General features: G+C 31.2%; 4 protein-coding genes across 4 annotated transcripts; 1 reads left to right on the forward strand and 3 right to left on the reverse strand.

Moving 5' to 3' along the window:
- The first annotated feature begins 510 nt into the window (after nt 1-510).
- Nucleotides 511-54,093, forward strand: LOC107451702 (cytochrome P450 3A25). The gene is made up of 14 exons (XM_016067878.4): nt 511-785; nt 3,012-3,108; nt 8,367-8,419; nt 11,423-11,519; nt 17,354-17,467; nt 26,032-26,120; nt 37,147-37,292; nt 37,379-37,503; nt 42,084-42,237; nt 43,585-43,748; nt 50,897-50,985; nt 51,243-51,386; nt 52,419-52,581; nt 53,880-54,093. Exons 1-14 carry the CDS (start codon nt 697-699, stop codon nt 53,979-53,981), a joined length of 1,626 nt encoding a protein of 541 aa, XP_015923364.3. The 5' UTR covers nt 511-696; the 3' UTR covers nt 53,982-54,093.
- Nucleotides 54,094-62,298: 8,205 nt separating this feature from the next.
- On the reverse strand, nt 62,299-64,110 carry LOC147807278 (zinc finger MYM-type protein 1-like). Its single transcript, XM_087168862.1, has one exon. It carries the CDS (start codon nt 64,108-64,110, stop codon nt 62,299-62,301), a length of 1,812 nt encoding a protein of 603 aa, XP_087024988.1.
- A 1,180-nt stretch (nt 64,111-65,290) lies between these two features.
- On the reverse strand, nt 65,291-67,321 carry LOC147807279 (uncharacterized). The gene is made up of 2 exons (XM_087168863.1): nt 66,835-67,321; nt 65,291-66,702 (listed from the first exon to the last, which is right to left on the reverse strand). Exons 1-2 carry the CDS (start codon nt 67,319-67,321, stop codon nt 65,291-65,293), a joined length of 1,899 nt encoding a protein of 632 aa, XP_087024989.1.
- A 116-nt stretch (nt 67,322-67,437) lies between these two features.
- LOC139424870 (uncharacterized) lies at nt 67,438-70,467 on the reverse strand. Its single transcript, XM_087168864.1, has 2 exons — nt 70,210-70,467; nt 67,438-69,012 (listed from the first exon to the last, which is right to left on the reverse strand). Exons 1-2 carry the CDS (start codon nt 70,465-70,467, stop codon nt 67,438-67,440), a joined length of 1,833 nt encoding a protein of 610 aa, XP_087024990.1.
- Nucleotides 70,468-101,618: the final 31,151 nt, after the last annotated feature.

Below are 101,618 nucleotides of genomic sequence, written 5' to 3' on the forward strand. Positions count from 1 at the left end.
TCAAGTGTGTGGAACCAATATGGAGCTTCCCAAAAAAATTTAAACTTTTTATTAATATGTTGTGTTTCACGGACCGCAAAACAAAGAAATTGAACCAAATCTGGTTACCAGTTGAAAATCACTGGTATAGATTACACAGATTATAAAAAAATGAAACAATAAATAAAATATTTATTAAGTTATTTTAAAAAGTACTCTAGCACCTGTGAAGATTTATATCATTGTACATGGTAATATTGATTTTTAACGGAATAAATAGTATTGAATTTCTAGAAAGATCTTGACGATTAAAATGCATCCTTTCCAAATCTATATATATGCTACCTATTTCAAGCTTGAAATTTTATGATCAAATTCTGACACGTCTGCCTTAACCATATTTCAAAACACTATTAAACTAAAGTATTACACTATTTTATTGATCATTAAAAGATTATATAGCGTATCACAGTTGCTGCTTTTCTGAACATTTTTGTTTCATATGCTACTTAAATTCAAATAAAATAGTTCCATTTAGCAATATTTCTATCAATAAAAGTCTTAACAAAAAATATAAAGCAAATATTGCAAAACATAAAATCAGGTAACATAACTAATACTTATTCACACTTCCTACAAGTTTTGTTAGCTGTTTGATGATGAAATTAAAAGAGAGGGTTTTTTAAAAACTACCATACTGTTTGATGAGATAATATAATGGCTATCACTGAGCATATATTTTTTTATTTAAATCATATTTCAACAGAAATGCTACTAATTGGAATTCTTACTTCTTTGTTCTGGTGGTATGTATTCATATTTTAAATTGAACAGATGTTTTTTCAAATATTATAGTATCTTTGAAATGCGGTTACCTTTAGAGGAGGTTATTCAATCTTTTGATAGACTACCCTAAAATAATAGATGCGACAAATTTTAACAAATTTATTCTAAAAGTACACAGTGATATGTATAAAGCAAAATTATATTAAAAGGTCAACTTTTTTGATTAAATTCAAAATTTATTGTTTATCAATTGTATTGCATTAAGAAGAGGTTTGGGAAAGAAAAAAAGGAAAGAAAATTATCTCAGACCAAAATAATTTTTTCAAAACACATATTTAAAGGTAACTTGAAAAAAGTAAATTTACTTTTCTGAAGGGAATCGAAAAATTTTGTGTACAGTTTTAAGCTTTTTTGCGGTTTTCAGTCCACAGTTTTTTTGTTAAACAATTTTTTAGCTCTAAGTCTGAAGAAAATATTTAAATTTCTTAAATCTTCAAATTTTCAAAAGTTAATCGGCAGCTTAAGTTCGCAAAAGATATCTTACTCTAAGGAGTGAAACTGTCCCCTAAAAAAAACTCTTTTTCTATATAATTTTTTTTTCCAATATTTATTATCTAGGATTGTAAACCATAATAATTTACTTCTTGCTTAAGCTGACGTAAATCCATTTGTAGAGGGCGTCAAATCACCATAAAAAAAAATCGAACACCGGTTTTTTCAAATGGCAGTTCTGTGTGATCAAAGCTACAAGAGAATTTTGATCCTGAGCAACATCAGCATTTTTATTTTTTTTAATTTAAAGTAAATTACAAGATCCACAGATACATTGCATTTCACAATTTTATTGTCGATTTCGGTGTTCTCTTTGCAACAAGTACGATTTTATTTATAAAATAAGAATGGCAATATTCAAATTGATTAAACATAATAGTAGAAATATACTTAAAGTCACAATGAATTTTAGATTTCAAATTTCAAAATTTCTTATTTTTTGAACAATAGGTATAATTTTGTTCATAAATTCACAAACCTTAGCAAAACTCAAATTGATTAAATAACGCAAAATATTTATTATACATTTTAAATCACATCAAATTTTAAATCTAATGCTTATTGAGAAATCTTTTACGTCAACGAGGTTTCATCTTTCCATTACTTTTTTCGCAAACTTGACACCATTTGCTCTTTGGATACTTTTTTTTTCTTTTTATTAGAAAAATGTAAGAAAATGAAAGCAAAACTCTAAACATGCCGACTTTTGCTGATAAAACGTACCTCTTACCTTCGTTAATACTGAAGCATCACTAAAGCCATAAAGACTTTCTAAATTTATATCTAGGCATTTCACTTTATTGTTAAAGCATATATAAAAGAGAGACTCGTCTTCATTTTTCAAAGAGCTGTAAAACGATAACACATGTATCAACTCCCAATTAGATCTTGCTACTTGAAAAAAAGTGAAGTGATTATGCCTAACCACTAGATTGAAATTAGATTTAATTGGATACCTGTAAGTGACGTAACGCTCTGTGTCGAACCTGATTGGCTTCTGAATCGGCAAATACCAGGATTTACCTACGTCACTTGCAGGCATCCAATTGAAGGTTCGTATACAAGCTTCAATCGTTTCATGATCGATACAAGCAAATTTATCGTAATTTCATTGCAACCTCTATTTTATTGTTTCGACCTTTTTTCGATGAATTAGAGTGATGAAATACTAAATGAAATTTCGTGGCAGATGATTGTGAAAGTTTAAATTGTTTCTTTAATATAAAGAAAAAATTATACCCAATCAAAGGTTTTGATCGTTCTTTGAAGTAATCAGACTAGCAGACATGAAACAAAAAGAACAACAAAAAAAAGACGAAAATAATACAATTAAGTGAAAGTTTAAAAAATACGCTTTTCAACTATATTAAAAATTAAAATGTATATATGCGTGTGCGTGTTTTCTTTTATTTTTTATTTTGTCTCCCTTAAAGAGAATAAAACCGTGCTCATCACTTTATATTGCCACCGAAAATTTCTCAAGAGTGTTGGTTTCTATTCTTTTTTACGTGTAAAAAAACGACTTTCCCTTTCTAGTCTGATTGAAAAATGCATTTTTCAAAATTACTTTTTTTTTAATTTAGAAAATTCTGTCTTTTCCTTTAAGTTTCTAGTAAGTCACCAGCTTCGAATCTGTTCACGCTGATTTGAATCTAAGAGGTTAGCTTTAATAACATTAGTTTTCTCTATTTTAGGTATTCAAATAAAAAACTGTCGTATTGGAAAGACAAAAATATTCCTTATGTGAAGCCACTTCTTTTTTTTGGATCTGTGATAGACTATCTGACAACAGTAAGATATTTTGCAAATTAATCTCATTTTTTAAAGAAATTTTATAGCTAAAATCTATTTAAATCAAGAAAATAGAAATAAAAGTGTCTGTATTTTCATTCAAGAAAATTATATAGAAAAAGGTGTATGTACAATACATGCTCTCCTTTTTTTTAATTGGCTTAAAATTTAAAATTCTGTAGGTCCATGCAACTCTGTTTCCATTATGTATACAATATAAGAAAATACTTTATTACATAACACAAACCGACTGTACTCACAAAGAGAATATGTAGCTGAACCAAGAGTACGAAATACATATAATTGGATAATACTGATATCTAATTAAAATAAACTATTTCTAGTTACATTAAAAATAGTCTGGTGCAGCCATCTTGTTTGCAAAATAATAAACAAAAAGGGAGAAGCTGAAAACAATGAAAATTAATTTAGGAACACTAAAATTAATAGAAATGAAAAACAAAACTCTAAAAGGCAGATGAAGTTTGAATTCAAACACTATTAGGAGAAAAAATTCAGATAAATCTCAAAAATAAAAAATAAATAGATAAAAAAAGCTGTGATCGGCTTATTACGAGCACTGGTTACCCATTGGTCAAGCACTTTTTCTCGCTGGATTGACTCCGTTAAACGCTACAACATTTCAAATCATGGGTAGCAAAAACTGTCTCAATGGATCTTTGTCGTCCTATTGGTTTTCAAACCCTGCCTATGTACGTGTTTTAAGACGTTACAAAATACTTTTCCTTCTTCAACCTTCATATTTATATTGAAATCACCGTCAAGCCAGTAATTATACGTTAATAATAAAAAGAATATAAAAATACTTCAAATTATTAGTAAGTAAATACATTAAAAATTCCTGCTTGTGAAAATTAAAAGAAAAACAGCAGCGGTCGCCATAGCAACGCATGCGCACTGTTTACTATTACTCTTGAACACAGTTGAAAAGTGTGTGGACGCCATCAAATCCAAACCAAGACCCATTTTGACCATGGGTAAAAAATGTATGAGCCCTAGAGATGGTTATATTTAAAAAATCTTGGAGAGTTACTTTTGAACGCTCTAGCTTGGAAATATCACGGGCACGAGATATAGGAGATTAAAGCTTACCTCATGATTTTCACGGGAGCGAGAAGTAAGGGAATAAAAAATTTAATTTATTTTACTGTAAATACTCGGGCACCAAATTTTACAATATCACGTCAATCGTTTTAGACTTTCACGAAGAAGTTTAAGAAGAGTGGAAAAGGGATAAACGAAATAGAAACCTTCTGGAAGAGTAATTTTTCCTATAAGCTTTCAATCGGTAAATTTTTTACAATATACAGGAAGGTTAAGCACGGCGATTAACCTTTTGACGCAAAACTTATATTAAGCCTATTTTTCATACTTTTCCCTACCTTTTTTCAATTATTTCGCCTTAATTCAGGTCAAAATAAGTGAAAAATATTATATTTAGCATTATCACAGTTTATGGTTATGATATACAGCATAAAATAGTCGCCGTCTTTTTCTGCGTTAAAGCTAAGATCTCCCAAATACAATTAACATCCAAAGAATTGTTTGTTTGTTTTTATTTGTACTTATTTGCAGATCTAAGAGAAATAGTTATTTATCATTAAAATTTACTTAATTTTCAAAATTAATTATTAATCCATTTTTATATATGAATGAGAAAAAAAAATTCCAACTACTTTTATTGGATTTTATATTTTATTACAAATATAATTGCGATAATCTAACGGATTATTTTAGTAATTATTAGACTGTTTTTTATAATTGAAAAATACAAAAATACATTTTTGCTTGTAATTAGAACGTCAGAAAACAAATATGTAAGGAGACATAGATGTCCTATCTGCGTCAAAGGGTAAATAACAAAATCCATAAGGAAATAAGCACTAACTGGAACTGTTGCTCCTAACTTGGACTGACGCATGTTACAATACTGACACTGGTCCAAGATTTAACTTTAGACCAAACAAAAATAAATTCTTTTTCTTAAAAAATTGGTATTAAAAAATCATCTATTTTCAAATGTGTGTAATGCAAAGGATTTATTTTTCAAGAAGAATTCGTTTCAAAAATTACTCAGCAGCGAAAAATCAAAAAAGCAATTGTTTGCACTGGTTCAGAGTACGGGACGCAAAATAAAAAACCGACCACTGTGAATAACAAAAAATTCTATTACTTAGGAGCTATTCGTCCTATTTCAATCCAATTTTGTACTTTGAAATCTGAAATTACATTCTTTTAAATTTTATATCTTACAATTGAAAATTTTTTTCAACTAATACTAAATTTTAAAAAATGAAAATATAATAAATATTTACTAAACGTTAATTTTACCTGGAATTATTTTGTATGGAACTATGGAAATTATTTCTTGCATGGAATTATTACGTTATTTATTTATCTTGGGATCGAGGATTGACGATTTTTAATATAAAAATTGTGAAAAAAAAATTTTCAGTTCCATTAAAAATTACTCGAAATATGACGAAATAAGTAAGAAGTAAAATTAACATTTAAGAGGTTCAAATTGACCACTCTCCTGGCCAAACTATGGGGACCATATTTCCTAAATTTCGGCTACTCCCTATATTTTGGGGTCAGAAATCTGAATCCGTATAAAAAAATATGTTTATTCAGAGAGAATACGTTTTTATGTCCAAATTCGAAACTTAAAACATCGTCTGTACTAATTAATAAGCATATTTGATGTCACCCCTTTAATAATTATGATTGAGTGAGTCCCAGAATGTGAAGATCCTATCATTAGATCAAAAGTTATTTAGTGTGGTCCGTTTTTTATTTTTAACACTGTACAATACTCTTCCTTTCCTTAAACTATAGTTGCTATTTTGTTGTGTGTTCGTGTAATTGCTTGTTTGTTTCAGAATTCTTGGATAATGTTACATTCATATTCAATCTGTATTTGTTTTTCGATTTTTACTAAAATTTTCAGAAATACTCGAGTTTTTTAAAATACTGCACAAAAAAATACATGTAAATTTTTATTTTTTTGCAATCAGTTTGTTATAAATTCAGTAAAATTTTCAAAGAGCGTACTAAAAATATGCATTAATCCTTTAAGAGCTGTTGCAATTTGAAAGCACTTATATTTTTTTTACTATTTATATAAATAGCTCAAAACGTAAAAAAAATGATAGGAAAGTTATTTTGCCATGAATATTAATCTAAGAAATTTAAGATAATTCATGTGCGCTAAAATACAGTATTGAATTTAACATCTAATTCTATGTTTTAAACTAATATTTTTAATATTAAAATAGCAGCTTTTGAAGTTATTAGACAGAAATATATAAATTAAGACTGAGCACATGTACAATATTCCATAACCAATCTTTATTCAGTTCTTATTTACACACACTAAAGTTCAAAAAAAGTTGTCAGTTTTAGGTAACAAAATTGTTACTCATTATGAGGCTATTTATAATGAGGCACAACTAAGAACTTACTAGATTAATATCTAACACGCACAATCATACAGGTCGGGTCTTAAAGGATTAAGGGGATTTATGTCTTAGAAATAATTTTGGGTTTTGTACCATATCTTTCAAGCACATTTTTTCATTATTTTTTTAAGTTGGCATCCTTAATCGCTAAAAGTTGGGTACTTACAACTCGAGAAAACTATCACTGACACACAGACACGTGACCTACAATCCCAGCGCCAGCTCATAATTTATAAACAAGATGGCGTGTTGAAATAGAGCAAAATTTCCTTACATAAGTTAGAACATTAACTAAAGATAAGTTAAATAAATACTACACCGTATCGCACATCGAATTTGTTAAAATATAATATCTAACCAGTCTTTGTGTTAAGCTAGAAATATATTGTGAAAGAATTAAAATCTTTGTGAATGAATGTAGAATGTGTCCTTTAAATGAATTGAATCTCGACGGGATTAGCTTATTCGAAATACATTGGAAAGAAATGTTGCTAACGTAAGCAAACCAATGCAACCCTTAACCAATGCAACCAATGCAACCCTAACGTAAGCAACCAAAACGTAAGCAAGCAAGAAATGTTGCACGTTTCAACAACCAATCAGGATCGAGATATCCATACTACGTCACTTGCAGTTATCTCATTTTTCCGCAAAGAAATTTATGAATTCTAAATTTTTAATATTTCACTATTGTAAAGTGTGTGTACACCGTACATCTAGTGTAAAAGGATACAAAATTTTCCATAATAACCACCCTTACTATATGTATTTTTAGTATCCTTGTCAAAATTGAATTCAAAATAATATATAGATAAGGGATCAAAAACTAATATTTAAGTGAAGAATGAAACCAAAAATATTATTGAAATCTAATAAATCAACACTGAAAACATCCTAACCTGATTGATTACCGGATAAAACAGATAATAAATATAAAAATTCATAGTTAAGGTTTATTCAAATTTTGCCAAACAAACAAACTGCTTTAGGTGCTTTTCATTCTGCTTTCTTCGCAAACAATTCGTTAACTGCAAAAGAAAAATTAGTGTCAAGTAACCACTATTTTTAGTGTTAAAGTAAACGAAACATTTTTGCAGTACATGTAGTCAAATTTTTTGATATTTTTTCACTGTTATAGTTTCATTATAAATATATTCATTTTTTGTTCGTCTGTTTACTGACAACTCATATTTTCATTCGCATTAGAATCCAATTTATGGCTGTATAGCAAAAACATTTCTTTAAAAAAAAGCATGTTTTTAATAATATATTTACCTTAATACTTTCAAACAATTCTTATTTTGTTAATTTTATGTAATTTTTTGCATGATAACTACACTTCTGTATGTAAAAATGTATTTAGCTAATCTTAAAACAAAAAATGATGGCATCTCACCAATATTATTACTTTTTACGGTGTACTTTTTACAGTGTACAAAACTTTTACAATGTTACTGCTCCAGCATTGTTTTCTTTTTTACATAAATATTGATTTGTAACACTTAGTGCACACATATTTTTTAACATAATTTAACAGTTCTAAAAATGCACATTAAGGATGTTAATTACAGAACATCTTGTAAGAACGCTTCTAAGGCTATTTTGTGGAATGTGAAGTTAAACGAAACTACTATTGATGTTATTGTCTATTCTAAATTATATTTTCTTGACAGTGTCATAAGCGACTGATTATGTTCAAATTGAATCCTAACTATTCGCTTAATCAGTGTATGGAATTTAATGAACATTTCAAAGCGTTTTGACATTTTTTTACAGCCGATGCATGTTCTTGAACTAAAGAGATATTTTTCCTTAGGACCCGTTTACGGGTAAGTAAATTTAAATTTAATTCCTTATAACTATCTATAATTCTCTTCCTTACAAAGAATACAATCCTTCCCAGACCTATGCTGTCTCAATTAAATGATTTTCCATATGTTTATTATCCACAGTGCTTCCCCAATTTTTTGTAATTTTCAAGTCTTTTTCGATATCATTCAACCATTTCGTTAAAGCAGCGATGGCTCAGAGAATATAAAGTGTACCGGGTTCGAATATCAGCGATGGCTTGTCGATAAATATTCCCCATCAGGATCGCACTGGCCATATTGCTGACAACTTCAGTGGTAGACGCTTCATGGGTTAGCGTTCTCTTGACGTCAGATTAACCATGAAAGGTTTCCGTGGTTTTCCTCTCCATGTAATGCAAATACAGGTTTGCTCCATCAAAAAATACCTCCATGAAGGCGAATGCCTCATAATACTTGATCCAGAAGTTCCCTTGTCGTCCGGATTGGGTTCAAGATTCGTCCATAGATTGCGCCACTAAAAAAACAAGAAACGCACCCTCTGCCTTAAAAATTCGCTTGATTTCAAGCAGGCCTGCTGATATTGGCAAGTGGCAAAAGTAACAACTACAACTCCGTTTTGCACATTTAGACAGAATTGATAGTTGAAAACATTTCCCAAAAGTAATTGATACGCATATAAATATTGAGGATCTTGATACTCATTAAAATATTTAAGATTTCGATACTCATATAAATCGTAAAGATTTTGCACTCACACTAGTGTAGGTGTGATGAGCCTTCGGAAACTTTAAATGACATTCTCTCAAAACATTGTATTTCATAAATTGTAAAAATAAATCTATTTAATTGGCAGGAAAAACAGCGAGCTGCCGTGCCAGAATAAAATCCTTTATTTCACAGAAAGATACTCGTATTGAAAAATTAACGCATGTTTTTTTGAACAGATAAGTACTGTTTATTTTACCAAAAAACTCTATTATTTTTACAAAAAAAAACTGTTATTTTAATTTTAAAAAAACTTTATAAAATAACAGTATCAACACTGCTGTCGGTGCGAGCTGAAATTGGTATTTGTAAGTGCAGTCACCGCCGAGGTTCGAACCTAGGCCACCTCACTGGAAAGTGAGCTCTCTTTCTCTGAACTACGGCAGCTCCAATGGTTGGTGATGAAGAAAAATCTCAGAGTCTTTATCTCTTAAAAATCTTACTAATTGAAATCATATTTAAATGTAAAAACTCTTTTATGATTAGGATAAAAAACAGAAAAAAACTGTCCTGAGAAAACAACAGTCAAATATGCAGAAAAAGTCTGGAAAAAAAACAGGATTTTTTTGCAGCGTGTTTGCAACGATTAAAACCTGAAAGAATCTAAATGCATCTTCGAACAGTCTCGTCCTGCAGTGAACTGATCATAAGAACATGGTTCATAGTAGAAAATCGAAATCAAACATCACTGGTTGCGGTCAGTAAGCGGGAGGGTGACCACTTTATTCAGGTTGCGTAGGAACCACGGTTGCGCGGTATCTGTCCTCATTGAACTATTCCACTGTAAAGTGCTCTACTTCACACGCAGGTCGTCGGGCTACCAAAGTGGAGGATCCATCCCCTTTGCAGAGGATCAAAATTGTAATGGCATATGTGTTCGGATCATACTCAGGGATGTTTCTCGATTGCCCATTGGGCAGCTCTAATGTGACGTAAATAACGTATCTACTTGCTTTTTAGCGCAATTTTTTTTTTGTGCAAAAGATGCGTTTTTCTGCACAATTTACTGTCATTTTTTACAGTGTACTCACCGACTTTATAACTATTCTTCAATTTTTTGCCAATCCACTTGTAAGTTAAAGAGGTCGTAAATAACTAATATAGTTTCCATTGCAAGAATATTTTATTTTTGGGTTGTATTCATTGTTTATGATGGATCAAATGATTATCCCAAAATTTGCAAAAAACACTAAATTATTCCAAAATAATAATCGAAACTAAATTTCGATATTCGCATAAGGTGTAAAAGCCATTAACGGTATGTTTTTTAAATTTTACAAGAACATAAGCAAAATTTCTAATAAAAGCTCCGGAAAACTCATATTTTACAAAAATATTTTTAATATAGTATTTGTATATTTTTAATATAATATTTATTTTATATTTTGAGCTTTGGTGGCTCAGAACATAGAGCTCTCACCTACCAATGAGGTGAGCCGGATTCGAGTCCCAGAGACGGCTGTTCGGCACGAATTCCCCTCACGGCTTACACCGACCAGAGTGCTAACTAGAAATATCCTAAATGGTAGATGGATCATGGATTAGAGAAGTTAGGTAACCGTTGGAGATTTCCTCCAGATGAAACGCAAATGCGGGTTAGTTACATCAAAAAGTCCTCCAAGAAGTTGCATTTCTCCAAAAACTTGATCCAGGAGTTCTCTTCTCTTTTGGATTGGGTTCATAATTACAAGGCTACGGAGTTGAATATAAGTAGTTGTAAATCTAAAATTGAGTCGGCTGTTCAAAAACAATTATAAAACCGTCTCATAAGAGCCCATGTGGCTGAGGGGATTGGGCGTTCGTCTCCTGATGAGGTGACACAGATTCGAATTCCAGCGGTAGCGGATTGATACGAATTCTGCTCCCGGCTTGCACCAACCAGTGGTGAACGGATCATGAGTTCGATACTTTTGTAGACGGGCTAATCGGGGAAGACTTTCGTGGTTCGAATTACGCTCAAGATCCATCAAAAACTGTTCCACGAAGGCTAGTTTGCTTCGAAGCTGGATCCAGGAGTCCCGCTGTCTTCTGGGCTCTGTACTAAATTTCAAGGCTATGGAATTGAAGATTGGTAGTCGTAAACTCAGAATTGGTTCGACTGTTCTACGATGGTGATAAAATAAAATATAGTTTTTAACTATTTGTTCAATAATAATGTTTGTATACTCTTAATTCTTTCATTGAAAACTCTATTAAGTTATCATAGGTTCCCTGTTCTCTGAAATAAACTTATTTCATAATTTAAATTTTTTTCAGTTTTTTTGAAGGTCATCGTCCCGTTCTAGTAGTAGGTGATCCAAAACTTATTAGAGACATTTTTATCAAGGATTTTCCGATTTTTCGGAATCGAAGAGTAAGTTTCTTCTAAGTATGTTCACGTTGTCTAGTAATTCATACTAATGAAAAGAAATGTTATTTGTGTCAAATTAAATCCACTTGTGAAGGTGGAAGAAATTTACTTTGCAAAAAAATGGTGTACTGACTGAATACCTTTCCGAATCAGGATTACGAAAATTTTAAAAATTGTACGACGGAAAACTTTATTTCAGTTAAACTCAGGATCTAGCATCCATGCACTGCAAGAAAAAAAATTCAACTTGAAAATGATTGCAACTGCTTAACACCAAAGTGAAATACCACCCATAACTCCTGAATCTAATGTTTCACTACATCAATGTTCACTTCACTATTTGTTGTAAGGCAGCCGCAACCATTTTTGTTGTTCATTAACATTAAAACTTAGAATTGCATTAAAATACACATATGAGTCAGTAAAGTTATTTTTACAATGTTAAGTAAGAATCATTAATTTGGAATGTGTATATATTATACACTAATTCGTAAAATAAAATTAGCTTACAAATGAAACATCCGCGTAGCTCAGAGAATATCTTAAACTGAATTCGAACTAGGTTTAACAGAACGGAAGCGGATAGAAATGACAAAATATAAAATCACTTAATATAATTCTCAGAGTTTTTAAAATTAAAATATAATTATCCTTATAACACAACGGAAATTATAATTCGTGGCCAATTTTTGTTTCAGTTGATGAATAGCAGAGTTGAAATTTACAACCAACTCTCATCAGCTTATTCCAGATTGCAAACTAACTACTCCTGATTATTCTACTTGGCGCTTTTTGATATCGCCTCAAATCCCGCCAAGTCCCAACACTGGTGTTCTCTGAAGTGAAAATCATTCTAATTTGATGTAAAAGCGTGAAAGTTCTTTGTAAGATTATTCCATTTTTATTGCTTAGACTTAAATTACACCCATTAAATCATATATGAAAGCTCGATTTTGTGTTAACACGGAGGTGTTCCTTGACCCAATTTTTTTGATTTTTCAACGTCATATTCGAAGAGATATTGCACCACAGTTTTGACAGTGAAGCGCAACTACTGTGGTCCATACTTTTTTTCGAAGTTTGTGGTCTAGTGTACTACTTTAATAAAAGAAAATAGAAAGTAAAGATTCATACTGGTATGGGAAAAAGCAGTAACTTATAGCGATACCTGGTAAATACTTTTAAGATTAGTATAGTAAGGAAACAAGGTTCAAATGCAACTATTGGGTGTATAAATTAGTTCGGTCCGTTTTCAAAAGATGGCTCTGGCTGTTATGAATTTTTCATAGTGACAACTGGTTTCGATGGTTTCAGAGAGGCTAGACATCCAATAATATTCAGTTTATATCACTTTGAAATTCATACAAAAACCATGTTTTTTATTTTGTTGAATATGTCAAATTTTGTGGTAACTAAGCACCATTTGCGGGAGGTTTTTATGTTTTTGCTTTAATTTCAAGATAAGTGCAGCTGAAGCGCATTGAATGCTTGTAGAAGTTTATGGTGACAATGCTCCAGCTGATAAATCATGTAGGGAATGGTTTCAACGTTTCAAGAATGGTGAATGTTGAAAGAAGAATTGTGAATGGTGTTGTTTGCTGTGAGCTGCTACTACTGGCAATTCCATTACTAGCGTTCGGTATAAGCTACAATTCATTCGTTTGAGCCATGCATTACGAGAAAAACGGCCGGAATACGAGCAAAGACGTGAAAAAGTTATTCTTCTGCAGGATAACGGTCAGCCTCATGTCGCAAAAAAACGTAAAAAATTATTTGGAAACGCTCAAGTGAGATAATTTACCGCACCCGCCGCATTCACCGGACACTGCTCCTTTAGATTACTGTTTGTTCCGGCGGATGCAACATGATTTGGAAGCTCACCGGTTCACTTCTTTCGCAGAAATCGAAATTGACCCCTAACTTGGATCGCTTCAAAAGACGAGACATTTTTTCGAGATGGAATTCGAAAATTGCCTGAGAGGTAGGAAAAAGTAGTAGCCAGTTATGGATAATTAATCTGTTTACTCATTTTGCTCAAAAATAAATGCATTTTTGACCACACAAAAACAGACGAAACGAATTTGTACTCCCAATATTTTTATGATTAGTTCAAATCCTCGTGGATCGATCAATGGGCGCAATGAGGTCACCCCTCAAGCTGAGCGTTAATCAGAATTATGCATTTAGAATAACGTATTTTTAAAACTAGCCTTTATGAATGGCTGCTAATTTATCACTTTGGCCATCCCTTGCGAATGCACACTCTTGAAAAATTTATGATGTTATTTCAGTAGAGAAGAACATATTTTCTCTATTATTCTCACTGTTCAATACGCAAAAAAAAGAAAGAAAACAGACTACACTGAGTAATTTTTGATCTAATGATCGGATCTTCATGTTCTAGAACCCAATCTTAATAGCTCAAAGGGGTGATCTCAAATGTGATAATTACGTAATATATATAGCATGTTAATTTACGAAATTAAATGCAAAAACGTACTTTCTCTGAATAAACATACTTTTTTTTAATGTCTCCTAAAAATATAGGTGGGAGCTGTAATCTGGGAAATACGGTCCCCATAGATTAGTCAGGAAAGCGATGCTAAGTTTGAACCCTATATTGCTAAATTTTCTTTTTGTGCAGTGGCCGGGATAGCCTGGTCGGTAGGGCGCTGGACCCATGTCTGAGAGTTCGTGGGTTCGAACCCCGCCGGCTGTGTAGTTGGTGACTGATTCACGTTAAAATTCTGTCGAGTCACAAAGTCCTACATGTTCTCATAACAAATCAATACCTCTGGGGATACTGGAATGAAGATCGATCATTCCCTGAGTCAGGTCAAAATTACGATCTGAGGATGAATGAATGGGGGTATGAATGGGTCCGCCCTATAAACGGGTGTGACGTATGGTGTGGCAGAAGTCGAATTCTTGGCCATAGATGGCGCCACTGAAAAACAAAATTCACACACTCTGCCTTAAATTTGCTCGGTTTCACCAAGCAGGCTTGCCCGTGTGGCAAGTGGCATTAGAACCAAACAACCAACGTTTTGTGCCATGTCTCACGAACCCTTTAAGCCAATCGAAAAACTTTTTCCAAAAATCATGAAATTTGTTTTTCCTAAAATAATTCCATACACAAAAGAATTTAGCAAATATTTTTTATTTTTTATTACTTTATTTATTTATAGTCAGATATGTAAAATTATAAATGTATACAATTTTTACATCATTTTAAACAATGCAATTTTACGTGGCAAAACACAAAGTTTTAGCGCAATCAGTCGAATAATTTTTAAGAAATCAAATTTAAAGAGAGTAGTATATTTAAAATTCCATTCAAAAATATTATAAAGAGAAAGTTTTAAGAATAATATTCAGGTAATCCAGAGAAAGTACGTCTTGGTGCCTGGTTTCGTAATTAAAAATATCCTCTGTACTAATTAATTAGCATATTTTATATCATAGAAGAAATAAAAGAAGCATTAAACACTTAACAAAATTGAAAATATTTGATAATTTCCTAACATTTCTTAAATATCCACTGCCAAGAAATACTTGTTGAAGGTTATAAAAACAAATTCGTTAAAAATGGCTTAAAATAATAGATTGGCTGCAATAACGAATAAATATTTCTTAAATATTCATCTTAGTTCTTCGTGCTTAAATAAGCTATTTTTTTATTTCAAACCATTTTGAACGTGAGCGGAAATTAAGTTCTCCCGAAAAGTTCATCTTCTAAAAGTAGTGATTACATTTCGAAAGTAGTTTGTAGTCAATATATTTTTAAAAAAGTAGTTGTAGTTAGCTACAATTGTAAGTAAAGTAGTTGCAGTCAACAACAGAAATAAAGTAGTTCTTCGGTCACTGAGTGTTCGATAGAGAACGGATAAATTGGGATTCTAACGGATAAATTAGGAAGCTTTTATCATACAGAAGAATCAAGTTAATGCTTACTTGTGTTAAGTTTTATTTAAATTAACCGGTTTTGCAAGTTTTTAATGTAATTTTCGAACATCTCCAATAAGGATATAGCAATGATTAAGTAATGTATTGATCAGAAAATACTTTATATAATTAATTATTATATAAAATTATTCTCTAATCATTTACTTTCCAAGCTAATTAATGTTTGAAAACTGAAATAATGCTTGATTTAAAATGATGTGTAGTTGCTTAAATCGTAGCTCATGCACACTCATAAATCTTACCGTTCAATTAAAGAGCAACGTATCAATTTCAACTAGTAAACAGATCATTTTTCAAGTATTATAAACTGTTCTAAACCCAAAAATTTTATAAGTAGCCGAGAAAAATTTCTGAACTAACTTTGCACCCAACATCAAATTTCTCATCTCATGAATGTGGTTCATAGTAAGAGCGTAACAACAGAACTCTGGAGCCGGGATAGCCTGGTTAGCAGGGCGTTGGTCCAATGTCCAAGAAGTCGTGAGTTCGATTTCCTCCGGCCGATGACCCCAGTGTACAAAATATTGACTGGTGTGCGCTAAATATGTCTGGATCACAAAATCCTCCAAGTTGCTATAAAAATTCACAACCTCTGGGGGTACTGGATCGGAGATTGATCGTGCTCTGGATCAGGTCAAAATTAAGATCTCCCTGTAAAACCGGTTGTGGTCTATGTGTGTGGTAGAAGTTGAATCTTGTCCATAGATGGCTCCATTGGAAAACTAGAAGAAGCTCATCCCTCTTGTTTTAATGGCATACGAAAACAACAACAGAACTCTGTTCAGAAGAATTTAAATATTTTAGTGGGCTAATCTTTAATTGAACTGACTTTCTGCCAGCTGAAAACCTCAATCAATACCTGATTCAGTCGGAAAGAAATGAAATTGTTTCAGTACATTCATTGATATTTAATATCTTTAAGATAAGATATATTTTCCCTCATATCTAGAAAGGAAAAAGTGATGAAAAACATCAAAGTTATGGGCCTCGCGGTTTTTTAAGTTGTGATACAGTAATTATTGGTTAGTAATGTAATCTGATAGATAGATCCGTCTCAGTACCTTCTATGGTGAAGGTTTCAATCAAACCAATTTTCCCTCCACATCTAAAACCTAAGAAATAGAAAGTCGGATATAAATCCTTATAAGATTCTGTCTCAGTTTGCAACACTTCCATAAGTCACACTTGAATTTAGGCACATTCCACAGGCTTATAATACTGTTACTATACTTGTAGCAGTTACAACAATTCATATCCCTTTTCTTCATATGTTCAGATGGTCTTCCTATTCAGTTAATCATAAGTACTCAATGTTTTTGAGGTAGATACAATTTAGGAAGCAGGTGGTATGACTTAGATAATAAATTTCCTGAACGTACCGCTTGTAAACTTTGCAAAAACAATTGGTTTTCAGTACTTACTGTATAAATATCATTATTAAAAAATCCATTTTATTATTTTATATTTCAAATGCAATTGTTAGTGATTTGTGACAAATAAAAAATTAAAGATGAAAAGTGGTACAATTTAGGCAAATTTCCTCTATACTCTTTGAAAGGAGTCTTTAAATCTAAACAATAAGAAAAGTAAATACACCACGCTCACACGCATTTTCACTTTTCATGAATTATTTTTGTCTCCGAATAGCCAAACTTGGCAACTTTTCGAAATCGTCAGATAACAACGATGCGTTGTTTACCATCGAGCACGAGAAGGTGTAAGTTTACTTTCGCCTCGCACGTAGTTAAACATTCCACCGAAGCAGAAGTTCGCTTTGTTTTTTTCACTATTGCTAAGAAAATAACTTCGACATACTTAACGCTAAATATCAATATTTATTTAACTAAATAAATGTGTTTCTGTTTATTTAGATTTTCCAATGTGACGATATTATGAACCTATCTCTTTTAGTAAATGAAGGAGACTATTGGAGAAGAATTAGGTCAATCGTCTCCCCTACATTCACAACAAAGAAACTTAAAAGAGTAAGTGATTTAAAACAGTTTTGTTATTGAAAAAAAACTATAGTGGATAATAGAAATAAACACTTTTATTGAGAATAACAGTACATATTAATAGAATATTATATATTAGTAGTCTCTTCCTCAATTCAGAAACTATCACCAAACCCCAAAAGATCCTGTTTGAAATCGCTCTTCACTTGCACGAATTCACTTCTTTGTAATGACTTAAAAGCAGGAGCTATGCTGCTTCAAACACATGGTGGTATTTCGTGGAATGTATAAATGAACATAACTGTCAATCAAGCTGATTATCCCCCAATTACTACAATAGTTACAAAATATTGAAATTAAGCTTTTTTAATTTATCTATTTGTCTAACAGAAAACATATAGGGGAGAGTCGGGTAGCCCCGCTCTCTTAAGGAGTATTGCATAAATTTGTGTATAATACTGAGTAATAATCAACATTTTTGTATGTTTCTATTGTTTTATCATCTAATTAAATAATGCAAAAAGAATAAACCAAAAAAAGAATAGTTAAACTTAAAAATTCAAAATAAAAAGTAATATTTTTAAAAACCACGTTTTAGTAGTGGAGAATAATAATTAAGAAAAAAATTGAAAAACGAAAAACGTGGGGCGCATGAAATACATAACAGTAATGTTATATTAGTGTGTGTATGTGTGCTCTTGAGAATATGTGTATGCATATCAGTAATTGTAATTGTATCTGAATGTGGAATATGCTTTTGTATATGCATATGTATGTGGATGTATATGTGGCTGTGCATGTAAGAAAATGTGTATATGTATGTGTATATGTACTGTTATGTATTTCATGCGCCCCACGTTTTTCGTTTTTCAATTTTTTTCTTAATTATTATTCCCCACTACTAAAACGTGGTTTTTAAAAATATTACTTTTTATTTTGAATTTTTTTATTTTAAACTATGATTTTTTAATTTTTATCTTATATTTCTAAAAAATTATTATTTTTTAATTATTATTCTTCACTACAAAAAACGTGGTTTTTAAAAATATATATTTTTATTTAGATTATTTTTCTTAGTCAAGAGTAGTCAAGACTACTACAAGACCACTACTAAAGTAATAGAACTTTTATTTTAAATTAGGGACACAAAAATCTTTATAGAAAAGCAATAACTTTACGACTTTCATTAGTTTTATGCTGATGACAACCAAAACAATCTGGAAATGAATGAGGAAAAACTGGATCCTACCACGTGATTTTTCAGCCAATAAAAATACTCCGACAACAAAAATCTTTTCACCTGACACGTAATAATTTGAAATAATGGAATCGACAACAAAAGACTGAAGCGACGTGACATCACTCATTATAATCTGCATTAATTGTTTTTATAATTATTTATTAACTTTAAGTTTGTTTTAACTACAACTTTAATTCCTACTTTTTAGAATTGCTTTTTATTGTTGTTCTATTATTATATCTTTTCTTATTCGCATCTTAAATATTTGATGCCGCATTTAAACTAAACGAATTATGTATAAATTGTAAATAAATGTAAATATTAATTATTTAAAGTGTTTATTCTTCAAGCCATTCATTACGCTTCACTGGTGACTTTCGGACGTGATTTTGATAACTCAATTGCAACCTTCGAAAAAGCTATGCCTAATACTGGAGATACAGAGCTCGATAATTCAAGTACGTCTAAATATATTGAAGGCGTCTCAGTAAAACCTCCTCCTTTTTGGAATGAAACTCCGAAATTATGGTTTGCGCATATTGAAGCTCAATTTAAGAATAGTAATGTTTCGGCTGAAATTACAAAGTACAACATCACCGTTGCTGCCTTGGAACAGAAAATTTTGAATACGGTAAGTGATATAGTTTTATCACCTCCCGAAGAAAATCAATATACCGCATTAAAGGAAGCACTTATTGCTCGTTTGAGTGATTCCGAAAGTGTTCAACTAAAAAAGCTCTTCTCCGAACTAGACCTTGGCGATAAGCGCCCTAGTCAATTGCTACGCGAAATGCGAAATTTGGCGATGGGTAAAGTAAATGACAATGTCTTAAAACCACTTTGGTTACAACAATTGCCGCTGCAAGTTCAAGCCATTTTAGCTGTCAGCACTGAAGCTCTTGATAAACTGGCTGAAATGAGCGATAAAATTTTAGAAACTTGCGGCAGGTACCAGTGCGTTGGCGAATTTTCTGCCAATAGAAATCCAGAAGCGACTACATCAGAAAGTCTGAATTTATCAACAATATTAGACAAAATTAATGAACTTTCTAAAGAAGTTAGTGAGCTGCGAAGATCACGCAGTACCTCTAGAAATAAAAATCATTTTAATCGCCAAAGTTCCAATTATAGGAACCGATCAAAATCTAGAGAAGGTATTTGTTGGTATCATCGTCGTTTTGGTAAAAAGTCAACCAGATGCACTAAACCCTGTTCATTTGTAGTTGATTTCGAAAAATCGGAAAACTAATTAGGCCATCGTTGGCGGCGCAAGACGATGGTAGCCAGAATTCAAGTCGCCTTTTTATTTATGATCACTCTAGTAAACGAAATTTTCTTATCGATACTGGAGCTGATGTATCTGTTTTACCCGTTTCTTCAAAACAGAAAAAAAGTCCTGATCCAAAATTTTACTTATATGCTGCTAATGCTTCGCAAGTGCACACATTTGGAACACAGCGACTTTTCCTTGATCTGGGCTTACGAAGAAAATTTTGTTGGACTTTCATTGTTGCCGATGTTTCTAAAGCAATAATAGGTGCTGATTTTCTTAAAGAATACGGTCTTTTAGTTGATATTAAAAAAAGAAAATTAATAGATCCTACTACATCTTTAAAATCCTTTGGTCGACTTGCCCATGTTCCGTCAACTAATTTGACTACTGTGTCGTCTAAAACTACTGATCCTAGAATTTACCAACTGTTGAATGAATTCAAAGATATAACTGTAGAACATTCGACAGTCAAAGAGATCAAACATGACGTCACCCATCATATTATAACAACTGGTCCACCAGTTTTTTCAAAACCTAGACGTTTGGCACCCGATAGATTAAAAATTGCACGAAAAGAATTTGAGTACATGATTGAGCAAGGAATCTGTCGGCCATCAAAGAGCGCTTGGGCCAGTCCTTTACACATAGTACCAAAGAAAAATGGAAGCTACAGACCATGCGGTGATTACCGAAATTTAAATGCTGTCACTATACCTGATCGATATACATTGCCCCATATTCAAGATTTCAACAACCAATTACATGGCTGTAAAATATTTTCGACAGTGGACTTAGTCAGAGCTTATCACCAGATACCGGTCGAACCTAATGACGTTGAGAAAACAGCAATCTGTACCCCATTTGGCTCCTTTGAATTCATAAGAATGAGTTTCGGGTTACGTAATGCCGCACAAACCTTCCAAAGACTCATCCATACCGTACTTCGCGGATTAGATTTCTGCTTTGCCTACCTTGATGATGTACTTGTGGCTTCCAGAACCGAAGACGAGCATCTTTCACATCTAAGACAAGTGTTTCAAAGATTTCAAGAAGCTGGTTTGGTCATCAATTTAGAAAAATGCGTCTTTTTAAAATCAAACATAAATTTTTTGGGACATCACATTTCAGAAAAAGGCCTCAAACCAACTGATGCCAGGATTAAAATTATTGCTGAATATAAAAGGCCAAATAATATCAAAGAACTGCGTCGTTACCTTGGTGTTATAAATTTTTACCATCGATTTATACCGAATGCTGCTGAGAAATTGGCGACACTTAACAGTTTTCTTAAAGAAAAGAAGAAAAATGATAAATCAATAATAAATTGGACGGAAGAAACTATTCAAGCCTTCGAAAATAGTAAGAAAGAACTATGCTCTGCCACATTATTGGCACATCCAGATCAAAAAGCGAAATTATCTTTAATGGTCGATGCATCTGATCATGCGATTGGTGGTGTAGTGCAACAAAATATTTCAGGTGTCTGGGAACCACTGAGTTTTTTCTCCAAGAAGTTGACAGACCCTCAAACACGCTATAGCACCTATGACAGAGAGCTACTAGCAGCCTATTCTGCTGTAAAACATTTTAAGTACTTCTTAGAAGGACATAATTTTACCATTTACACTGACCACCGTCCTCTAATTTACGCATTTCTGCAGAAAGGTGATAAAGCATCACCGCGACAAATGAGGCATCTAGATTTTATCAGCCAATTTACAACTGATATACAGCACATTTCTGGTGTAGATAATGAAGTAGCTGATGCATTATCAAGAGTTGAGGAAGTTGTCCTTCCGGAAACGATTGATTTTAGTGCACTAGCCAAGGAGCAAGAAACTGATGAAGAGCTCAAAAATCTCATAAAATCAAATACTAATCTAAAGTTTGAAAAATTACCTGTTTTTGGAACCGATAAAAAAATATATTGTGACATTTCCACAGGAAAACCACGACCTTATGTGACAAAGCCATTTCGAAAAGTAATATTTTCGTCAATCCACAATCTATGTCATCCAGGGGCTCGAGCTACAGCACATCTAGTAACGAAAAAGTTTGTATGGCCTTCAATGAACAAAGATGTCAAAGAATTCACTAAAAACTGTCTATCTTGTCAAAGATCCAAGATACAGAGACATGTGCATAAACCGGTTGGGGAGTATGTACCAACCTCAAAAAGATTTGACGAAATTCATCTGGACATAATTGGACCTTTGATAACTTCCGAAGGACAAAGATATTGTGTAACCCTAATAGACAGGTTTACTCGCTGGCCGGAAGCCATGCCGGTGCCTGATATTAAAGCTAACACCGTTGCAGAAGCAATTTATAGTGGTTGGATTTCTCGCTTTGGAACACCGTCAATAATAATTACAGATCAAGGAAGTCAGTTCGAGTCATCTCTTTTCACCGAACTTGCCCACCTCTTAGGAATCAAGCGAAGGCGAACCACATCTTACAATCCTGCTTGCAATGGGTTTATAGAGCGATGGCATCGAACTCTGAAAAATAGCATCATGTGCCATAATAATCCTCAGTGGACGAAAGTTCTACCTACTGTACTACTGGGGCTACGCTCCACTTTCAGAGAAGAATTCCAAACAACTCCATCGGAATTGGTTTATGGCTCAAATATAAGATTACCTAGTGATTTTCTTCATGAAACACAAGCATCTACTGACATTTCTACTTTCGCTGGTCAACTAAGGAAATATTTCTCTCAAGTTAGGCCTGCTCCACCTTCACGACATGGAAAATCTCCCATTTTTGTGACGAAAGATCTTAGCACTACTTCTCATGTATTCGTACGAACTGACGCCGTTCGTCCACCACTTCAACCCCCATATGAAGGACCTTTTAAAGTACTTTCCAGAAATAAAGATTACTTCACACTATCAATAAAGGAAAAATCTCGAAATATCTCTATTAATCGTTTAAAACCATGCTTCATAGAACTGTCCGCAGACTTGAAGAACAATGCCTCTTCCTTCAGTTCAATGCCTACAGTCGGCACCCCTTCAGTCCTTCCAAAAATTGCTGCTTCAAATATCAAGAAGAGAAGAGTGACATTTTCTGACGAACCGCCTAAGAAGTCTTTTTTTAACAAGACATCACGTGTTGGGAGACCAATTAAAGTTCCAGCTAAATTTCTCGATTCGTTCGAATGAGGTTCTCACTGGAAGGGGAGTAATGAAGCGACGTGACATCACTCATTATAATCTGCATTAATTGTTTTTATAATTATTTATTAACTTTAAGTTTGTTTTAACTACAACTTTAATTCCTACTTTTTAGAATTGCTTTTTATTGTTGTTCTATTATTATATCTTTTCTTATTCGCATCTTAAATATTTGATGCCGCATTTAAACTAAACGAATTATGTATAAATTGTAAATAAATGTAAATATTAATTATTTAAAGTGTTTATTCTTCAAGCCATTCATTACGCTTCAAGACAATCTCGAAAAAAAAAAATTTTTAAATTTTAATTTTATTTTACTTTGCATGTCTTTTTTCTCTTCATTTTCATGCATTGTCATCCAATTCTGAACTGTGTGCTAAATTTGAAGTTTGTAGCTAGTCGGGAAGTTAGTTTAAAATCGATTACAAAATTCCACCCGGACAGACATACACGAAGGCAAGTTTATATAAACGTGGTAAAAAATAGAAATTTAAAAAAACATGTTTTTCAGCTCTTTTCAAAATGTGTCGGGTAGCCCAGTCCAGTTACAAAAATTGTGTTTTTTGGCTGTTTTTTCAGGTGTAAATGAGAATGACCAATGTATTGACAATAGATAAACCTCATTTATCATTTTTATCACAAAATTATTTTATTTATTACATATTTATACACTTTTAGTGAATTCTATCATTTAATAACAACAAATGTCATACTTTTTATCATTATTAATGTATATTAATGTATTATAATATTAATATATATTTATATTAAATATTTAACGAAAATAATTTAATTTAAGTAACAATAATTAATATCAATAGTTGTTTTTCAATATAAACTTATTCGGTTGATCTTCTTATAAACTTAATATAAAATACTTCTTATAAAATTACAAATTCACTTTGTATTTTGATTGCATTCAAATGCTTCTGTAGATTGATTCGTTCTTAAATAAGTGAAAATAAATAAGTAAGCAAATAGCCTATCATAATATTTATGATTTCTTGATATTAAATTTAATTTGGATATATCAATTACATTTCAAAAATATTTAATTTTTCATTTTTAAATACATAAATTAATGTTTCATATAATATTAAAACATATATTTGTTGTTAAAAATGCATATAACATTCAAATTTGAAGCAATAAAATAATAATCTTCGCAACCGTACATTTATCGACGAAATAAAATTGGGTGGTGATACCCGACATTCATGTGAGCGGGGCTACCCGAAATCCAATTTTTTTGTAAATTTGTCATTACTCGAACAATTTTTTACATACAAGCTTCTTTCTTTGTGCAAATTAAACTTAAGACTACATACTTTAATGCTGTATGTATAGAAAAAATTATTTTTTTAGTATTGAAATGAAGTTTAATCGAAACATTCAACCAATTTTTCTTAATTTCATGACCACTGTATTCAACATATTTTCAAAACTATTGTTCACCATGTTATCAGCTGCATAAATACTTGAAACTCTGAAAATAATCTTTTTTTAATATAACAATTAATGTCCGATGGCCCATTGACTTGAAAAAATATTCTATACATATGAAATTGACTGTGGGCGGGGGTACCCGCTGGGCGGGGCTACCCGACTCTCCCCTAGTCCAAATTTGAGACTTCGTAAAATCGTTAGTCAGCATTGCGGCCAACTAGAACTTCCCTAATTGTCCTGATAAACCTTGATAATTACAAATGTCAAAATTAAACCAATGTTTGTTTCTCCTGTTATCTCATAGCACATTGTCCAAATTTGAGACTTCTATTTTTTAATAACTTGTTATTTAACATTACAGCCAAATTTAAGCCAAACACAGCTAATTAACCCGATAATTACGAAACATTGTAAGGTAAACTTTTTTTGTGGAGGTCACCTCCTCCAGCCATTAAGATTAAGTCAGAACGTGAAAATCCGATAATTAGATCTCAAGTTACTTCGGATGGTACGCGTTTTTTTTTCGACTCACTGAACATGGGAAATGCGATTCGTCTCGTGAAACTATCGTGGTAACGAGTTTGAACAATCCCGAATAACAAAAATTGGTAGAACAGGAACTCTATCAGATATTTAATGTTTTAATTAATCAAAACATTTACGGGATTCTAGCTCGTACTCTTCTAGAATCTAGTTAGTATCTAACGCTTATCTAACTGACACTTTACTTATATCAAGAAGAACTACACCGAAGAGCCATTACATTATGACTACCCTGCTAATAACATGTAGGACCACCTTTAGCTCTCAGAACTGCTAGCACCATCCCCTGCAGGAAAAACTGTTGCCATGAATCAGTAAACCTGGTCTGCAACTGTGTTCAAGTAGCTACAGACGTCAGGGATTGTTCTATGAGGATTATGGGTCCTAATGTGCCCCATGAAAACATTGTTCCTGGGCGAGAAACCATGACAACATTGTTCCTGGGCGAGAAACCATGAAAACCTGGGCGAGCCCATTGTTATAGAACGAGGGTGGTCATAATGTAATGGCTCTTTGGTGTATAATACACATGGTTAAGATTTCTATAAAAAGCTGCGAAAAGCTAATGTGCTGCTAATTGGCATAAATCTAGAACCAATATTCTTGTTCCTCAACAGATAACCATTTTTTTCCTTATTCAAGACCATTTTAATTTTTTTTGAAGAAGAAGAAGAAGAAAATGATAACTTGTAAAGCTTTACTTGATATTTTTACGTATTGTAAGTTTTGGTTCAGATATTTTTCCTTTCATAAAGACATCAAAATTAGACATTTATTGTATGATTCTTCAGTATATAAAAGTGAATATATTTCTGAATGAAAATGTGAATAGAAATTTTTCTCTAAACTGATTATAATTTAGTATTATTAAATTTTGAAATTGATTAAATTTTAATTTTTTTCCCTCTAGATTTTGGGCATATTCAAAGACTGTTCCAAAGTACTAGTTCAAAATTTCAAAACATCTGCACAGAAAAAAGAACCAACATCTGTGTTGAGGTCAGGTGTTTGTAAAGTCTTCTTAAATTTTTTTAAGACGTATTTCTTTAAATATATAATGTCTAGTGTTGACTTCTTAATTTTGGGTCTTAAGAAAAAGCACGGAAATATGAATCAGATTCAGAGAAAAGTTGTCTAGTCATCTCAAAGTCATCTTTCGTGTCAAAGTCATTTCAGTCAAAGTCATCTTTCGTGTCACTATTTCCTTATGCTTCAATAACAGCGTCGCAAAATGTCCGTTTTCCGAAGGTTTCTGCAATCTTTTCACTTCCAAACTTCCTGAATCAAAGTGGAGGAAAATATCCTGTTATTATATATACAGTTTCTAGTAATGGCATAGCTCGAATCTTGTAATATATATAGACGGAAAAGGAAAGCATTGAAACACCGCAGAGTTGTCAGAGGAGAATTTTAATGCGATCAGTGCAAGAGCTGTTTTTGTGGGGTCTGGTTCATTTCATCGACAATCACTTCATCGACAGTCCATTTCATCGACACCACTTCATCGACAGGCCATTTCATCGACTAGGTCATTTCGTCGACAGGCCGTTTCCTCGACAGGGTTGTTTCGTCGACAGGCCATTTCGTCGACAGGGTCATTTCGTCGACAAGTCATTTCGTCGACAAGTCATTTCGTCGACAGGGTCATTTCGTCGACAAGTCATTTCGTCGACAGGGTCATTTCGTCGACAAGGTCATTTCGTCGACAGGGTCATTTCGTCGACAGGGTCATTTCGTCGACAAGTCATTTCGTCGACAGAGTCATTTCGTCGACAGGGTCACTTCGTCGACAAGTCATTTCGTCGACAAGTCATTTCGTCGACAGGGTCATTTCGTCGACAAATCGTTTCGTCGACAAAGTCTTTTCGTCGACAGGGTCATTTCGTCGACAGAGTCATTTCGTCGACAAGGTCATTTCATCGACAGGGTCATTTCGTCGACAAGTGATTTCGTCGACAGGGTCATTTCGTCGACAAGTCATTTCGTCGACAGGGTCTTTTCATTGACAGGGTCTTTTCATTGACAGGGTCGTTTCGTCGACAAGGTCATTTCGTCGACAGGGTCATTTCGTCGACAAGTCATTTCGTTGACAGGGTCTTTTCATTTACATAGGTCATTTCGTCGACAGGGTCATTTCGACGACAAGTCATTTCGTCGACAGGGTCTTTTCATTGACAGGGTCATTTCGTCGACAAGTCATTTCGTCGACAGGGTCTTTTCATTGACAGGGTCTTTTCATTGACAGGGTCGTTTCGTCGACAAGGTCATTTCGTTGACAGGGTCATTTCGTCGACAAGTCATTTCGTTGACAGGGTCTTTTCATTTACATAGGTCATTTCGTCGACAGGGTCATTTCGACGACAAGTCATTTCGTCGACAGGGTCTTTTCATTGACAGGGTCATTTCGTCGACAGGGTCATTTCGTTGATAGTATCATGCGTAATTCTGAAACTATTTTAGAGACTTAATCTAAATATTTCTATTATTAATTAGAAAAATGCACTTATTTAATTTTATATTAAAGTAATCTTCTTTATGGCGGTTTATTGTTCCAATTGCACTAAAAGAAGTTCGCTTTTTATAGGTAGTTGAGAAGCGTTTAAAAGCTTGATGTATCGAAATCTACTTTTCTATATCTAAATCGTAATAGCTCGACACTTATTTTTAAGATAGGTAAGGATTGTCTTCAGAACATTACCAAGCATGATATCCGGACCGTGGTTACAGTTAATATAGTGTGACGTTAACAATCAAATTGTTTTTAATATTAAATCAAATTAATAAAATATATTTTTAGAATTAAAAGTAATAAAAATATATTACAATGAAAATTTAGACACTATTTCAAGGAGAGGAAAGCTAAATTTATTGCTGTAAAAATTTTCAACATTTTTACATAAATTTTAACAAAAACATAGACATTAGTCGAATTTTCGCAGAAATGAAAATAATCATAGACCTAATTATTATATCTGCATAAGTAGGAAAAAAATTCTAGGTTTTTTATGATGGAAAAGTAATTTCTTAATGTTCACTTTAATTGCAATTTTAAACTTTTTGTTCAGCATCTTTAACATTAGAACAGGAATATGCGTATTCGAACAATTGAATTGAGTCTTAGTTTCGTTACTTCTATTAGAGATTTCGAAGAACAATAGGAGCACAAACTTGATGTTTAGGTATTTACCGAGGCGGTTGTAGATTTCCACAATATTTAAAGTGCTACTCACCTTACCAAAATTGCTTAGAAGCACGGGCGTAACGTTGCAAGCCTGTTAGTGTTTGGTCTTCACAAAATATGTTTTTTCTATGAATAGTGAATTTAATAATAGTATTAATTATTCAATTCTAATCTAATACTATCAAATTATACTATTTTTGAATTATACTATTATTATAATTAAATAATAGTATAATTTAATAATAGTATAATTTAATAAGAATAATAATAGTAGTAAGTAAATGATGAATTAATTCATTTTTTACTTGCAGGATTTAAATTAGACACATTTTGCTTAAAAGAAAATTAACAAAAAGTCAAGCTTGGAATTTAAACGTAAGAATAAATAACTCCTACTCTACAAAAAAGAAAAAAAAAATCTTGCAATTAAAATTTGACCAATTTTTTACTAGTATAATTGCTGAAATTTTTAACTGATTTTCTACACAGGATGAAAACACAATTTTCAAACACTTACTGACCACTATTAGCACGACTTATCGCCAATCAAAATTTTGATTATTTTCTGCCTGAACAAGCCAGGAGACTCAAAACTAAAATGAAGAGAAAATGAAAATAAAAAATGCATATGTATTTTAAATATCAAGTTTGTTCAATGAGACAAATGAGAAAAACAATTTATAAAAATTTTCACGCATGGCAAAAACCACAAGGGCAAAATTTCACAAAATATTCTATCAACATTCAAAATTCCACTTTTTTCGTTTTGGTAACAAAAATTCACATTTCTTTATCAGGACACATATCAAACATGATATTTAAAAACATTTCCATTTACACTTTTTAAAGGGCTTATTGCTCGCCTTTAAAATATATACTCTCACTGCAAATTTTATTAATTTAAATAAATTTTTATCCTCTTTCAAATCGAAAAGAAATACATTTTAATATTTGAGTAAAAAAACAAGTTTGCTAAACTTATTTTAATAAAACATTAATGAGAATAAAATCAGATGCATATAGATAACTCTCCTCAATTATAAACTCAAAAGTCAATTTATTTGTTATATCGTAGTAAATTGCGTTTTTTTCCCAAATGTTTTAGATCATAAAAACCAATTAGACAGGTTTCCTCCCCTCCTCTGATTTAGAACCATTTTTTATATTATTTCGATTGCATCGCATACCGAGGATGTGGAGTCATTGTGAGTTTTTTCTTTTTTTTACATTAACGAAGTTTATTTTATAAGGTAAAAGAACTTATAAATGTTTAGGGAACATATAGGATAAAATACATATTAAACTATTAAACGCCAAAACGTTATAAATAATTAATTAAATAAGAAATTAAATAAACTGGAAATGCGAGAACAAGATTTTTGTTTCAAATAATATTTCATTTAAATTTCACAAGAATTCTCAGAAACTTCCCTCTTCAGCAGAATAGCTGACAAAGACATGAGGAAGAGGATTAGAACAAAAATTTTTATCAACATTATTTTCCAATATTTTTTCCTAGTTGGATTTTCATTTTATTTTTACCCTCATTGCATTTTTTTCCCAAGATTATTATAATACTAGGAAGTTCAGCCCGTTGCTCACTTCGCTCGCCAACCTTCCTAATAGTCACTCATACAACTTAGTTTGTTTTTTCCCTATATCGATCTTTCTTTTAAAGAGAAAATATATAAATATTGAAATTTCATGTAAGAAAATTTTATTAATATGTCAATAGTAACAAAATTAACGATTACTTGCACATGAAAAAAAATCAACTGAGCTTCAAAAAAATAAATATCTAAACACAGGGAATATATAAATTTTTGATAAAACAAGAAGCAATCTTACTAGCTAACTATCTAAAAGGTTTGTGTTTTTCGGATTAAATTCTTTGTAAACATCACCATTGTTATCATTGCAAAAGTTAGTTCCTTTTCCTTCTCTTTTTTTTTGGACAAGATTTTAAACTGTATTAATGCGTTTTACTCATAGCGGGGGAACGTTATATAAGTATAATTTTCTTTTTTATCGACAGAAAATTTTTGCAGCTGAAATGGCTTGTTAACGAAAAAACCTTGTCATTGAAATTATCTATCGACCACATGGTTTCATTATCTCACAGATTCATTTTATACCGTCTTTTTTTCCTTCCTAATTTCACCCGTCATTCACTCCCTACATCAAGAATCATTCACAATAGTTGTTGCAATTGCTTTTGCGATGATAATCTACAATAATGTACAGTCCGCAAAAAAAAAAAGATATCACCCTGAATAACTTTCGTTCTAATGATCCGATTTTCACGAACTAAGTGTCAATCTTAATGGTTCCTGGGGGTGACCTCAAATATGCTAATTAATTAGTGCTAACTATTAATTAAGTTACGAAATCAGACACAAAAACGTACTTTCTCTGAATAAACATATATTTTTTTTTACATATTTGGAATCTAGACACTTGAATTAGGGGGGGTAGACAAAATTTTAAAACAATTGGGTCGTAAATTGGGTTGCAATAAAGGTTTATATATTTGGCGATAGTCCAGAAAACCGCCAAAAAAAGTCGCCTGCGCAAATAAATATTTTAAGATAACCCTTGACTGATTCAAAAGAGAAACGCTTAATTTTACTAGGTTGCTAGGCAACCAATTTCTGACTGTAAAAAAATTGAAATAATGCTTTGTGATTGCTCTGAGAGGTTTAATTAATAGTTAATAGAAAACACCTCGAAGTTTCTAGGCAATAGACAATTTTTAAGTTCATTTATGTCCAAAAAGCAAAATAAATAAATAAATAAATAAAATAAAAAATTATTTTAATCTCTTTTGAAAAGAAAATTTGAATCGATTTATAAGTTTTCAGAATTTAAATACATGAACTTTTTATCTGATATTATTTAGATTATGCTATTTTTGCTATGTTTATTCGAGGATTTCATACTAAAATCAAATTAACATAACTTATAATAGCTATATACAAAATTTTAGGGATAATGATTTTTACAGCTTTAATCGAGTCTTCTAGGCATGAAAGTTTGAAGGAAAAAAAAGTGCGGGAAAAATAAAATGTAGATTGTATAGTAATTCTAATGCACATTCACAAGGTTTTCTGTAATTTACGATTTCTTTTTTCTATAACTCAATGAATTGCTGAATGTTTAGTGGCATTTTAAAAACATTGAAATATGTTATGTTTAAGAATAAGATATAGAAATAATATGTTGCATATTGTATGATTCATTGTTTAAAAAATTGCTTCATTTTGCTAGATATTTACGTTACATGGTTTTCTTTGGATAAAGATGATTAGCAAATAGCATCCACATGTTTCGATACATTCTGAAACTTACGTTCGCAAATTCACCATAAAATGTCGCACAGCATATTCTTCAATTACGATAAGCTACATTTACCACCAAATACTGCTACTATGATTATTTTTGTTATATATATATATCAGATATATATATATATCAGATATATATATATATATATATATATATATATATATATATATATATATATATATATATATATATATATATATATATATATATATATATATATATATATATATATATATATATATATATATATATAACGTCGTTGCCGAGTGGAAGGATTAAAACAGGTCATAGGTCGGGAAGGAGGGTACAAAATTTATTTATTAATTATTAGACAAGAGCAGTCATGAGAATGAGTGAAAGTGCACATGAAAAGTTGCGCTCCTTGGTTATATGTTAGGGAAAATCTTGCAAAGTAAAATCCGTAATATGTCTTAATTTAGGGAAAGAGGGAACTCTTAGAAGTTGCTATTGGTTTATGAAATAGATCGAACGTTTCCCACACAAGAGCAAAGGGAAAAATGTCCTGCTCTTAATTAAATGCATACTTGAGCCAAAAATAAATTTAAGAACAGGATGTGGTTTTTAAAAGTGTGAAAAAGTATTTCGTTTAGAATAATTAATTAGGATGAAGTTTTATAGCAAAGAAACTAACATAAAAAGATTAATTGAAGCTTTTTATGTTATATATATATATATATATATATATATATATATATATATATATATATATATATATATATATATATATATATATATATATATGATATGATACTCTCTTTTTAAACAGAGCTCGCTTAAGATACTGAAATGGGGGCACGAAAACTTAAAAGATTTTTTTTTTCCTAATGCCCGCCTGTGTTAACATCAGTCAATTCAGGCATCTACAGGGCGACAGATATCTGTGTGGCCTAAGGATTCCTAACGAGCATCAAACATTCTCAAAATTAAGTGTTCATTCACTGGAAAATTTAGTGTTTATTCAATTTAAGAACTGTTCCTTCACTTGGTTATCTTACTACTTATTATTTAAACCACCAAAAGCTTAAAACAATATTATGTAAGTTATCTAAATTTTTTTTACATAATTTGCATTTAATAACAAATATGTCGACATGCATTTAATAACAAATACGTCATTTAGCTAAAATTACAAATTTTGAAATTTTTATGATTTTTTTTTAAAGACAAGCTAAGCTTAAGTATTCCTTCACTGGTTAGTTTACCCTATAAGATTTTGAGAAATTTGCGATGTTGTGAGAGATGCTTAAAAATATTGACTACGTATTTTTATTAATATTTATAAAATATATATTCAAGAAATTGATGAATATTTTATTCCAAATTTATTCATTCGTATGTATATTATTGAAATTTTATCAGTTATTGAGAAAATAAAAATAAAAAAAAATCACATTAAAGAAGCACAATCTGTTGTATAATCATATTCTATCAGAAGCATGCTTTTATAAAACTCCACATTCTCTGAATAAAATGTATTTTATTCAATAAAATGTTTTATTCAAATTTCTTTACTAAATTGCAAATAGAATTTTAGACGACTAAAGAAGAAACATCGTATTTTATAGCTTAAAAAAATAAAAATGAAAAGATAAGCAAACGATTATTAGCGAAAAAAATATGAATGAAATTTTATGCTAAGCGCGCGAAGTCAAGTTCCTCGCAAGTTTATCACATTTTAATATTAATCGCTCCATTTAATCATTTCTTCATTGTCGCCAAATTATTTTTTTATAAATAATTAATTTTAATTTTTCTCAGCTTCTAATAAATAAAAACAGTTGAAACTTTAGATTTTTCAATTGAAAAATATGTAGATTAATATGGTATAAAAAAATTCATACCTTATAATTCAAAAATTTTTCATCCTTAATTTAATTAAATAATAAAAAATAATTAACAATTATTAAAAATTATTTTTTTCGTGAAATTATCTTTGGGTAAATGAGTTTTATGACTGGGTGAAATTTTCTTCGAATTGCTTTATTAGTTTTTAAAATATGACTAAAAACGTAAAAAGTGAAATTAACATTAAGGGGTACGAACTTTGAATCGCTCTCCTGACCAAACTATGGGGACCATATTTCCCAGATTGCGGCTACCCCCTATATTTTGAAGGTTAAGAATCCAAATATGTAAGAAAAAATATATGTTTATTCAGAGAAAGTACGTTTTTGTGTCTGATTTCGTAACTTAATTAATAGTTAGCACTAATTAATTAGCATATTTGAGGTCACCCCCAGGAACCATTAAGATTAACACTTAGTTCGTGAAAATTCGATCATTAGAACGAAAATTATTCAGGGTGATATCTTTTTTTTTTTGCCGACTGTACATTATAAATTAATCTTAGAAACAAATGTGTTAAATATGATTAGAAAAAAATTGTGTAATATACCACTTAAATGTGTAAAATAAAATTTTTAAATTTTTGCAATGTGTACGTTTTTGCAACGTGATATGAATAGAGGAGTAGGCAATTTTCAAATGAAATGCTTTTTTCCGGCAACTTCAACATACTATTAAGATTTTGCATCAGGCTAGGCTTAAAAAATTTCATCAGAAATATACTAAATTACAAAAAAGTGCAAGGGGCATAACGTCTATTGTAAAAGAATCATAAGACTAGTTTCAAAATTACGCATAACTTTGCCTACAAAATAATCTTCTCTTAATATTGTCGACGAAATGACCCCTGTTGACAAAATGACCCTGTCGACAAAATGACCCTGTCGACAAAACTACCCTGTCAACGAAATGACCCTGTCGACAAAATAACCCTGTCGACGAAATGATTTGTCGATGAAATGACCCTGTCGAGGAAACGATCATAATGACTTGTCGACGAAATGACCCTGTCGACGAAATGACATGTCGACGAAATGACTTGTCGACAAATCTACCCTGTCGACGAAATGATTTGTCGATAAAATGACCCTGTCGATGAAACGATCACGTCGATGAAATGACCCTGTCGACAAAACTACCCTGTCGAGGAAATGACCCTGTCGACGAAATGACCCTGTCGACGAAATGACCTTGTCGACGAAATGACTTGTCGTCGAAATGACCCTGTCGATGAAATGACCCTGTCGATGCAGCGATCATGTCGATGAAATGACCTTGTCGACAAAATGACCCAGTCGACGAAATAACCCTGCCGACAAAACTACCCTGTCGATGTTATAACCTAGGTGAAGATACGACCCTGTCGATGAAATGACTTGTCGACGAAATGACCCTGTCGATGAAATGAACCTGTCGACGAAATGACCCTGTCGATGAAATGAACCTGTCGACGAAATGACTTGTCGACGAAATGACTTGTCGACGAAATGAGTCTGTTGACGAAATGACCCTGTCGATGAAATGACCCTGTCGATGAAATGACCCTGTCAATGAAAAGACCCTGTCGACGAAATGACCCTGTCGACGAAATGACTTATCGACGAAATGACCCTGTCGATGAAATGACTTGTCGACGAAATGACCCTGTCTACGAAATGATCCTGTCAATGAAAAGACCCTGTCGACGAAATGACCCTGTCGACGAAATGACCCTGTCGACGAAATGACTTGTCGACGAAATGACCCTGTCGACGAAATGACTTGTCGACGAAATGACCCTGTCGACGAAATGGCCTGTCGACGAAACAACCCTGTCGAGGAAACGGCCTGTCTACGAAATGACCTAGTCGATGAAACGGCCTGTCGATGAAGTGGTGTCGATGAAATGGTGTGTCGATGAAGTGATTGTCGATGAAATGAATGCGACCCGTTTTTGTGATCAATGGTGAAATACCACAAACAACCATAATCATATATTTTCCCTATTTGTTTCCCAGCCTTTTTTTAATTTTTTAATATTTTTTAAAAACATATATTTTTTCTTATATATATATATATAGTTCAAAATAAAGATAAAACAAAGGAAAATTATAGACATATGAAAAAGGTGGGGGGAATAATAATGAAAAAGAATAACAAACAACTGATTTAAAAAAAAAAGGATTAAATTTTTTTTTAGAAAAACTGGAAAATAAAAGATATAATCTTTTTATCAGCCCACACGATTACATCAGCAAAAAAGAATGCTTTCTGATATTGTATCAATATAGCCAAAGCAAAATATATTAATACAATAGTGTGAGGAGCACTCAAAAATATTTTTTTACAAAAATTACGACGAATGAAATAAGTAAAAATAACACGTAAAAACAGAAAATGAAATAAAATAAAAAGAAAAAACAGTATAAAACAAAATCTATAAAGCGAGTAGCGAAATCAGATGTACTTACATGAACGGGAAATTTTTCAAGAATGATTTAAAAATATTTTCGTTACAAGATTGCCAGATCACAAAATATGAAAACAAAAGCGCAAATTCAGTGTAACTAGAGGAATTTAAAGTGCCGTTCTTACTGCATTGCTGAAGTGATTTGTTATGCTGTGCATTGATTTGTTAGTTACCAAAGATGGGCCCGAAATGGAAGTGATCAAGATAATATTATACAGGATAATTTAAAAAGTTGACCATAAATAATTTTAGAAAATAAATATTTATTTAAGAAAAAATATAAAATAGAAAATATAAACATAAATTGCCTGCTTTGCAAATAATTTTAGCCACGGATTTGCCCGAAATGGATTTTTACGTGGAAAAATTATATAAATTATCGAAGAAAAGAAATTTTAGTAGAAAATTTTAACACGGATTTGCCTGAAATGGATTTGCACATGGAAAAATTAATAAAGAAATTTTTAGTAAATAATTTTACCCACGGATTTACCCGAAATGGATTTACACATGGAAAGATTATAAAAATTAACAAAGAAAAATTATTTTGGTAGATAATTTTAGCCACGGATTTGCCCGAAATGGATTTGCACGTGGAAAAATTTTATAAATTAATAAATAAATTTTTAGTAAATAATTTTACCCACGGATTTGCCCGAAATGGATTTGCACATGGAAAAATTATAAAAATTAACAAAGGAAAAAATTTTTAGTAGATAATTTTAGCCACGGATTGGCCCGAAATAGAATTGCACATGGAAAAATTATATAAATTAACAAAGGAAAATTTTTAGTAAAGGAATTTTTCAGTAAATAATTTTGACCACGGATTTGCCCAAAATGGATTTGCACATGGGAAAATTATATAAATTAACAAAGAAAATGTTTAGTAAATATATCCGCAAAAATATACGATTAATTCAATGATTTTATATTAGTTGGGTATCCATTGTTTTTTATCAAATTTTGAAAGAGTTTATCAATCTGTTTTTTGGATAAATAAATATTACTACACATTCCTTTAATTCTGTTCATTTCATTAAAAGTGGTATTTAAATAGATGCTCCTAGAAACATTAGAATTCCAAGTAATTAGTTTATTTGTTTATATATATATATATATATATTATTATTATTATTAAAGTTTACAAATATGTTTGTTTCTGATTTTAATCATTTTTAAAGGTTTTTTAATGCTTTCATGCTGGACGTGATAGCAAGTTCTGCTTTTTCTACGAAGATCGATTCCCTCAATGATCCAAAAAATGAATTTGTTCAACAATATAACAAGAATTTTGGAATTATGCAAAAATCCAAATTGTGCCTAATGTGTAAGTTTCAAATAACTGAAATCTTTCATTTTTTTTATGAAGATGTATATAATTCATTTAATCTTTGGTTTATTTTATTTTTTAAGTGCTTTTTACTTCCTGGAAGCATCTTAAAAATATTTTCAAGACATCTGCTGTTAATGAATCTGCTCAGCAATTTTTCATCGACTTCATAAAAGAAATAATATCTGAAAGAAAAAGAACTAAACAAGTTAGATTAATTTTTTATTGATACTGTTTCTGTCTCATAAATGCATTTTTAACATACTATTTTTCACGTGCCTTAGGGAAAGATACGAAAACTAATATTTTATAATTTTACAAAGTTTTAATTGAAATTTTGACCATTAGAGTGGGCCGAAAAATATAACTTTTTTTAGTTTCGTAACTATTTATTGCGATAAAATTTACTTCGAATCTAAGAAAATTAACAACGACATAAACATTTACAATCAGTCAGTTTCTTTCATTCCCACATCGCACTAAAAATTTATTTGGGATTGAGAAAATCATGCATTTGTAAAAAAAAAATTAAGGTTGCTAAAACATTTGAAATGAATACGATTAATTTTTTGTGCTTGGTAGATGGTTTGTATAACCAAAATAATTGAATTCTTATTAATAATTTAAATTTACGTCCACGTAACGCCTTAGAAAAATCAAAGTTCGTCAATTTTAAGTAATTTTCACTTCACTCGTTTTTTTAGAAAGAACAATCCATAACACTCGACTTAGAGGCTGTTCCACGTCGAGTTCCAACTACATCTCACCAAACTAACCACCCACTTTATTGTTTCGGTATTTGCAGCTATTTATAAAGCTTTCCTATGGAATAGAAAGTTTTGTATTACTGCGATATAAAGTTTCTTTTATTGTGTTTACTACTGGATAAATGAGACATAACTGAATTAGATTTCAGTGTTTCTCGAATATATCCATCACTAGCTTCATGTGCATTGATTTCATACGAAGTCTCTGTCACAAGTTTAGATACACCTTTACTTTCTGGAAGTGGCAGGAAATTTTCATTGTTTTGTGCATTATGTATATAGTTTCAGAATTGATGGGAGATTTAATATTTTCTTTAGTCTTATATTATTGGGAAGGGTATATCACGCACGAATTCCGATTAATGATTTTAAATTAATCCGAAGCTTTAAAAATCTCTATAGTAGAATAAAATTTGTTCTTTGCCCAACAAATTCCTGTCAACTAAGATATCTGCTGGACATTTTAAAAGCAATAGCCTTGGAAAATTGTCCAGAAGATATGGTACATCAGTATCCTGTTTCTTTGTCTCATTCCAGACGACTAACTATTATCAACAGAGATCTAAAGCTGCATGCAAGGAGTTATTTACTGATCCAACCCCCACCCCGCAATGTAGGGCATTCGGGGTTTTCCTTTTCTCAAATAAAAATTTAACAAAATAATTCAGCTACAAGCTGCACTAATACCTTGTTAATGCATTAACACAATAAGCAAACAGTTTTATATCGAAATTTCCTCTCCATATGCACCTGACACTGTTTTTAAATAAGAGAACTAATTAAAAAAATTCCTTTTCCTTCGTAAAAATTTTATTTTCCCTCGAGGACTTTTAATCTATAAAATTGTCCCGTCACTGGAAATTTATATGGATGACTCACTTCTCCGGCGATTTATAGTTAACTTCGTTTAAACTAACATAATTCGTTGGTTAATAAAACAAACCCTGAAAGGCAGGGAAAGGGAATGAAATAATAAATAATCAATAGTCTCATCGCTAAGATATTACTATCCACAGTGATTTGTAGCATGCTGAACAGCAAATGAAATATAATAAATCAGAAGATTTACAGATCTAAACCCAGATACAATATGATTTGGATGAACCACTTTCTTATAGATATAATTTATTGAGTCTCATTCTTGTTTAATTTTGTCTTTGATGATAGTCAATAGTAGAATAATAGAGTTAATAAATTAGTGTAAGAGTCCAAGTTAGGTATGGATGCATAAAATAATAGTCTGAGTCTCTAAGAAACAATTGCCCTGTCGAATTGATCTGATCAAAAACAGCAATCCGTTCATAAGTGTTAATTCAGTTTTTGCAACTTTGAAAGATTTTAAAAGCAAGACAAACCCTCCCCTAAGAAAAGACAGGTAGAAATTTCGAATTATCAAACATAAATGTTCGACTACGATATTATTAATTCGAATTTTTGTGTCTGGCAGTGCTACAGCAGGTATTTCCTGCACTAGTACTACAAGACTTAGAAGGAAATGGTATTAAGTTAATCATCAATTCTGACACTATATCAAAAAAATTCAGACTTTAAAAGCGTAATAGATACACAAAAGATACCTTAACAATATAGTAAGACAAATAATCCTTTAACAAAGTAAGACAAAGAATCCTTAGACAAAGATGAGATATCTTTTCAGATATCTGTAAACATAATGTAATTGCCACGATGGAAAATTGGATGGCTGTTTGGATAGAGCATATGTGAAACTTTATGGTGCAACTGGTGTTGTTGTTTCGGTCAATCAGAATGAACGAACAGATAAAAAGTGGCTAAAGTGTGTTTATTTAAAAAGTTTTATTTATTTTATGTTCAGTGTGCGAACAGAAGATATTTTCCAATCTCAAAACTTCTAAGCCATTTTTATTCTTACACAATATGCAACTTTCCCGCAAAAAAGCATCCAAAACTTTAAAAAAAAAAAATTTCGACCTACTCTACTGTCTATAACTTTTTTTTTCAATTTTTGAATTCCCCCGTTACCACAAAGTAGCACTCTCTAATATATCCTTTACATCACTTGTTATATGTCGCGCTATGTTAGATAAACACATATACTTGCTGCACAGCTACAAAGCACTATGTTAAACATCCTATTTCAAATATTATTTTTCAATTTTTGAATTCCCCCGTTACCACAAAATAGCACTCTCTAATATATCCTTTACATCACTTGTTATATGTCACGCTATATTAGATAAACACATATACTTGCTGCACAGCTACAAAGCACTATGTTAAACATCCTATTTCAAATATTATTTTTCATCTTTCCCTATATGTTTCAATGACGTTCTTATGTGTAATTATTTTGTATGAAATATGATTAAGGCTTAGAAACAAAAGAAAAAAATAATACAAAAAGCTAAATTCTTAAAATCGAAAGCATTTTTCTAATAAGTTATTAAAAAAATAATAAATTATTGAAAAAATTAATTTTTAATAATAAATTTTTTAGAATAAAAGAAAGAGTATTGACAGAAACAATCATTTTCATCTTTTTTTTTAATAGGTTAAGATGAGGACATCAAAACATTTGATCTGTTGATTTTAAATGTTTTTTTTTTATTCAAAATGTGTGACGAAAAAATTCTTGTTATCCCCTTCTCCTCTTGCATTGATACAAACTCTCATAATTTTTTTGAGATTGTCGAATTGCAATTGCTCTGCTTAAAGCATTCTAATGTTTTATATAGAATTCAGGTGCGGAGATCTAACTGGTCATGTCATTCGCTAATTATCTTCGGTTTTAAAGAAGCCTTCGAAGCCTTTGTATGAACGCAAAAATTAACTGGTAACCAAAAGTATCTTCGAAAGGTATCCTTTTATTATAATTTTGCATAGGAACTATTCTCACTGCTTGTGAAAAATCCCTTTAAGAGTAAGGATTTACTTGTTCAAATATATGTCCCTTCAAGAAATTCTCCATTCAACATCATGACACCGTAATACCTCGTCATACCTCAATACCTCATCTGGCCACTATAAACCGACTCCCATTGCTGGCAGCTTCCATGGTGTATGAGGAGTGATATTGCAGTACCAGTTCCTTAATTCTTTTCATACGTGAAAATGCCACATTGATGATAGTAGTTCAGATTGAATCGGGACTTGACTCTGAAAAGTACATACACTTACTACCCTTCATCCAACTTGATATTGTGGACAAGTTCGGACGGGATCTTATTTGACCGCCGAGTCAAAACACCTCCTCTTAGACTAATAATCCTTTTATTTATTAGTCTAATGTCCTAATCCTTTTATTATAAATTTAATCAAATCCTTTTTATTATAAATTTAGATTAAAAAAGAATTTCAGACAACACCTAAGCAATTGCTACCGTAGATGGTGCATTCGAAATAAAAAAAATTTACTCTATAACTCTGTGTTTTATGAGTAATGTAAGCCGACTGCTTTAATGTAGCAACATTAATTTATTCATTTCTGAAAGGTGATGTCCATACCTGGCCCAGGTCCTAATGTAACATAAGAAAAAACTTTCTCCCTTGTTGAAAGAATACTATAGTTCGGGAGAAACCCCACATTGCGAATTCTTTTTCAACATTAGTTATTTAAAATTTAATGCAGAGTAAAGAATCAGTTCATTAAATATATCAAGAGTAAACTATAGGGTTTCAGAGGTTGCATTTTCTTTTTATAAAATATTCAACAGCAAACAAAGTATGGCAAAATCAGCTGCTGTTATGAAGACATAATACGGTTATAATTTGTTTGCAAAATGGTTTTTTAAATGATATATTCATTTAATAAACTTTATTGTGTATTCTTGGTTTATCTGAACTCATATTTTTAAGTAAATGATGTAGTTGAAAGAGAATTTGATATGAAGGGTATCTCCCTAGCTGCAGCTAGTTATAGTTGATATGAAGGGTTTCTTTCTTTTAAATGTAATAAAATAAAAAGGACCTCAGTTCATTTACTTTGCCGAAAATTAAACTTCTTTAAATATAAATAATATTGAATTCTCTTTATACATTCTAGACTAGAGACGACTTTCTCCAACTGCTCTTGGATATTGAGGAGAAATCAACCATTGGCAATAAAAAGGAATCTGTTGAAAACGAGGATGATATTAATGCCAACGACGGAGAAGATATTTCTGGGCAAAATATTTTCCCTGATGTGTCCCAAAAGAGTATGAAAACCCTCTAAAAATTTCTTCATCACTAATAATGCTTCGGAATAGAGATGTTAAAGTTAGAAGCTGAGCTATATCATCTGAGAGGAATAAATCAATCAGTTATCGTATTTTTGTCGCTCTGAATGGCAACCAGGTGTTTACCCTATTCCTACTGTCCGATTCATATTCCTATCCCTTTAAAAACGTAATTCTTATTAGTTGCATTTGTACCCGATTGATCATCGATGATTGATATCCAGTGAGTAAGATGATATCCAGTGAATAAGTAGGTGAAGTGACGTCAGCTTGTACGACTTTATAAAGGATGAAAAGGTAAAAAGTAATTTGAGTTGCTAAAGTAAAAAAGTTAGACTCAAATTCTTACAATATTTTATCCGAATACTGAAATTCTATATAAATTGTACATTTAAGTAATCATCTCTATTATTGAAACCAAGGGCTTCCAAATTGGGGTCTGGGAACCCTCCTACGGAAAAAAGCTTAGTTTTCCTCAAGGTGCCAGTTGCTTCTCAAAATAAAAAAGAAATTCAAGGCAGAGATGATAGTTTTAAATACGGACTAAATTTTAAAAAAAAATACTCAGTGATACGAGAGCTAATAGAGGGCTAAGACCTGCTCTGACCAACCCAGCTTTCTTGAACTTGGGCTGGGGGAAGCAGGAACTGATGTTCCGGTTGGGTGATCAGCCGATCCACATTGTGCTGAGCTCCATGTTCCACTTAGGTCAGTCTGGAATGTTCTGTATACTGAAAAGATGTACCCCACTTACAAAAGATACAACCTCTAACGGAGGAAGAACGTATTTTAATCCTCAATTTCCAACTACTGTTTCATTTACTGACGGAGCTATGTTTATGCGATAAGATATTTTCAACACATGTAATTCTCACATGTGGACGATGGATAATCTGTTTGCCAGTGAGTCGTGGATATCCCAACATAAATTTAGTGTCAGTGTTGTTTTAAGAATTCTCAAAGATTTTTTCCTGGAAACGTACTGGATGTCAAAACTTCTGAATGCAGAAACGTACTCTGTTTTTCTGCTACAGATTATCACTGAATTTAGTAGCTGTTGATTTCTCAAAAATAGATGTTTCGGGAAAATGGTGACCGATTTTAGACATAGGTATCTTAATTGCTATGAAAGTAAAGAAACTATATTACCATTTGACTAACGCTACCACTTCTGGTAAAAATTCTCAAGAATCAGCACCAAAAAAAAACGTATGGAACCTAGCAAAAATAGCAGGGAATTTAAAACATCCGAACACATTTCAAAGGCATTGTTTATTTTCATAAGAATCTTTATTTGTTTTTGTGAATTAATTTGCTTATTTTTAGATCTTACACATGAAGAACTGGTCTCCCAGTGTGTCACTTTCCTTTTAGCTGCACATGACACAACAACTTCGATGCTGTACACCGTCATATACATGCTGGCTATCAACGAAAGCATACAGGAAAAGGCATATCAAGAAGTTGCAGAACATTTACAAGAAACAAACGTAAGGATCCGAAAATATTATTTTCGTTATTAATTATTTTAGTCCAAAACACTAATTTAATCCCTGTAAGAAATTACATCCTAGTAATGCATTTAGCAATATTTTTTAACGTAGCAGCCATATTAGGTTTATAGTTTTTTCTGTTCTACACTGGCGGGCACTTGCTAAGTAAAAAATACATTTCTGATGATAAATCATATAAAATTTCATATGAATATTCATTAAATTTTGATGAAAATATTATGACAAAAATTCACTGTATGAACCGAAGAGCAAGAGTTAATAACATCATAGCATCGAAGACCAAAAATAATGTAGTAAAATTACACTTGCGGTAGGTTTACTGTGAGTTATGTATGACCATCCTTGAAAGCGATGCTGGACTCATAATAAGCTCTTAAGTTGTTTATGAGGTTATCTATAAAAATTATATCAAACAATAAATTCCCCTCAATTACAATGGCTCTAGTAAGAAAGTTTTTAGTAATGAGAGGCTTCTGAGAAACGATGATAAGTTACAAGTACTCGGCCAAGAGAATTACTTTCAATATCCATGATATCCAGGTCAGGAAACTTGCTGGCATCTACAATCCACTCTCCAGTTCTGCCCTATGTGACTGCCTATTTTCTACCGCAAAAATGAACATGAAATCAGCGGTGCCTCCAAAAAAAATTAAGGGGATCTAAAATATCAAACCAATATCTCATATGAGTCAGAATGTCTTCATGAAGGACGTGTATTCCTGCCGGGGCCGTCTAACATCAAATTGACCCTGACCATAAAGCCAATCAGATATTGCAAAGTGTACTGTGAGCCTGGTACACTCCATATGAGAACCCCTCGAGTTCAGACTTCATTGGGGCTCATCAGGGAAGAAGCTATGTCTGTCATGTTGAGTGCACCAATTTAGACGGGCTTTCCTCTGAGCTGGAGAGTCAAGAAGGCAACATGTCTTCTTCGAGTTCTAAAGTCTAACATTTTTGAGACCTTTATAAGATTTTTCAGTGGTACTGTATTTCTCTATCTCATTTTTTATGAATGACAACACGCATTTTCAAACTTGGAGTAGGACAAGAAATACCATGAAGCCGAAAATATTCCCGCATGGCAGTAGCCACCCAGTTTAACTCATGATCTGCGTTTCGTGCCGTTACTTTTTTGCAATCAATTTTTTTTAATAAGAATGCGATGTTACATCCATATAAATCACTTGATATTACTCATTATTTCTAATTCACTTCATATAATTCACTTGATATTACTCATAATTTCTTGAACTATCTTCAAAATATGCTTGGTCTTTAGAAACTGTCCACCAATTTACCTATTGAAACTGAATGGAGGAATATGCATCATGCCTCAAAGCAAATTGAACCAAGTATGAGGGGGGGGGGGTGAAGAGAAAAATTCAAAATTTGCTGTCTTGTTGGTTTCGCCAAAAAGTTTTTACCCTACCTGAATGATTGATGGAGTAGGCGGTGGAAATCTATTGATGAAACTCAGGAAGGTCATTACTCGCCAAATCTTTATGACGCTAAAGACGATAAAGGGTCACAAATGGAAAACTGATTGACCTCGTTTTTGAGCAACATAGTTGTTTAATTCTTCCGAAAGTGAAATTTACGGATTTTTCGGAGGTGCAAGGGAGTTTTAGGGAGAAAAGCTGTCTTATTCCTCCCTTATTCTCGTATGAAATTTAACTAGAAAAAAATTATTCAAAGATTTTTAAAAAAACATACATATAATGAATTTTCAGAAAACGAATATACTATTAAAATAATTTTCTAAAAATTAGTATCGTCTTCAATTTAAGATCCAAGCTTTAAAATATTTTGCTCGTTCAATTCTCTTAAAATTCATTTTTTTTCTTTCTTTTGAAACCTTAAAATAATTGTAAAAAAAATCAATATTTCGCACTAATTGTTATATATGTAATTCAAGTAAAGATGCTACCATTCCTTTAGGATTAAAATTTTCTTCCTATGTAATATTTAAAAAACTCATAAACATTAAAAGATTTGATTTAAAAAATTTTATACAAAATTGAAATAAAAAAAAAATATTAAATATGAAATATTTTTCGAAAAATATATTCGCAGCACTTAAGTCTCAATATATCAAATATTTATAAATGAATGCTTTCGTTGCTCTTGGTTCATTTATTGCCGTGGTAAAGTGTAAGTGAAAAATTACCAAGGTGGTAAGGTCTACATAGAAAAGTAAACGAAAGATTATCTGCTTTGAAACAAAGATTAAGAAACCGAAGCATATAAGCCTAGATGGATGCTACCAAGTACATTGCGCAGAAAAAATAAAAAGTTGCTTACCATCTAATTATTTTTATTATTAGATGATTTCCCGTGCTGTTAGAATACTCCTCGATAGGCCAAACTCGCATTCAAATAAAAAAATTTAATAAACATAATTATTTCATAAAATTATTGATAATTAATTATGATAAATAGCATAATCCAAAGTGACTGCTTAGTAGTGAAAAATTAGGGCCTACATTTGCTTAGTTAATTTTAAAATGATTTTGTAAATAGCAACATGCTTACGCATTTTTTTGTGTGTTTCGACTTCAAACAGGCAAGGCGGATAATTAAAGTTTGTGTAAGCAACAGAGCACCCTAAGATTTTTTTGTTTCATAAAAGTCGCCACGCTGGTTAATTGTTGCATAAAGATGGTACTTTTAAGCCAAATTTACAAATTATTCTCTTAAAGGGAAAAAATATTAATCCTGTGTGCAATGGAATTAACAGTAGTTGCTCACATACTCTCCAGATTATTGATTTTACAGTTAAATCAGATAAAAATTCGAAAGTAGAAAACAATTACAACGTTTGCATAGATTCAAGACTATTCTTAAAACTTACGAACGCTTACGAATAATTTGTGCAATAGAATTTCCTAGTTGAAATTCCAACAAATACATATATTATTTCTCATATAATATGTTTCTCCTTTATGTGAATTTTCACCTGAACTTTTAAGATAATTTTCTTACATGTATAAGGCATAATATAAATGATGTCCCTCTAAAGAACTCTTATTTTAATGATCGGATTTTCACGATTTAAAGACCAATCATAATGCTTCATAAGGGCGATAAACATCAAATATGCTAACGATTAATTGTGTTACAACCGCAGAAAGGTTCTTTCTCTGAAGAAACGCACATTTTTTTGGATGAATTTGGCTTTATGACTAACAAAATATGAGGGATAGCCGCAGTTTGGAAAATATGGCCCCAATAGCTAAGTCTGAACAGCTGTCGAATTTATAAGGTATACACATTTTTACATTAATTTCAACTTTGCAATTTTAAATAGCATATTATAAAATTTGAACGAAATCAGTCGAATATCTAAATAAATAAAACGTAATATTTTTTTTAAGAAAAACTCAATAACTATTAATTTTGTAGGTCTTTTAAACCATTAAGATGGACACTTTGTCAGTAAACATCTGATTATAGTCGACCGAAATTAATTTAATGTGACACTTTAATTTAATAATACTTTAATAAATTTAATGAGATTTTAATATATTTTAAGAGCTAAGAATGCTTTAGTGAGAACTTTTGATAGACGCTCTACTTCGCATGTTTGTGCGAGTAATTATGTGACAGAGAATACAACAATTGTGTAATAATAGTCAGGGCTCGAAAAACTGCCCGTCCGCCCGTCCTCGGCGGTCAAAAATTTCCCGCGGACAACAAATTTCTCGAATCCAACGTCCGCGCGGACGGCCATTTTCCTGTTAATGTTCTTGATACATTTTCAATTTTAGTTATCTTACAAGAGTCTAGCGCCTCACTTCTAAAATGACCCTCTTATCTAGAAATACATACTGCGCTTGGTGGAATTGATGTTTTTTCTGTCTGGGAGTACTGCAGCGGTTGAAAGAGGCTTTTCAGCAATGAACTTACAAAAAAAACACATTACGTACTGGTTTTAAACAATAAGCGTTAAACGCAATTATGAACATCCACGTAATTGGAAAACCCCAATCAGATTTCTGTGCAGAAACCTCTGTAAATCATTGGCTTGATTGTGGAACTGGCAAACATCATATTAGATTCATTTAAAAAACGCAGTACCCTCGGATAAATTGACATTCCAGATAACTTGACCTTTGTTATTTAAATTATTTTATGAAAGAAAGAGATTATTTCATAAAAGAAATTCTAGGTTTTACTATTAGTAACCTAGTATTTCTTTTATTACAGTATAATATAATCCTAGTATTTGTAATCCTAGTAACTACTAATTCATTGTGCAATTTATATAAATGTTAGTAATAAATAAGAGAAAATTATATTTTTATTTATTTAGAAGCGACGGGTTACAAAGGAGGACGGGTAAATTGTTGGACAAGCCGTCCTCGGTGACGGGTAAAATTTCTGAACTTTTTCGAGCCCTGATAATAGTACACACTACTCTACAATAATGGGAGAGACACTTTCAGATTTTGACATTTTTATGAATATCTCTAGAAATACTTAGAAGATTATTTTATAACTTTAGAGATACTTCGGTCATTCGTAGGGTTTACATTTGCAAAGAAAATTTAGTGTTCCAATAGGGCCACTTAGGTATTCAATTAATTAGCATTAAATTTAATACTGTTGACAAATTTCTTAAAAAATGAACTTTGCAATTGTATGTTTTATTTTATAGTACACATTAAAAATTATTAATAGAATAATATTAACAGAATAATTAATAGAATAATGAATAAAAATTATTTCATCCTCAAAAAATACTAAAGATTTGTTAAATGGTGTTCAATGGTTAGGAAATTCAAGTAGTTAGACAATAAACTTCGAAAAAAGATGAGCGTCTCATTGCTATTAAACTAACATGGAACAGTTTCGCAGTTTTCTTCTCCATGAAACGCAAACGCAGTTCTTAAAGGCCTTTGACAAAAAAAAGTTTGTTCCAGCGCCTAAATTAAGGGTTCCCTTTACTTCTGAGTTGGCTTCTATGATAAAATTGCAATCACGTGACATATATTTTCTCTAATGAACATGATGATAAGTTTGGAGTCGAGACTTATTTTCATTACTTTTTAAGGACTTATTTTCAATACTTTTTACGCATTAAACCCTTAATCATCTGTTGAATGTATAATAAATATATAAAAATGTTAAATACATAAAAAAAAAATATTGCAATTATTCCGCGCATGCTTTGAATAAAGGAACTACCTTAAAGGCCCATATCTTGAGCAATTTTTAACAATTTTCCTATATAATTTTTAAAATAGCAATTTTAATATTAATTGAATATAGTTCCGAAAATTTTGTTGATTATTTGCGAAGTTATAGCCCAAAATTTGAAGAAAAAAATTTCTACTTCATAAATATTTTCATATCTCTATAAAGGTTTGCAAATAACAACCAAAGTAGTCAATGCAAGTAACAATCTAATTGCTTTAGGGTGTTCAAGGCACGAGGTATTCAAAAATACTTATTTTTGTTCGCAATTTATTGCTGGTCTCTTACACCTTTGAAAGCTTTAAAACTTGTATGAGAAATTCCATGACCAAAGTATTTCCGAGTATTTATTGAGAAATATTTCTAATCTGATTTAAATTACTTTCTTTTAATTCTTCTATTCAAATATTTTTTTCAGTGTTTTGTATGTCTCCTACCTCATAAATTATTGGTTCAGTTTTTATTATAATTTTCTTCTGTAATGTTATTTTGTGACATCTAGCATGACTAATAGTTCAAGTTTACTTTTGAAAGAATTTTAAAAATGTAGTTTACGGGCGTTGTTTAAAGAATACTCTATGAGTAAGAAAAGATTTTTTGTACTTAAAATTTACCTTGTATATAATTTCATAAAAATTTAAAAATTGTTTCGATTGAGCAAATTGATTTACATTCCTTCATTTCGTATGACAAAAACCAAGCAGCTATGTTTAACTTATTTTCTAGTTAAAGTGGATTTTTCTGGAAGCTAATAAATTTTCCAAAAATTTTGTTGTTAAAAAGAAAACTAAGTTTTAAAAGGGAAAGCTTCAGAGTCAAGTTTTATGAAAAAGTAAAAAAAAAAAGGTTTGGTTAGAGAAAAAGTGAGTTAATTATAAAACCACATTTAACAATGTTGTGCTCAATAATCATAAATAAAATTGCTGTGAAAATATTTTGTTAATACACTAAAGAGTAAAGACTATTGAATGATTTTTCAGTTCTGTACTGAACATGACATATGAATTTAATTCAGTTCTCCATTTCGGAAGTCTGTATCATAGCTTATCTAACAGTACATAGAAATAGTTTAAATCTTAATCACATGAAATCCTGAGACAAAATTACAATTTTCAATTATGTTTTTACGGTGAAATTACCTAATTATGTTAAATTCTTATGTATGTTTCATTTTCAAACCTCATTGATACAATTGATAAATTATATAGTTAAAAATTATTAATCTCAATAGTAATAACATTACGATCGATTTCGTTAAATTTAATTAATGTAATAATTGTGCTCAATGAAAAATTAGAGTTGAGCTTACAATTAAAAAAATTCTTAGGGAATTCAAATACTTCTTTAATGTGATTGTTATTAACAGCTTAGGTCAAAATATTTTCAATGTTTGGAAAAAATGTTCCAATAATTGAAATTTTACATAATTTTATAGTTTATTTGTAATTGCAGAAAGACTGCATAAATCCATCTCAATTCACTAAGCAAGCTAAACTAATCATGAAATGGTGTTTAGTCAAAGTAAAGCTCTTTCACTTCGTTCATTCTTAGAAAATTTTTCCTCTGAAAGCTAAGAATTCAATCTCACTCTTTCTGAGAGGGAAAACCCTTCTTTATACCATGCTATATAGCAATATCTTTATCAGGTAAGCGTCAAGAGAAAATAGCTATATCATGCCAAGAGAATATTAAGCCAAGTTCTTTCTAGGGGGTGGACAATGGGATACCCACTAAGGCCCCTGAAAGCAATTACCCTTATCTTGACAACTGTTGTTTTGGGGAGACATACAATGAACCCAAAATTTATAATAAATTCATATTATAGTTGTAATTTCCCTTTTTTTTAATTCGTAATTTCGATTCGTGAGAGCCTTTCTTTGTTACTTATTTCTATTTATCACAAATTTAAAAATTTCATTTTTTAGGGGGAATTAACATATGAAGCTTTGCAAAAAATGAAATATTTGGATAATATCATGTCGGAGGCTTTGAGATTATATCCTCCGGTTATGAGGTGAGTACTGAATATCAGTTCCCCGAAAAAATTTCTCTTTGCCTTAACATTATAATAATAATTCTACCATTGCATAAAAATAGTTTCTGAACACATAAGGATCTACTTGTTTTGGTACTTCCAATAATTTGGAAGTCAAGATATTCTATAATTTCAAACATATGTTTTACACCCTTATCTTGTTTACACCCTATATGTATACACCTTAATTATTACATCAATATAAATAGTTCAATTGTTCTATTTTTATTGTATAGAACTAGCCGAAGAGCTGAAAAGACTTATATTCACGGAGAAACAGGCATTATTATTCAAAAGGATGTGGTCATTTTGCTTCCCATTTTGGCTATTCATAGGGATCCAAAGTACTATCCTGACCCTGAGAAATTTGATCCAGAGAGGTAACAATGTAAATTACTTATTTTTAAAATCTTTATTTATTACAGTTTAAAGAATCTAATTTACAAATATGTCATGAAAAAAATCTGCTTGGCTTATCATATGCTGACTTATCATTTGCTAGTATGGGCCGATTCATGGTTTGCTTGAAATTTCTGAATAACATTTTAAGCTAAATTGAGTGAACATTTTTTTTAATGTTTCACGTTGTTCCTTTTGGTCAATTCAATTGATCTCTGTATTATTTGTGTATTGATATTTGAGAAATGGAAAAAAAATATGAAAATATAGCAGATTACTATAACGGAAGGCAGAAGTGACAAGCTCTGGAGTTAGTCTGAGATATAGTGCGCAAAATTAAAAACGGACCACACTGAATTACTTTTGATCTTATGATCGGATCTTCACATACCAGAACTCACTCAATCTAAATGATTCAAGGGGGTTACAAATATGTTACTTAATTAGCACAAATATGTTACTTAATTTTGAAATTCGAAATCAGGCAGAAAAACGTACTTTCTTCGTTTACAGATCAGTTCAAGGATCCAAATCTCTCGAGAAAGTTAGGTTTATTCAGAGAAAAGGCGTTTTTGCATTTGATTTCGTAACTTAAAATATCGTAAGCACAAATTAATTTGCATATTTAAGATTAGGCCTTCAAACCATTAAGATTGAGTCCTAGTACGTGACTATACGATCTGTAAGTTAAAAATTATTAAAAACTTTGTTTGGTTCACTGCAATATCTTATTGATTGAATGTGGGGCTATGAAAAGTTAAATATATTATTAATACATTGCTTCATATGCAGCAATATCGCTTCTCCGAATAGTACCTGGAACTATTGTGAAATAAGACATCTTCATATAAAATAGTTTTGGGGGATATTTTCTAAATTCATTAACTTTTCAAATTTCCTTCGGTCTGAACCAACAATTTGTGAATCTGGACAATCCCTTTTATTGGATCAAACCCTTCAATTGTAATTGTGCTTATTAAGCTTTTATTTTATCTTTCATAATTTTATTTCAGATTTTCAGACGAAGAGGTAGCAAAACGGGATCCTCACGTATATCTTCCTTTTGGGCATGGACCTAGAAACTGCGTCGGGTTGAGATTTGCACAGTTGAGTGCCAAAGTGTGCCTGGTGTACATTATCAGCTGCTTTATTTTTAAGTCATGCTCCCAAACCAAAGTAAGCTTAAACTGTAATTTTCATGATTGTTATATTTTTGTTTTATTTACAGTAAAATTGAGATGTATGAATTTTACATAAAGTAAAACAGGGGAAAATGCTGTAACTCATTTGCAGCCAATAACACCATAAACCTTCTTTAAGAACTGATGGGTTTCGTTATAACAAGTGGCTAATAGCAAAATCTGTGGGCCATGTTGCTACAGGTTGGACCCTATACTAGCAACTGGAACTAGAGAACATATTTAATATAAGAAGAAAACAACTAAATAAATTTTATCCAAAATCACAACTCAACCTATTTCATAACATCTCTGGACTAATGAAGTGGGCTAAAAGTGTTCTTGCATATAATTATAAAACTTGTTTATCCAAGGCAATCTCTTGCAAAATAATATTTTTTTTATACTTATTTATTGTATTTTATTATTTAAATTATTGAAGGTGGAAAAAAATCGTTGCAAGGTATACAAATTTTAACGCCAAATTAATCTTGGTATGATCACCGTCGACTAAATGCCACAGCATCAACAGCTATCCTTCTAAATTATTGGATTGAAGATGGTGCGTCATAAATAACTAAAAGTGCCTGTTATAGTCTAGGGCCTAGGCGTTATGGACAGTGCAAAATTTAACTTGAGACGAAAAGTTATTAATGAAATTAATTCATAAATTATAGAAATAAGCTTAGTTTGAAAATTATCAACTTCTACCTAAAAGTTTGATTGATTGCTATAAATTCGTTTAAATCTAATAACTCAAATAATAATGCCTCTGAGCGCTTTAATACTGAGGCAATTAAAATAGTTTTGACGGCATTACATAATTTTGAGGTACTATTATTTACATCAGCTGCTTTTATTTGCTTGCATATCGGTATTTTAAAACAATTTAGGTGCAGTTTAATGGGTTTAAATGTTTTCAGTGCTTAAATACTCTGATTTTCGATTTGCTTGTAAGCGCCTGATCTATAAATACTTCAAGAGTTTAAATTATTTCAATAATCAACTAAAAATATAATTAAATAATTACTTTCAAGTGAAATTAATTAATAAGCAAGTGTAAAAATATAATAAAAAATATAACAACATATTCATCTGTTCATCAAGGTAAATTAACCTATATATTTTATGTTTGATTCTAATATTTTATTCTTGTTTTAACATACAGCTTATCGCTGCTAAACTTTGTAAAGTTAACAGTAAAATCCTTGAAGTTAGGAGTTATTAGTGTATGGATATATGAAAATGTCTTTTAAAGAACGTGTAATGTTTTTATGCATTATTTTGCATTTTCAGATTCCATTGGAGCTTGCCAAAGATGCTTACTTCGTATTACATGCAAAAGATGTGACTGTTAAATTGGAAATTCGAAATGATTGTCCATTAGTTTATACTTAAATAATACCGATAACGCTATGATTGTTTAAAATATGCATCATTTAACAACGTATTGTAATCCTTTATCATAATTGTAATCAATAATGTAATCAATAAATTTTACCATCCATAACTTGACCTTTCTTAACTCTCACTATAATCACGATTGCACATAGCAAGAAAGAAATATGTTATTCAACCATTACGAGTTGGCGGTTGGAGCAGAAGTTAACAGAAGAGTTTTCATCAGAAGGAGAGATAGTGAACTAGGCGAGATCGTGAACAGAAGCGAAAATTCAAAATTGGCATCCCGTTCCGATTCTTTTGTTTACAATGATAGAAATCTCTTAAAATAAGTTAGATATTTCATTGATTTTTTCAACATATTTTTTCTTTATTCTTCCTGTAATAGTATAGTTACGTCGCACTAGAGCTGCACAATAGACTATTGCCAACGGTCTGGGGAACATTCATTAGAATAATCGGAAAACATACGAATCTCTACACATATCCGATTATGTATATATAATATATATATATATATATATATATATATATATATATATATATATATATATATATATATATATATATATATATATATATATATATATATATATATATATATATATATATATATATATATATATATATATATATATATATATATATATATATATATATATATATATATATATATATATATATATATATATATATATATATATATATATATATATATATATATATACCTGATAGAAGACCCAAATTAATGCACGGCATATAACTGAAATTTTCATTATTGATCTACAGTCATAAAAATAATACTTCATCTTCAGAGAGGAAAATTACAAGTAAATATGTTCCATGCATGTAATTTAATTCACCATCAGATTAACAATCAGATGGCTCGAAAACAGTCATTAACAGCTGTTATAGTAAATAAGAAATACATGAGTTTTTAGAGTAATATATATACGAGGGTTGCTATTTATATTTCTGGCCTTGGCAACAGTAAGTGTTGCTAGGCGACCGCAGACGATTTTAATCGAAATTTTGATATTTTTAAACATAAATTCAGCAGACGATTTACCATTATAGCTTCATTTGTGTTGTTGACAGTAAATTGAAAAGTTTCTCTTTCAAAAAATGGAATTGAATCGTGAACATTTTCGTGCCATTATTTTTCATAACTTTCGACGTGGATTGTCAAGACAAGAGTGCTTCGATGAACTTAATTCTTCATTCAGCGATGAAGCGCCATCCTACAGCACTATAAAAAATTGGTATAACGAATTTAATCGTGGTCGATGTTCGATCCAGGACGAATCCCGTGCAGGTCGTCCAAAATCCGTTGTTGTGCCAGAAAAGATCGATGCTGTGCGTGAACTGATAAAGCAAGATCGTCATGTGACATACCGTGAGATAGAGGCGTCTTTGGACATTAGTATGACTAGCATCAATAAAATATTGCATGAACATTTGAGTGTAAAAAAAATTTGTTCGCGTTGGATCCCGCATAATCTGACAAACGCTCAAAAAGAGGCTCGTGTCGATTGGTGCAAGGAAATGTTGGAAAAATAAGTTCAAGGTACATCAAAGGCTGTGTATAACATCTATACAGGTGACGAATCATGGATCTATGCATATGAGCCGGAAACAAAACAGCAATCAACTGTATGGATCTTCCAAGACGAGGCAAAACCAACAAAAGTTGTTCGAGGAAGAAGCACATCGAAACAAATGATTGCCTGTTTCATCGGCATTAACGGTCATGTGGCAACAATGGCGTTAGAGCAACGCAGGACGGTCAATTCTGAATGGTACACGACCATTTGTTTGCCAGAAGTCATCGGAGAAATTCAAAAAAAGCAGAAGAACAGGCGAATCATTCTTCAACATGACAATACGAGCTCTCACACATCGACTCAAACGAAGGCATTTCTGACGGAGCGGAAGATCGAACTGATGGGTCATCTGCCGTAGAGCCCTGATTTGTCACCCAATGACTTCTTCTTATTCCCACACATCAAAAATAAATTACGTGGACAACGGTTTTCGACCCCCGAGGAAGCGGTTGATGCATTCAAAACGCATGTTTTGGAGTTACCTCAATCGGACTGGAAAAAGTGCTTTGAAAATTGGTTCAAACGCATACAAAAGTGTATTGATCATCATGGAGAAGATTTTGAAAAACAATAAAATCAATTTCGATCCTACATATTTGTTTTTTCATTATTAGGTCAGAAATATAAATAGCAACCCTCGTATATATATATATATATATATATATATATATACCTTACGTGGCACCATAAACTCAGGTCTTTCTCTATCTGTTGGTAATACTAAACTTATTTACTTATTAAGCAAAATACATAAGCATGCAACTCAAACCAGGTTATTTTTTCTAGAAAGTCCGAGAATAAAAGGGAAGAAAGAGTTTCTAGAAAATCTGCAATAAAAGGGTTTATCTTTAAGTTTTCAAAGTTACCCTTCACCCTACGCCAGCAGGGTGGAGGAGGGCAGATGAAGTTTGGTATCATTGGGTTGCTTTTAAAAACTATTTAATGTATCTAGTTTCACTTTTCGATCCGATGTATATTTCTCGAGATATTTGACCGTTTTGAAACTTCTTTGCTCTCTGTATATACAATATTATTCTCAAGTTCTGGCTCCAGAGGTAAGTAAGGGGGGAGTAGTACAGCACGTAATGGAGCATTGTGATGAGATTTTTTTATCTTACATCACGTTAGCGATAGACATAATTTTAATACTTCTGCTGCCTACTATTCTGGGATGTCCCAAAGTCATACTTACGGGGGTTGGTTGCTGGGCAGATTTTAAATTATTACTAAAATCAATTATTACTACAATCAATACATAAATAATTTTGACAATGCCGTGGACATCTCTAGGAACTAGTTAAAATTGAAATCAAAGCATTTCTGGGCAGGTAAAAATTAAAAAAGATCAAAATATCAAAGTATTTTTTTTCTTCTTTTGTGCCTATTATAACACATTTAATGCATTGCCTATTCTGATTCAAACTTTTAAATACGCCATCAATGAATTCTTTTCTTTCACTAGATCACTAGATCTTTCAGTTTGTTACTTTTACAATGCTAATCAGAGGGCCGAGATATCTGGTTGGTAGGGCATTGGGCCTAAGTCCAAAAGATCGTGATTTCGATCCTTACCGGCTGATGAGTCCCCATGTAGTAAATGGTGACTGATGCACGTTTAATCTTTCGGGTCACAATGTCCTCCATGTTCCCGTAAGAAATCAATACCTTTGAGGGTTCCCAGGCAGCAAAATAATATTATCTAGAATGAGAAAGATGCAATATAATACTGCCGTGCTAGAAAAAGCTAGTCTCCTGAATCCTATCTTCTAATATTCGAAATAATATTGTATATATAAGATTAAATAGTGTTCATTCGAACTTTTGAAATTATCATCTAATTTATTATTTTTGGCTCAGCCCCACTTTTTTGTGAGAGGCTATCCCATATTATTAATAAATAAACATTTATTTATGAAAGAAAACAATAAATTAAATATTGCTTAAAATATCATTTTTGGCTAATGCAATTTTATGCCAGAACACGCAAGAAAATATTAGTGGAAGTAGATTCTGTTTGCGAACGATATAACTCTACAAATTTTTTCTACTGTTGAGTTGTAACTTCTTCATGATTGTTTACAATTTACATCGCCATATTGTTTGTGTTAATTATAAATCCATGAAACAGTAAAGTAGTATAGTAGGTAGTGTTTTTCCTTTAGTTAAAAATCAGCTAGAAAAGTAATATAAAGCACGATGTGTTAGAAAGGATGATGCTGCAGAAACATTCTGTATACTTATAGTCCTGACCACTTAATTAAAATTTTTAAGAATTAATTTAATACTCATATATCTAATTAAGTAAGTTAATATTATGAATTGTGATCATTATTGACTATAAATAGTTCGCGTGTAGTAGTTTATTATAACGTATTGTCTAACTATAAATAATAAATACTGAAATTAGTTCAGAATATGCTTGTAAAACAACATTTGCTTAGTTATTTGTCTGTGACAGAATTTTGCTGCAGCAATGAAAAAGATGAAAAATGAGGGTCTGCTGACAAATTTGCCTTTTTAAAACAATTAAGATTTAATTATCTGCTACTTTTAGCTCAGTTAAAACCATTACATTGCAGAATGTATAAAGTTAAACACAAACAAAACTGTTTCCGTATTAAAATTTGTTTAAAATATTGTAAAACAATGAATCAAACATTTTTATTTAAACATTAAATTTCTTGAACACAGACTGATCAGTGGCGTACCTAAAACTTTTGCCGCCCGGAGCGATCTCCAGTTTGATGCCCTTTCTATTATAAGTCAATCAAATAGTGGTTTTTATAAATTAATACACATAAATAAATTATTAAGTTATTTAATCAATATTAATTAATACACAGAGTAAATTTTTTTAGACATATTTGTATGCACTCGTAAACATATTTATATAATATCTACTCTTCTAGCTTTCATACTAGAAAAATCGTGTATAATGCTCTCAAAATTTATATTATTTGTAATTTCTTGTTCTATTGACAATATTGTAAGATTTTGTAGTCTTAATTGACTCATTGTAGAACGAAGATAATTTTTTATCAACTTCAATTTTGAGAAGCTTCTTTCGCAACAAGCGACACTGATTGAAATTGTTAAAAAAATTCTTAACAAAATTACAATGTTGGGAACAGAATTTTGCAACCTATACTGCTGAACAGTGGCGTAGTGAGGGGTGGGCAAGGGAGGGCATCATGCCCCGGGCGCTACTCACAAAGGAGCGCCAAATGGTCCGCAAAGCAAAAAATTGTTGTATAATTTTTATTTTTATTATAATTGATTTCTGGAAAACATATTTTAATTTTAGTGCCAGTGTAATATAATAAATGTTAATTTGTAAATAAAAAGGAATATTAATAGTCTAAATCAAACTGTAATAATATATTCATAATAGAAATGGCACGTCTTTCCTACTGGCAGGGCTGACTCAATCTGTGTCTATCAGCACTTTCTTATGGCATCTACGCTGTGTAGTAACATAAATTATCTCCTTTCTTGATTTGCCTGATAAAATAATATGTAATAATAAATATTTGAAGTGTACAAAGTACAAACATTCTTTCTTTCAGGACAATATATATTTTTATTTCCATAAACGCAATGTAGCTTACGCTTGTTAAAACGATAACAATAACACTATAATGTACTTATATGTACAGTCTAATGTACTTATATGCACACGGAAAAAAGTAGCCGAAAAATAACAACTAAAGGATCGAAAAGAGACACACAACAAATACATCGTTTTGCCGTTTCTAGAAAAGGACACAAACGCCGTATTTGTTGTGTGCCTGAGAAATATCAGTATTAAAAAATAAACGATTCCTTTTTTGCTACCTTCCGGATACTTTTTTTCGTGACTGTACGTATCTTAGACACTTACGACAGGTTGTGGAAGTCGGCAACAAATTAGGGAAATACCCGAAATATTAACGTTTAAGTCATTTTGTTCGTGTATTTTTCAGTTTTGCATCCTTGTCATCGCGCTCTGCTTAGAATAAAAATGAAATGTTATTAAATATTATATTTTATAAGTTTAATGTTAGCATAAATTCTAATGTATATTTCACTGTGTTACTACCTTTCAAGTTCAAGGCATTCTTGGTAAGTAATAAAACAAATAATGAAGCCATGTTTAAAAACTAGCAATTCAAGTTGGTACAAAAGTAGGAAACCTATTATCTTTACTTAGACTTGTAGCTCAGTTTGATCCGCTACTAGCAAATCATCTTAAACATGCCATAGAAACTCTAAAAACTGTCTCATATTTGTCAACACAGATCCAAAAGGAATTCATTCATCTTCTGGCATCTACAGTTCGAAATCAACTAATAAACGATATCAAAAGAAATAAATATTATGGACTTTTGTTTGATTCAACTCCTGATATCTCTCACCGAGAACAAATGTCCCAAGTCGTTAGGTATGTAGATGTTGATTTTATGAATAAAAAAGTTTCCATCAAAGAATCTTTTTTGGGTTTTATTGAAATACATGCTGAAGATGCAGCCTCGATCGAAAATACAATTTTAGATAAATTAAATTCCGATGAAATTTCATTAACAAACTGCAGACTACAATGTTACGATAATACTGCCGTGATGGCAGGTCACAAATCTGGCGTTTAACAAAGAATAGTGGGAAAAAATCATAAAGCATTATCTGTAAATTGTGATAATCATTCATTGAATTTAGTAGGAGTTACTGCAGCTGAACAAGATCAAATCGTTGTGACATGTTTTGGAATAATTGAAAACATATATCTGTTTTTCTCACGTTCAACATTACGATGGGAATTATTAGAAAATGCTTTAACAAAAACTGTCAAACGTGAATCTGAAACACGAGGGATCGGCGGAATACAAGCGGTTAGCGTTATCGTCGATGGGCTCAAGAATAGAGTAGAACAATTAGAAAAATTAGCAGAGGCCATTACCACTACAAGTGACACCAGAAGTGAAGCAACAATTCTGTTGCAAAATATACTAACTTTTAGTTTCATAACTTTAGTTCATTTCTGGTATGAAATCCTAAGGAGGATTGATCGTGTGCAGCTCAGATTACAAGATCCTAGAATGATCTTGAATCATTAGATCTTGAATCATTTCAATGATCTTGAATCATTTCAATGATCTTGAATCATTAGCTACTGAACTACCCGAAATTTGAGATAAGCTCCGTGAAGATGCAATAGAAAAAGCGAAGTCTCTTTGTGAAGAATGGGATATTGATACAACAATACGTGTAAGAAGACGCCGCAAAATGCTCGGAGAATTGGCTAGAGATGTTGGTCTTTACACAGAAAATGAAATTTCTCGTGTTATGAAAAGCGTTCTTGATCGCCTCCAACAAGAAATATGTACACGATTAAGTGACCTTAAGTTCAAATTTGGAATTCTACTAGACATTGAAAATTTATTAAACGAGGATAATGTTGATAACGACCTTGAAAAAAATTGTACAAATTTGGGTGAATTTTACTATACAGATTTCAATGGAATAGAACTCTTTATCGAAATATGTGACTGCAAAATGTTACTCCGCAGTAGATAAGAAATTGAACCTAAAACTCCATTAGAATTTCGTACTTTTATAATCTCGTATGGAGAAGATGTTTTTCCAAACCTGAGAGTGACACTTCAAATACTCCTGACTATCTCAGTATCAACTGCTAGCTGCGAACGTTCATTCAGCAAATTAAAATTAATTATAACATATCTACGATAAACGATGGTTCAAGATCGCCTAAGTGACCCAGCATTAAGTGTGGAAAGAGAAAAATTTGAAATAATCAACTTTGATGACATTATTGATAAAGTTGCTTCATGAAAAGCAAGGAAAATTTATACATAGTAATTAGTCTTATTAGTGTATTATAATCATATTATTAACAAATATATGTATCCCCTTAGAGATAATAAATATTTACTTTTTTATTGTTTTAAAACTGCGTGTTTTTAAAATATTTCCTTATAAATAAGTAAAATAAATAATAGGTATCTTTTGAACTAATTCTAGATGATCATATACAATTCAGAATCTAGTCTTGTTTTCTCAACTGCATTTTTTGTCACAAATTAAAAGCCTAGCTTGAGCCTATGACTTTATTTATTTTACTTTATTTATTTTACTTTATTTATTTATTAATTTGGGAGTATATTTTACATATAATATTATATGGTTTTCGAATGGGGGGGGCGCTGAAAAGGTATTGTGCCCCGGGCGCGAGTTAAGCTCGCTACGCCACTGCTGCTGAATGAATTTTAGCAGATCAAGAGGGCCCTTCTCCCCGTTTTTCCAATGTTTTGCCTCTTCTTTTAGTGTAGGTACAGCCATAAAAACCTGGATCCTTTTTCTTTCAATATGGAACTGTTCTTTATCAATGTCAATCAAGTCATTTATTTGACATTCAAATTCTTCATTTAGTAGGTTACACGGTATTATACACGAATATTTTCTTACAAAGCCATGCAACTGATCGAAACGTTCTTTTATTTCCTTTATAATTCTGTCCATAGATGAAAACATTTCTCTTCGTACTTCTTCTTCTAAGGATAGCCCCACGTCTCGCGAATTTCCCCCACTCATATTTTTTCTCCTTCTAACTCGACGCTCAGTCGACATCTCCAACTCTTCACAAATTATTTTGGCTGCTATAACAGCGTTTTGTACTAGCGTATCTCTTTGTTCCATGAAATGTGTTTGCAAAGAATTTAGTTTATATGGCATTGGTGGACATTTAACCCTTTTATTTGCAGGTATTTTTGATCGTCATTAATTTCCAAAAGGACGGGTTCCCATAAATGAAGGTAACATAGAAAAGAAAAAGATTGCATAGAATTGAGTAATACTCCAGCATCTGATCTCGTTTTACTATTTTCTTCTTCAGGTGTCAATTTTTCCAAAGCGCTTAAAATGTAAAAAAAATGTTTTTTTACTATAGTTACCGCGGCAGCTCTAGCGCTCCAGCGAGTTTCTACACTGCGTTTAACACCTTGACCAGTGAGAGAAAGTAAAACATTCCATCTATGAGTGGAAGAAGAAAACAACGAAAACAACTGTTCGATAGTTCCAAAAAATGTGATGGAATTGATAGCTGTAGAAGCTGCGTGTAAACATGCCAGGTTTAAAGAATAATTTGTACATGCTACAAATCCTGCATTTGGATTTATTTCTTTAATACGAGTTTGAACACCGCTGTGCTTTCCTGCCATGACGGCAGCATTATCGTAAGCCTGTCCTCTGCAATTTTTTATATCTAAACCGTCATTTTCTAATTTCGTTAAAATCATATCTGTGATTTCACCAGCAGTTTTTCCTTTAGTTTCTACAAAGTCAATAAACGATTCTACAACTTTAACTTCGCTACCATCAATAACTACATATCTAATAATTTGACTGGTTTGATCTTTGTGTGAAATGTCAGGAGTGCTGTCAAATATAATACAAAAGTATTTAACCTGCTTTATTTGATCCATAATTGTTTTTCTGACTGCGCCTCCCAATAGCTCTATGAATTCGTTCTGGATCTTCGGCGACAAATAAGAGATACTATATTTATTACCCATCTTAATTTTTACTACGTGTTCTCGTAATACTGGGTCGTACTTAGCCAATAAGTCAACAAGCTCAAGAAAATTTCCTCTATTTTCCATTGAATCGATGTTTTCCTGATGAACACTTTCACGATGTCCTCGAAACGCCAAATTTTGTTTTGCTAAGAATCTAATTATATCAAGTATTCTTGTTAGAATTTCCTTCCATTTTTTTATTTCTTTATCAATATTCTGTTGTAGTTTGTCAATAGTTGCGCCACGTCCAAGTCTTATTTCTAATTCCTTCCATTTGGAATATGATCGAATGTGCAGTGGACTCACCTCATGTTGACTAATTTTGGGATTAAGTTTCCACCATTTGTTAAAACCATTTTCCGTATTAAAACCTGCTTGACAAAGATTATCAAACAGTTTGCAGCAGAAACAATGAATACTTTTCTTCGATGGTGAATATACCATCCACGATCTTAAGAGCTTTTCGCCATTAGGCAAAATTTGAAAAAACCAGTCCTGACTCAGTTTTCTTGTTTCACCTTTGGCCTTGATTGTATTATTAGGACGTTTTACTCCTTCGCTGAAGTCGGCGTCCAAATTTTGAATTGCAAAGGGACCTTGACGTACCAGAAATACTTTTGTATTGTCGTCAATTTTGTTAGGCCATAATCCAATATCTTTCATAGAAATAGACGGAATAATTTGTGCAGCAGATTCTTCATCAGAACTTGATGAACTTCCTACTTCTTCGCCAGTGTGTGAAGCAGGTCTTTCCTCTTGAACAACATTGGAAAATGTTTTTTCGCCTTCGAGGGCTGCTTCTTCGCCCGTATTTGAGGCAACAATACTAAAAGAACTAGAAGTTGACTTATGGGAGATATATTTGAGTAGTGCTCCAGTATTTTTAGTCTGTATTTCCTCCCTTCTCTTCCTTTTCTTTCTAAATGACGCACCACTTTCTTTTATTCGTTTCATCCTAGGGATATATAATAAAAATATAACTTGTCGAAATAAATAGTATATTATGTATAGAAAACGGCAAAGTCATTTTACTACTCTGAATAACATTTAGAATAACATCTATATCTATAATACGTAATATAATATACTTACCTATAATAAACTCTCCAAATGCACTGGCACCCTAATAATTTGTTTCACTCTTCACTGTTAAAAGATTGAATCGCGAATGAACAAAATGGTTTATAAGCAATTTATCATTCCAAATACAATTCTTCAAAACGGACTGAGTATATTTATCTATTTGCGATTCCTGAAATTGTAACTTCGTCAGTATTTTTGTTTTGTCTCGTTTAGATTTTGTTGTTTGAAAAAGATAGTTCTTATGCCGGCGCCCTAATGCTTTGCAGACCAGCGGCCTGCCTGGTCCTCCGCCTTCCCGCCTAGACCGCCTTCCGCCGGCCCTGCTTTTCAAAAGAAAAATCGATAATTTAAAAAAATATTGATATATCGCTTCAAAGTAATCATATAAACTTTTCAAAAGAAATGACATTTATAAACTGATATCAAAAAATTTTAGTTAGGAAAAATTGCCGAACAAAATCGTAAAGATCCTTTTACGAATTCAACGAATTTTAATGAATGCAATAAAATAAAATTATTATCTTGTTCCTAAATTAGAATTCAAAATTTACACTAAAATGTATTTATATACACCGAGGAATAATATTCGAAATCATATAGTTAATCATAATTTATATAAACCAAATATTAAACTTATAATAATCATAATAATCATTTATTATTCAAGAAAGAAAATAAATATGAAATGAATAAGTTGCTTTTTACAACTGTATTATCTAATAACTAGGTCGCTGGTTCTTATAAACAAATAACAATTTTATTATTACGAAACAATTACAAAATCCAAAATGAAACATTGAACACACGATAGGTTCGAATGCTTCGAACGACAAACTACAACTACTTTTACAATTTCTTTTTAACTAGAGGGCGTTGCTCGCTACAACATAACAAGCTCAAACATTCCGGCCCCCATTGAACTTTGTTCAATAATTAAAGATAAAAATACAATTCACAAAAAAGAACAATTGAAATTAATGCAATATCACAACAACTTAAAACATACACCAATTTCACAATAAGCAATAAACAATACAATAATAAAGTTCAATTAATCAATATTTATGGGTAGGATACTTAATCGATTTACAGCTCTTTTAAAAAGACCTTTGGAAGTTCTTACCTTAACTACCCTCACATAATTATCTAAACCAGGGAGAACTTCCTCAATTCTACCTAGTACCCATTGACAAACAGGTAAGCGGTCCTCCTTAACAAGAACCATAGTGCCGATGGCAATATTATTTTTCGAAAATTGCCACTTTGATCTTTCGTGCAATTCTGATAAGTAGTCTCTATACCACTTTTTCCAGATGTTCTGGACCATTTTAGTTACTCTTTTCCATTTAGTTAAGCGATTATCCTTTTCAGTGCTTATATCGGGTTCTACTGGGACATTGATCGGTCTGCCAATTAAGAAGTGACCTGGCGTTAATGCGTTAAAATCCTTGGAATCTGAGGAAAGGGGAGTAATTGGCCTGGAATTCAGCATTCCCTCGATTTGGGTGACAAGCGTTAAAAATTCTTCGAGTGTCAATTTTGAATCTCCAATAGTTTTCTTAAGGTGAGTTTTGAATGCCTTTACCCCAGCCTCCCAGATCCCCCAAAAATGAGGCGCCCGTGGAGGGATAAACTTCCACTCTACTTCTTCTAACAGTAAATAATCTAATAATTGAGGTTCTTGAGTATTAACAAGTTTAAATAATTTCTTTAGCTCATTGCAAGCTCCCCTGAAATTTGTAGCATTGTCACTGAAGATGGTTGAGCATTTTCCTCTTCTAGCAAAAAACCTCTTTAGACAAGCTATTAATGCTTCGGAAGATAAATCAGATACGATTTCTAAATGTATTGCACGAGTTGCAAAACATACGAATACTGCAACATACATTTTTTTATACGAACCCTTTCTCGATTTATTTGATCTTATAAAAAATGGTCCACAAAAATCGAGACCACTTTTATTGAAAGTAAAATTAGGTACTACTCTTTCAATTGGCAAATTACCCATTACTTGAGTTACTGATACAGGACTTTGTTTACAACAAATTACACAATCATGTACGATCTTTCTCGCGAGATTTCTGCCGCTAACCGGCCAGAATTTTTGTCTCACAGTGTTCAGTAAAGCTTGAGACCCAAGATGAAAATATTTTAAATGATGATGTAGCATAATCATCCGAGTTAATTCATGTCTAGCAGGTAAAATGATAGGATATTTAGAATTATAACTTACCTGAGCATGAGCGATTCTACTACCTACGCGTAAAAGTCCATCCTTATCCAAGAAAACATTTAATGCTTTTAGTTTACTTCTGGGGGAGATTTGCGCTCCTTTCTTAATGGATGCAATTTCCGAGAAAAACTCACCTCCTTGCACCTCCCTAATCAGAAATAGCTCCGCCCTCCTTAATTCCTCCAAGGTAATGGGACCTACAACCCTTATTTGATCTTTACGAGTATTTCCTATGAATCTGAAAATAAAACTAAGAACATGAATTAATTTCAAATAATTATTGCTTAGATTTAGAAAATTATTCACAAAGGAATTAGAGTTGAGAGTGGCAAAGTTAGAGTCAATGGTGGTTTTTAATTCACTAATATAGTCATTGTTGGAGTCTAGTTCAACTGAATTGTTCTTATCTGGTGGGCCTTCTTCACGAAGGAAACTCGGGCCATCCCACCAAAGTTTGCAAGTCAAAATGTCTTTGGCATCTAATCCACGAGATATTATATCTGCTGGGTTTTCTTCTGAAGAAATGTGTCTCCATTCATACGATTCTGTAAGTTCTTGGATTGCAGCTATTCGATTACTCACAAAAGTTTTCAGAACATGCGGTGATTTACCAATCCATGCGAGGCAAATCATTGAGTCTGTCCATAAGATCACCTTCTCAATTGGAATTTTCAATGAAGGCAAAACCTTGTGCATCAACTGAGACAGCAGAAGACAGGAACTTAATTCCAGGCGTGGGATGGTGAGTGATTTTAAAGGAGCAACTCTAGATTTACTGCAAAGAAGTGTAGCTGTAGGTATTCCATCAGTTGGAATCGATTGCACATAAATCGCTGCTCCATAGGCCATTAGAGAGGCATCAGCGAAGCCATGAATCACAATGCTTTCTTCTCGAAAGACATACCTCGGAATTGCGAGATTTTTCAATTCTGGGAGCGTTGAAACGAAGTCAATCCAGTTCTTTTCTATACAGTCTGGTAACATTTGTATACAGTCTGGTCTATTTTTAGTAACCAAAGTTTTTGCAAATAAATTTTGGCTTTTGTTATAACAGGGCCAATCAGTCCAAGGGGATCAAATATTCTTGATATGAGAGAAAGGACATCTCGTTTTGTGTAAGAGTCCTTCTCATGTAGTTCTATTTTGTACAAGAAACAGTCTGTAAGTGTGTTCCAAAGAACACCTAAAGTTTTAACTGACTCGCATTCTGGCTGATCACTGAAACTATATTCAGTAATGCCCTTATTTTCGAAAGCAAGCAGTTCAGGATGGTTTGCACCCCATTTGTGCAAGTTCATTTTTCCTCGTTTCATCAATTCTACAAGTTGAGACTGAAGAAGTTTAGTCCCTTCGATTGTGGATTCACCCGAAAGAACGTCATCTATATAGAAATCATTTAGAACGACTGAAGATGCTAGAGGTAAGTGGTTGCATTCATCAAGAGCTAGTTGTTTCAGTGTACGAGTAGCCAAATAAGGAGCGTTTGATGTACCATAAGTAACCGTATTTAACTGATATGTTTCCACAGAAGAATCGAAACTATTCTTCCACAAAATTCGAAGATATCTTCGTTGTAACGGATTTATTTGAATCATTCTATACATTTTCCGGACATCTGCAGTAAATGCATATCGATGTTTCCGAAAGCGAACCATAATTGAAAATAAGTCTTGTTGCGGTATTTTACCCTTTAAGAAAATGTCATTCAACGACAAACCTGACGTCGTAGGCATCGATGCGTTAAATACAACGCGTAACTTCGTGCTACTCTTTTCTGGTTTATACACAGAATGGTGAGGGATAACATAACAGTCATTATTATTTTTTGCATCTTCAACTAATTCCATATGATTAAGAAATTTATATTCTTCCATAAATGCGGAATAGAGCGATTTTAAGTTCGAATCCCGATCAAGACGTTTCCAAATGCCGTCAAGTCTTTTTTCCGCCAATTTTCTTGAATGTCCCAATAAAGCGGGATCTTCCATAGGCATGCTAACGACATATTGTCCATCAACCTCTCGATAATAGGTCTCCAAGAAATGAGTTTCGCAGAATTTTTCTTCCCTATTCAAAAGAATGTCAGATTCACCAAAACCCTCAATTTCCCAAAATTTTTGCAAAGTTTCTTCCAATTGTTTGTTTTGAGTCATTAAACCACAGTACTGTAACTCAGAAGAAGAGTTAACAACACCACTAGCCACGTAACCAAACTGCGTTTCCTGGAACAGTAAATTATGCGAAGCGCTTCGAATTTTGTTTTCTTTTAATAAATCAAAGAAACATTCAGCTCCTAATAACAAGTCAATTTCCCCTGGTACATTAAAGTTCGTGTCAGCTAAAGAAATACTTTTAGGTAAATCAGCTTCATCGATGCAAATTGGCATAGCTGGAGTTATTTCCGTTATTTTTGGAACAATAAAAAAGTCAAGTTCCCTAATAAAATCCCTTTCCTTATTTGTAATAGTTGACCTAATTTTATATTCCAGAGTAGTAGTGATTCCATTAAGTCCGGAAATAGGAGCAGAAACTTTTATTTTCTTTAAAGCCAGTTGTTTTGAAAATTTATTAGATACGGCATTAATTTGACTACAACTATCGAGTAATGCCCGTCCTTCAATGAATTCACCATTTCTTGCTTTTATTTTAATCATAGCAGTAGCCAAAACCACAGATTTATTAGAGGTTATAAAACAATTCGAAAGATGTTTAGATATATGAAGAGAGGTCTCCTTCCTTCCCCCCTCAACAGCTTCAGATTGCAGTTTTTCATCCAAGGCCGTGGGAAGAGGCGCCGATGATTCATTATTAATTGGAGTAAATACTTCCCCTCGATGTAACAAGCTATGATGCGATTTCGATTTGCATATATTACAAACATATTGCGACTTACAATTTGATGTAAAATGTTTACCAGAAAAACACTTTAAACATAGTCTATTACGTTTAACAACAGAAAATCTTTCACTAAAATTCATATCAATAAATTTGGTACATTTAAAAAGTGGGTGCGGCAAATTACAAGCAACGCACTTTTTATCATTGTTATTATTCGAATTAAGGAGAAATGATTTTGGTTTTGCTTCGCTTTGCTGTTTTGATTTGTAAAACACATTTTTAACTATACTTTCTAATGTCTGGCTTCTTTTTTCAAGAAATGCCATTAAATTATCGAAACTTGGAATTTCAGACGTATTTATAGAAAGTTCGAACTGCTTTCTCGATTCTCTGTCAAGTTTTTCTAATATTATTGTTATTAACATAATATCCGATAAATCATTTCTTTCGAATCCTAAATTTTTTAAAGCTCTAATGTTTTTATTTATGACATCGATTAAACGTCTGAGATCTATAGAGGATTCACGAATTATTTTTTCGAATTCTAAAATAGATTTAAAGTGAATGTTTACCATAATTCTTTTATTTTCGAATCTATTTTTTAATGCTTTAAACAACGATTCAAAGGTATCTTCTGGTGTTTCTAACAACTTAGCTTCATTTCTCAATGCGGCATGAAGATAATGCAATTTTTGTACATCAGACAAATCTTTATTATTTGTTACAATGTTATCGAATTCTATTTTAAACATATTCCATTCCTCATATTTACCATTAAATAGCGGAAGTGGAATTTCAGGTAGCTTAATTTTACAAACATTAGTTTTGTTTTCTAATGAATTACCAGTGTTTTCTGATGAATTACTAGCATCATCTATTAATAATTGATTAAAGCTTACCTCTAGCTCTTCTATGCGAGTATCCAATTCTATTAGCGAGTTTTCGATTTCTGTCATGTCCTCGTCTTCCGGTATAGAAGTGTAATAATCCGATCTGAGTTCTTCTATAGTACTGGATATCTTTTCAAGGGCCTTTAGTTTTGTTTCTAATTTTATTTTAGTCCAAATAACTGTACCATCAGTTATGGCACTTTCTAAACGAGTCAGTTGCGCTTTAAGCGAACCTTTTTTTCTATTTAACGCTACTATTGTAGCCATTCTAAAGTATTATTTTGCAGATGCAACGAACGAAATAACGAAATTCCCTCCGGCTCGACGGACCAAAATGTATTATCTAATAACTAGGTCGCTGGTTCTTATAAACAAATAACAATTTTATTATTACGAAACAATTACAAAATCCAAAATGAAACATTGAACACACGATAGGTTCGAATGCTTCGAACGACAAACTACAACTACTTTTACAATTTCTTTTTAACTAGAGGGCGTTGCTCGCTACAACATAACAAGCTCAAACAACAACTATAAGTAAATATAAAAAATGCCGCCCCAAGGTAAGTGCCGCCCGGTGCGGACCGCACCCACCGCCCCCCCCCTTGGTACGCCACTGAGACTGATGAGTATGTGTTTGATGCATCATTATTTAGATTAATTTGTAAATGATTAAAAAATAAACAATAATATGATCAATTCACGTGTGAATTCGCCTGGTTGTTGTTGCAGTTCATTTACGTCGCACTAGAGCTGCACAATGGGCTATTGGCGACAGTCTGGGAAACATCCCTGAGGATGATCCAAAGACATGCCATCACAATTTTGATCCTCTGCAGAGGGGATTGCACCCCCGGTTCGGTAACCCGACGACCTGAACGCGAAGTCGAGCACTTTACGACAGAACAGTTCAACGAAGACCAATACATCTCATACCCTCGACCCTTACGTAGACTAATCCAAGTGGTCACCCACCCGCACACTGAAGGCAGTCAATGATGTGAATTCGCTTGGATGGTTGCATTAGGGTCCGCTTCAGGTTTATGTGATTCATGCACCTTCGATCCCCCGAACACGTAATTGGTAAATATCCGTGGAAGAAAATGTTATCTAATCAAGTTTTTCTTTTCCATCGACAGCTATTGGAGTTGTGTGAATTATATAGAATGAGAACATTCTCATTTTACGTGAAAGAGTCGTAAATTCGGAGATGCGAGAGAGAGTCTGATTGGCGAGTTTTTCACGAGTAAATATATTTTACCAGTCAGGTTCTTATTTGCTTCTCCGATTTCATATTTTTTTGTAGAAAGAGAAAACGGCCCCTTATGGAGCTTGCATTCTCTCTACAAGGGATTCACAAATGCAAGTACGCATAAAAGCGATTAGTTTGTCTTACATGCTTCTAGGCTTACTTGAATTCTACATAGAGGCGTAATTCAATATATTCTCACTTGCGTTGAGAATAGTTCCATACAGAGTGAATGGCTCCTAAGCTGCGAAACTTTAAAATGAAGAAACCTTCACTCCTTATGCAGAAAATAAGTAAATAAAATAAAGTTTTGCGCAGAGAGGCGATTGAGAATTTGATTGCAGAAACATATGTACTCGCGAAAAAAGTGCAAATCAGATTCTTCTTCTCATCTGCCCGAAGCGAGGGTGCCATCCCCTCTGCAGAGCATCAAAATTGTGATGCCATGTCTTCGAATCATCTTCAGGGATGTTTCCCAGACCATCGCCAAAGGCCCTTTGTGCAGCTCTAGTGCTACGTTAATGAACAACTGCAACCCTCTCATCTGCAAACTTTCATAAGCATTTTTTTTTCTGAGTGCAGTGAGAATTTTCCTTTAATTTCTTAGTATTGCTAACTCAAAGTTATAAGCTAATTTTTACATAGCTAATAGCTTACCACCTCTGATTACCCATCCAGTCCAGTTTTGTTTTCGATTTTGTAAATATATCTTCTTAATGAAATATATTAATATTTTCCTGTTTATATACGTGAATTTAACTATCACCTTTTGAATCAATTAAGTTACTATATGAGTAGTTTGCGACGATTCATGAAGTGATAATTTATATAAATATGAAACAATCAACATTTTACCGAGGAATTTATAACGTTTGCTTCAGGTTTTTTCATTGAAACCTCATTTATCTTTTAATTTTCAATTTTTCTGGAATTCTTAGATTTACACTATGTCTTCTTTTGAAAATAGAATATATTTGGTGGGACAAGCATCATCTCTTATTGGTGTTTTAATGTCTTATTTTGGCATGATTCAAAAAGAAGATAGTACTGCTTGGTTATTTTATTACGTCGCAACAGTTATGTTTATTCTTGCCGTTTGTGTAATGATCCGCATGAAAAATTGCCATAGTGACAATACTTAATCGGATCGTATTCAGAATTCAAACTTATCCACTTTATCATTTGCCACCATTTTATGTATTCTGAGAATGTAATACTTCCGAGTTGGCAATTTGAAGCAATCGACATTTTACCAAGGAATTTTTAACGTTTGCTTTATACACGATTTTTTCATTGAAACCTCATTTATCATTTAATTTTCAATTTTTCTTGAATTCTTAGGTTTTCACTATGCCTTCTTTTGAAAATAGAATATATTTGGTGGGACAAGCATCATCTCTAATCGGTGTTTTAATGTCATATTTTGGCATGATTCAAAAAGAAGATAGTACTGCCTGGTTATTTTATTACGTTGCAACAGTGATGTTTATTCTTGCTGTTTGTGTAATGATCCGCATGAAAATTTGCCATAGTGACAATACTTAAACGGATCTTATTCTGAATCCATACTTTTCAACTTTTGGTATGAGCCACCATTTTATATATTGTGAGAAGGTTATACTTCTGAGTTGGGATCTACGCCTATTTAACATATTAATTTTTCACCCTGCATACAAAATTGGAGTTTTGCATATTCATTGGTGTACTTCTGTAACTGTGAAATGTTTCTAATCTAGTTATTTAGTATTTATTGCATGAAAATGTTATATCATCTAAATGTTTTTAAAAGGTTTGACTGTTACTGTTAATTATCATATAATTTTTTTGCCATCATCAGATAACTATCAGGGTTTATTGATTTAAAACAGATGATTTTTTAAAAAAATAATGGGGAGATTTTCGTGTTGTGATCTACGTCAAAATAGTTGCCAAAATTTAGTGAGATCCCTGTAATTTAGCGTGATCTAATCTGAAAGAGAGAAAAAATAATGATAAAAATTAATACAATCGTGAATTAAACTTGTCAGTCCTGTAATGTATGACAGGAGAACAACTACGTCAGAATGTAACGTAGAATCATGTGTCTCTTGTTCTGCCTTCTTACTGAAGTTCCCCTCCCCCTCATCCCTGCTTACAATTCAGTCTTTCAATGTGCTTTCTGGATTGCCTTTGCGAATTTAGTTGGCATTACAGATCATGATACCGAAATATCCACAAAATAATTGTTTAAAAAAGCATTTTAATGTAATATTGTTTGAAAAATTGTAAATAAACTATTGTTTAAAATTATATTGATATTGTTTAAAATTTATTGTGCTGTGATCTTAAAATTCAATACTTAAAATTATAAGCAATTAGTATTAAATAAGTTACAGCACGTTTGAAACTGCATTTTGATCTTATTATTCCTATGAATTTTTCTGAATGTTATCTAAGAACAAAGTGAAAATTTAATCTGGATGTTAAATATGTATTTTTTTTAAAAAAAAAAGTAACAAATGGGAGAAAGTCTGTGAATTCTTTTACCTTGGTTTTCTTTAGTTAACTAATAATGCATTTCTATTCCATGTTCAATAAAATTGATTCAGATATGTTCACGAGCATTGAATTTTTGATGCAGTAATATAGTTTGAAATATTTTGTTATGGTTTATTTTCTATAGTACTATCATAAACTGAAGTTTATGTATTTTTAAAAAGAACCGTGCTAATCAAATTCAAATGAAAAAAATTTATTTAAAATCAAATATATCACATGCTATAAATAAAAATCAAAAAACTATGACCTCTGATAGCTATCCATATTATTCAACTGGAGTAGAATATTGACTTTGTAATTTTTAACAGAACTTTAAAGTAGTTGACTTCTGAATTTTTCTTATTCTGAAATTTCATGATTCTCAATTCTTAACTAAACTAGTTTGACTTTTAATTATAAATATTATTTTTATCTCAGCTACAGACATTGTGAAATAATTCTTAAGTCATCAGGTTGATAATATTATAAATGATTTAGATTAGAGATGTGCCAGGTCTTAAAATGTTGCTGGTTCTGAATACCTGTGAAAATTAATTATTTTACCTGGCCAGTTCTGGGCACCCAGTAAAAATTTTATTTGCTTCATGTCCGATTCTAGGTAACTAGTAAAATTTGGATTTATTACTTGGCCGGGGTATATATCATATTAATATAACATTTATGCGAAACATTCTAAAAATCATATTTTCTATTGTACAAATATTTCCCAAGATATAGTTCTAAAAGAATTTATTGTGCATATATACAAAAAAAAAAGTAATTAAATTTCAGTTTTTCTTAAAATTAACAAAATACTGGGTGACTGTAATTCACCCAATATATCCACGAGAAATATTGGGTGACTGTTCGAATAGGGAATGATTAATGTGAAGATTTGTTATATAGTAGAGACATATAATTAAACTTGTCTTTTTAATTAATTAATTTCTCATTTAGCTTATTTAAACTTTTCGATACTTGATAAGATCCAGTGACTGCAGAAGTATCTCAAGAGTGAGAGGGGACTTCTCTCTCTATGTATATATTTGTATATATGTGTACACAAATCCAAATTATCTGGACCTCACAAAATGGTTTTAAGAATTCAAACTTGCAATTTTAACTTCATGATTTGAAATGTTGAAAAAGAAATTGTTTACCTGTAAGTTATTTACCTCTCGTTTAACGATATAATTTTTTTTTATTCTGTTCCACTGTTGTTGTTTTTTTTCTCTGTCTGCTGTGACATTTATAACCAAGAATTTTCCCTATTGGGGATGTATATTTTCTCTGCAAGGGGATGATTTGGTACCAGTTTTCAACAGGGAAAAGTTAAAGCTCACTTGAAATTGTTCTTTTTTTCTTTCCAGAATTAAGATGCAGAAAAATATGTATTTTTTTTTAAAATTTAATTAAGCAAATATTGAGTGAAAAAATTTTTATGTTAGAAGGGACTGTGTCTCTTCTAAGAGTACAATATGAAAATACACTAAAATGGAATGGATGTAGTTAGCTTAATTTTAGAGTTTTAATAGATTTTTCTGGAAATATATTAACATTACAGTTTTTTGAAAATAGTTTTGTTTTTGAATAATTTCAGTTACAAATTCTTAGTGTCATTAAAGTTTTTTTTTTAAATAAAAGGACAGATCCTCAGTTACTAACCATGTAAATTTAATATTACTTTTTTTAGAAAAAAAAATTCTGTGAATAAATAGGTGTCATTTCTCTTAAACTAGTACGTACAATAAAAATTCTATTTTTCATTTTCTTTGAAAAGTATAACATGAGAGAATAATATTCTGACATCAAAAATTTTTTTAAACGAAAGAGAGGAAAAAAGAAAAAATTGTGAGAGGGTAAAACAGAAATATATTTCAAGATGCCGAGGAAAGAAGGTTCTTTACATAACATTTCCTTTGCTGGTTCAATATTTAAATTTTCATACTGAGTAAAAGACAATGGTTTTAAAACCTGCTGTATATTTTTATTGTAACTAAATGAAATAGCAACTACATTTTTAAATGAGTTAATGTATTGTATATATAGTGTATATATAATATATAGTGGTGGTAATATTGAGTTACAGAATGGGATACGGTGGCTTAAGAAAATAGCAAATAATTGATAAAACAAATAAATGAAAAACAATAAGTTAAAGATCTCATTAAGAATCATTTTCGAGGTTTATTTGTATAACATTTTTAACTACGCAAATAAATAAATTCCTTTCTTAATACCATTAAGAGACCTGAACTAAATAAACAAAATAGAAAGTGATATGCATGTTTGAAATTTTAAAGATCTGGGATTTGAATGGAATGCATTTATCCGAAATATTCTTGTTAAACCATTTGCATTTCTGTGAGTAAATTAAAATATTACTGGTTGTGTTGACTAAAAATGTTAATTGTGTGTTGAAAAACAATGTATGATCTTATTTGTATTATTAATGAATATATAATGCAGATTAAGAGTGAACGTATATACTCACTGTAAAATATCATCTTAACTGTACTGAATCTTTGAACCTCACTTTATTATTTTTGACTTGCTAGTATGTACTGAGCATTTTAAAAAATTGCATTTTTTTTCTATGATTATCATCAGCTTTTTCTTATTGTTTTTCAAAATCAATTTTGCTCTGCTGAATTTTCTAATTAACCCAAATAAAATTTTATGAAAAGAGTTAATATGTTACTCAGATCTGATGTACATGGGCGTCGTTGGTGAGGTGATAGGGACGATGAGTATAATTTCCACTCAATAATTCGAAATCTCTAAAAAAGTCCCCCCCAATATTTCAGGCAAATTAAAAAAAACAATTATGAATCATCATTAATTTAAAATCGTTCAAATTAAAAACGAGAAGGAGATTAAAAAAAATAATCTATCTTTTTACAAATATTTAGCAGACGTGAGATTTTGTTTTCTTATGTGTGAAATTTAGAGAGCTTTTGTGGCTGTGTATTTTAGTTTCGTACCCCTCAAAAATTTGTATCCCTGTGACGGACATTCTAGTGTGCAATAGTTAATATGGCTATCTTTTTACAAATATTTAGCAGACATGAGATTTTGTTTTCTTATGTGTGAAATTTAGAGAGCTTTTGTGGCTGTGTATTTTAGTTTCGTACCCCTCAAAAATTTGTATCCCTGTGACGGACATTCTAGTGTGCAATAGTTAATATGGCTGCTCATTAACATGTTTTTATAAATGAAAAAAATTAAAAACATATTACATATAAGTAAAACTATGCTTCTGAAACTGAATAGTTTTTGTCAAAATTATGCTGGTTCAATCACTTTTTCAAAAAAATTTTTTATTTATTTATTTTTTAATTTTATTAAAATTTTGACGTAATGCGCAATGTGCAAAAAAAATGGGCCACTTGAATAAATTTTAACCGAAATATTTTAATTAATATAGCACAGACGATATTTTAAGTTGTGAAATCAGACACAAAAACATAGTTTCTCTGAACAAGCATACCTATTTTTCAACGGATTCGGATTTCTGACCCTCAAAATATGGTCCCTGTTGTTTGGTCTCCTTAGACTTAATTTTACATTTTGGCTTATCTTGAGACTTATTAAGAAAATTGAAAAAATTTTGCACAAAACTATAACATTTGTTTTTCCAATGAAAATTTCATGCAAAAAATACATTTTAGTAAATATTCGCCATTTTTTATTCTTTTATTGAATAATAGTTAAATAGTTTTAGAATTCGATATCTCAGGAACTATTCTACCGATTTCGCTCAAATTTTATATTGTGTTAAAATTACATTCTTTAAAATTATGTAAAAAATTTTAAATCTTACAATTCAAAACTTTTCGACTATTATTAAATAAAATAATAGATATTTTTTCAGAGTTATTTTTTGCATGGAATTATTTTCTTTGAATAAACGAATTTTATAATTGTGTTTAAAAAAATTTCAATTCGCTTGAAAAGTTCTCGAGATAATGCGAAACGTAAAATTAACATTAACGTATCCAAATTTGGGACCCCGTTCTCCTGACCAACTATTATAATCATATTTTCCAGATTGCGGCTACCCCTATATTTTGGAGGTCAGAAATTCGAATCCGTCGATAAAAAGGTATGTATACTCAGAGAAAGAACGTTTTGCGTTTGATTTCGTAATTTAAAATATTGTCTGCACTAATTAATTATCATATTTGAGATCACTTCCTCGAACCATTAAGATTGAGTCCTGGAACGTTAAAATCTGATTATTAGATCAAGAGTTATTCTGGGTGGTTCTTTATTTTACGCACTGTCCAACTGTTTAAATATTATTTTTTGCGACGAAAATTAACAAGCGGCACACTGGAATAATGCATCGTAATTTAAAAGGCACACTATTCAAAAAAGGTTCGCCATCTCTGCACTAGACCAAAAACATAATTTGTAACATAACAGTTAGCAGGACTAAAGCATATGCTTTAGTCCTGCTTATCATTATGCTTGCTTAGATATTTAAGGTATCCGTCTAGGTCTAGAACGTCAATTTTGACAAAAATTTTAATTTTTTTTTATTCACTAGTTTTTTTCTCCACACACTTCTGTTTCTAAAACTGTTTTATTTGTGAAGATCAGCTAACTAGAAATGAAGTTATTTTAGAATAATATTAGCAACATTTACCACAAAAAACTTGAAATGTAAACTTTAAGCACGTTTATTGAAAAATCTATTTTTGAGTAAATTTAGAATATGTAAAACATTATATCTTAAAAACTTACGAAGTAATCAAGTTAAAATTTTTCACAGTTATTAATTAATGTTTTGTGAAGGCAATGACCCACAGATAAATGTGTATATAGCATGATTGTTATTTAAGAGGTCTTTTTTTTAATTGCTACCCCAAAAATTTAAAGAATTTTTGTGTTGTAACATTCAAAAGCTTATAACTTTTTAAAATTTTTCTTAGTTTTTGGGTCATTGCCTTCTCTAATGTCATAAAATGATACATGTAAAAGGAAAACTAATTATATTAAATTCATTTTGTGTTAGAGTGTTTTGCGTTATTCCATTTTTTTGCCGATTTTTTACCAAAAATGTACCATTTTTAATATTTTTTTATATTTGTATCGTTGTTTTATTACTTTAGTAACAAGTTTTAAGATGATGTTTTAAAAAATATACAAATAATATTACATAACAAAAATTTTTTAAAAAAATGCCTCCGCACCTAGTCGGATACCTGAAGCAAGCACAATAAAATTTCCACCAGAACTTTGCCAGTCCAAATAAAATCTAGTCCAAATGAAAAGTTTCGTATAACACCATCAAAGAATAGCTAGCATGTTTGCAGTGATTCGCTCTTATATTTGACCTTCACTTTTACCAGTTTTCTCTTTCATAAGTAGAATCCCAAAAAAGCTATTTTAACAGCAACAGAAAAAGAATACATCAAAAACACGCAGCTTCATAGATAAAGCGGAAAAGGAACACGCAAAATTAATTTACTGAAGCGTAAAGCAATCCAGTTGAGCTTTACATTTCTCAGTTCCGCTTGCACGATTTTCTATAACAGACAAAGTAATAACAATAAAGTTAGGTGGTTCTTTGTATATGCTACAGGATTTAATGTAATTTTAAAAAGTTGTAATGACTATAGTGCTCAACTAACACTCTAATTTAAATGTATCTTTTTTATCTCGAAATATTTATTTATAGCAGAGATTTAAAGTGTATATTCACTGAATTATTACAGTAAGTTTGATTATTAATATGCTTAGTAAAATGAGAAAAATAAATTCTCGCAATAGCTTTTCATAATTCTTTAATGGATTGTAAGATTTAGATTATTGTAACGGAAAAAAATAAAGAAAATCCTCTCCAAGTTCCACTTTATAATGATCATTATTATTATTATTTTAATATGATATTTTATTGTTATTAATTTAATATAAGTAATCTTTTTTTCTAACTTTTATTAGATAAAAAGTTTCTTTTCCAAATTCTCTTAACCAAATAACTTAGTTCGGATACTAAATCAGTCAACCATGAAAATGTATTGACAAATAGAAAAAAGTGAATAATTCCCGACCTTCAATTTTATTTTCTGATTGAATTTTTATTGCTAGATTCTTTTGTAAATGTCAAATTCATGGGGCAGTTATTCTACCTTTTCTTCCTCTTGTTTTTTTTTTTCTTTTTTTCCTTGCTTTTTCAGTAGTCGCTTTCTCAGAAATGTGCTGAACTATAAAAAATATCGTATTTTTTCTGTTTTTTCATATTTTTAATAAGATTACAAACTGCTTACACTATTTATTTTATTTAAAAGCATGCTAGCCTAGCTTTTAGACCTTAAAATAGTAAAACACGTTTTCTGAAGTTAAATGGCATCCAGCAATAAAAAAAATAAAGATAATAGTACAAAGGTGTTTTTTTTTTCTTCTAAGGGCATTATTAAATTGGAAAAAACTGTCACTCCTGAGATTTCAGACCCATGTTGATCTTCAAAAATTAATATTTAATCATGTTTATGCTGTCTGCTACGAAATGTGTCAAATCTCATTAGATGCATATTTACGGTATTATTACCTATAAAATAAACTAATATTCCTATATTCAGATATAAAAGTTTCAGTTAGCAATGTAACGTGTTTCCTAATGGAAACTTTTATGTATTTTTATTATTTGATGTGTCGTGGTCACCAAAAATTGGTCACTTTGGGTGGTGACTTTCTGCCACTTTTTGATTATGTGTTAATCAATAATGAGATCAGTAATGTGATCAGTTAATCAATAATGAGATCATGACTGTAAAGACTTAATTGAAGTAAATAATGTTTGTTCTTACGTCGTAATATCAGTGGAAGGGGTTAAGCAGATGATGAAATAATAGAAACTAATAATGTGTGCTGTGTTGTTGTTATGTAATGCAACAAACTGTACCCTAGAAGAATACTGATATGTTTTTGTATGAATGGTCAGGCTCCAATAAATTTGAAATTTTTTTTAAATTGAAAAAATTAAATAAAAAAAGTTTGAATTGTAATAAGCAAAATTGTTTGAGATAATTAAGAGACTATTGTGTATCTCGAATGAACGAGCATTTTTTATTTTTTTAGTTTATCAAAAATTAAAAAAAGAAAAATTTACAAAGAAAATGTTTATTTCAGTACTAATATGCAAACTATTAAGTTTCCAAATAAAAAAGCTAAATTTCGAAATATTTTGAACTTATGTTTGCAGTTTATTATATATTAGATCTCCAAAAATTATTTCGTTTCATGTTGTTTTTTTTCAACAATAATATTTAAAAGCTATTCAAACAATACTTCTGCAAAATCTTATGCTTTTTTTTTTAATAAAAATGCATTTTATTTTTACTGCCAAGTGTTATCAAAAAGTTTAGTTTATTTAGTAATCCCTTTTCTCAACCATATTTTGAGGAATATTTCACTGTAATATTGTTTTTTAAATTTTTCTCAATATCTAAATTTTTTCAGTCTCCATAATATCTTGATATTTTTTTTCTCCAAAATATTTTGATACTTAAATTTTCGCTAAAATGCAAAACGAATTGGCTTTTTATTACATTTTAATTTAAATTTTATTAATAACTGATTAGGCTACACATTGAGTATTTGTTATACATTCCATCAATTTTGATTTAGTTTCAAATCAATTTTGATTTAGTAGCCCGAAATGCCAGGCATTTGACTATTTATTTTCATTATGTTTTAAGTTGCATTTGAATTGCTCTAATCTAATTTAGTTATATTTTAAGTTTTACGACATTAGAAACTGTAATAAAATAATGATCAAAAGAAACCCAGTAGCAAATAAGTAAACTAGTGGTTTAATGTAATGACTTACAATTTTCTTTTTCTTTGATCCACGACTTAGTATAACGTCATTAAAATAAAATGGAACAGAAAGAAAAGGAAATTTAGAAAAACATTGCACTGTTTCTTTTTTCGTGATTCTCATATTTCACACATTGACTAAAGAGCATTTGGAACTGTATACAATACGATTCTCACACATTTTCTTACCTCTAGTTTAAAAATTCCAAGCAGTGTGCATTTATATACTGCATGGAGAAAAGAAAAAAAAAAAACGGAGAAAAACATTGTAACGTTTCTTTTTCCGTGATATTCATGTTTCACACATTAACTAAAGGTCATTTGGCATTGTATACAATAAATTTATATACAATACAATATAAAAATTTTTTTGCTTCGCTTATAAACACCACGCAATGTATACAATGTAGGCATTTAGTATACTCTCAGTAATAACATATATATCAGTTGTAATGTTTCATATTTGTTTACAGAAAATGTGTTCTATAACATTAGAGAATAATCAGCATTAGTAGAATAAATGACTTATTCCGTTAGTGTACAGATCACGTTGAACTTCAGGCAAGTTCGTGTGAGAATGCATGTGCTAAATGATCCGATTAAAATAACGTAAGAAAACATTTTATCTACATTTTCTAAGCCTCATCACGTAGATTCAATTTGAACTTGTGTATTTTCATCTGGATAATATTATTTATTGTCACAGATCGTCAAATACAAATTTAAAAATCATCAGCTCTTAGAATGCATAACTTCTATATCAATAAACCATATTCCCCATAACTTTTCAAACGTGATAGACTTTCTTGAACTCTTTATTACATTTTAAGTAGTTAAGTATAAGTAAGGTGCAAATTTTAGCAGATTGTATTTTTATGAAGTTTTAATAGAATTCATATCGAAGTATTAACACCACTCGTCCAAGTAATAATATCTTTTCATTGTGTAGTTTGAATGCGTCTGCTTGTCGCAATCTATTCTTGGTGACAGATTTAAATCGGGATTCAGGTAATCATATTTTAAAATTTATAAATTTTTCTTGCATAAAGTTTTATTCATGATTGGTCTAATTTTAAAATTAATAATTGTGAACTGCCACAATATATCTTATTCTGCTTCACATTTTTTTTTTAAAAAATAACTAAAATTCTTTTTTAAAAGATATACAGTAGAATCTGGCTAATCTGAATAAAATGGCTCAATTACAAGTTCGAATTACAGAAAAATTCGATTATTTGAAATACTAATTATGATTTTCATCGATTTAATTTTGAGACTATAATCCAGACTCAAAGATAGGCAGCCTAAGCAAAGCGTGCCAATATGACCGCTAAAATTAGTAATTTTTCACTCACAAATTACGGTGTTCGCATGCATGAAGTCTTATTAACGTAAAAAAAATTTACGAATCACACTTGTTCGACATCGAATTATAATTCGTATTCATATGATTTTAAGGAGACCCTTATTATGACACTTTATTTGCCTGCGATTTTTGAATTGGATGTTCTGACAACTGTTATTTAAATTGTAATAGAATGCATATTTTGTTTGTATTTATTTAAAAGAAATCTATATTTTGTCTTTTTTTTTTTAAATCCATGGGTTAGTATCTCGTAGCTTCTTTTATGAATATTTTCAAAGCTCTTTTTCATACGTAATTTTTAGGACGTTATTGTAGGTCTGTATTATGCATATAAACACAGATAGCCAAAGTTTGAATTATCGGGGTTATACTGTATTAGTTTAACAGTGATCTGTTAAAGAATATTGATAAGATTAAAATCATATTAATAACGTGGTATTATATGAAAAATACCTAATTTGAGTATCCAATTTCTATTTTTCAAGATTTTCTAGATAAACTCACTTCAATAATGATAACAATAAGTCTTCTAGTCTTTAAGCTAGTTTATATTATGATTCTAGTCATTAAATTTTGAAATTGTAAGAAAGTTCTTAATTTTTTTTACAGAATTGGAATTTAAGACAAATAACTGATTTCACATAAACTACCATTAAACAATTACAAATTTGTGCTTATTATCTGTTATACAAACCTGCGTTATTCTGTGCCGAAGTGTTTACCCAATTATATTTTTATTTATATTAATTCTTTTCATTGCAAATGAAGGAATGAAACGAGAGGAGAAGCGTTGTTAAGCGTTGAATTAGATTATAAATAAATGAATAAAAAAAATTTTAAACTTCTAAATTGTAATACGGTCGAAAGAGACTGAATTTTATTTATTTTTCTGAACGAAAATAGGATTACGAATGATAAATTGAATGTAGTTTGCTTCATTTAACTACTTTTTTATCAACCAATTTTCTGACAGTTTTTATAATCCGTAGCCACGTTCAGTTATCATATATTTTATAAATACCGACATGGATGTGTAAGTGGTTACAATTTCGAATCTTACTATGAATTTATGAAGGATAATAAACCATTAAATATCGGAAATAATTTAGTACTAATTAGTATTTATTAAACATTAAACTTTCACACTTGTTTTATTATTTTGTATTAATTTAGGTCGAATTAAGTGAAAAATATTATATTTAACTTTTTAATAATTTATGGTTATGAAATACAGCATAAACACGGATGTTTTTCTTTTCTGCGTTAAAGGTAAAATCTTCCCAGCACAGCTCACTTCCTAACAATAAATTTTCCAATTTGCAGTTATTTAGATCTAAAGGGGAAAATGAAATTTCCCAAATTTATAAAATCGGTTATTGAAAAATATTTGAATATGAATTAAAAAAAACATTTTCGAACAAATTTTTTTTATATTTTAATGCAAATTTAATTTCAATAAACTAATAGATTTTTTTAGCAACTATCAGACTGTTTTTTATAATTAAAAAATGCCGATATTTTTTTTTAAACTTATAAGTAGAGCATTTGAAAAAAAATATATTTATAAAAGGACCTCTGTGTCCCATCTGCATCAAAGAGTTGATGTAAATACGAAATTTGTTGGATTTATTTATTCTTAATCCATTTTGAAAAATGTATTCTTTCTTTCCTTTAATACTCTTTGGCCTAAGTATTGTAAAAAAAAAAAATAGGCTATAGGGGGTCAAAAAAAGAATCTCCGAACTGTTAGTGATGTTTATTTAATTGCATGTATTAGGTACTATTGATATTGGAGCTGTAAGGTACTTAATATACTAATTAGGTACTGTGGTAACGGATCCCGCCCCTCCCGAAACGGAGTAGTACCTAAAAATATTCCATTATCAGAAAAACTTATTTATTGCTAAGTTAATTAAGTGATGCATACTTTCCTATGGAATTTTTTTTTTTTTAAAATTACATTAATAATTTATTATTACGGTGAAAGAAAATTTACTATTCTGCTTTCACGCCTCAAGGAATTCCATTTTGAATTCACGCATCTTCTACAAGGCCTCTGAGAATGTTCCCTCTTGTTCAGGTATTCCTATTTAGAGTTTAAGCGCACTTCATCTCCTCCCAAATGCTGTCTCTTATCTTATTTCAATTCTAAATATAATCAGAATACTTTTTTTTTTCATTCAAGTTCTGCGGAAAAAGTTGTAGATTTACCTTGTTTTGCTGCCATGGAAACGAACGGAAGCCATTTGATAATGAGTTCGGAGCTACGCATGGTTGATCACCCGGACACGAGCCTTTTTCTGTCGCATTGGCCCCAAGAGAGCCAAAGGTGCTTGAAAAAGGTCTAAGAATAAACTCTAGAAGGGGTTTGTAGCGCATCAATTCTTTGTATTACATATTAGCTTCTTTTTCTAAATATATCTCACCATTTCTAAAATTCGAGAAACTTCGCTGCTCGGATTATCCTTAAGAGTGCTTGTAATCTTTTTAACAACTTGTCATTAAGGAGATTTTTTTCAATGTTTGCAACAAAAAAAAAAGTAAGATTTTCGCTACAAAATTTCCTGTTTTTAGTAAACATCTTGACTATAGTTTTGAACTATGGTCGAATAGAGGGGAAAGAGAATAGGGTCGAATAGAGGGGAAAGTTTGGCCTTCCCTTAGATTAGACAGAATTTAGATTCAGTCCCTAATTACATTAATTTGGAAGAAAAAAATCTGCTAAGTTTGAAACAAAAATTTCGCTGCAGGATATATTTGTTAGAATAGGACCATCCTTTGTTTTAGATAAAATCATTTTTTTCGGTCAATGATCAAACCCTTTTGAAACTCTTTTCACATAGTCCTTAAATTTTAAAATTCTTAAATCTATTTTGACCGCAGGAACGCATACAAAGAAATAGATTTAAAAAAATATTTAGCTTAAATTTATAGTTCTTTAAATGAAATAAAATCCAAACATTTTCAATATAAGTGTGTTACAAAAAAATTGAACTTAATTTTAATGTGTGTTTAAAATTTCAGAGATTCTAATTAATTTAATATATTAACTTAAATGACATCTAAACTTATTTACACTGAACTTCTTTCGTACCATATATGTATGTGCAACTCCAAAACATTTTTTTTTCTTTTTTTTTAAGGTACAGTCTATTAATGTACAAGGTATAAATCTATTAATGACGATGTATCTTAAAGACTCTCTTTTACCTAACTGAGTGCGCTTACATTTTGATCAAAAACTACAACTTCTTACGCAACTATGAGTAATTTCTGTTGCTTGATTTTTAATTCGCATATTCTTTGTGCAGACAACCTATACTATTTCTTATATGATATCATAACGACGCAAGCGACTTGCTGATGTTAAGAAAAGAAAAAAACATTATTACGCACACAGTTAACCATCATAACACATTGATTTTCATGAAGTCTACTTCACACCATAAGAAAATGTAGTCTTCATTCTAAAGAAATAACATAGAAAGGGGCAACTCTGTTTTATGTTTATAAGATTAGAAAATAGAAACACAAATGCAAAGTTTTTACAAAAATTAATCATGCATTCAAACATTATAAAGGACTTAAAAAAAACTTATAATCATTCACATTATTCACTTACTATCTTCCAATAAATGCATTCATCCACCTATTTATTTTCCTCTTTCAAAATTATATGTTATGAAAACTTATTCTAAATTTCGATCTAGAATAAGTCATTAGATGACATTAGACTTAGTAGAAGATGTCATTAGATTAGTAGAAGATGACATTAAAATAGTTTGAAAAATTACGACATGGTTCATTTAAAAAAGATACATTGAATTTGTAATCGTTTTCCAAAGAACAGTTAACTTCATCAGTACAAGTCATCTTCATTCACAAAAAACTTTTTAAACTTAAATTTTCAATGGCAATAGCCGCAATGGAATTGATAAAATCTAATAAATTGAATGATCATCTGATTCAAGCTTAAATTGAGTTCCATTCAATTTGTTCTTCCTTTCACCCAAGAGCGGATTTTTTATCTAACTGTAAACAGGTACGAGAATTAAAGAAATGCATTGCTTTGAAAGATATTGAATGCCGTTAAATTTTATTTTATTTTTACACATTTAATGCTAGATTTCATATATTTTTTGAAAAGAAAAAGATTTATGAGATAGAATATAGCGGAAGAGGATATTTGTAAGAAGTCCTCTATAAAATAAATCCTTACTATGTATTCACAACGCATTTGTCTTGTTACCTCATGCAAATCTTTTTTCAATTCGACGAGGAATGTAGTCAATTTCCGATTTTCTAAACCATTGAGAATAGTAATTGGCCAAAATTACTGAAATAATTGGGGATACTTTTGTTACTTTTTCTTGTTTATGAGCCTCTTCCTGGTTTACAAGAAAAAGCAATTTTTTTTTCTCCTTTAATAAAAAAACTTAAACGAATGATATTTATTCAAAAACATTTTAGATTACACTAGGGAAATTTTATTTTCTGTTGCACGAGTTTTTTTTTTAATAAGCTCATTTTAGATATTTTCGTATCGCTGATTTCAAATAAGTTTTCCTTCCAAGCTATAGTTTTTTTTTTTAATTTTTAATATGACATTTTTAGTCTATTTTTTGTCAAAAGGTACAAGTTTAAAATCTTAAAAAATGATAGGATGGTTCTAGGTTAGTTAAGACACATCATCAGGTTTTAAATATTATAGTCGTCGTACGCCACTACTGGCTCTTCCCGATTATGAACTGTTTCCTCTGAACAGGCGTAATAGGAAAGCACCCCTAGCTGCTTGCAGTGGCATGTCTGGGCAGGGGTTCCTACGCAATTTAAGTGGCCATGATGTACACTAACTCCCCTAAAAATTTGCCAGACAATTACGCGATCCTCTGCTCTACATAAAGTTTTTAAACTTGTACATTTTGTCTAAAATGGTCATTCAAAAAAATCCGTAGCTTTAGGAGCAAAACTAATTTCAGATTTAAAATCCCTACCCTCGAGTTCGGCAAAATCAAGTATTTGTTTAAATGTAACAAAAAGTTTGTTCCCCTGTGCAATCCCTTCTGCTTATAATACGAACTTCAGAGATCAGCTTCTTAAACAAAGTTTTGTCCTTTTGTGAGAAAACAAAAAACTTTAATATAGAAGCTATAATTTAGTGTAAAAATAATTATAATGTTAAAAAGGAGAAGATCGGAACATTTTTAACTTCTAATGTAAAAATTGTGTAAAGCAATCCTTTACTTAAACACATTTGTGTTAGAAATTTTTATGTTAGAAACACATTTGTGTTGCCTCAATAATTGTTTCAAAGTCATGGGTTCCATGAACTTGAATTATAGGAAAGGGCAGTTTTGAACGACTAACTGAAATGTTACCGTATCATAAATTTAAATATTAGTTTTTTAATAAGCAGAATAAATTTAAAAACATTGAATTTAAATTATTTTAAAGCGAAAAATATAAATTACATTGTATATTTTTAATAAAAGAGTAATTTTAATATTAATTTTTATAAAATGGTAGGATGAAACCTTTTTTAGAGTTCTTTTTTCAACTCATATTATTAGTTTACACTCTCCCTATATACACTCTATAACAAAAAAATCGACGCACTAAGACGCGCAAAATCGACGCTCGATCAGGCTGGAATGATGCCGACTGGGGACGTATAGTCTTACTGTCCAACTGTGTTCTGACGATCATTGAAGATGTGTTTGGAGACGCACAGGGCAGAGGGGGGATCCTGCCTTCACTATTGCACGCCATACTGGCCCTCAACAAGGCATTATGATCTGGGGTGCCATTTCCTTTGACAGCCGGACCCCTTTGGTCGTCATTAGAATTACACTTACTGCACAGCGGCGCATCGACGACATCCTAAGACCTGTTTTGCTACTGTTCCTTTTGCAGCACCCTGGGCTAGTTTTTCAGCAGGATAATGCCAGACCACATACCTCACGTGTTGCTATGAACTGTCTGCAAGCTCGTCAAACTCTTCCTTGGCCTGCCAGATCACCAGATCTCTCTCCCATCGAGCATTTCTGGGATATGTTGGGAAGGCGATTGCATCTGGCACGGAATGTTAATGACCTCGTTCGACAATTGGATCGAATTTGGCATAAAATACCGCAAGAGACCATTCGGGATCTTTATCGGTCTATGCCACGCCGTGTGGCAGCTTGTATCCAGGCTAGAGGCGGGTCAACACCTTATTGAACTTGTTACCGTAACTCTGCAATAAATTATTCAATTGTTCTGAAATTTTAATCATTTACTATTCTGTGCATTGTCTTCCTATCCACCAATTTTCGTTTGAATCGGACAACTCCTTCTTGGTGCGTCGATTTTTTTGTTATAGAGTGTATATTCATATATCTTGTTCAAATATTCAATTGTAAATAAAATACTTTTTATTCATCCACTCAAGTACAAATACATTTCTTTAAAGTTTTAGTAGATGACACTTAATGTTAATACAGTTTTTTTCAAATCTTAATTTATTAATTAATTAATTTTAGTTATATATGGGAGAAAAAAAGTTCTCGTATGTAAGATATTTAGCAGGATATAAATACCGTCAGTGGCGAAGCGTGTAGATCGCTGGAAAAAAAAATTTCTTTTTCGGATTCTTTTTTCATTCTGGATTCTACTCTGAGTCAAGGAGGGAACAAAATTGAAAAGTAAACAAGGTTCGCAGCAGGTCAAGCATACCTTGAGTCGTGTGAAATCATTAGATTCACTATTAATTGAAGAACTGGACTGTGCGGAACTCACTGGAAAGATTCCTTGCAATAATGAAGCATTACAAGAAGTGGATAGAATGAGAAATTATAGACCACCATCAGCTTCATAATTTATAAAAGAAAAACAATAGAAAGCGAATAAATGGTAACAAGCGAAAATAATAGTCCAACACCATATATAGAATGGAAAATTGCAAGGAAATTCGCTTTTTATTTTGCCACTTAATATTGTGATTCTCTCATATGTATATACTAATTATAAATACGTGTATATTAATATGTATATATTAATTATAATTATTTAATAAAAAGTACCTAAAATAAAAATTTTCTTTGCTGACATTAAGTAGGAAATAACTTTTAAATATTTTTTTATACATATATTACTTGTTTATTTTAAAGTTTTATTTCTAAGTAATTTATTAATTTCTTTATGATCGGCGTTGAGCAGCTGATTCTATTCTGAGTTTACTAATTTTGAGCCCAGCTCAGAGAACAAGGAAACTTCTGGCTCAACAAGTTTTCGTGGAAGAGTTTGCGTTACATAGAGCGGAAAGCCTGCTGGGCGGCTTAATCTTTAACTCAGTGGCGGATCCAGCTGGGGGGTCATAGGAGTCATGACCCCCCCCCCTCAAAAAAAAATTCGAAAAAAAAAATTAAAATTATAATTTTTTTAATAGTTGACAAAAGGAATAAAATATTTTAAAAATTATTTAAGGGGGTATATACACCTAGGTAGGTCGATCTTTACAAGATTATTAATGCCTGCGACATCGATTTGTACCCATCAATCAATATGTTGTTGAGAATTTTAATAACTCTGCCAGATAATGCAACAACAGCAGAACGTTTCTTTTCAACTCTTCGACGTCTCAAAATTTGCCTTAGAGTAACTCAAAATCAAGAGCAATTAAATGGACTCGCATTATTAAACATTCATTGAGAAATTGATTTGGATGTTGAAAAAATCATTAACAGATTTGCCAAAGATTCTAAAAAACGCATTACATTTATTATTTAAAGATTTTGAATACTTGAATTATTTATGTATTGTTCACTATGAAAAAAATAAATGAGAAGACTGGCGTTTAAAAAAAAACCTAGTTTTTTTTTAATAAATACTTAAAATTTTTTTTTTTATAAAAACAAATTAATTGTAGGGGGGGGTCTGAGTCTATGACCCCCCCCCCAGGAAAAATTTCTGGATCCGTCCCTGCTTTAACTGAAGATATTTTACGTCAGCACTGTAGTCTTGTGCAAGCCGCAGCACAATTTGTATCAGTCAGCCATAACTAGAATTCGAACCTGGTTCACCTCACGGGACTCGAATCCTCTACCCCCTTACCAACTGCGGTCATTAAGTAATTTATTTTATTTTATTTCATAACCGTCGTTGAGCAGCCGGCACATTTTCGAGATTGCGACTACCGATGTTCAACTCCGTAACCTTGTAATTTTGAACCCAATCCAGTAGACAAGGAAACTCCCGGATCAAGTATTGAGAGAAATTTTACCTTCGAGGAGGATTTTTTTGATGGAACAACCCACATTTACGAATGGAGAGGAGAAACTTCCCATGGTTAGCCCGAAGGCAAGAGGACACTCACCCATGATCCGACTACCATAAAGGATATTTTAAATCAGCTACATATTTTAGGACGGACATTTTGTGATGGCAGCGACTCGGGAGCAGAATTCCTAAGAACCAGCCACCACTGTGATTCGAACCTCGTTTACGTCACTGGGAGGCGAACGCTCTATCCTATGAGCCACTGTGGCTCTTAAGTAATTTATTTCTAAATTCGTCGAAATTTTTTTTCTAAGTAATTATCAATTGGGGTACCAATAGTCAATAATGCTTTCAAATACGTAATACTGTATCCAAAGCCGAATTAAGTTTAGTAAGATTTTTCTTATTTCCTTAAACTTAAACACCATAGAGAAGAGTTAATTTCACGGCATATTCCTATATTAGGTATTCTCAAAAAATATGAACGCGATCAAATATCTTTTCCTTCCATCTAAACAGTAAGATTTTGATTATATGTACACGTACATTTTATGTTTTATTCGAGGTAGAGCACAGGCCAAGATGTTATTCTTAGAGTTCGATGTTTCATGAATGACTAAACATTCCATTTTCGAATAAAAGTCGAGCTAATTTAGTATTCGGAGCATTACAAAGGAGAGTGCGTGATTGTGATGTGAAAACAATTCCATCTCTTGACACCCATAAACTCTAAATATGTCTTTGTATTCGGAGCACGGGCGTGCAAATATGTTTAATCAGCGGTCAGGTGTGAGGACGACCTCTGGTTGAAAGACGATAAGAACAAGTCGGGAGAAAAAAATAGGGTGAATGTTAAGCAGATGGAACTAACTTTCGCTCATAGAATAGAACAAAAACAGGAAACCATTTCGTAAATGTCTTTCTTTCGAAGTGCATAGAAGAATGTAGGTATTCGAATCGGCGAATTACGGCTTAATTTTCTTGAACTTTACTGTGGTAGGTCAATTTTTTTTAAAAAAACTACTACTGGCTGTAAATAAATCGAAAGAACGCCGTTATCTTTACTTCAAGACCTTTTAGAACATGTACGGCTTAATGGGGATGAAATTTAATCAGACACAAGAGACAAATAATCTTTTTGTTCATTAAAAATTATGCGACCCTGAGTTTAGAATTATTCATGTTTATAAATGAGTCAGGATGGTTCTGTGAATATGTCACTGAACTGACGTTGTGAATTATTCGGATTCTATTCCCGATATGGGCTTGATGCCAACCAAGCTTCAGATTAGCGGGTATCCGCATATCAGCGAAATAAAGGAGATCGCTGCCCAATGCTGACTATATTGCTGCAGTGAAGGCGTTGGTCATGAAAATATGCAGACCAAATCTCCATGTCCTTCCTGATTTACAGTGTGCTGTAGCATAACTATTTTTTTCTTCTTTACTCAAGACAAAATGTTTGAAAGTTTTTCTATGATGGAACAAGATGTTTACCATCATAAGCGTGTATCAAAACCCTTCTTACATCTTGATGGTACCATCAAGACTGACCATCATCCAACGTTAGGAATTTGAACTACTTTACGTTGGCCTAACATGAGTAAAAAGAGCATGGTTTGATGGTGCAACAAAAACAATCCATCATAAACCAACATATTTCAGTGGTTTCCAACTCAATATTTCATCAAAAACCATCCAACTTCTTGATGGAACAATAAACACAATATAATTTCTACAAATATAACAATTTTAAAATAAATGAAACATTTTCATACAATTCTAAAAGTGCATTTTAAAATTACGGTAAATAGATAAAAGTAAGGGAAATTTTGTATATTTTTTTAGGGTTAAACGAATACTGATTGTGTTTGACTATGTATGCATATAGATTGACATAAACATAGAAATATCCATCAAGTCAAGTGTCACAGAGCAAATAAATAAATGAATTAAAACGCATATTCAGAGGCGTATCACTTTATAAAAACCTAATATGGAATAATCGTGCCTTGATGCGATTTCTGTCATCAGAGGTTTTCTTGGTGAATATCATTATGCTGCAATCAGAATAGCTTGGTTGGTAGGATGTTGGACTCGTGTTCGTGAGAATGGGAGTTCCAATCCAGTAGGCGGAAGAATCTCCGCGTTTTAAATGGTAACTGGTGCATGTTAAATCTGTCAGGGTTACAAAGTGTTCCAAGTTTCCATAACAAATCAATACCTCTGTTGCTAATCCAGGAGTTGCCTTGCCTTCTATGTACAACTATTACAATTATAATATGTGCACTTGTACAATTATAATAATTTATTTATTTACTATTTTTCAACAAGTAAATAAAATGGAAACGTTTTTCACGAATATTCAAGCCGCGTGGCAAAGCCTAAATAATGTATATCGAAAACCTTTAAGCAGCACCTCCTAAAAGAGAGAAGGCTTTCGCGCGGATCAATTTCGTAAACCGACGTAATGAACATAAACTACGCTGTGGGGGTTAGGTTAATGCGAAAGAAATCATAACGTTCGGACTACGAAAGGATCCGATTTCTCGATTATGATTGCCTGTGCGGAGGCCTTCTCTCTTCTTGGAGCAGTTTCTCTAAGTACTTCATACTTACAATTTATTCAAAACTGTCTACTGCATTATAAATATAATTTACTTTTCAATCGAAAGTAAAAAGTTTAATAGGTTATAATATTTAAATATTCTTATTTTAAATTGTTGCGTAATATAATAGGATAACTTTATACTAAGGAATCGCCGCTTTTAATATTTAGCCTTTAAATTGAAATAATACTTAAAAATAAAAAATTTTATATTAGTAGAGAATACTAAGAAAGAAAAATAAATATATATTACAGGTAAACAAACCCGTTAAATTTTTTATTTAAATTTTTCGTGACAACTAAACAAACTTGGATCTTCATGTGAGAATTTTTTTTTCTTCTGTAAAATGTTTTAAATAATTTCCCTGTTGATTTTATGACATCTAAAATTAGCATACAAAGTATTATTTAAAATTTGTGACTTGGTCATTGGCATTGAAGGGTTACTAACTCTAAGATTTATTTGAAGAAATAACGCCGCCAAATAATATTTAATTGGCTGAATGAACAATTACGGTAAATCAAAATTTATGGCGAGGTTAATAAATGCATCAATTTGAGATAGATAGAATTAAAGAAAGATTCATACTCCGAAATATTCTCTTACTTACACTGATTTTTTTTCTTCTTTTTTTTTTTGTAAAAGAATTTATTACTTCAAACAAATAATTTCTTTAGGCAAATTAAAATTTCATCAATCAAATTTTGGTAGTTTTTTTAAAAACTGACCTGATTTGTAGCACCTACAAATTATTAAAAGTTCTTAAATAGTTAGACCCTTTTCGCTTACTTCTTTTTTGCTTTCAAAGTAAAAATAAAAAAAAACTATAAATATGTTGAAAATGAAGAATTTCTTTTTAAACACAAGTTTCAATAATCATTGCATAATAAAAAATGTAAACTTTCTAAACGACTAGAATATCTTATTTAATCTATGAAAAAGAAATATATAACAGGTTTTCAAAACCACTAGTTTAATGGTAATGATGTGAAGATAAAAAATGATCCAACTAGTCAGAAAATTGCCATATTTTCAACTGCTCTGGTGTATAAAAAAAATATCTAATGCATTTCTTGCGGATATGCCATTACGCTGTATCTCATCTCTAACATCAATTCTATATCATTGGCGAATTCTTGTGGTGCGAGTCACATATCCATTAATACTGTTGATAATAACCACATTTCGAACGTTGCGGTTCACTTTTGTGAAAGAATGTCAGAACTGTTCTTTTTTTTTTTCAATAAAGACATTCGGTGATATTGTATCGTATACGAATCATATTATTTTATAGTAGTAGTTGTAGTTGTTTCTTTACGTCACATTAGTTGCACTATGGGCTTTTTTTTCTTCTTCCTTTTTTTAAAAATATTTTTATAACCGGCGTTGAACAGCAGCTCCAATTTTTTAGTTTACGGCGACCAATGTTCAACCCTGTAGCCTTGTAATTTCGAACCTAATCCAGAAGACAAGGGAACTCTGGTTCAAGTATTGGGGGAAATTTGCCTTCGTGGAGGAATTTTGGGTGGAACTAACCCACATTTGCGTTACATGGAGAGGAAAGTCACAAAAACCTCCCACGGTTAGTTTGACCGCAAGGGACTCTAACCCATGATCCGTCTACCACTGAAGATATTTGAGGATAGCACTGTGGTTGGTACGAGTCGGGTGGGGAATTCGTATCGACCAGTCATGACTGAGATTTGAACCCGGTTCACCTCAATGGGGGCGAATGCTCTATCCCCTGAGCCTCCACTGCTCTGAGGACGATATGAAGACATGCCATCACAATTCTGATCCTCAGTGGAAGGGATGGCTCCCCGCTTTGGTTCATATTATTTTATGATAAATTGTAATTTTACTATTTTAAAAAGTGCAAGAACTGCTACGTTAGAGGAAGAAATGCAAAAGTTAATAATATGTAAGATATTATGTTCGGACTGCTTTATTTATAGCATATTAGAAAACAGATACAATATCTTGAAAATGTCATATTTCTTAGAACTTCAAAATGTTTTTTGAATTTTGGGAAGAAATGTAAAAATTTATAATTACGTTATGTATCGTGCGTCGGACCGTTTTCTTTATAGCGTAATAGAAAACAATTCTGCCGTGCAGTTGAAAAAACAACTTGTTTCACTATTGATTTCGAGAAAAGTGACTTCACAACTATTTTCTTTCTTCTACTAATGCTCTAAACGCTAAAATAAAATTTTCGAAAACTGATAAAAGAAAATTTATTTTTTAAAAACATTTCTTTGCACACACGCAATATGCAGCTTATCATACAAGGATGCCAAATTATAAATATCTAAATTTAGATTTTTTTTTTTTTTGGTCGCTCATTGATTTTTTTATGTATTTTAATTTAATTTTATATACAGGGTGATTCTAAAAAGATGGGAAAAATTTTAGGAAGTGATAGTACACACCCAGACAAACAATTTTTATCAAAGAATGCATGGTCGAAAACAAAACCCAAAACCGCTAGAGGGTGTCAAAGCTTATGTTCTTATATGAGGCAAAAACACACAAAGAAGGATGAAGTTAAGTTATAAAAGCAAATTTAATGGCATGTCATTACAATAAGTGTTCAAAACAGTGGCCGGCAGCGGCTATGCTGGTACAAGGCGAACTTTCCCTGCAGCAGCTGAAAGCTTGGCGACAAATAACGTAGTGCAGTAACTCGCAATAGGAATGGAGCTTTCTCGTTTGCATGAAAAAACTTTCCAAATGCGCCAGCACCTTTGCGTTTTGTTTTCGACCATGCATTCTTTGATAAAAATTGTTTGTCTGGGTGTGTACTATCACTTCCTAAAATTTTTCCCATCTCTTTAGAATCACCCTGTATAGATATATATATTTGCAAGGCGGAATAACAGTCTCAGAAAATGTTGTATTTTTCAGAATTTTTTTGAATTTTATGAAGAAAGTTAGAGGAAAAAGCTTAAAAATTAATATTATGTTATATATCGTGCGTTTGGATAGCTTTCGTCGTGTGTTTCGAATAACATAATAGAAAACAATTACCATCTCTTATAAATGTCATATTTCTTAGAATTTTTGAGCTTATTTGAAGAAATATTAAAATTAATAATACGTTAAATATCGTGCGTTCGGACTGCCTTCATCATACCATAATGGAAAAACTTCTTTAAAATGACATATCCTTTAAAATTTCAGAAATGTTTGATTTTTTAAAAAGAAAATTCCATAAAAACAAGAAATTGTTTGTAGAAGGAGAAAAAATTTATTACAATTAGCATTTTCTGCAAGTTCGTTACAATTTAAGAGGCAAAGGATTTCTCTTATATCCCGACACACAATAATAGTCTTTTCACATTCTTTTGGAATAGTAATGGGGTATATGTACTTAATCATCTTTTATGTTCATTGACGCAAACAATAGATAACTTTTTTGGGATACAATTAGTTTTAAAGTTTATATGTTGACATTACAAAATGATTTATTTTTTACCCATTAACTTCAAATTGGCTTTATACCATTCCTACTTCCAGCTCGCATCCAAACTCTTCATATAATAAGCGTTTGCACACTTGGAGTTTAAATTTGCTACCAAGGAATTTTTTTGGTTATTCGTCAATTGTTTGTTGCCAAATGCACTTGATTCTCTCTTTCACTCCGGAAACATTCACAAACTGCCATATTCTCACATCATTACAGTCTTTGAATGTGTGGCGCCCCACATATTGTTTCTTAAAATATTTATGTCAATATATTTTCAAATGAATAGCAACGTAATTATTTCAGTTATTCGAAAAGTGTTAGTAAAAATGCCGATTATTCTACCACATAAAAAGTCGAACGACATGCGTCGTAACGTAACTATTCGATTATTGCATTGAGCCACTTTTAAGACGCTTGTGAACAATTTTACTTCTTTTCCACCGTTCCTTACATACTCCTCTCCTCTCTCACACTATCGTCATTTTACATACTATAGGCGTCATATGGTGGCTTCCTGTAATTTGCTTATTATTCTTTAAATGTGTGATAATCCTACAGGTGAAATTATTACTTTAGAGTTCAATTTCCGTGTGGTTCTGAATTTTCCTTAATTTATGGAGATGGGAAGATGAAAAAGTTAGACTTGTGTATTTTTTTTTTCTCGAAAGTATTTTGTATTGTGTTAGTTAAAGCTTGGTTACGAAACTGACTTACAATTACTGAAAGATATAAATTTAATATCAAAAATCCAATTTGGATTGCATACGAAACGACAGAACGGCACTTACAATTAAATAGATAATTTTTTCACGATAAATAAGTAAATAAACCACATTAGAAAAATATTAAGAATTTCACTTTTGGTGCTTATAAAATAAGATTTATAGAAAAAAATTGAATTTCTTTGATACATTGTATGACATTATTCAATTTATTTCATATTCCAACATAACTGTGTAAATTTCCTGGTTTTCAGAATTTCAGGAATTATTTCACACGAGTTCAGATCAGATTAAAACCTGCTTCCAATTAGACAAATAAATGAAGAATTTACCGATGTAACTTTTATAAAAAGGGTATAATTCTCCCAAAAAAGTGAGGCATGTGTATTTTTTTCCAAACTATTTTGTATAGTGAATTTATTTCTAGTTAAAGCTTGTATAAATAAAGAAATTAACTTACGAATACTGAAAGTTTTACAATAAAAATCCATTTATGATTGTATAGGGAAGAAGGAACGGCACTTACTCCTAAATTAAAAATAAAATTTCTTCTTACATAAGTAAATAAATAAATAAGCAAACCACATTAGCACAGTATCAAGCATTTTACTTTAGATAAATAAAATAAAATTTATAAGGAATAATTGAATTTTATTGATACTTTGTATCATATTATTCAATTTATTTTCCATTCCGACATAACTGTGTCCATTTCCTGGTTTTTCAGAATTTCAGGAATTATTTCACACGAGTTCAAATCTGAATTCAATCTGGTTCGAATTAGACAAATAAAAGAAGAATTTACCTATTTGACTTTTATAAAATGGCTATAATTCTCCCAAACGATTTTTGTTTCGGTTCAATCGTCAAGCGTTATAGGATCTGGCAGCAAAAGATATTTACTTGCAAGGAAGACGAGTGTGTAGTTAAGTTCCACCTGAGCAAACGATGACAATTATTTTCCATTTATGCTACAGGATCATCGTTTGATCTTTTTTTCTATGCAATTGTGTTTGCACACAATCACTGTTGTATTTGATAACGAATTTGGGCCAGTGGTGAGAAAGGCAGACATCATCTTGTGTATACGGTTTGATGAGCTTATTGCAAAGTGAGAAGAACTATGTATGAGCTTATTAAAAACAGGATGGAGTATTTTTAAAAGTGTCCCACATTTGGAAGAGTGATTGGCAATGAATTTTAGTAATATGGGAACTTATGAAGTAAAAATGATTTTATGATATGTAATTTTTTTTCAAGTGATAATTATTTCTATAGTAATTAAAAATGAATAAGGTGCGTAAAAAAATAAAAGGACCACTCTGAATAACTTTTAATCTAATGCTCGCATTTTCACGTTCTAGAATTCAATCTTAATGGTTTGATGGGGTGACTTCGAATATGCTAAATATTTCCTACGGACAATATTTCAGGTAATGAAATCAGACACAGAATTTTACTTTCTCTGAATTAACATACCTCTTTTTCGACGGGCTTGGATTTCTAACCCCAAAAATATAGGGGATAGCCACAATCTGGTAAATATGGTCCCAATATAGTTTGGTCAGGAGTGCTGTTCAAAGTTTGGACCCCTTGATGCTAGTTTTTGTTTTTGCGCATTTCGCCATATGTCAACAATTTTTTGAGCAAACTGAAAAAATCTGGCACACAATTTATTCAAAGATAATTTAATGTGAAATGTATAGCTTTTAGTAAATATTTTTTATTTTATTTAATAATAGTTGAAAAAAATTGAATTGTAAGGTATGCAATTTTTTACATCATCTTAAAGAATGTAATTTTACATGGCAAAATACTAAATTTGAGGGAAATCATTCGAATAGAACTTGAGAAATCGAATTTTAAAAAGTCGTATTTATAAAATTCGATTTATTATGAACAATTAGATAGATTTCGATCAAATTTTTTTGTTTTGCCTTGTAAAATTATATAATGATCTAAAAAATTGTGCATCTGATGATTCAAAATTTTTTCGACTGCTATTAAATAAAAAAAAAAAAAATAAATAAATATTTACTTAAAATAATTTTTTTCAGGGAATCATGCGTTGTACTGAGAGCACATTACTAAAAGGGATTTATTATTTCTAATGTCAATCTTTATTACTTCAAAGCTATTTCAGTACAAATTTATATTTACTAATTATATAGTGTGAGCTTCTAACAATTTTCATAATAATTTCTCGGTTCCCCCCTTTTTTTTTCTTTTGTGTTTTAGTTAGAGAAGACTGAAATTAAGAAGGTGAACATTATTTGCAGGTCAAAAGAGATCTCCCCGGAATTTCGTATTTATTTATTATTTTTCATTTTAACGTGAGTGATAAGTGGATTTTTAGGATGTTCTCAAGAATTGCTTGGAAATAATAAGAAAGAATAACTACACCTTCTCTATCTCTTTTTCCTCTTCTAGACTAGATTAGATAAATTAATTAATTATTTAGTTACTAGCACTCATTCTTTAAAAATGCCGTTGACCGACATGCAAAAATTTAATTTAATTTAATTTAATTTAATTTAATTTAATTTAATTTAATTTAATTTAATTTAATTTAATTTAATTTAATTTAATTTAATTTAATTTAATTTAATTTAATTTAATTTAATTTAATTTAATTTAATTTAATTTAATTTAATTTAATTTAATTTAATTTAACCCCATCCCGCCCCAATAGGGAGCATACATAGAATACTGAAGTCTTGAAATGCACGTCTGTGTCTTATCAGTACAAGAAAACGAATAGATTGTGAAGAACAAAGGAGGTCTTCAAATGAAACAGCCACGAGAGGGATCCTGGGTTGCACGGGTGTAAATGTACAGATGTAAAGATGTGCTGTTTACTGAGCTCCATGTTACAACTAAAGAATGTTCCGTAATACAAATTTGCAGGTTACATGCCCTATAGTCCAGTCAGGACAATAGAAGTTGGGAACATAATATATGAACATGGTAAAAAGTAGAAACTAACTTTTTATATTTTAAGTAAGGTAGCTGCCCCATGGTCTGTCGGAAGGATCTCAACTATACTTAACGAGATATAAAGTTGGCAAACTTATATTCATTAAATGAGCATCATGGTTAAGCTGAGAACTTTTCTGTCAATCCACGTTTCTTGCCGGTATGGCATACTGATCTCTGCAATTTGATTCAAAGCTAATAATCTATGTTTATGTTCATAATATGTTTTTCTATTTTAAGAAAACAGATTCGGTATTATAGTAGCATTTTTTTAATGAAATTAATTAAAAGACATTAATGTGTTGTAAGTAATAATTTAATTAATAAATCTTGGAGAAATGAAAACATACACTTTCATAAAATTCCTAGGTGGCATTAAAAAAAAAATGATGAAAATGCATATTTTAATTCACTTATAAATACC

This window comes from Parasteatoda tepidariorum, chromosome 7, assembly GCF_982258835.1.
Source record: "Parasteatoda tepidariorum strain Cologne lab strain chromosome 7, Ptep-v5.0, whole genome shotgun sequence".
Taxonomy (NCBI): domain Eukaryota; kingdom Metazoa; phylum Arthropoda; class Arachnida; order Araneae; family Theridiidae; genus Parasteatoda; species Parasteatoda tepidariorum.

Coding starts and splice junctions, on each gene's coding strand:
- LOC107451702 (XM_016067878.4), top strand. CDS start 697: ATGGCTATCACTGAGCATATATTTTTTTATTTAAATCATATTTCAACA. Junction 17,468..26,031: donor CAACAAAGAAACTTAAAAGA/GTAAGTGATTTA, acceptor TTTTCCCTCTAG/ATTTTGGGCATATTCAAAGA. Junction 26,121..37,146: donor GAACCAACATCTGTGTTGAG/GTCAGGTGTTTG, acceptor TCATTTTTAAAG/GTTTTTTAATGCTTTCATGC.
- LOC139424870 (XM_087168864.1), bottom strand. CDS start 70,467: ATGGCTACAATAGTAGCGTTAAATAGAAAAAAAGGTTCGCTTAAAGCG. Junction 69,013..70,209: donor CTCGCATAGAAGAGCTAGAG/GTAAGCTTTAAT, acceptor CTGGCTTTAAAG/AAAATAAAAGTTTCTGCTCC.
- LOC147807278 (XM_087168862.1), bottom strand. CDS start 64,110: ATGAAACGAATAAAAGAAAGTGGTGCGTCATTTAGAAAGAAAAGGAAG.
- LOC147807279 (XM_087168863.1), bottom strand. CDS start 67,321: ATGGCCTATGGAGCAGCGATTTATGTGCAATCGATTCCAACTGATGGA. Junction 66,703..66,834: donor CTCCAACAATGACTATATTA/GTGAATTAAAAA, acceptor TCAGATTCATAG/GAAATACTCGTAAAGATCAA.